General features: G+C 41.0%; 5 protein-coding genes across 13 annotated transcripts; 3 read left to right on the top strand and 2 right to left on the bottom strand.

Annotated features, from left to right (window-relative positions):
- Positions 1-11,792: 11,792 nt before the first annotated feature.
- CTNNBIP1 (catenin beta interacting protein 1) lies at positions 11,793-25,280 on the bottom strand. Its single transcript, XM_080631037.1, has 3 exons — positions 25,178-25,280; positions 24,596-24,686; positions 11,793-13,493 (listed from the first exon to the last, which is right to left on the bottom strand). Exons 1-3 carry the CDS (start codon positions 25,271-25,273, stop codon positions 13,435-13,437), a joined length of 246 nt encoding a protein of 81 aa, XP_080487163.1. The 5' UTR covers positions 25,274-25,280; the 3' UTR covers positions 11,793-13,434.
- Positions 25,258-59,848, bottom strand: LZIC (leucine zipper and CTNNBIP1 domain containing). Of its 3 annotated transcripts, XM_080631032.1 has the most exons (8): positions 59,778-59,848; positions 58,891-59,034; positions 57,790-57,925; positions 56,625-56,723; positions 56,240-56,335; positions 54,401-54,482; positions 28,199-28,284; positions 25,258-25,299 (listed from the first exon to the last, which is right to left on the bottom strand). In XM_080631032.1, exons 2-7 carry the CDS (start codon positions 58,989-58,991, stop codon positions 28,205-28,207), a joined length of 594 nt encoding a protein of 197 aa, XP_080487158.1. In that variant the 5' UTR covers positions 58,992-59,034; positions 59,778-59,848; the 3' UTR covers positions 25,258-25,299; positions 28,199-28,204. The 3 variants fall into 3 exon arrangements, with proteins under 3 accessions (XP_080487158.1, XP_080487160.1, XP_080487159.1); XM_080631034.1 differs by lacking the exons at positions 25,258-25,299; positions 28,199-28,284 and adding an exon at positions 49,383-50,002; XM_080631033.1 differs by lacking the exons at positions 25,258-25,299; positions 28,199-28,284 and adding an exon at positions 50,025-53,256.
- A 217-nt stretch (positions 59,849-60,065) lies between these two features.
- Positions 60,066-65,950, top strand: NMNAT1 (nicotinamide nucleotide adenylyltransferase 1). Its single transcript, XM_080631216.1, has 5 exons — positions 60,066-60,142; positions 62,776-62,950; positions 63,344-63,527; positions 64,185-64,330; positions 64,745-65,950. Exons 2-5 carry the CDS (start codon positions 62,833-62,835, stop codon positions 65,143-65,145), a joined length of 849 nt encoding a protein of 282 aa, XP_080487342.1. The 5' UTR covers positions 60,066-60,142; positions 62,776-62,832; the 3' UTR covers positions 65,146-65,950.
- Positions 65,951-70,099: 4,149 nt separating this feature from the next.
- On the top strand, positions 70,100-72,409 carry RBP7 (retinol binding protein 7; the record flags this gene model as incomplete). Its single annotated transcript, XM_080631186.1, has 4 exons — positions 70,100-70,196; positions 71,491-71,669; positions 71,938-72,039; positions 72,359-72,409. The coding sequence occupies exons 1-4, from the start codon at positions 70,124-70,126 to the stop codon at positions 72,407-72,409; spliced, it is 405 nt and encodes a 134-aa protein (XP_080487312.1). The 5' UTR covers positions 70,100-70,123.
- Positions 72,410-75,384: 2,975 nt separating this feature from the next.
- UBE4B (ubiquitination factor E4B) lies at positions 75,385-114,662 on the top strand. Of its 7 annotated transcripts, none has more exons than XM_080631066.1 (29): positions 75,385-75,684; positions 81,390-81,576; positions 86,306-86,441; positions 86,980-87,067; positions 88,857-89,001; positions 89,695-89,923; positions 90,390-90,563; positions 90,648-90,800; positions 94,643-94,784; positions 95,312-95,412; positions 96,579-96,693; positions 98,210-98,293; positions 99,771-99,827; positions 100,189-100,305; positions 100,412-100,510; positions 100,965-101,078; positions 102,010-102,208; positions 102,410-102,548; positions 104,663-104,762; positions 105,467-105,594; positions 105,944-106,078; positions 106,345-106,580; positions 107,280-107,406; positions 107,680-107,824; positions 108,844-108,978; positions 109,321-109,512; positions 111,739-111,913; positions 112,407-112,553; positions 113,367-114,662. In XM_080631066.1, exons 1-29 carry the CDS (start codon positions 75,661-75,663, stop codon positions 113,426-113,428), a joined length of 3,885 nt encoding a protein of 1,294 aa, XP_080487192.1. In that variant the 5' UTR covers positions 75,385-75,660; the 3' UTR covers positions 113,429-114,662. The 7 variants fall into 7 exon arrangements, with proteins under 7 accessions (XP_080487192.1, XP_080487195.1, XP_080487194.1 ...); XM_080631069.1 differs by adding an exon at positions 91,669-91,782 and having other exon boundaries at positions 90,390-90,800; positions 105,980-106,078; XM_080631068.1 differs by lacking the exon at positions 90,648-90,800.
- The last annotated feature ends 4,883 nt before the right edge of the window (positions 114,663-119,545 follow it).

Genomic DNA, 119,545 nt, shown 5'->3' with positions numbered 1-119,545 from the left:
TTAATTACATGTCTGGTATTCTGGTAATTAACACAATTACAGTCTTTATTTTCCCCTTTCGTTAGACAAATTCTTACATTTTATTCAGATAAGTCATTTTCCGTAGGTAAAAGGAGCCAAATTTTTACATATTAATAAAACCAAGCAATGGGGTTTTAAGTAAGCTTCGACAGAGGAATTCCAGCAGTGTTCTTCAGCAATAAAAAAAGCAGATGCTCTCCTGCTGGACTGCAGTGTATCTGAGAGACTTCTAACAGGAAACCAAATTACAAGGCTCCAGTTGTGTATCCAGCGTTACAATCACTGCCTGCAGCAGCAGGGCCATAAGGACTATACTAGTACTGCCACGCACAGCTCTTCCAGCAATGTCATTGCTGCTGTTCAGAGGCTCGCTGTTAACAAGATCTTTCCTCTCCCGCTGACACCCGCGAAACTCAATGGCATTTAACCCAAATAAGTTACAAAGGGTCAAGCAAGATGGTTTGCAATTGCACGGATCATCCTCAAATGAACACTTGCCAGCATTCAGTAGCAAGACAGAACAAAATAAGCACAGTAAGGTGGATGGATTTGACTAAATCAAGCAGGTATAGATGTACTCCACAATATAATTATGAATGGTTGACTAGTAGATTAAAATTACCTTAGGGCTCTCTGAAGACTGGGGTTTTTTACATCATTATTGTTTCCCATACAGTCCAAAAACCACAACAAGCCCCAAAACTGATCCTGGAGCCCAATTGTACTGACCCTATTCAGAAAGCCCAGAGCTCTTGCCCTAAGTATTTGCAAGGGTAAGATGCTGAGTCAGGACAAGGCTGCTGTGTTCTCTTCCTGACGACACCACTGACATTCTACCCACAGACTAGTCCCTTAATCTCTCTATGCCTCATTTATCCTCTCAATTAAATGCAACTTGCCTGTTCCACAAGGATGTAGTAAGATTTCATTAACTGTTTCTAAAATACTTTGAGATCCTGGGATGAAAGCCTCTCTGGAAACGCAGAGTATTATTTTCAATTAAAAGGCAGCATTTATAAATTTGCTGTTATTAAATGATCATCTGTATCATAAACAGGTAGGCCCAAATTTCCAAACAAATCTTAAGAAGCAGAAAGTCTGATGCTATTTGAAATACACTATGCAGTAAGAAATACTCAGAACCAAGAGTATAATGCAAGAGCACAAACACATTATCATGATCCCTATTTGGCTTCCAGTTAATATCCTGTTTTGTCTGTATTTTCTAGGGAATGCTCTTTAAGTGAAGATTGTAAACTCTTCACACTGCAGCCTAGAAGAAAGTATTGTGTTGAACTTCTTTGGTATTTGTGGTCTCATTATTAAACTGTATTAAAAACATCATAAAGATGCAGCAAAGCCGCTTTTGTCTTTCCTGCTTTTCTTTTCCTGGAAGCGTGCAGCACTTGTCAGAGCAATCACTCATCTGCATGGAATGTTTAGCCTTCAGACTTGTGCTAGAGTACCTTTAGAACCTATGTAGGATATGGAGAACTCTGACCAGTCGAATGTCAGAAAAGCAGATAATTCAGTATCTGAGTCTTTCTTCAGTCCTGCTCCTTTCAGTCCTTGTAACCAGTCTAAGAAGCTGAAGTTAAACCACTATGCTGCCATATTCACATGAGAGAAGACTTGCATTTCCTCTTTTCCTTTGAGTGCTATTAGCAGACCAAATCTAATCATGACTAAGTCAGGCAGACACAACACCACTACAGGAGACAACCAGTACTGGTGTTCCCCCTGTCAAAACTCATTCTACTGACATTCTCATGAAGGACACTGGAAGAAAGGTCAGCACAGAAAATACATTATGAAAGACACTGGAGAGAAGCCTGTTTGGGTTAATTGTAGACTGTTCATAGGTTAATGAAATACAACTATCCTGCAGCAACTGAGAGACTCAGAGCCAAATGGCTCAAAAGACAGAGAGTCTGAACTCATTTTCTTCACCCACATTCCCCAGTTTACTCTAGGCCTCAGCCTTTCTAAAACAAGGCATTTTTAAACATTTGCCCACCTCTCTCTTTTAATAACAGCCTTAAATAAAGGTCACTATGTTCATTAACTGTCTATACAGAAAGCTTTTAGAGTAAAGGCTCTTTATTGCCCATGCAATTCTATTAACCTGACTGACACTAAGATCCTGCTGTGCAACGCATGCCATGCAGTAGGCCTGTAAAAAGCATCACGTTCTGTCTCTCTGAGGTTGGCTTGCTGAATCAAGAGTTCCAGGCAGAGGGACTGATATAAAAGCATAAGAATCTAGGTTCAAATTCCCAACCCACTGGAAACAGTTCTGAATTCTTTGTTGTTTATCCTTCTCTAATGTACAACTGTGAGACTACTAAAGTGTTGTGATTTAACCCCAGTTAATTCATAGGTTGCTCAGCTTGTATATGCTTTAACTATTGAAGTCCTTTTGGTTGTGATTAGACTCTAAAAACAACTTCTCTCCCATAATTGTGCAGTGTGCTCAATGGATGCTCAGTGAGAGTGAACAATAGGTGCCAATGCTGCAGCCAGAGTCCATGGAACAAGTCTCCCTGTCTGCACAGCCTGTTACATTAGTTAGTATCAGTGAATTGATTTCCAGGATCTGGACCATGGATTATAAGTTTCTCTTATCTCCTTGGATATGGAGGGTAGAATTTGAATTTTCATCATGCAATATTAGATTTCATATCATTACATCCAAGTGCCTCCTACTCCTGAGGAAGCACTGAGCTGCTTGGTGCTGTAAGTGGGCCCAGTTGTGCAGTCTCTAAAGCCAATGTGAACACTACTATTTATATGTGGAAAAATGGGATCAATTTTACTAAACAGTTCCTCCGAGACAGGTCCTGGTTGCCTTATTTTCCACATCACATAGGGTTTTTTAAAGACAACAAAAATAAGCTAAAAATCCATACCCTTGTTTGTCTTGCAATGGACTTCAAGCAAACTGCTGCTCTTCCTCTACGTGTAGTATTTGACACAAACTCCACTCCTGGCCTGCTCAAATTCATCACATCTGGCAACAGTCTGCAGCTTTGCTAGACATTTCCCACATATCCTCAAAGCATTTCACATGTTGATATGTCAAAAGCTTCACAAACCTCTGCAATGCACGGGCAATACCTTCACTGCCTGCTGAAGAGAATGATGAAGTTCCTGTGTATCTGTCACAGAAAGGGTCTGAGACTATATTGAGAGTCTCAGTTTCTGGGGCCATGTTTTAGCTACAGAAACCACGTGCAGTGCTTTAAAAAGCCCTTTTCAAAATTACCTGGTCCAGGAGGAAACCTCCCTTTCACATTTTGGTTGTGGTTTTTGGGTTGGTTGGTTTGGTTTATCCTTTCTCTAGCATTCCAGTGCTCCTAGCTTCTTCCCAGCACTGCCTTGGCTATTGAAGTTAGTCTCATCAGACAAGAGTGCAGCGAAAACCTTTGTCATTTCAAGTATTTATTCCTATTGTGAGAGAGAGTGGTTGTGACCCTCCCTTCCAGCAAGCCCCTGCCCTTCTGCTGTTCATTCTAACTGATTTGCTAATCACGTTTTGACCACCCACCCACCCATCTAATCACTGCAAGCCACAGAGCCGGCCCCATTTCCAGTGAAGAGCAGCGTAACACACAAATAGGACGCTTGTGTTCTCCTCCGTATGGAAGGGATCAGAGGATTAAGAGGAACAGTCAGCCCTGATTAATGCTGCTGAGAGAGAGCTCTGTGCCAACAGCAGGGGTCGGTTGCTGCCCCGTGGGGAGCTCCAAGGCAGACAGTCTCCCTACAAGGACACGTCTGTCTTGTGTTTTTAAAGCTAGATGCCGCTTTCCATTGCTACTCTGCAATAGAAAGGAGGTTAAATGCTGAGAGCAGGCTGTCCTGGGGTGGGATGGTTGTGTTAAAGAAGTGGAATGCTGTTCTGGGGACAAGCTGAAGATAAACAGAGGTTTGTTTCTGTCACTGACTCAGCCACTGACCTGCCACCAGTAGGAAAACAGCAGAATCCTATTCAGAGGCTTTTGTACAGGCTGAATAGGTGTTACTATGAACATAGAAACCTTAAAAGGGAGCCAGCAAAGAGCTGTATTGTCTTAAAGCAGGACACAAATACACACTCAGAGCTCAGGTGCACATACTCAGCAGAACCAACCTCACCACAGTTTGTACTGAGCACAAAGTATGTCCTCCTCACACCCAACCAACCCAATACATGTAAGTGAATCTGAGTGATTTAGAATAATTACCCCATTCCAACACGTACTGCTTTAATGTATTTATTAGATTGTTAACTCCATCTTTTCCTCTACTTGGTGAAGGAAGATAAACCATTTCTTTTTCTATAGGTTATGTGCCCTCTTCTTCCATGGGGTCAACTTCTGTGGGACTCAACATGATCTCAAGGGCCATCCTAGCACCTCAACATTCAGCATCCTTGAATTTCCACTCCACCTCTACCTTTTACCATCTCAGCTTTTCTCTTGTTTATAATGTACTTCTGATGTCAGGCTTCTTACCTTTCCTCCTTCTGGTCTATCCACTATTCTTCTGTGTCAAAGTGGACCAGCTGAGTAAGTGGAAGGACACAGTGTCTTCTGCAAAGGAAGCGGGAGGGGCTGTAAATCCCATGTTGTGTTAAATGACTTAAGCACAGTGCTTGCACTGCATTCTAACAGCACCCATTTCTCCATGTTTACTGCTGCTTCAACGACACATTGCCCACTGAGTGTAAGTAAAAAGATTATGAGATGAGACAGGCATATCATCCTGTCTGGAGCCCAGCTTACACTGGCAGCTTCGTGCAGCACGAGCAAGAGCCTGTGGGAATGCTGGTGTCTGTGTAATGTTACATTAAAATACAGCCCGTGACAGGTCAAGTATTTATTGACTTGATCTAAAAATGAGTCGGAGGGCCCCGTTTTCACCCATGTGAACAGGAGGTATATGCTGACAGCTAAAATTCCAGAGGATCTGCAGTGACTGAGTCCTCCTCAAACTGAGCGAGATGCACAGGAGCTGGACTTTCTGCCACAGAGTAAACAGGATAAATGGAACAATGTGACACCTTCTCCATTTGTTAAAGCCATGATTTATGTACAAGATTATTATACACCATTCTACAGACCTAACCGTAGCCCCTGAAGTAACAGCACAAAAAGTGGTTTTGACCATTTTCTGAAGTAGTGTCACTGGTAACCAGTGCGACATCTCAGACAGAGAAGATATTTGATCAGCGAAGGGGAAAAAAACCCTAAGTATGTGTAGAATAGCCATTTTCTTCAGTGAAAGGCATACAAAGCCACACATCATACGCTAGATATGCACCAGAGAGTTCGGCATTAGAACGCCTTTATACCCTTTTCCCTCAAGCGTCTCGGCTCCCTTTGCTGCTTGGCTCTCATTCTGCCTGACAGCTCCTTAATCACAGTATCTCTGTCAAATGCATAAAATATTATTTAACCTCCAGCACAGAGGAAAATGCATTTATAACCTACTGGGTTTTCCCCTTTAATTTCTCTCTTTTCGCCCTTACTGCTCCCCCTCTCTTTTTAGCAGCTCTAAGCAAGAATGGTGCTAACAACCTTCATAAAGATTTATTCAGGTCCAGACAGGAACCAACTCTGTTCATTCTGTCAAGACAGGAGACTGAAGAAAGAACACACATGGCCTCCTTTCTACCCAGGTGGCAGAACGCACTATCCATCAGATCACAACAGCAGCGTGGCCTTTCCTGCAAAGATGTCACTATTTGTCATTTTAGAGTTACAGAACTAATGTAATTGTGGCTGAACCTCAACTAAACTAAGTCGGTACCCAGCCCTGCAGACTGAACATTGCTGATGATCCCTAAGTCATATCTCATAGTACTTGTGTTTCAGAGGCATTTTTGTGGCTTTTGTGGCAACCTGACACAGTTCCTTCTGACTGAGCTGAATTCAAGGTGGTGACTTTAAGCTACTGCCGGCTCTAGGATCTTACTATGTTGAAAACCTAATTCTCTGTGATCCATCTCACATGGTGCTTTTCCTGACAAATTCTCTATTTAAACCTCTAAGGACAGAAAGAAGGATGCTCCCTGTAGAAGGATAGGAGCTGTGGATCTTTGCACACATAGCACTGGTACCATGCTAGTCACCTATTTACTAGAGCAGGTTCCTATCTAAGCTCTGCTGGTTTTGGTGTCTGCAAAACCCTTAGGAACCTGTTCCTGTTTGTTACTGGTATGTAGTTAACCTAAACACGTCTCGGCTACCAGAATCCTGCCTTCTCCTTTTGACAACAGCACTGAAAGTGAAAAGACTGCATCCAATTCCCTGCTCCAATCCTCTGACATTCAGACCTTGCTACATTTAGAGAGAAGAGGAAAAAAAAATCAAGTCAAAATGATCATGTAGCTACACTTCAATCCAAATGTCCCATTTAGTTTCAGAAGACTGTGACCTGAAGGTCAAGGTCAGACTAAAACAAAAGGCTCTACTGAACACCCATATGGTATGAGCAGCTAAGCATGCTACAGAGCCAGCATGCAGCACAGCTCCGTTTAGAGGGAGGCTCTGAAGTCTGGTGCTGCTGGCGAGGCAAGTCAAAAGCTTAAGATTCTGTCTAGTTTAATTATCATCTTCCTCCAGGCTCAAAGAAGCTTATGAGAATACAACAGTGAGGCAGAATCTGCCTCTTCGGCTTCCACCTACAGGAATTCATCCCTTCCTCACCTGCCCCTATCTTCCTGCTCACAGCCCCCCCGAGATTCAGCAGCATCTATCCATTAAAAGAATGAAACAATACAATAGAGTACAGACTATGCTGTGGACTGTTGTACTTGCACAAGAGAACTCCATGCCTAGCTGTGAGCAGTGTCAGGCACACACTTGAGGCATTAACTGCAGACATCGATCAGGCAACACATAGTTAATGTCTGTCTGCTCCTGGCACTTGAGGTACATGACAAAAGACTGAAGGAAAATACTTGGCTACCACTGTCCATTCCAATCACATTCAATGCAATTTACACTGTGCTCTCTGGTTAGGAGGTCACAAGTAAAGCTGAAAAAGGATTACAGTGCATCCTCAGCAGCAACACGAGCTTCTACATCATTCCACAATCAAGTAACCTCATGCATTCTCCTACTTCATGGGACAAATGTATGTTCATAATAAATAACATCCGAAGCTGCTCTCTCCTGAGCAGCATCCTTCCTCTGAAATGACAGAAACTTCCCATCCCTTCACGCAGTTAAAACCGTCAGTAACAAAGTAGGGAGACCATCATCATCTTACCCTACACTCTAATGACAGCAACAAGTTCCAGTGCCATCCTCCCTTGCTCCTGCTTGCAAACTGGGCATGATTAAGCTGTTCCAGTTCCAGCCTCAAGTTGCTCTGCAGTTCTGAACCACAATTATGTATTTAGCTTCCCTAAGGAACAGATTAAGGGGCAGAGGAGAAAAGCAACTTGTGCAGTTTAAAACAAAACCCATGGGTAGGACAGCTAGAGAGCAAGGTTTGGAGCCACATTTTTGTTCTGGAGTATCTCTACATCAAGGCTTGATGTTAACTTACATTATCCATGTTCATGTCACAAAATTTCCCCCATTTGGGGAAAGATATTTTTAGAACAATCACCCTTGTTTCTTCCATTAATTGGAACACTGCATGCATCAGGAGAGCACTGAGTTATGCCAAATCCAAGAAGAGCAGGAAAATTACTTTCACCCCACTGCAAAATGGGAATGTGTTTTATGTGACAACATGTGGGCTACAGCGTCAGCAGCAAACTCTGCATGCTTGCATAACTTCATTATGATTCCTGTCTTCCAATTTTGAAATCAGCTATACAAAAGTGGTGAGGAGTGCAAGTAAAATGCAGGGAATTAACTCTTTGCTACAACCCACAGTTAAGCCAAAATCACTACTGAATACCTATTCAGCCATAAATCTAGCTAAATGGGTCCCTAAATATTGTCAGTCTCAGCTCAGAATGCAGATGTAACCTTAGGATTCAGCTCAACCAACTTAAAAGTGATAAGGTTACTTTAAGTAAAAAATGAGTTATTAGCCAGCTGTATTTACTTACAGTGGGTAAAGGGCCTTTTACTTTGGGGGGGTCCAAACAGCTCATGTGTAGCCATGACAAGCACAACCCAGGGAGAAAGCTTCTTGCCATGCATTGAGTTTCGTGTCTCCAGCTGCCCCCATCACAGGTACAGACCGGATCATGTTCTGACCCTGTAGGGATTGCTGAATTGAAACTGCATCAGAAAAGAGCAGCAATAATCATCTCAGTTGAAAACTAAAGATGCCTCAGTCCACACCTGGGTTGGAGTTAGTATTGTGATTGCTAAACAAAGGCTGAAAGTCTATTTTCTGAGTTTTACAGGCCTCTGGTCACAGATCAGCATTTAGTAGCAAGGAGAGTTAACCTGGAACACATCAAGACAGCAAAAAGCTCTGCACACATAACTACTTCATGCTGATACACGAGGCAGCTTGTAAGCGGGCCAGGTTATAAAGCTTCAAATAATTTCTTTTTTCCCCTCTTTTCCAGAATAAACAATCCCCCAAATTGAAGTGCTTCAGGCTACAAAGGAAACTAGCCAGGTCGTTGATAACAAAGTGCAGGAATTTTGCTTAGGGCAAACCAGCTGCAGAGAAAATGAAAGCTGAGCACAGAAGATGGTAGGTGATTTCTGTTCTTTGTATGGGAACCTACTACAGCCTGAAAGGGAATGGATGCAAGCTCCTCTCTTACCTTGGTAAGTAATACCAATACTCCCTGTCATACAGCGCTTCTAGATTTGTCAAACCGTGAAAAGTATCAGCAACAAGAAGGTTTAAGGGAAGCTGTAGCGCAAAGGGTCTGTATAGACCTGATGTATTTGCACAGCAGGTCTAAGGCAGATCTGGAAGCACCACAGTAATCCAGTGACCTATTTACTGCAGCTGAACATAGGACAAAGTCACGGATGCAAAACCTGCAGGATGCACTACAGCAAGCTGATCATGGTAAAATCTGACACATTTTAACACCTTTAAAAGCTATTTTTGTGCAAGACCATTCATACCGCCCAAGTTTACTGAAACAACTCATCCAGGCCCAACTGACAGGATTCTTAATGCTACTCTGTGGCTGAAGGTGAAATAAACCAAATGGAAACATTCCACCTAAAAGAAATTAAACAATCAATTGTATTTCCCATTGATGCTGTGAACAGGGAAGGATCTGCCCTGCATACAACACACACCTCTGGCTGCAGCACTGAGTAGCCAAGAGGTCTAGTTTCATTCCAGTGTTGAGCAGGTCGATGCTGAGGCTGGATGTATACAACACTGCTGTCAGTTGAGTTAAAAACTGACTGTGCCCAGCAAATATCCCACCAGGCAGCAGCACTTTAGTGCTCCTGTTACACCTAAGCCAACTATTCTGCAGCTTTAACAAAGCTTCTTAAAAGCTCTTTATTAACAATTAAGCTTTGGAACACTGATACTGATGAATAACAGTGGGGAAGAGATGCTTACTCACTATGGGCTCTGTCTTTTGTTGAGACTGAATACAACTGAAGATTTCTCAAACCTCCAGAAATTGTTCTTACTGCACTGCTGGCTTCTGCTGGTTCCTGTGCCCTGCAGCCTTTTTTGCTGTCAGCTCTGCCACAGTCCTTTAAGAGGCAAGAGACCAAAAAGAAAGCTGAAGGACTGATCTTTAAGTAATCCCAAATCAAACATTCCCCTCATTGCCCAGGCATTCAGTATGGCTTTCATAAAATAATTTCGATCAGACATTAAATATATTTGATTCAAACCTTTCAACTTTTGGCTTTTTCTCCCCTCTTGCTTTATAAACCACTGATAACTTCAGACTTCTTGTAACAGATTCTCAATAGCTATAGAAATTTATACCATATATGACCCTGAAGTCTTATTTAGGATGATCTCTTCTATAGGTGACGAGGCCTTTGAATTTCATCAGCCATTTAATCTTTAGCTTTCACCAGAACTATTTAGGCTGCTGGTGAAATGGAAACACAGACCTTATGGAACTGAAACAAATTTAATGGTAAAGCATTATAAACTTCCACACAGGCCACTGAGCAGTCAAGAAGAGACAACTTACAGTAACTACTTACCTTAGACAGGAATAGGAACAAAAACCAGAAGAGTCAATTTTATTTTATTAGTGGTCCAGCTTCTTTAAGGCAACAGCTCCTTCCAAAGCATCTGTCTGTAACTCCAGGGCTTATTTTAGAACCTGGGAGAATCAATCTAAAGACCTATGTGAATGGTGGAGTCTCTTTTCATTTACCACAGGCGATGTGCAGACACAATGACTCACCAATAACTACAGCAATTGCTACTCATCCTGAGAGAAATGAGAGGAGTATTTGACTCAGCTCTAAATCTTCTCCTCAAGCTCTGGCAAACACTGTGTGTTAGATGACAAGCTTGGTGAGAGAAGTACAAGAGCCCATTTTGAGTATCTAAAGGAACACGACTCCCCAAAAGACCACCTATAGGATGTGTGCTGTTTTTGGAAGAGGCATCCAAAGCTTTTACACATCCTTAGTGAATGCCTTAAGCACTATTTAGTTGGTAGTTGAACTATATAGCCTTTTCTATTTACAAATGTATTTCAGTTTCAATATTTCTATACTCACCTCTGACCTTTAAAACATTGGATTTCTTATTCTTCTTAGTCATGGTTTGCTTGAAAAGGCAAAAGCACAAAGGTAAAGCTAGAGAAATTTCTACGTACAGTAAACAAGTCCATAATGCTGATGGACTCTGTGCAGGTTTCTCTACCTCCCAACTAATCCAGGCTCCACGTTGGTCACAGGGGTTTAGTTTTCATAGCAGGAAGATAAATCCTTAGCAATACAATTCAAGGGGAATATTGGAAAGCCTCTTTCCCACTCCTTCCTCCCAGATTTATATATGGATTCTTTATTATAAATCTTCCAGCCCTGGTTTCAAGTTAAGAAACCACCAGCGAGGAGGGGAGAGCATCCAGGTAACAACACAAGCACAGGTATTCTCAAGACATTACTTCTCCTCCAGTTTCTGAATCCCATACCATTATACAACACCCTTTCTCAATCTATCCTTCTCAACATACTACTCAAAGCTCCATGTCTGGAGTCTCCATCGAAGTCTTCCACAAAGGTGAAACCAGTATTTTCTATTTGGCAGCTTAACAGTGTAATAAATCAATAAGAAACAAAAGTAGCTATTAAAAACTGTATTATTCCCCCCCAACAGTTACATTTTTTAGTGAAAAGATTAAACCACATAAACACTTCACTTTTCTCCTTGAAAAGATTTAACAGCTCAGAAATGCCATAGATACACATGGAGGATGCATATTAGCTTGACAACAACACGCCATCACAATCCAGCCCATACATTCCAGCCAGCAGCCAGAAACACACATATCCCCTTAAATTAACCCTTTAAGGGCTGCCCCCTTGCACCAGAGTTAATATTAAAGTGCCTTTTAGGCAACCAGGTCAAAATATAAAGAATCTTTCGGGCTCATTCCTGGTTTAATGAAGAAATTTCTTATCTGGCCCCAACAAATGGGGGTAAAAGATTGACTTTCACACTGAACAAAGCTGCAACTGAATCACAAGGATCTTTTCCATAAACAATGTACAGTTGATCTCATTACACATTTGCTCAAGATCACTTCCCTCCTTGTGCTCCCAAGTCCATTCTTCCTTCTGCATATATTCCATGGTTTCTCTCAAGTTTTCTCCCTATTTTGAGACCATACCAGCATCATGTTTTTACTCCTTCCCATGAAAACAGTCAGTATTGTCACAGTCAGATTCCGCAATTGTCACTTCCAATAATTAACAACCATACAAAAGGAACCAGGAACCAGGTTCTGCTTTAATAGGTTTTGAAACATCTCAAAGTCAGTGCAACCCACAGGAACATACAGAAGTATTGTAAAAATGACCTGCACACAGGAGAGCAAATGAAGTGCTAGGCTTCAGGCAGCAGTGCTAGAGATTTCATGTGCGGCTCCTGAACAGTCAGTGCACTTTGGGAATCTCACTGCAGGGTGTTCAGTTTGTAGATGTGCATGTGTGGTGTTTTAAGGCCCTGCAACTACCAGGAGAGTAAACCTGAGAGTGTCACTTGTACACTCACTATTGGACAGCTTAATGCAGCACTACTGCCTCTTGGAACAGTGCCTAAACAGAATGGTATTACCTTAGGATCCAGATGACTTCCATATCACTGAACAGTTGCAAGGAGCCAAACCAATGCAGTTTTTCAAGTGACTAAAAACTTAAGTTTATTAAAGCCCAGTGCAAGTTGGATTTAAGTTAATGACCATTAATTTTACTTTATGTGAGAGCTACTCTCATGCAGCAGTTAAAGGGTTAAAGTGGAACCATCTGTAGGATTTTTAAACAAGTTCACATATTCTCTATACAAATTTGGCAAATTCATGTCACAGCCATAGATCTCATTCTTGCAATTCCTGCAAAATATCTACAGCTCCTCTGTCAGAAGCAAAGAGAGAAGCCACCTGAAGCCAGGAGTTCACAGCACAGCCCACACAGCAGCACAGAATGGCTGGTGATCTCCACGTTCCAGCTTCAACAGGTAGACTTATTGAACTAAATACGCTTTCGACACAGGCTCCCAAAAGAGCTCGAGGCCACAGAGCAGACGAGTATGGAAAAACTGATTGCATCGGAAACACTGCAGCCAACAGGAAATCAAAACCATGATTTCAAAGCCCATCAAAGTAAAAACAAAACAAACCCCCAAAAGCAAGCATTTATATGTGTGTAGATGTAATAAATATTGCAAAGCACATTTGTCTTTTTTTTCCCCCAAGTCAGTAAGTATAAAGAAATAACCAATGCACCAAAACATCAGCTTTCTGCAATGAAAATGTTGAAGTCAGCGAAATACCTGCAAGCCAACTGAAGAGAAAACATTTGCATTGTCAACCAACCACAAGTTGCTTCCAGTTCTATGCAGCCAAATCAAACCCTCTTCAAATTCACATGTTTGACCTAAATAAGCACCACAGCATGAAAAGCTTCTTTAGAAGTAGGATGTCAAGAGACTTTCTTTAAAATGTAAAGTAAAACAGGCGATAAAAGGTTTTCATTGGTCAAGTTTGAAAAACCATCTTCCTTTAGGTAACCACAGCCTGTCCCTTTGAGCCAATCAAAAATACACCTTTAGGTTTGTCCTTAATTAACACAGCCCAGCTGAGTAGCAGAAACTTATAGGAATAGATGGCTGTGAGATGCATTCTGAGGGCTGGGCAAAGGGAAACAGAATTACAAAGGAGAAGGAATACCAAGGAACAATTAGGGTGGGCAAAGGAACTTATTAACGCTCAGCCATCCTCCTCTAGCTTCAGGAATCTCACTGTCCTCTCCAGTTCTGTGTTGTTCAGGTATCCTGTGGTTACTGTCTTCTGTCTTCTGTCTCTGATCTGGAAAATGCCATCACAACATCCTCAGCACCTGTAGTAATAACAGATACAGGAAAACGTGTGCCATAATTACTTCCTTTAAAGAACAGTGGAAAGATGCAGTACCCAAGCTGTCATTCTACACATCCATAACAAAAAATAAGACAGGAGAAAGGGAACAGAAGGAAGAGAAATTTGTGTTTTCTTATTTTTCTGGGACTGGAACTTGAAGTGGTCCAAACATTTCAACAGCAGATTCAAAACGTTCCTCTGCAAGGCTAAGGAAATCAGTCTGTTTGTAAAGACAACCAAGAATTCCTTGCTGTCACATATTTCTAAGAAGCAAGACTTGAAAAACGCCAAACAAACATGGGATTGTCGCCACAGGCATGCAGAGATAATTATTTTCTGCCCCTGTAGACTCTGGCACAGCCTTGGAGAGTTACTGAGCATCTCTGAAGTATGAGGAACTCCACCATTCTATAAAACTTGTACTGCCCTATGCATCACAATGCCCTTTTTAAGTGATTTAGATATTCTTTATATCTTGACATTCATTACTCTCTGCTTTTAAGAACAAAAATTGTTTAACAGGCCAGCTGAAAGGTTTTTGTTCCTCTCTCCCCAACACCCTTTATAAACCAACATGTCTCAAACACATTCCATTATCTAATGAAGTGCAGCATCTCCTTTCAAAATGAAGGCTTCCATTTGCCAATGGAACAGATACAGCTTTGGTAAGTGATGCTGTTATCCCTAGCCTGAAGAATACCTTTTCCAGAAGAATTCATTGGGTGGACTCTCTCAGTTATTGGATTTTTTTTTTCCAATTGAGGCTTTCAACTGTGTGCAATTACCATCAAAACTCATGTACCTGAAGTACAGAGAGATGCTCATTACATCTCTATAACCTTCTCCAAACTTGTGGTTGCCTTTTGAGTGGGCATTTTATAGTACAAAGACCTGAGTGGCTTGAGAAACGTGTGTCATAATGGCTTCTAAAGAGCACTCCATGCTAAGCTCTCATTCTTCAGGGATACCTTGAGATCTTCATTAAAAAAATCCATTCTCTGCACCTCCTAACTACAGAGCGTGGCCTAACAAGAAGAACAAGAGAAATGTCTTCAGGACAATATGGAAATAAGTATCCTACACTAGTGTCAAAGCAATCGATAGCTCCCGTCTAGACAAGAGCTGGCAAACAACCCTGAAGGGCTGAGGGCAATAATCTTAATTTCTTGTGAAAATGTTATCCCCAAGAAAGTCAGCTAAAAGTAAACACCTTCTTTCATCTGCACACTCTCCAACAGCATTTATCTGTCTGACTGCAAAATATGATGAATCCTCCAGTCACTGGCTATATAATGTCTAAAAATTACCTCCTCCATTCAAATGCTGGTGTTTAAATGCAACCGATGACTCACAGTGAACATTTTGACCTTCATTCATGATTTCGGTCTGCCTGGGATCATTTTGCTTAACAAGCTTTGCTTCAAAGCTTCTAGTAAAGTATTAGACAACAAAGTTGGAAATGCCAAAAGCAACACTGCCTGCCTGTCCCATGCAGGTAACTGATCAGCTCTATAGGATTCTCCTCCTGGGGTTTGGAAAGTTCAAATTCAACTTGGACGGAGCATCAGCATGTTAAAAATTCTCCATCTTGCGCTTGAAGCATATCAAGAAGAAGACTGCAGCTTTGTGCCCCAAGCAACTTCTGCTTATGCACCTGCATACAAAAAGAGGGCTAATAAAAATGCCTCATCTGTTCTAATTATATGAATTCCATTTCTCAGTTATCTCATTTGCTCTTTGCAATACAGAAGGGAAAGCGGCCAAAAAATGGGGGAGAAGAGAAGGTTGTAAATTCCCCTTACTAATACTCTGAAAAGTATTAAATCACTCTAAATCAATGCTTATGAAATGCAACTTAATTTCTTTTTAGACACTGCATAGTTTATTTGCTATATACACTGAAAGGAGGAAATATTAAGGACCAAGCAGTAGTTCATTTTTCATATGCAGGACCCCTGTCTTCTAGAACTACATCAAAACCGGCTCTGATGTACCCTCCTGCCAACACTCAGAAGCCCTGCAGTCATCTCCCTTTTCATCTCTTCCACAAGCTGTTTCTTCCCTGATCAAAACATAAATGATACATAGCACTAGGATCCAGCTCTGAATTAACAAGTTGCCATGTTGATTTTTTTGTTTCTAAATGCATAAGAATTATGAGCCTCTATAAAAAGAAGGATTTGATTTGCAAGGATTCTGTGCTAAAAAGAGGAGGGAGAAATGACACTTGGAAGCGTTAAAGCAAGTGCACATATAGCACAACCTATGTCACTGTGTTTTACATGCATCCCCCTTTAAAGAGAGGAGGCTTTGCTATGCAATTCTAGCTGGAGTAGCCTGGCAACCACAAAATCACAGATGACGTCGCATTAGCACAAGGGATGAGCTGGATTACTTAACAGATGTTGACTGTTTTCCTGGGATCTCCCCTTTCTCCAGGCTAAACATGAAACATTTCTTATAAGCATCCTTACAAGTTTCACATCGAAAAGGAAATTTCATTCCAGATCATCATGCAAATACACGTCAGTGTTTCTGCCTCCTGTACCCAGCACCCAGGCACTTAAAACACAGGATGAGCAGAAATAGCTTTGGGCACAAAGGATGTCGGGAATTCTGCAGTTCGTTTTGGCTTTCACAATCACAGCAGCTATCGCCAAAGAGCAGGTTCATACTCAGACGGTTCCTGTTCTAATTTATAGGCCCACCTGGCACTGCTTCAATACCAGTGTCACTGTCAGCATGAACTGATAACTTGCTATTTGTCTGGACTTGGAATAGGAAAAGGGGATGGAGAACAAGAAATAAATACAGCTTGTCGATATGATCGGAAAACAGAAAAAGCCAGTTTAAAACAGTGTTTCATCTGGAGGAAAAAGCAAGAGTATAATAAAGAATACAGTGTAAATGTGTGGAAAATGCTTGAATACACATAGTATTACTGAAACATTATTACGTTCATCCTAAAGGAAGAAGCAGAACAGCAGATGGAGAATGGGTCTAGGATTCTGCTACGCATTCTAACTCGACTGTTAAGGACATGTAGTGACAGGACAAGGGGAATGGCTTTAAGCTGAAAGAGGGGTTAGATACAGCGAAGAAATTCTTCCCTGTGAGGGTGCTGAGGCGCTGGCCCAGGGTGCCCAGAGAAGCTGTGGCTGCCCCATCCCTGGCAGTGTTCAAGGCCAGGTTGGACACAGGGGCTTGGAGCAAGCTGCTCCAGTGGAAGGGGTCCCTGCCCGTGGCAGGGGTTGGAACGGGATGAGCTTTAAGGCTCCTTCCAACTCAAACCATTCTGTGATTCTATGATTCAGGTTTCAGCCTTTCACAGCTTTTTCTTCAGCCTTTATATACAGCTTTTTCACAGCCTTTCACAAAGCCAAACAGTCATTGTGCAGCAACCTTGTTTTACCACCAGTGTAATGACAATATACTACAGTCTTAAAGTTACCTGAATACATGAACAAAGCGCGTATGTTTTTTTTATCTTATAACAAAAAGCATGCTCCCTCTCTGATGTCTCTATAATACATAATTTCCCATATGTTACTTTTTAATTAAGATGGACAATCAGTGCAAGAACCAAGATGGGTAACAACTGGTTAAGATGATGAATTGCGTTTGAAAGGATAATAATCATTGGGCTGAAAAGAAGATTACAACTGTGCTTGCTCAACAGTTGGCCTTTGCACCAATTTTACTTAATACTTTCATAAATGATACTGGAAATGTAATCATACTTATGAAATGTGATGGCAATGCAAAGTCAGAAAGTTCTGCCAAAACACCAGAGAGCACCAAAACAATGAACAGGAATGAACAGGAGAGCAGTGGAGAGCAAAGGTGCCAAAAGGGCTCTAGTTTTTCCTTCTAGAAATGAAAGAAGAAGATAAATATTACAAGTGATATATTTCTGTGTCCCAAGGTAGAGCTTTAAACAAGATTAGCAAAGGATAGATTTTATACATAGTTCTGAACAGGTTTATTTCCTGCTCCCTCAGTTCCTTTTGCTATTTGGTAGAACCACTGATGTTTTCACTTGCAGGAATTACATGCAACCCAGCATGTGCAAAAGCCCCAGGCAATTGCGTTTAAAAAGACAATTTGATCTATCACAGATAATAATACATTCCAGGTAGACAAGTGGGTGGGTAACCTGAAGGCACAACACCCAACAGAACAACATCTTGCAGTAAAGTCTCAAGCCTGTGCTGATTTCTTTCACTCCCACATTAAAGATCCAACTTTATCCTTAGTGAGGTGATACTTTATTACAAAGTGGAGTCATCCTTTGTCCAAACAAGGGCAGCCACATCAAAAGCTCTTGCCGGCTATCAAATCTGGTGCTAGCACAAACGGGACCTTCTACTTGACATCAAAACCAATGGTTCCAAGACAGTATCAGCCCCATCACTTTCAAAACATGTATCATGTGGGTACTGCACCTCCTGGTGCTTGTGCTCACTAACAAGAGACAGTTCATTATTCAGCACTTCTCCGTTCTTCATGAGCATCACGGCTCTTGATTGGGATATAAAAGCCAATTGTATTTCCCAGATCCAGGACCCGGTTTGTTCAGGGAACTTGTAAAAAGGGAAGACACCTTCAGGTCCATAAGCCGAGTAGTTAGTTATAATATAACAACCTCTTGAAGAGCAGTAAGTGCCACCTGTTTTAGCTGAGCATATCAATGACCTGAATGGAAAACTTCTCTGCTGAACTGGAGTAAAGGTAAGAGCACAGGAGGCAAATGAAAGAGATACACTCATCAGTGCTCTCAACCTTCCAGAAGCCACTTACGGAGCGTGATTATTTCTGATTATGTCCTAATAAATAAGGCTAATATTCATCCAGAAAAAGGTTATTCAGATCCACATTTTTCAGCACAAAAGCAGGTTTTGTTCAAGTCCAGTCCTACAACCCAAACTATCCAGAGCTAAATGAAGCCAATCTAACAAGTCTGCTCCCTAAGCAATTCTACAGCTGCCTATGCTCCTGTCCAAACACAAACACATGCAGAGAATAGCACAGGGGTTTCCATGTGGTCAAAGGAAAACAGGGATTAAAGTACTAGTAAATAGAGCTGCTGCTATAGTCCCACTTGGCTCCTCCAGCGGATGTTTTCTTTCTAATCAAGTAAAAATAAAACTGCAAAAAGCAGAGCTCAGGGTGTAAAGTTAATCTGCACGTTGCCAAGAGCCAGCAACTGAGACAATAGGATGGTGAACCAAGTTTACTATTAGCACAGCCTTCACTGAGCTTTGCACTTCCAGTAATTAACGTATAGAACAATGAAAAAGGCACACTTATACCTGACCTTCAGTCTATACATACAAGTTCTCTCTCCAAAGCTGTCCCTTTTCCAGGCATGCACTGCAACACTGACACAGAGACTTACATATACCCAATAAAATAGTACCCAACATCTTTCCTGAGCAAAGCATTAATTGTCACCAACTTTCAGACATGCAAATACTTCTTCCACTTCTTCTGCTTTACACTTTACCACCCTCATCCTTCCTAGGAATACACAAGAATTAACTGGTAGGCCTATGTTCTATCTTAAAAAGCAATAGTGATAGTCTTAGCCTGCTAACTTCTGAAACAATTCTGCTGCAATTGTGTTCTAGTGGCAGTTGTTTGGATTGCTGCGTGTAGTAGCTCTTCTACAGCACTTCCCCTTCAGCCTTAGCAAGCCAAGATGATCTGAAGGTCAAATGACTTTACCGCACAGCAGTACAGACTGTAGGCAGCCACTGAGCTCACCTCATGCAACTGCTCATCAGTTCACCTGAGAATCAGAGAATTTCACCTACATGACTGAAGCAAATGCTTTCCACAGCAAGTACTCAGCTACAGTGACATCAAGCCCGGAGAGTACAAGCTGGATTAAAACCACACTACCTTAGCACAAAGGAAGATGCTGACACATACCACAGCTGCTATTTCCAAGTGCGCTTTGAATGATGAACACATACACCCGATTTGTTTGTAGTTACCTGCAAAATTAAACCCAAAAAGCCTTTCTAGATCAGAAGGTTAAACCTGTCATGAATTTCAGAAGGCTGCCTCAGGACCTTTGCATACACACACTTCACCAATCACCTCCCAGCAACTATCTTCTAAACATCAACTTTTCTCTGCAGTTCCCAGTATCCTAAGTCTGGCATACTAAAAATACAACATGCCCTGCTGAGGGGAGGAGCACATTAAAACAAGCACTGTGTTCAACAGAACGAAACCACACCGAGACGAGCTCCATCTCCGTTCCTCCACCACTATCCGATATTTCATGAGCGTGGTCCCCTCCTAACTCCACGAGCAGCCTGGGTTCATTTTTAACACCCTACCACCCAGAGAATGTGTCTAACCCAGCCAAGGCATGTGCCTGCATCACAGCTTTGCCCTCCCCAAGGGACCAGCTTGCTTCAAGAAGCAGCACGACACCCCTGTTGCTATAGGAACAACAGAGCAGTAATCACCAAGGTCTTAGTATAATTCACATATCATCCTTACTAGCTGCACAGCTTCCATTTGCAGATTTGCCAGAGCAGCGACTTCAGAAAGCCAAGTGCTAGCCTACCATTTAAAATGTAAGTAACTGGGACACAGGAAACAGGGTTTTTTAATGCAGGAGATGCTTCAGTGTATATAACTTCCTGAGAGGCATTTTGCTTGTATTAAAAATAAGTGAGAAAGCCTTAATTTCATCCTTTCAAGCTCAAGAAACCTAATGAGCCTGAGCTGCGTTAGTTCTTGCTGCAATGCAGGGCACACAAGTAATATGTTGCTATCTCAAAACAGCTCATGATTACATCCACTCACCACCATTATACACTGGTTGAACAGAGATGCCTTTGGGTTCTTCAGTTATTCTTGGAGCCATAAAAACAAAGCAACAAGCAACCCACAGATGTTAGCTAAAAAGCTCCTTGAGTAAACAAAAATGCCCTGTATTTTGCACTTTCATCTAGGTGTTACCAACATTACAGCAATGATGGAAACAGAAAATGGATATAAAAAATGTGAGCATGACATTGAGGTTTATTCTCTTAATACTAAATGTAAGCATTAAATACTTCAGCTTAAAGGTTTATAACTGTTATTCATGCTTTCCTGGGATACTGAGATCTCAGCCCCTTTGCTGGCAGCCCACCTTTCAATGGATAAGAAAGTATTCTCAATGCATCAGATAAGCCTCATAACTGTCATGGATGCAACACGGCTGTCTGGATCTGCTGAGGAAGAGAACTGGTAACAGACCAAAGTATTAACAAAACCAGCTAAAATATCAAACTATGAATGGAATCCAAATATTGGAACTACCTAAATGTTCCCTCCTCTTCCCGTCTTGGATCCTTTACAGATCTTTTGCTCTAATATATGCTGTAGCTTATGAATGTTAAGACTTTAGAACACGTACTAGAAAGATCTGCACTGATTTCAATTTGATATTTGCTACAGCACATTAGAGAGCCCTGGACATGTCATTACTACCTGATTTACACAAAGATACTCAGTAATGCAATCAGAGTAAGTTAGAGTTTCCTTGTACAACGCAGATACTTCAAAGGTGAAGGTGTTCCAAATGTATGTTTCGGATGTAAAAGGACATCTATCAACAACCCTAAAACCACAGTGATTTTGTATGGCTGAACGGTTGAATTCCTTTTGAAAACAAGATGGGAGATAAAAGATAAAGAGTTGAAATTTCTCCTCTTACTGTAATGATATGCACAAACTAAACAGGAGTCTTGGACTTCAGGCTTGCTTGAAAATTACAGAGCTATTCCAACAAACTTCTTGCTCACAATGACCCCTAAGCCAGTAAGTGGATTATCAGGGAGAAACTTTAAATGTCAGAGATACTGTTATGAATATTGGCTCACTGAAGGTTTATGGCCCAAGCACTTGAATTCAGCAGGGACAAGTGTAAACTCCTTTCTTCAATGCACTGTCACACGGCTGCACATATAATCTTGGACACACAGGTTGCAGTGACTCCCTGTGGTCAGACTCAACAAAGAAGCTGACAGATCTTTATGAGAAGCTCTAGCAGGGAGCACCACACAGTGCTAAACCCTGCAGTCCTACCTCAGGTCCGTACTATGAGGCCACCAGCCAGCTCTTCTAAGGCAGTATTTTATGGATGCACAACAAAACAGAAGCATAACAATGGTAATAGAGGCTGCGATACCTAGAAAATTCTAGACCATCCATTCTCTGTATTTCTCTCAAAATACAACAGAAAAAGAAACAAAATGACCTTTCTGTAACTCTGGAGTCAGACTACAGCATTTTTAAGTGACTCACAAAAATCTGCAGGTCTCTAACAAAGCTTTTGGAGTGCTGAGGCCAAGATTGTCATTCCCTTTTTTGGAATGAAATGGGGGTATGAAATCAGCTTTCTGCCTTCTGCATGCCTGCTGGTGGAAAATGACTCTAAAGATAGGTCTGGGACAAGTTCGGCTGAAAGCAATCTGTCCTACTACTGGAAGAAAAGATCGTAAAATCCACTAACGTGCTAATAGCTTTTTGTAAGTTACCCCTTGAATAACACACCTTTTGGTCGCTGTGCAAGGCAAGCTGCATAAAGGAGACTAAAAAAAATCCTCCACAGGAGATGAAATGAAAACAACATAAAAGCAGGGAAGAAAATTCCTTTTAGCAATCTTGAAGGACACAGAACATTTAAGTACTTTAGTGTGTGGACTTGGGCTGGGTTTTCAGTGCAAGATAATGCCATCTAGTGGCAATGAATCTCCCTATAGATGGAAAGCTCGACACCTGTCCAGTTTGTATTCTCTACTCCCAATACTCTCCTAATCCGACCCTACCTAAAGGTATAAACAGCAATGACCACCGCTGCATGAGCCACTCCACCTGAGAGCAGAACTATCATATCTGACTGTTAGAAATCAGGAGAGATTTCTAAGGAAATCAAAGTCCTGAGCAATAAATTATAGTTGCTTATGTCTACACAGCACACAAAGCTTCACCTTTCTCCAAAAGAAAAGCTACCTGGCTAGGTTTCCTGATTTCCATTTGTTCTTCATGCTATTCACTACTTCTTTTGGAGAGATGGCATATCTGAATATGAAAAGAATCAACATCCTTTCCTCTTTCTCTAAATAGTTATCTCTTGTCTGTCTTTTGTCTTTACTTCCCTACCAAGAAAAACCTTAATGGTCAGACCACCATATTAAGGTAGATTGTTGAGTCAAAATCCAGGCAATACAGCAGTGTCAGATTAGATCACAGCAGGCATCAGCAGGGAGGACTTCAACACCCTGGGGACACAGGTTTAAGAACCTTCAAGGAGTTTAAGAAAACAATGACGGACAAATCAGTGTCTCTTCAAACCTGGGACAAAGACAACTTTCTGAACAATATATAAGCCCTTACATTTCCTATATTGCATGGTCAGTGAGTGTACAAGCAGACCAAGTAACTGCTGGCCTCTCTTTTGATTACATTTTAAAGTTATGTCAAAATTCATTTTTTTGACTCTCCAAAGCCCTCGGCAAATCTGATTTTACAGATAATAAAAGCAGACAGTTTAGACAAGAAAGATCAAGCTGTGCAGGAACACAGCTGTGCAAAGCATACGTGTCCCCTGGCTGGACTTCTGCTTTTATTATCTCTTCTTTGCCAAAGTGCAGGTAATTCAGCAGGTACTTTCATTGTGAGAAATGGAAGTATGTTAGGGATAACACTAAAAACACCAACTGCACATCAGTCAGTACGTCTTCACTGAACATGTCTACATGTTCATGATGGGAAACAGGCTAATTTTCACTTTAGACTGGCAGAAAAGTATAAGAATTCTAAGCCAAAGTATACAAGTATCTCTATCTCCATCAATCCCCCAGCTATGTGAGGAATGAATACAGGCTTAAAACTGAAGAGCAAGTTTGTGCAAGTTGTGTTTCTAATGGGTTTTTTTAATGTCTTAGATGTATATTAAATTTCTGCTCAACTCAGTTCTTTCTGGCATACGAGTCTTACAATTTCCCTTGAATTCTACATAATGTATGTGATCTGGCACAAGGCCTGTGAAGGGGAGAAAAAGAATTCAGATAGAAACATTCAGGTTCAGAAGAGGCAAGTAGATTCGGAGCAGCACCGCACAACTGTTTACCAAGACCTCTGCAAAGAATTCACAAAAGCAGCATGTACTTCATCCTCCTAATGAGCATCTAAACAAACCAAAGCAGATCTGTAAACTTCTGTCTACTACCCCTGTCCTGGAATGAATTACCTTGTGCAAACTGAAGAAATGCAAAAGGGAACAAATTCTTCCTATTGCTAAACTTTCCCTCTTTGTCTGCTGAAACAGTAACGCTGCACTTTACATTCATGGAAACGTGAAGAACAAAAGATGTTGTTAGATGATTTCATTTTCTTTTGTGAGAAAAGTGTTATCAAGCAACTAGAGTCATAGGAACTAAATCATCACATGCATAAAACTGCTTTTGCACCTTAGCAATCTGTATCTACTTTACATTTTGTTTTGCTCTAGAATTCCCAGTTTGAAGCCTACAAAGAACATGTTTGCCACCCCCAGTCTTGTTTCTAAGCACAGATGTCCAGTTTAAGAATAAAACACGAAATTTAGATGAAAGTCATCTTATGCAAAGGATCCACACTGAATACAGTGAGACACAATGCAGAACTAGAGGAAGGACCTGTGTATACCTGAATTTAACTTCACCTATAGCAAAAAGTCAATCAGGTTAAACATTATTACTATTTAATGTATTACATCCAGTAGGAAGCTATATACGTGCATCAAGCTCACGGGACTTTGGCCATCAATGTTATGAGTTATCATGGAGAACAAGATGTTTAACAATGCTCTTCATCCCAATGAAATCCTAGGTATAGCTAAGAGTGACTTTACCTGTTGAACAGTACACTGTAGTTCTCTTCCACAGATTATAGCAGGCAATACCCCAGATCACAGGAATGGGGTTAAGTAAGTGGCATATCATTGCAGAAATACAGGAACCTCAATTTGGTATTTTCTGAGACTGTTCTCACAGGTTAAGTAAACACAAGGCAAACAAATCCAGTACTCACCCTGATCAATTGAGTGTTGAGGAAGCTGGCTAAGTTGGCTATTCACTACACCCGCATACGTGCGCAAGAACTCCTCTTCACTAGCAGTGAGCTGGAAAGGTACAGCGAGTCAGTCAGCAAAAAGGGAAATGAAGAAAGACTGAAGATACCTCCCACTTCCCAATAAGAAATGTCACAATTGTCTCTATTCTATTCTTCAACAGTTTAACCAACTGCTATTTGTGCAAGCTATATCATCGGCAAGGACACAGCAGCAAAGTGGTACATCATGAATTCATGAAGAGATTCACAGTTGCCTTACAACAGTTGCTTTATTTTGCTGGTTTTCCAGTAATGAAGAGCTCTGCTGTATATAGAGAAAAATTGGAAGCTCGGATTTAGTTTATGGCATCACAAGCCTCATGATATTTAAGCAAAATGAAATTGCATTTAACTGCAGATAATGGTCAAATCAATGATGGCTTAAACAATTCAACAATAAAACCAGACCATCACCTGCTCTTCTCAGTCAGCACTATGAAAGTTACTACAAAATTGTCTGGAAAGCTACAAAATACAAATGGCTATGAAGGTGCATCTTACATTTGATCCCATCTTCCTCAGCATGAGTAGGACTCGCACCTTCTGCTGAATATACATCTCCTCCGGACTCTTTCCGGGGACGCCCTCACGGTTCATTCCCCTCCTGCCAGCTCCTGGATTTCCTGAAGAGAAAAGGTCAGAAAAGGACAAACTACAGTTGGTAACGGGGCATAACAGGAATAAGAGGCAAAGCTGAATGGCCAAAGTAGCTATTTTTCACCATTGGGCAGAGCACTTAATAGCCTGGAGAATTAAGGAATCACATGCTTCATCAGAGGAACCCTTAAAAATGTTAACAGCTAAATTGGGCCTTACATATGCAACTCAAAGAGGCCGATGTTCACATCCCTACGAGCTCATTGTCTGTTGTTACACCTACTCTGCACAAGTAGAAGAAGATAATTCTAACAACTAGATGAAAGAAGCACCCTGAGAGGAGCCTGTGGGTTTGGGTTTTTCCCATAAATAAGCACAACCAGCATGAGAACAGGATGGCTGAATGCCCAGCCATCAAGACTGCAATGGGTAAATAAAAGCTGCTGGAACCAAACAAGCCTTTCTCCTCTCTTTTCTTTTTTCCTTTTTATATCATATAAAAAAGGTCACTGCACTTTTGTAGAAGTTACTAAAATGTATTAAGTGGTTTTGGAGAGAAAGAAGAGCTGAGAGGAGCACGGATGGAATAGAGTTTATCATCCTTCTTGTATCATTGAAAAGCTGAAGTTTTGGGTTTCATTTTAATAGAAAGTAATGACATTATGGCATAAACAGACTATGCTATCTAAATTCTATATATAGAATCATGGAATAGTTCGGGTTGGAAAGGACCTTAAGATCATCCAGTTCCAACCCCCCTGCCATGGGCAGGGACACCCCACACTAAACCATGGCACCCAAGGCCTCATCCAACCTGGCCTTGATTCTATATACATGATTATACTTTGCTGTCTGAGCATCTGGTAATTATTTAAGTTCTACAATAAGGTGCTTACCATGACAAAATAAAAAAGTTCAGGCATTCTCTTCAGCTACTATTGAAAACCAGTTTGGAGCATGTTTATTAAGTTAACAATAGCAAAAACCTAGCTTCAAATTCAGAAAATAATGGTGCTTCAAATGATCCATTAGTACAGCAGTGTAACAACTAAATTAACCTCTTAGAAGTAATGTGTGTTGCGAGAAATGTAACCCTGCTGAGGAATCTGCTGATGGAGGTATAAGCCAGCCACCCTTCCACCATGCACAGCTCAGAGAAGTGGCTCCAGAACAGGTCTCCCATTAGTTTTCATTCACAGAACTGGTCCTATATTAAGCTATAAATCTGCTTTCCTGAACCTCAGTAAGGTAAATAAGGGAATACACTACATGAGGCATGCTTAGTGAAGACTACCACAGCAGGCTCAAACACACTCATGTTTCCCATGTAATGTTTTCCTGTAGTCATTACCAACCTCTCCCCTCACTTTATTTTCATTATTACTTTTAAAGGAAAGTCATCTGGGTGTGGAAACAGTTTCAAATTACACATAGGCCCTCCTGAGTGAGTCACAAGTAATGCAAACTTCAGTAGCAGCTGCTGGGATAGGCTTTGCCACCCACATTACTTAGCACGAAGATAACAGAAGCAAAAAGTGGAGAAAGACATATCACCAGTCCTCCTCAAGTAAGCTTAGAGTGGGAAGATCTGAATTATGCTGATTTGCTACAGATGGCTCTGCTTGGAAACTTGCAGCCTGTAAATGTGCAAGGTGGTCATATTTTTTTTGCTACGATCAGCAAACTGCTTTCTGAAGGGGGAATAAAACGATCCCATATTTTCGTGCAGTGTCAACTCAAATAAGCGGACTGGATCATGTTACTAAGCGTATACTCCACAGTGCAATTTACTGAGCGCTACTGACAAGTGATGTCAATAGTTAAGAACAAAATAAGGCAGCAAGCAAGAGATTAAAGTTATGTGTATCCAGAGAGTGACAAAGCAATAAATGTTTATCAAGATACCAAGTTAAGTCTGAATGGTTTGACAGGTTCTTAATATCATACATACTTTTTTCTTTAATTTAATTTCTCTATATAGTGCCTTGAAGTGGGTACGTGCTGCATTAGTAGCCAAAGAAACCAATTTAGACAAGGAAAAGCACAACAGCAAAAAACATGAAATGTGATAATTCACCTATTATTCAAAAATGGAACAAATTATATGGGCTATCTATCAATAGGTGGCACCAAACACAAGCACCAAGAAGATGCCATGGCTGCCCCATGCCAGCATTCCTGTACACATCAGCTATTACAAGAGATTTGTAGTTTATACATGTCATTATTCATTGTTTTCCATCAGAATAGTCTTCCTGTTTATTAATCCTATTAATAATCCTATCTAGCCTGGTTCTTCTAAAGCAGCTGAGATGGATTTATCATTATTTAACAGGAAGGCTAAAAATACCAAAGCCTGCCCATTCAGCAAATGCTTCACAAAGTGAGTAAGCAACTAACTTTGGAGGGAAAAAAGTCCTCAATATGGCTCAAGAGCTACCAAAATATATGTGTAAAGAGTTTAATTTAAGATTACAGAGCAACAGCACTTCGCTCGTCATTCACTTCACAATTATTTTGGGCAATAGCCTCAGCTACCATGGCTTTTCCTACTTGATGATATTAAAGTAGAAAGACAAAATTCTTAAGACAGTATTGAGACCCCAGCATGAAAAGCTTTAACGTACCTCTGCTCCTTTTACACCAAACATGGTTTAGGATGCCACCACCACCCATCACTAACTTTCCAAAGCTACTCTATGACCAGGAGACAGCACAGTCCAGCTTTACAAATGAATGACTGAGAAATCTTATCAAAGTCCTTATCCACTCTGCCTTCTCAAGAAAGCAACACGTATACGCTATACATGATGAAACGTGAATCAGGCAGTATTTCCCTAACCCTACAATTCTTTCTGGCACATAGATGAAATCATTCTTCCCCCATCCCCAACCAATAAAACATCCATTTCCCTGCCAACATACCTGCTTCTAAGAACCCCGGAAGATCAGATAAGCCCCGTGTTCAGTCCTGATTAATGATCCCAGCTGGAAAAAACAAGGAAACTGCCCTGTGAAAACAAATGAGCAAAGCGTTACAGAAAGACACAAAGCTGCAACCCAGAAAGACCCTCTTCATTCAATCTGCTTTGAGTCCCAGTCTCCTTTAGAGCAGGGTCTAGCCACAATTCATTACACTGTAGGCTTGTCTGAACACCACAGACCCTTTTTACTTTTAAAGAATAAGTTTTTTAAAGGTTAAGTCATTCTTCATCTGCAAGATTTACACCCTGACCATACCAATGACATTCCCAATCGCTTGAGAACTGAATGCAGTCAAGCTTTGCATTCTTTACGAAGCTTGCAGCATAAAACCCCACTCCCTGGAAAAAGCAGTCAATGTTGTGACATGTAACGTCTTCTAGCACAAAATAATTTAAAAGAGAGGTGCAGCTCACCAAAGATTTGAGGCAAACGAGGCAGAAATGTAAAGCATGCTGAGCTTGACCAAAATTGCTGGTTTCAACTATGCATATGTTATCTGAAGACATCAATTACGAAGCCTGGCACTTGAAAGCTGGGTTGGATAACCCTTTGTGCAGAATCTTTCAAACCAACCTCATTGTTCAGTCCCCAACAGCTAAAAGTTATAGACTTCATCTGTTTCAGACTCATTTCAGAACATACTTCACAACTGACACCGGATATCAGGGCACGGTCAGAATTCCTAACTCTTCCTATCCATCACTTGAGCCTCTAAGACAAGCAGCTCAATCTCACAAATGAAGTAACAGTTCCAATCCTCTGGAATGTGCCATGAAATACCAAGCGCCTGCTATCCAGGACAGCATCACAGCTAGAACCATATCATTAATAGTCTAAGTTGCTGTACTTAATTGTTTCTGATTAGGGAAGATATATATGCACCTGTACCATTTGTTAATGAAGTCCAGCTTAAATTTACTAAACATACTCTCGAGTGGGTTTTCTGTGGTCAACAAGAGAAGGCAGATCCCGACTAACACAATTTCTTTCATGGCTGTTTATCACCCCAAGCAGATGTCATTACTAGCAGGGAAACAAGACAGGAGTAGCTGGAGCTACTTAACTGTTCTGTACACAAGGTTCATCAGAGAAATGCTGAATCCAAAATACCTGCTGGCTTCACCCATAGGTTCTCTACGGTGTCCCTTACTAACAAGTGCTGGAAGCAGCTGAGCTTTATCAATGGCTTAAAGGCATCATTTCACCTCTCCAGGGGGGAAAAACTGCCTGCTCTGGAAGTATTATTTAAGCCCTACCCCACCAATTAGTTCCGACTGTTCCTGCCCTCTAAATATGCAATGTAGTTTCAAGAAAAATCATCTACAGCACTGACATCAGGACCACTTGCAGTAACTAATTGCTGTTCTCATTTCTATGGCCTTCAAAGACACCAACTACTGTACAAATACCACACAACTGCATGAACTCCTTCCTAACGAAAAGGAGCAGGGCATGGGAACTATCCACTTCTGAGATGCATTTCTGTCCTACTGACAGAGTCAAAAGTCCCCATGCATACCCCAAATTGCAAATAACAGCAATCTATGCAGTTATTATATTTAACATCAAATACAAAGGAAAACGGGAAGATCAAATGTTTTCCTAACACTGTAAATTGAGAGGAATCCAGCTGAGAACTGAAACAGCCACCACAAGCCATTTTCCAGCCAGAAGGCTTCTACCAGGGACAATTCCACTCCCAAGCAAAGCCTTGTCCCTCTACAAAGCAGCAGCAGCACTGGGAACACTTTGTCCCACCCATGTGGTTGCCTCCAGCTCAGCCCACCTCACCACTGCTACAGCAAATACATGGGTAGAACATCAAGCTTGCACACCAGAACTTCTCTGCTTAACCACAGGGCACATCCTCTGAGTAACAAGTGTCTTTACTGCTAAAAGCTTCAAAAATGCCTGGAGTAAATACATAAATAATCAGGTTTCACTACTTTTTGTCTAAAAGTATAAGAGCAAAATCAGACCTGGTTACCAGACCAAAGCCACACAAAGGTTCTCCTACCAACTTGATCCTATCTAAACAGCAGGTTCACACTTCCAACATTTTCAACTACACATCAACATTTCCACGTTCATCTCTAACAAATCCCAAGAAATAAGATCCAAAAATATTTTGCAACTGTGTATTTTGGGGGTGGGAGGGAAGAGGTGCAAAATATGAGAAACAGTTCAGCAAGACAGCTGAGGAGCAGCTGAATCACAACTAGCACAAGTTCTGCTCAGTCTTAGTCAGTCAGACTTAAGACTGCTCAGCCACAGTCAGTGCTGTGGCTGCTCCATCCCTGGCAGTGTTCAAGGCCAGGCTGGACGGGGCTTGGAGCAAGCTGCTCCAGTGGAAGGTGTTCCTGCCCGTAGCAGAGGATTGGAACTGGATGAGTTAAGGCCCCTTCCAACACAAGAATCCCAATCGACTCGTGACACGATCCATCCTTAAAGCATTTCCCAGGTCAGATAGTCGTTTGCCTCACTTGCAATTACCAGCTCTGAATTCTGCTTCTTTCCTCACCTAGATCCAGATTCTATTCCTGCAAGGTCAGAACGCTGTTAATCTTGCTTATGTTCAGATCCAGTTCTTTGTCTCAGTCTCAACCAGTGGCGACTGCTTTGTTTGGTCTATAAACACTGCAGGACTCAGTCAGGTCACTTCAGTTATCACTTCATCCTCACACAAGCCTCACCACACCAACCAGCACTTCCACCATGGAAAGCAACATGCAGATTTTCCCCTGGTCATGAGGTCCTGTCACAGCTCAACTCATAGCATGTGCTCACACAAGGAGGGTAAAAAATAAGTAAAAACTTTTCAACTTAAGTGCCACTAAAATACAACAACATAAAAACATTTCTCAGACTTACAATCAAACCTCTTCTTGTCCCCATGGGCTTGAATTCCCAGCCAGGATTTACAACAGATAATGCAAGGCCCATGCAAGGTCCTTTACCTTGGAACTGAAATGAGAACTATTCTGAGCACAAAGTCTGCAGTTTCAAATCCATCGTTAACCTTCTTTCCTAAGTAATTCTACTTCTTTATAAGGGTTTATATTTAGGTCAGAGATTGCTACAAAGATTATTTTTTAACATACAGAAAAACTTAAAGCAGTGAAGTAATATTAATAAGGTCAGAGATGTCCACATTTGAGATGGAAAAAGGCCAAAGCCTTAACTTTAGGTTCTATCACTTAAGAGATCACGCTGCTTCCCCACACATGGCTTGGTTAAAGCAGTTTCAAAGCTAAAATGTAAGGCACACTAATTGAAAAGAAACATTTAAACTGAAAGAGAGTAGATTTAGACTGGATCTTAGGCAGAAGCTCTTCCCTGTGAGGGTGCTGAGGCGCTGGCCCAGGGTGCCCAGAGAAGCTGTGGCTGCCCCATCCCTGGCAGTGCTCAAGGCCAGGTTGGACACAGGGGCTTGGAGCAAGCTGCTCCAGTGGAAGGTGTCCCTGCCCGTGGCAGGGGTTGGAACTGGGTGAGCTTTAAGGTCCCTTCCAACACAAACTGGTCTGGGATTCTGTGATATGTTTTTAAAGTGTCACTGAATTACATCAGCAGAAGGAAACTGAACCAGCATCAGGATGCAACACCCCAAGTGCAGGATGCTGCAGTTGATGTCAGCTGATGAGCAAAGACAAAAACAAATTTTGCACATCCCACATACATCACAAACAAACTTTTACCAGCAGCACTAATGAACCCCAGTGTTTCTAGTTAAAACACAATTAATGCACCTGTTCTTGTCAGATGCATTATATTGCATATGGGAAAAAACATTCCCTGAAAGGGCACATTTCAATTTGTATTTTCCGGCACAAAAAGCCAGGCAGGGAGACAGAAAACCAAGAACCACCATGTACTGTACTGAAGGGATCCCCATAGCTTTAACAGACCTAACTGGAAAGCTGTTCATCCAGAAGAACAAGTAGCCAAAGCCACTCAAAAGCCCAGTTACACGTCCACTAAGCAAAGAAATACCTGAGTCTCAGCTGAATTTCTGGTAATCATTACCAGCACTAAAAGAAGAGATGCCAAAAGCTGACGAAACCACACAGAATGCCCTGTTCTCTCAGGTCTGGAACTGGTCTCTCCAGGTAAGGATGAGGCAGATGTGCAAAGCCAACAGGAAAGTTTGGGCTGCCAAGACCTTATCTATTTGGTAGCTCAGCACGGTTCTACTCTGCAATGCCATAATTCAACTCCTTTCTCATGAAAAAGACTAATCTGTGCACCTCAAAAGCTGTGCTTTTTGTCTGAAATGATTACATTCTTCACTAAACTGTATTAAAAGACTAAATCCTGCAAGCCTGTCCTGCTGCATCCCACACGCTGCAAATGGACATAACTGGGTCACCTAATTTTCCCTGTTTGGCAGGAATACGGAATGAAATTTAGTTGTCATTAATTTTTAATATGATTCACAAGACAGAATAATAAATGAGAAAGATCTATAATATTACAGCCAAAACAGCCAGCCCAGTCTTACCAAAGCAGTAAATTTGAGTTTAAAAACATTCCCTCTCTTTCCCAAGCAGTAAACTTGGGAAGCTGGTCAGTAAACGAATGGGAAAGCTCTCCTGTCCTACAGCACCCGGTGCCCCTGCGGCTGCAGAAGGGCTGGTGAGGATCACAGGAATGCCTTCTGCTTTGCAAGGCCCAACATGTGGACTGGGCAGAGCCAAGCATGCCTGACATTCCCATCCCCGTCCCTGTTTGTCTGCCTACCAACCCATCTCCTTAGCTGCAGAAGAGTACGTGCAATCCTGTCCCCTGGGAAAAGAAAGTGTAAGTACCGCCTTCATGCAAACCACTGAAGACTGAAATTACTTTCTAGCAAGGTTTTAAGTTAGATGTATCTGCATCTTCTGGTTCCAAAACCACATCAACACTGCCAAACCAAAGTAGAAGGGGATGAAGTATTTTTACCTTTTCCACTAGCATTAAGAGATGCTTTCCTACCTCTCCATACTGTTCTGGTCCTGAAAATTTCATCATGAAAATTCAATATAATCCTTCCTAAAAACCAATCTAAAAGACTATACCATCTTTCTCTTCAATTATTGACCCTGGATACAACAGTATGTAATGAAAAAACATTGCTTTTGCAGTTTTCTCCCCATCCCTTTGTTTTCCTAATTCAATTTAGAACACTGGCTACTGTGTTTTGACATTAAAGAAAACCCAGACAGGATAAATCTCTGCTCAGACTCAGTTTAACTCATCTGTTTCACACGCAGATGGAAACAGCTCCTAAAGAAACTCAAGTTCACCAGCAAGAACTGTTCTGACTGAATGCTTTCAGCAGAGGAGGGTTACAACACACCCAACTGAAATTACAGATTTGTAACTACATGTTTACTTCACTTCCACCTATACTTTTATGAATTCAAAACCTGGAAGGGCTCCTCTGCTGCACAATGCCACAGATGGGTTCATTGTAAGGAGCTTCTAAAATACTCTGACTCCCCTGCATCATCCCTTTAAAACAAAGCAACAAAACCCTCAAAACCCAACAAAACCCACAAAAATGTCACATCCCAAGAGAAGAAGAACAAAAGACACACTAAAAACGGGTATGTTTGTGCATTTTGCACAAGGGAAACTACTTAAGCATCCCACTGAATGTTAAAGACATGCTTATTTAATGCAATGAGAGAACAACACAAGCTTTTCTTCCTTCAGATTACATATTCCCAACACTCTGTATCAGTGAAATTCCTAACATCCCCATTTTACCGGTATGGGGAAAAAAACCAAAGGGAAGCTGAGGAATTCACACAGTGTAAATTAAGGGGGGAAGCAGTAAGCTGTCAGTAAATGTAATATCTTACATATTCAATCTTAATAATTTAGGGTACTTTGGGCAGCCATCTGGCAAGCTCTTTAAACTATAAGCCACAGCTGACTACCTCTTTAATATCTTGTATCATTTCCAGTTATAGCCAAAAGAAATCCAACAGGAGTTAGTTCAGCTTCCTTTTTTTTTCCCCCTTTAATCTGCCTAGTTCTGTTTAAGGCAGCTAAAAACCTCAATTAATGGGATAGGATTACAAAAGCTCAGATAAGGAGTTATGGTGAATAAAACCAATCGCTGCAGGTTTCCTTTGCACTACACAAATTGAGTTAACAGCCAGCATGAAAATGTCCCTTTGACTCTATGATATCATTATTCAAGGTTAAGCTATTAGCCTCCACAGTTACATTATTGAGTACTTCAGTGCTTAAAGCATGGTCATACTGGGAAGCTTGTAAGTGCAAGGGGATGCTGCACCTTTAAGCCTTGTTCATTTTCAAATGACACTTTAGAGAGAACAGCCAGAGCCCTCAAAACCTTCCAGGCTGGAGCCTGAATCCTGAAGGCAGGAACCAGAGCCTGCAAAACCCTGCTGCAAATTTTCCTCTAATTCAGCCTGACTCATGACCTCCAGTCACAGGCAGCTGGAGACTGGATTAATTCCCATCTCCAGAGAGATAGGACAATGAAGAATTCTTAACAGCTACCTATTTACAGGTGAAGAGGAAGAGCCGAACTATTAAACACTGATTTTTTCCTTTGTTTCTAGGCTCAGTGCTGGTTTTTAGCTGGCTTGAGAATGCGAACCTCCGGGTGGGATTTTGGTGCATTTACAGCTGGAATTCCAGTGATAGGTTCGCGTCTCTTACATGTTAGATTTAGATTTTTAACAAACAGAGTACAGTCCTTCCTCTTGAGGAAGGTCAGGAAACAGCCCCAAACTTGCCAATTAGATACAAAAATCTATAAAAACAACCAAAGGGATTGTTTTCCAGCGCTGGATCACTTTTCAGAGCTTCAAAAAGGCCTTAAAGAGCAGTAATGAAGCGCATTCAAAAAAGAGTCCCAATATATTAAAACAGTTCTTAAGCTACCTGTAAAAAAACCCCAAATCCTACCATTATAATCACCATTTTGATGGAACTAATGCTTGCCTTCTGACCTTCAGGCACACACAAACCAGTTTTGGTTGGGGTTTTTTTTTGCTGTACCACAGCAGCAGCTTCTCGAAGGAAAGACATCCGCCACATCTCAGAGTTAAAAGAGGCAGCAAAGGTTTTTAGGTAGTTCACGTCAGTCACCTTGAAGCCTCTGAGATTAAATGCAGTAACAGCAGTAAAGCCTTAAAAAGACAAATTTCACAAAAGGTACTCACACTTCAAAGCTGAATTTGTCAGAAAACCTTGAAAAGGTGACAATAATGAACTGCAGCAGTTTATACACAAATTCTATCCCAGTCAAAGCAACGATTCTAGAAGAGATTACAACAGAATAATGTTACAATACTTTACTCAAGATGGTCTTCAAGAGCTGGATTGACGAGTGCTGCTCTCGCCTCAGTCACCGGGATCTTTCAAGGAAGCTCATGCACCTCTTCCCCTATTTATAATAAAGCTACAAATCTAACCAGGAACGCAGGCACTAATGATAGATAGCCAATGGTTTTAATACCAGGTATCCCACACGAAAGAATTACAGCTGTAAAATGAGGTGTTACGCATCCCTCAGCAAAACAGAGGTGTACGGCAATGCTTTCTGTAATATTCTATAAATACTCTATCTTTTCAGAAGCAGACATAAACTTGAGATGCTTTTAGTTGTTCTTCAGAAATGAGCTTTATTTTCATAGTTTGATTTGAACTTGAAGAGTAAACCAGTGGAAAAATAGAGCAATAAGGGTTATTTTATCATCAGCTTACAAGAATCAACAAAGCCTTTTCAATATACCTACCCCATTTTATATGGTATGTTACACACATTGTACAAACATGTACCTATATAACACCTCCACCTATGTAGTATCATATTTTTGGACTATTAATTATTGACACCAATGACAGAGCCTCCTGCAGCACGTCTGTTCTATGATCATTACAGAAACTGAAGCAAGGCCAATGCACAAACATGCAAGAGGAAGATCGAGACCATTAATTGTGGTCACTTTGTCTTCTTGTGATGTCAATCAGCTTTATGGTCATGTTTTTTCAAAGAAGCTCTGCAAGAAGTGGTAACGCTGGGTCATAATCCTCTGAAGATTTACAGATTATCAGCATTAGCAGGGTTTTACTGGAGATTGCCATTTATATTACAGAAACTAAACTCAACAGGCTAAAAAACAACTTAATACATGGGACATAAGCACCCTACACTTGTGAAGCATCAACACCAATAGAAATTAGCTAACTGTAGAAGCAAGAGATTGGCTGTCTTCGTAATGAACCTAAAATAAGCCTACCATGCCCACGCAACAGAGTACAATGTCAAAACTGATGAAAGTATGTGGATATGCCCAAAGTGCAGGATGTTTTTTCTGCCGCCTTCAGTGATTCTCAAGCAGCTTGAAATGGAACAGAAATATGCATGGACAAGCAGACATTCCGAATTATCAGCAGGGCTAATGGAGAAGCACATCAATGTTTGGTGTGTTTCCAACTAAATCGTTGCATTAATATTATTAATGATTATTCAGGATTTTGAAATTAAACTACATCTATAGTGCAAAAATTTGACGTTTCGGTCAACTTTAACAGGGCAAGAGACACTATTAACCTATCATAAACCATTACAGAACAGTCTAAAATCCAAACAGGCAGAATTCCAGTAAGTATCTGTAAGTTGTTAAGACAACAATAACATTCAATTTCAATTCACAAGCAAGCAGTAAAAGCCTCCAAAACCCCAGCAGCTCCATACTGGGGCCCTGTGGTCTAGTGACCAACTTCTCAGCAGCTCAAGCCCACTGCAATGTTCAATTTATCCAGAAGTGGCAGAGCAATGCCTACCAAAAGGACTTCTTTCCACTATTCCACTCACTGGAGCATCATGATATATATGTTTACAAGGCTCTCCTTGGTACTCATCAGCACAGTACCTTTCTACAGATGCCTGGCATGTTAGACATAGCTTTCAATTTAAAACGTGATCTACGCTGCCCTGTAATTTATCCTGACATCTGAACATCATTAATGTCAGATTACATGCATTTTACACTGTAAATGCCGGCAGATCTTTTATAGTTGCGAGATTATGGCTAACTAAGGGGTTTTAAGCAATTAAAACATGAGCTGTTATTAGGTTGGTGACTACCTTAGCATTTGAATGTGTTGCAATACTGTATCAAAGGAGAGTGTTAGGACCAGAGACTCTCAGATTAATAGCTCTTGACTACCAAAATTGCCCAATCACTGGACAACAACATGAAATATTGTTCTGGCCTACACATCAATAAAATTTGCAGTACAATGTGATACATACACCCCTTGTGACACTTACCTATCTTGCCTCTTTAGGCAAACAGTAATAAGAATTCTCCTGGGCTGGTTTGCCCATGGATGCTCTGCATAAGCAAGAATGCAGAGAAGTGGGTCTGGGTTTGAATCAATGGATGGTTTAATTTTCAAACCATTTGAAGAGGTATTTTATTAACAGCTCTTGCTGAAAGTTGAACTAAGAATTACCGGCTATTTGTCTAATATGAATATACTCCTTGATCATCTTTTCTGCACTAATCACAATTCAAAACCTTTCTGATCTGTCAGCATCACTAATATTACAGGGGCAAGAGGCCCCTCCTCCTAGGACCTTCTCCTACTATCCAAGTAGTATTCAAGGCTACTACTCCTTGGGAACTTTCCTCAACAGTACTTCACAAACTGGTCTTAAATAGCTGTTTTAATCACATGTGCAAAACGATGCCAGCTCCTCTCTTCAATGAAGGACTTATTAAAACCAAAAAGCACACAGTGTTGGTACTTTTTTTAGGTCATCAGCCAAGATCCTGCTGCAAGGATATCTGAGGGGGACAGGAGGAAGGAAAAAGAAATCCTTGTCAGTTTTAAGAGAAGACCTTTAATGGTCACAGCTTTAAAACAAATTCCTAATTACACACCAGTTTTACCACAGATATTTTGATTTACCAGAGATTTTTTTTGTTAAAGTGGGATTACAAGGAAGGAAATCTTGCCTTCAAGAGGCTTCCTATTTCTCAGGAAAAGGGATGCAATTTCCTTCCTCCCTAACCACAATTCTGAATGTTACCTTAATTATATTAGCCTTGAACTGTGACATAAACCTGTACGAGGTCATTAGTTTGACAGCAGAAATCTCCCCTTAGCACTATTGTACAAACACATTCACACGGCCTGGAGAGCAATAAACTACCTACAACAGGGAATATTTCAGGGGTTACATCAAGTCCCAGTTAGTGCTGGGACCGATTAAACTCAGAGTACACTGAAAACTGGAAGAATCAGAGGCAAGACTGAGAGCGTACACACATTAAAGGCAACCAAGCTGAGCTGCATGGAAAACCATGTGGAATTGTGTGGCAAGTTTGATTTATTCAGAGATCAACGCTAATGAAGTTAAATACTTAAAACTGATTGTTTCAAGACCTCCTATATACACAAAATTGGATGCATTTATAGGATAAATGGCAATCACTCCCCTAAGAATAGGAGCATCATGCAAACGAAACAAGATGTATTTTGATTCAACAAAGCCTAACATATACCAATAACAACAAGGGGTGTTAAGCCCAGAGACCATCAATAACGCTCAACACAAGGCTGATCCTTCCACAAGTTAGAACTACTGCAGGAGTCCAGACCACTTCAGAAAGTTTCCATGAGCAGACTGCATGCAATCACCACCAACTGAAGGCAGAACATGGAAAGAGAATTACTGGGGCTGCAGACAGATTTCTGCACTTCCCAAACCGTGAGTACATTTACAGTACAACTTTATGGTATTTCGTTTCTCAACAAAAAGGATTTTATAGTAGTTAGGTCAAAAAGAGCTACCAGGAAAGAACAATGAAATGGGCATATTAAAAACAAGGTGCCAAAACTGTATTTCCCCTCCATGCCTAAGTACACATACAGAAAGTTATTTTATGTTTAAAACATATTTTGTAAGCGGTAAAGAACTATGAATCATGACAGCAAACATTAAGAAACCCACTGCAACCAGTTTTATGTGCACAGTGAAAGGTTTATTTTGCAGAGTCCCCTGAAGCTGCTGACCAAAGTTTCAGTGATAGAAATTCTGTTTAAAAATGCTGATGTTTCTGACCTTTGAAGATCGGCAACCTTTCACGAATTCCACATAAACCAATGAGTAGTATTTGGCATCTACAGACATTCCTGAAAAAGGCAACTAAGCAGATCTGAATGCTCCTGTTTTTCTCCCTTTGGCATCAACTCTTAAGGCTAACTATATTTTAAGTGTGCTATGGCTGATCGTTTCTGCATAAACATTCAGTTAACTGTGTTTACCTTGAAGTCTGATACTGCCTCCCCTAACCAATCAAGGAAGCTGTCAGTTTTCCATATAAAATCCAGCACACTCGAACTTAGGAAACTGTTAAAACTACATTAGCGTGGCAACAGGCACCACAGATCACCCCAGTTACACCAACCCCTTCCATCAGCAGATTATTATCAGCTCTTTCAGTCTTTATGTTGCTTCTTTACAGAAACTCTGCTGCCAAAATGTAGGTCACATTTCCTTTAAGGCAACACGGTTTAGTACATACATACTTATTTAAAGCTCAATGAAATTAATTAAAAGCTCCTCACTGACTTCAATGCGTATTGAATCAGGACCTGGATGAGTTCAGAGGCAAACCAATTACACTTTAATTAAACATCTTCACATTCTTGTGAAGCAGTCAACTAATTTTATAGAAGGATAAACTGAGTCAGAAAGTTTCACAGCTTGGTTATGATCATAAACAGAGTTCTCTAGTGGAAGGTGTCCCTGCCTGTGACAGGGGTCTGGAACTAGATGATCTTTAAGGTGCCTTCCAGCCCAAACCATCCCATGATTCTATGACTGATTATGTAAGTTGCTTCTCTGTTTGTTATCTACCTTTGTAACACAGAGAAAATAGACTTTCTGAAATTCCTGGTCTACATATTGCAGCAAATAAAACCAGAGCATCCCAAGACAAATGCAACGGTTGTACAAATCTATGGGCTCTACTTCTGTTCCTCAATCAGCAGCTGATTGAGTCAGTCACAGAAATTCCAATAATGCAAAGAGTTTAAATGCCTTGGGGTTTTTTCATGGCAGTTTATGTCCACATGAGATTTTTATGCTGGAGGGGGACAGGGAAGTGAAGGTGGGGGGTTGTTTGCTTTTAAAATAGCATTAGTAACTATGATAGACCTATCTTCCTCTATTTTTAAAGAAAACTAGGCTTGGCAGATTTGATATTCTATAAAACCTTGAAAATACGGATTAATACCCAAGAAGTCTGATTACACTTCCTAAATTCAGACTGACATTTAAACCATCCATGAGCACTAGCACATTCTGTCACAGCACCAGTAGGCAGCAGAAACAAGCAATTACCTTTCCTCTTCTTTTCCTTACATAATGCTTTCCCAACACCAAGTCTGAAAATAAACACCAGAGTCAGAAGTGTTCTCCTTATTCAATTGCCAACTAACGTTTTGGGGTTGTTTTTCTGATGTTTGGTTTCTTCTCACCTATTAACACTCTGCAGTTTTGCCCATTCTGGTCTATCTGCTCTCTTATGCCACTGGAAGTTCATGGACAAGCCACGGCTCTTCAAAGGGAAAAAGAACCGTAAGTCTCATCTGTTCTCAGAGATGTAACAGCAGCAGCAACTAAATTAAATGAAGTTTGGTTGTAAAAAGTTTTTAGTAATTTAAAACCTATTTATGTATCATTTCAGTCACATACTCAGAAGGATGCGGAGTAAGCGACAAAATGTTTCCATTCCAAAAACCTGACATTTTTAGTGTACATCAGCATCAAAACATAAACATCTTCTGGGACTATTCATATACTTGTAGGCATGCTATAGCTTTAGTGGTATTAAATTAATAGATATTATACTGGTGATTCATTAATAGATACTATACTACACCACATACAATATATGGTGGGATATTCTAGAAGTACCACGCTGGTAGTTTAAATGAAGAACATGACTGACCATCTTTATCATCATGGCTATTAGCATGTTTGGAAACATAACAGAAAAAGTAATGTACTCTCACTATCTCAAAATGGGATTATAACCACCTTCTAGAACATCAACATTTGGTGTATTTATTAGGATTACAATTTTTCCAATTAAAACCCATAACACCAGGTTCAATCCCTTCTGCACTGTGTACCCAGTGGTGCGGTGTAGCTGTCACAGCTGCATTTCAGCAAGAAATCCTATCTGATGACAGCCTGCAATAAAAAGAAATGTAGTTTTGCATCTGCAAGCATAGAAATATTTCTGAGGATAGCAAATCCTTCTTCTCTGGGAAAAACTCTACTGGAAGTTTCTCCAAGCATACTCTGCAGCAGCCTTCAAAAGCTTCTCTGCATGCACAGCACTTGGACGTATTATTGATGCTCAGAACTAGGTCAGGTGCTCAGGAAGGATGCTTTGTAGTCAACAAACTTAGGAATTGAGTACTTACTAAAAATCATAAATGTTTATGTTAAGTTACAGCGACAAACATTCTGGAGAAGAAAACTCATATTAAACTACTAAAAATAGATCCACTTCACACAAGTTGTTTCCTAGGCAGAGCATCAACTTTTAACATCAGTTTCGCCGTACCAGCCACATTCAGATGTGTAATAAAGCTTTCATGTGCCCACATGTAACTGCAGAATGCTTTCAGTAATAGATGTCTATCACAGTCAATGTCTGCAATTACAAAACCTAGGTTTTGTTCCAGTTCACTTTTGGTTCTACTCAAAAAATGACACAAATTGTTTTGGAACCTCTCTCTCTTGCAAAGTAAATTGCTCTAAAATCCTAGATAGGGAAGGAAGAAAAAGGCAGAGAATGGAAGGGAGTAGAAACATTAGAGCATGTATCAATAGAACAAGGGGGAATGGCTTTAAGCTGACAGAGGTGAGATTGAGATGAGATCTTAGGCAAAAGTTCTTCCCTGTGTGGGTGCTGAGGCTCCGGCACAAGGTGCCCAGAGAAGCTGTGGCTGCCCCATCCCTGGCAGTGTTCAAGGTTGGACACAGGGGCTTGGAGCAACCTGCTCTAGTGGAAGGTGTCCCTGCCCATGGCAGGGGGTTGGAACTGGATGAGTTTAATGGTCCCTTCCAACCCAAACCGTTCCATGACTTATGAAACCAATACAACTATAGATTTCCCATAAAACTGGAATTCAGAACATGGTTTCTATACAGTCCTAATACTCACCATTACTATGTTGTATTGTCTGGTGAAATCTATGAGTATCAACCAATTCCTGTTAAGACAACAGGCAGAAGCTTCAGTTCTTACTGTGAGCAAATCTTTTTTCCCCACACTCCTACACTACTTGTGCAGCACATGGAGCTTCTGTACTCAACTGCAACCAGGCATTCAGGCAAAGGACAACCGTGGTCCCTCCAGCACCTATTTATTACAATGACTTATCAGGCTATGGGAAGATTTTCCTGGTGAAGATTTCAGTATCTTCCCACTTGGATATCAAAGAGTCCTGCACTTTTATGTCCTCTATAACCTGTTGCAACTTTGGTCACAATGCATAAAACGAACTAAGAGAACAACTGCTGCTTTGAAGCGATTTTGGGCAAGCTGTAGAACTTCAGCCAGGCAATTCTCAGTTAACTTGTTCAAAACAGCCTTCGCTTTTGCATTCATTCAACCCCATGTGCTTCCTTGTACATTTACACTGTTCTGATGCACGCATCAACTAAGAGCATGCAAACCCATTTACCAACCAACTGTTGTAAAACATGCTGAAGCAGCGGGTTATTTCTATCAAGATGCCAGAGGCACAGTAAAAGATGACACTTATTCAGCTAATGGCAAAGAGGAGCAACTCCAATGTACCTGAAGTACACCTGCCACCATCTGCCAGCCGAATCTGTTTGTCAAGGGAAACAGCAGCTTTGGATTGATAAGAAAATAGGCCTGCATTTAAAAATAGTAATGTGCTGCTTTCTGTATGCCTCCTCACCTTGAATACCTGCAGACACAAAATGAATCCCCTGAAGTACATCATCCAGCCTCACTTTTCACTGTTTAGGTAGCATTTCTCCTTCAGCAAGCTATTTCAGATCACACATTAGCTCCAAAAATACTGAGGGCAAAAGACATTGACAGCTTGTGAGATCAGCAGCCAACAAAAACTAACCATAAAATCTTAACTTTGTAAATGTATTTAAAGATTATGGTTTTAAAACACCCCATGGACATGCTTACCACCATGCTGTAGCCAACTCGGATCAGAAAACCCAACAAGCATACCTATCTTGCCTCCAATGCCTGTTGGTTTTGGAGTTTGGTGGGTTTTTTCTAAACCACCACATCTGCAGAATGTCTTGCTCTCATCTCACAGAGCATCAAAGCAGATTTTGTTCAATGTGCCAAGATGAAGAACGGTCAAATAAAAGATGATATACAACAGAGCAAAACATTCTCTTCTTGAGGGGAAAGCAAATGCAAGTCTGAAAGTCAAATGTACCCTAATAAATTACATCTGGATGTTAAGCAGGAACTGGGATCATCTCTCGTCTACTTCTAGAGTACCAATGTATTCTGATTTGGAAAATGATGCTGATCCTCTCTCCTGTATCTTTCCAAGAGAAACCTAACTATAGTGTGCCAACAAATGCTGTCCCTCTTTACACTAAATTATGGAGTCCTGCTTCAGAGGCTCTAGAAGCACAGCTTTTAGCCAAGGTGGAGATCACCTCCCAGTGAAGCCCTCTGTTCAATACCGGCCCAGAAGCATTTCTCCCACGCAGCACCACACACTTTCCCTACCACAACCCGGGGCTGCCCTGCGCCGGGGTGTCCCGATACTGTGTTTTATTGCCCGCGAACGTGACACCTGCCCTCCCGACGGCTCCAGAGCACCTGAAGCAGCTTTAACGTGGGGATGACTTCACCTGCCACAAAAATGCAGCCATTGCTGGGGTGGGACACGGCCGCCGTGGAGCAGGGTGCCACATGACGTAAGAGATGATGCCAGAAAATTAAACAGGCACCTCCTGTACCTGTGCCGCGAGGCCACGGCCTGCCAGCGACCACGGCCCACGGGCCCCGGGGAGGTCAAGGGCCGCGGCCCCGGCCCCGACCGCGGAGGAGACTCGAGAGCCGGCCCCGGCGGGGCGGCGGAGGGGAGGCGGGGAGGCCCAGGGCCGGCGGAGCGGCCCCCCGGCCAGGGCGAGCGCCTTTGTTCACGGCCGGGCGCCGCGCACAAAGGGCAGCCGCGCTCACCTGCGTGCGGGGCCGGGCCGGCCCCGGCGGTCCTGAGGCACGGGCGGCGGCAGCGGCGGCAGCAGCCAGGAGTGCTGAACGCGGGCGGGCGAGCGGAGCGGCCGCCTCCTCCGTCGTGACTCACCGCGGCGGCCCGAGGCGGGACGGAGGGCGGGCGGGCGGAGGGAGGTGCCTGGGCGGCTCCGGGGGAGGGACCCGCCGCGTCCCGGCGCCCAGGGCAGCGGCAGCGCCGCAGGCACCACCCGCCGCCGGCCGGGAGGAAGGGGCGGGGCGACGGTGCCCGGGAGGCGGGGACTCGGGGCCGAGGGGCGGGGCCAGGCGGGGAAGGGGCGGGGCCGGGGCGCAGCCCGCGGTCAGGGACTGGAGAGGACGCGCCGCGCCCCACCGGGATCCCGGTGACATCCAGGGTGCTGGCGGGGGGCACACAGCACCGTTCCCGGTGCGCTTTCCTGAAGAACCATCCCTTGGATCGGGCTCTGAGTGACGCGGTGCCGAGCTCCCCCCTCCAGCTGTCCTGGTCCACGGGCAAGGCCGGGGAGTGCAACCGCTCCTGTAGTGCCGTGTGTGATAAATCACAGCATCGTTAACACGGGTTACACCTCCACTTTTCCATTACAATATGCTAAGAAAGTTAAAGACACTGCGAAATCCAGTGCAGCTTAACTCGGACTAAGTCAGCAAACACTGAAAATGTCACCTTGTGAGGACCTCCAACTAGGTTGAGTGTCCATCTGGGCATTCAGGCACTCTAATCCTTCCCCTAGGTAGCCTGAAGCAGAGTAAAGTCACAGCAAACACAGAGAGGAATTAAGAAAATGAAGCCACCAAAGGCCCATCACCCCCTGTTCCATCACCCATCTGCATTTTGGTTTCCCAACTAGGCTTAACAGTAACACTGCTCATTAACAGTGCATTGGTGGCTGAGCAAGGCAGGTATAAAATTCCTGAAGATAAAAATGCTTTGTGTACTGTTATTTAGTAAAATGCATCTGTTTTCCACTCAGTATTTAACTTAATTGCATAAAACGAGTCACAGTAATGCAGTAGGTGGCACTTCCTTTAACAGCTTGCTGCTTAATGACATCAAAGCTGTGTGCCACTGAAATCCACACCCCACTGCCAGCTAATGAGGGTCTTAACATGAAAGCCTCTGCAAAGAGCAAACCCAAGCTGCCAACAGGAACAGGAATGGTGCAAATGTGCTGGGATCCAAGATCACTAGCACATACCCGCAGCACAGCAGGCAGTAATGATTATTAATTATTTAAGAAAAGAACATAAGAGCTCCAGCAGAAGCTGAAAAAAATATGCAGAAGTGTTGCTCTGGGATCCTCCAGTTGGATTACTGTTAATTAGCACAGTACATGAGTCTGAGGGAAAGATCTAAAAGCATCTTATGCAAGTAGGAACGTATAATTAAGCCATCATTTGCATCTTTGCAATAGTATGAGTTTTCTTACTGATAATATCATGTGCAAAACACCATTTTATGACTAAATATTGTCTAGCTCTCCTGCTCTCATTTAGCTGACTGCACAGCAGTGTAATGCAATCTTATACAGCATCAATTTAACATCCTGCATCTATTTAGAAAGGGGCTTAGCAGAGAGAGATATTAAAGGCTTCCTTTCTTAAAACACTGAGACTAAATCAACTTCTGCCTCAGCATAGTCTGGTACATGAAGCTTACCAAGACATTTAGCCATCAATCAAGGTAACATCTGGCTGTTACAGCAGTCACCTGTATCATAGAATCATAGAATACTTAGGGTTGGAAAGGACCTTAAGATCATCTAGTTCCAAACCCCCTGCCATGGGAAGGGACACCCCACACTAAACCATGCCACCCAAGGCCTCATCCAAGCTGGCCTTGAACACCGCCAAGGATGGAGCATTCACAACCTCCCTGGGCAACCCATTCCAGTGCCTCACCACCCTCTCAGTAAAGAATTTCTTCCTTAGATCCAATCTAAACTTCCCCTGTTTCAGTTTGAACCCATTACCCCTTGTCCTCTCACTACAGTCCCTCCCCAGCATCCTTGTAGGCCCCCTTCAGATACTGGAAGGCTGCTATGAGGTCTCCACGCAGCCTTCTTTTCTCCAGGCTGAACAGCCCCAACTTTCTCAGCCTGTCTCCATACGGGAGGTGCTCCAGCCCCTGATCATCCTCATGGCCCTCCTCTGGACTTGTTCCAACAGTTCCATGTCCTTTTTATGTCGAGGACACCAGAACTGCACACAATGCTCCAAGTGAGGTCTCATGAGAGCAGAGTAGAGGGGCAGGATCACCTCCTTCGACCTGCTGGTCACGCTCCTTTTGATGCAGCCCAGGATACAGTTGGCATTCTGCGCTGCGAGCGCACACTGCCAGCTCATGTTCATTTTTTAGACGTGATGGATGTGCAAGAGACCTTGTAATTCCTAGTTCCACAACTAATCTAGAATATTGTTCATGCCTCATGGGATGCACAGACCTTCACAAAGTAAACAGAAGATACAAGTGCACTGTACTTGATCAAATCTACTCTCTTACTAATCCTCACACTACTTGCCTCAACCACAATATGGGAAGAATACAGCTTATCAGCTGGGGAATGTTAGCAAGCATAATTATCTAAAGGTTAAGTCTTTCTAAGGTTTTTACAAATATTGCATAAAGATTGGGTATTATTTTATACAAGTTTAACAGATTAAATGGATTTTTCAATCTTCTGTTTAATGAGGCTGCTGTTGTTCTAGTAAGCCAAAACTTCCAAAACCTCCTCTGAATCCCTGCTTCACTTTCAAAAGTTCTCTCAACTCAACTCTGTCCTTCTCTGATCCCAAATTCTTTATCAGCTCTGAAATTCATGTAGGATTCCTCCATAGTACAGCTGCTTCCATTCTCCAAGTCTCTCTCTATACTTGTTGGCATCTCTCTCTCACTAAGGGCTTCCAGCCGCATCTGTACACAGAGGCTCTGCTTTCATTATCCATCCGATTTAACTGCACTCAATGAAAACTCTTTCCCTGGAAGATGTGTTTGGTACCCAATGAGGGAACTGGTTTTAGTTTGGAATCTTTTATGTTTCAGACTTAGTCTGACAATTCCAATCCATCAAAGTGATGCTTTTATGCCAAAACAGCACAGCGTTGCCTGAAAATTAAATGCAGTTCAACCAACAGACTCTTTGCATACTTCACACTACAATAAATGATGGAGGGTTACAAGAGCCAGCTGAAATCTCCATGAGCACAACTTGCACAGATTACCAAGTATAGCAGAAAAGTAAAGCTGCCTTAGTTATGATATTTAATGTTTCTACAGACTGTGCAGTGAGGAGGTACGCAGAGATACTTTAGAGGGATGGACAAAAAAGCTCTTTAGTGTAAAAAAAAGGCTATGACAATCTCTTTTTTTGTTAATCCAAGCTTAGTTGTACAGTAAGAAACCTTCTGAGCTGCAGATTTTATTCAAAACTAGAAGTGCTCCCACATTAAATTTGGTATTAATGAAGCTGCAAAGCACACACTTTTACAACAACATTACAGAACTTCATTTCAATCTCCACCTTACAAGGATATTAACTGAACAATCAAAAGAAAAGCTATTTAATTAATTAACACTTCTGTCCACAGGATCTGCAGGTGGTTCTGTCTGATGGTTTCCAGTACATCTGCGATTATTACTGACCCAGTTTTGGAGGTATGTTGAGATATGATCCTAAACATTATCAAGCAGCAGACTATTCTGATAGCAAGATAAAAAGAGATGTCCAGGATTAGAGCTTGTTTTAAAAATAAATGTGCCATTACGTATATCATTATTAGCACATTAGTGTGTTAAATTACAGCAGTTATTTCAGTGCATGATACAGCAATGCCTTAATGTTATGTCTGTATTTCCTCTTTTAAGACCTTATTTTAGAGACAAGTTATGCTGAAATGTTCTTATTTATCCTGTCAGATAGTGTCAGATACTTTAGGCACCCTTTTCAGATGCTGTGAACATCAGGGCATCATCCACTTGACCGAGATAGGAAGTTTAGATGCTTAAGATTTATAGGAGAGAAATCTTGGGCAACATAAACCCCAGCAACTCTCCCCACTCCCTCACAGGCATAAAATCCCATTGAAGTTAAAATCCCTACAACCTCACAGCAAGACAAGGTGTCATATTTTCCATGACTCCTAAAGAAAAATTCCACTATGAGCACTCCTGTTCCTCTCTCATGGGTAGCTAAGCAGACACAATTGAAATAAGAGTTTATTTCCCTAATAGAAAAGACTTCTCCAGAACTCAGCAATAATTTAAAAACGATGGAAGCTCTGAAACTAAAAGATGCCTGCAGGCTGGCTTTGCTTTCTTTACAATGCAAAAAACTCTATTTGTCCTTATATAGGAAGGGAATGGCCCTACTGGAAACAAAACCAAATGGCTCTGTTTTAATTTGCCTACCATTTCAGCCACTAATGATACAGCCTTAAATGCCTGGTCAGCAGGGAATCATTAGTAGAGACTTCTGTATCAAAATGAATTTGATTTTAACAGGCAGGGTAACATGATGAACTAAGGGATCTCTTAAGATATCTTGTATTTTTCCTTTAAGACAAAGATAACTTGCTACTTTCCATTCAAGATCAAAGCAGGGAAATAATACAAGGAGACGAAGACAGAAGAAAGAGAGACAGAGCATTTGAAGCTTCAATTTTCTAACACGTTCACTTTTAGATCAGTACAATCACTGGATTCACCCTATAGAGAAGTAAGATTGAAAAAAGGAAGGTCATATACAGCTGAGAAGAACTCTGGGCAACTTTGCTGACATGTTTAAAGCTACTGTACTTTACAGTTCTTATTTCAGAAGTAAAATGATAAACAAAAACAAAGCACTTTTAATCTTCAAAGCAATGCATGATCAATAACAACTTCATAGCACTCGATAGTCAAGTATCATAATCTCTGTTTTACTCCAGGAAAGATGTGTAGGGAAGTGATCTGCCTGGGTCTAACTGGGGATGGAACTCAAATATCACAAGCTTTTACGTTAAATGACAAAACCATGGTTTCATTAAGGAATTATTATTTTGTTACCAGTTTTTATTTGAACAAAACATTATTATAATAAAAGAATTATGGACTTTTTTCCCCCCATCCCCTGCAGAAGCATTGGAGATCCTAGTGGAGGTACATCCCAGGATTATTTGGCTAATATTTAGCACAGCACACCGATTATTTACAATGCTTCTGATACTAATCTAACCACTTCAAGTGGGTTACTGAAATAACTATTTGCTAAGGTCAGCACATGAATAGCTTCATATTGGCAGCAACTTCCTTGTTAAATTACCTTTACAGTCAGGGCATTGTGCAGGACACATCCAGGCTCTGGGCTGGAGCTTTCTGACCCTTCACAACTTTTGAGAAGGGAAGTCTGGCCTGCCATACTGAATCTTGAAATAGTACTGGTCATTGATCTCAATCTCATCTCTGTCCATCTAAATCACAAGAGATCTTTTAAAGAACAGAAGGAGCACAACGTCACAAAGATATTCAGTCAAAGATGTATTTAATAGGAATTTTACAACTGCCTGCAGTACAGAAAATGCAAAACTCCTGAAATATTAGCAAATCAATAAAAAGAGTTTCTCCTGGAAATGTACACCTCTTAGACTACAAGGGAAAAGATTTCCATATCATTGTACTGTAAACTGACTGTGATCTGTGGGAGTGCTGAGAGATTTCATTTACATACTAATGCCACAAGCAAGCTGGGGGGTGTGGGGAGAGAAGAGTTACTTAGCACCAGTAATGAGCAGAAAGGAAAAGAAGGCAGCTACAGTCCCCAGGGACTGTTTTGTTTTCAGTAATTTTAGACTGTCTAATAATGCCTTTTAATAAGCTGCTCTCAGCTATAAAGCTGCAATCAGCCCTTGTCAAAGAACATAATGCTGCCCCAGACAGCAAAACAGTTTTGATATAATGGACAAAGGACCCCATTTAAATAAAAGCTTCTTAAAAAAGAAATGAGGAGAAAGTTCCATCAGTGTTCAGACAAATTATGTTGTCTATACTGTGTATCCTTTAATTTCTAACACACTAGATTTCAAGAAGATGTCTATTAAAGCAAAATACATTCTAAACCCCACATTTTCTGGTTTACGCCAGTCCTAGTTTGTAAGTAGACCAACTTGCTTATTTATTGAGTGTTTACGCCCCATAGTGCAATCTAAGTTATGACTGATCCTGTTAATTTTCTGGTTTTAGTCTATGCTACCCACTTAGTCTCTAAGTGACTCCTATACAACACAGATTAACACTGCAATAAGCTATCCACGTTTAAGACTATTTCCACTTCACTCAATTTGAAGCAGTTCTCACTGAAGCTCAAGTCTAGCTATAAGAGCTATATATATACATATGATAGGTGAAACATGGATGTTCTACTCCATTAAATACAGAATTCCTCAAAACAGTGGGTCACCTTCACTGCTGACAAATGCAGATCCAACTCCAGCGTTGCCAAGAGCCATGCCACCATAAACTGGAACTGAATCTACTCAAACTTTGAGTTTAGAAGTTGGTTTATAAACCATTACTAATTCAAAAAGAATTCAGTATCATCCATTTAGTACATGTATTTCTCATCATTCAAAGCACTAACAAGATGTGAAGATCACTTTTTTCCTCTAGGAATTCTGATATTTCCAGTATTATCACCATCCTTTTCTTTCCAGGAACAGACTTACTGTGATGGCAGTTAGCACATTTTACAGCTCAGTTCAGAAATGCCTAAAACTTAACACACATTGCCAGTAAAATACCCGAAATACCCCAAAATCACTCAAACCATCACAAAATCTGTTTGTCCTGAAGACACACCAATCATCTTAGTGATATAGGTAGAGATCTCTGTTTAACCTCTTTTTAGCGTCAGTTTTACACGCTGGAGAATCAGGACAAATCACTGTGGCATTTGGTTATTGCACTTCGTGCTTATTTAAGGAAAAATAAATTTACCACTTAGAAAAAACAAATTAAGCAGCAAAATGGCAGCTTTTTCATCTCGATACATTTCTGCTCCACCTTATGGGAAGGGGAACTGGCTGTACCTGTGCCTGGCAAGTCCCACTTTCTCTGAGGGGTGCCAGACAATAATAGCACATCAACACATGCACAGTCAAACCTCCTTTTGCCAGTGACATTTCATAATGCTTCCTCCACTTATGAAGCTCTCCAGAGAAAGGAAGTGCAAACATCCAGCCCAAAGGACCCAAAACTGTCTAGTGTTTGAATTCCTTTTGCCCAGAGATAGAGGAAAATTGCTTTTATTTGCATGAAGTTACTTTTGCATTTTTTCCCCATTTATTTACAGCTAAAAGCTGTGTACTTTCCTCTACCTAGTGGTAAATAAGGGTAACTGGCATCAAACTCAGTTAAGCCATCTTTTTTCTTTTCTTTTGGTTGCAAATATCATCAGATCAGTGCCTGAATATAAACCAAGGGAGATCTGAAATGCATGTTTCTCAAGCTGAAAAAAATCTCAATGAAATAAAAACTCAAACCAAATGCTAAGTACTAAATTAAAGTGTGAAGCAAACAGTACTTTAAGAACAAGATTCCCAACATCAATTCACAAAACATAGTTTACCAGGAAGTTAAACCACACATTTAGAGTCCCAGGTAGCTTCTCCACACTCAGAGCTAAAGATTCAACAAGAGGAGATCTAAAATCCTCCTACACGCTGAGATTCAGGATTCTAATTGCTCTTTGGAGGCACATTCCCCTCTCCAGAGCACTGCCACCTGATAAATGCACTGAGTAAACTTGCACCAATCACATAATGAGAATTCCTCCCCCCACCTTTTAAACTTGTTTCTATTGCAAGCTGTTTCATGCTATCTCAAAAATACTGGGAAATAGCGGTAGCATGTAGTTCTCCACCCAGAGCTGAAGTAAGAGGTCACAGAAAAGGCTTCTCATTGCCATTTCCTAGCAATTCCCTGTCATTTCAATACACAAGGTTAAATTACTCCAGAAGCCTCCCTACAGGGCTCCCATTGTTTGTCAGTCAAGGCTAGGACACAATAGAGCTCATTCATGTGCACAGCAAACAAGCAGCTCAGGGCTCACGATCAGCATACAGTCTCATTTTGGTTCTTCTGCAAACAGTTTGTAGAAAGGTGGCATTTCAAATAAACTGTGTCAATTTTTCCAAGCTTCAATGCATTCCCAGTACAAATTACTTAGTAGGGAGTCTGGGCAAAAATTAAGACAATTTGAGAGCAATGTGAAGAATCACCCCAAAAACCATTCACTCATTAGGACTGCTCCTGAAAAACATCTGCTTGCTACAACCACATGCAAAAAAGATTATGTTTTAATAGTTAGAGAAATACACATTCAGAAAAGGTCACAAGACCTGATTCTTCCCAAAGACAGTCATACCATGCTTTTGTTTCCAGAGTACCACTAAGTGTTCAGTCTCAGAGCTTGTACGAGTATGGGGTACAGACACCAGAGTTCCAAAGTGCACTTAAGGCTGTTTACTCCATATCTTCTGGTTAAGAACCCAAGAGGTTTACGGTTTGGGGTTTTCTTTTGTTTTGCTTTTCTTTTCAACATGTTAGAAATAGAAAAACCAAATGCAATATGACAGAAGTCCAATGCTGCCGCTAACTGGAGAGACACAAGCCTCACGCACTTCTTCATTGTTTTGCCTTTTCTACTTCGAAACTTGCTAGAGCAAAGACTTTGTCTCCTGATCCTATGAAGGGGGGAAAAACATTTTCAGTAGTATTAGTAGAAATTGTGAATTTCCTTATATACAATTTCAATCAAGCAAAATATGTGAGATCAAAAGAAATCAAACCTATATTTTGAAAAGTAGAACACTTGAACTAATTCAAAATAAGAGAGAGACATGCTGGCTTGACAGGCCTGAAACCAGCCACATTAAATTGATGGTTAACTGGGATGGAGTTAACCATCAGTGGGGCTGATTACCCCACTGATGCTTTGGCTACTGCTGAGCAGTCCTGGCACAGCATCAAGGCAGTCTCACCCCCAAAAGCCAATAGGCTGGGGATGGGCAAGAGAATAAATCTTTTGATTTTCCTTTGCTTCCGTGCACAGCCTTTGCTTTTCTTCACTATGCTGCATTTGCCTTAACCTATAAGGTTTTATTTCTGGTTTCTCCCCGTCCTGCTGAAAAGGGAGAATCAGAATGCAGCTTGGTGGAGAGCCAAGGTGAACCCACCACACAGAGAGCTTCTAACAAAGCACCCTTTTGAACAAAAGGGTTCTCACCTTGCTTTACACTGTCAGGAAGAGAAGTCCTTAAAGGTAGGTCGCAAAGACAGCGATTTTGTACCCTGACCTAGTCTGGCACATTCTTGTCATTTATCATTCTTTCATCACAGTTCTAACTGCAATGCTAGAATGAAATGTTGTGCTTATTTAGTGCATACAACAACTGAATTTTTGGCCTTGTCAGTATGATTAGAGTTATGACAATCATGGCAAGAAGAGTAAAACTCTGTTTTGACAATGTGCCTGTAATTGCTGAATTCTCCTCATCAAGCAAAGGAAAATGCTCTCCTGAAGTCATTAATGCAACCAAGATCTGTGTAAGAGAGTATCTCTGCTAGAGACAGACCATTCACGCCTTCAGCATTACAGGCAACACCTGGCATTTTATGGACATTTGGCACTGGATTTATTTGCTGCATTACCTTTTCCACAGGGATAGCATATCAGAGTTTCATAGTTAATAAAACAAAAACAGACATCAAAATTTAATGGCATGATCTTCTGTTCATGTTTTCTCTTTCATTGAGGAATCACAGGCACTGCTATTAATCAGTGTTTGATGAGGCAAAGAAATGGGAGTTATGAGAATAAAAACTTACCAAGGTCAGTGGAGACTTTCTCAAACTGGCTCAGGGCTTCACCAGCATTTGCTGACAAGAATGTCTCATCATCTGGAGTGAGCTAAATCAAAAAAGGCCACAGCTGTGAACTTGGTACCTTAACTGTGCATATTCCCACCGCTGCAAATACCACCATTTACATGATCATACACATGAGCTACCACAGCTCAGAGCAATTGTCAGTTTGCAGGTTTTTAAGTGGCAGTGTTATCAAGCATATTAAAAGCCAAAGTAAAAAGATAAACTCCTTCCTGTACCACTGAATGTCTTCTCCATGATGCCTGTCAGTCCAGGAAGGGCAGCATATGCAACACCAGACACACCTCCACATGCTCCACTGTTTCAAGATGACCTCCAGTAATAATTTTTGATTAAAAGATCACACTGTAACTCTGCCCCAAAACTACGCAAAGGATGTCAATTACTTGTTTGTCATGTGGTCAATACAGGAATGAGCTAAGATCTAAGCTCACTTCGTACCATGTACTGAGGAAAGCCAAACTGCAGCCACCACCAGCTTTGACCGTGTTAAGAGTCCATGACCTAGAAATGGGTCTCTTCCTTTAAAGTGACATTTACACATGCATATTTTGTATATCTTATGTATGTGCTCGATGCCTCATGACAGATGCCCATAAAATATTTACAATAATGAAGCAGTAACCTACATTTGGCAGGTTCAGATATTCTAAGTTAAATGAAGGAGTTTTAAGTAGTGTCAGATATATATCCTTATTCAAGCAAAGGACAAGTGTGTCAAACTGTTCACAAGTGTGTGTATGTCAGTTTGTTTATTAAAAATACAGAAATCAGCTACAGGCATTCAGAATGATGTTGGAATGAAGAAAAAAGCACCAGTTCCCTGCCTCTGCTGGGCTTTGTAAGCAAGCTTCAAACTACTTAACATTTTCCAGGCTTGTGCAGACAAACATGTAATATTTACCATCATTTTTCACATTCAAACAGATGTGGAACTCCTATCCTAGCAAGTCCTCTGTGAAGTAGGTTACCGATAGTTTCAAAAGATAAAGAGGTTGTGTTAAAGTGTGGTGAAGTGGCTTGTCTGAAGCAATCCAAGAAACTCATGCCAAGAGGATTAGGTATCTTCACACATTCAGTTCACAATCTTAACTAGCCTTTTAACCTATCTGCTAATATCACCTACTTGGAATACAGCTCCTTTACATACTGCACTTGATCATTTCCACTACACTCCCTCATTTACCTACGAAAGTTTTAAGTACAGACATATACAGCAACCTGTTTTCTTCACATACCAGCCACAAAAACGAGTGACAACAACTCTTCCTCCCTCTAGTGGTAACAATCAGGAATTGTTCTGCCACCGAGGTACTCATTGCGGAAGCATCAGTTCCTCTCTTGCCTCTCCAATTTATTCACCTTACACCAAGAGGTAGGTAAAATCATCAACACAAAATTAAGCTCAATATATGTCAGAAGTCTCATATAGTTCCTGCTAGCTGGATAGGTGGCAGTTAGTCAGTAAAAGACTTGTTTTGTCTTTTATGAATACCATCAACTTGTACCAGCTTCCATGTGATTCACTCGTATGACCCACCAAAGAAAGCACTTTTAAGTACAAGCAGCCTTATATAAATGTACAATACTCTGTGGTACCTGTTCAGCAGCGAGTTTCAGAAAGCCTAGCATTAAAATGGAAGATTCATATACCACAGAAACTGCCTTTTATCATTTGCTCATGAACAGAAGTCATGATTTCTTATTTTAATGATTTCAAATTCCTCTTCAACATATCTATAGATATCTCTATTCACCTAACTCATACCACAAGCTTACCTTCTCACCAAGCTTTCTGAGAGCAGTCAGGATTTCCACTTTCTGCTGCGTGTATAGGTCTCGTCCCAACTTTCCAACCATTAAGTCCCGGTCCATCTGTATACCAGGGCGAGGAAATAAGTCAAATTACATGAGCATCCCCTAGTTTCACTCAAGGCAACAGCATGAGAAATACACCAGCCTGTAAGATCATCAGTAAGCACGGTACCCACTCTGTTATCCCTGTTACTTCAATGAATATTTTAAACTGAATACATTCTGAAAGAGAACTTCTCTTCTGATGCTGTGACCAAGTTTTCTAACACACTTGGTGCTCTCCATGCAATCAGTATATATTTAAATCAGTTAGTCTAGCTCAAAGAAACAGTAAAACAGAAACATTCACCTCTGCCAACCTTGTCCTCAATTGCCTTGGTTGTTTCTTTGCAAACATCCTAATTACTTCTGGAGTTTTAAATGCCTGGCTGATGGCTGCTTGTATTGCCTGCAAGGGAAAGAGCAAGACTGATCAGTACTAATAACAGTCACAAGCTACAGTTGCATGATGATGGCAGGAAAGCATCATTAGTATCCTCTGCAACATTCGACACAGAGAGCTTTTCCTTTTCATAATCATGGAAGTGAGATGAAAAATAAATATATGACCTTTATGCAGGGCTTGAAAAATGCACTAATTAGTGCAACTATACCGAGAAAGAGCTGTGAAACTTTTCATTACAGACCAGGTTCTAATTTCTAATAATTTCAAACATCTTCCTGATATTAGCACATCACAAGAGGATGTGCTATGCTATCTTTAGCCGTTTTAATGCTCACACTGATGATTACAGCTCTTCTAAGGGTAAGCAGAACGTAAATGATGAGGCAAATCTCCTACTGTGACTCAAAATCCTCTACAGAGTACCAAAACTATTATGACTGAATCTCACTACAGTTATGTTTGGACAAATCATGATCTCTCTGGAAACAAAACCCTAAAACACAGGGCTCAGAAGGAACAAATAGTGCTCTAATTAAATATTCCAAAGGAGGGAAAATAGATCAGAAGTTTGGAAATTGACATAAAGAAGATCTATTCACTGAAAAAAAATAAAGTCACAGTCACTCCTACAGCCTTTACATTTGGACTCGTACAGATCTGAAATATAAATCAGCAGTAAAAGCACAGGTAATGCTGTCCCTATGCTTTCTAACAAACAGACATGAACTTTGTTTCTCATGAGGTAACTTGTGCTGGGTTGTCTCTCACACCTTTAATATTAATTTGTACTATTTTATGTTATTTTCTAATATTAAGGGTTGGATATAACTAGTCCCTGCAATTTCCCACAGTTTTTTCTATAGTGTTACGGTTATAATTCAACATTTTTTTCCTTTTAAAATGAAGAGACCTTTCAAAGTTTTAATATGCATGCATATATTAGATAATAAAAACATCAGATACCCAGATCTAGTTGTCACAGTTGCCCCTCTAGCAATTATAATGAACCACTTGTATCTATGTTGTGTTTCACTGAGTCCAGGCAGAAGATGGAAGACATCATCCTTACCAGTTGCATCCCACTGAGCTCATCCACCAAAGTCATATCTCCAGACATAATCTTCTTCAGGGAGTCATTGATCTCACTCAGCTGTTCCAGAGTTTCTTTTTTGGTCTCTTCATACTCATCTGCATCCAGCTCCTCCCTGAAGAGGATCCAACACGACACGTTTATTCATAGGGTTAAACCCGAGACGTAACATGGAGAAAAGGACATCAGGGAATACCATGAAGCTTGCTTCCTCAGACAGCAATGAAAACATTCACATAACTTCAGATTGTTCTGCTCCAGTTCTCTTAGGTATTATTTAGCTAATGCATATGTAGTTTTCTTGGCTGTCCACCACCTCCCAGCCACCCATGCACGTGTATTGTTTGCATGAAGTCACTTCTATGAAGAAGACCATGACAGCTACAAGATGCTCAACACTTGGTGCAGTATTTAAAGGGGTATTTTGGATCTCAACAAAAATACACAGTGAGACTGTCTTGCTCAAAGCTATGGTGAATACATCTCCTCACCCCAAGCCCTCACCCCACCCCAAGTTATTCAGGAATAACTGATCCTTCTGTCTAAACCTCGCCCAAAAGAACGGCACTACCAACCCTTAGCAGTTATAATTATCCTGGAAAAAAACAGGTACCGCTTGGACACAAATCGCATGAAAACGTTAGACCAAAAAACCCACACAAACCCAGATTGAAACATCCGTAATTATAAGACAAAAAAAAAAAAACAACAATAGACACAAGAGCTATTTGCTAACTGCTATTAAAAAAGCCCATATGAAAACTGTGAATTCTGTGAACACCTATTAGAAGTTAAAAAGTCATGCTGAATCTCAATGAAAACAGTAACGAGTATTCCTGCCCACACTTCCCTCAAGAAGATGCTAAACAGAATAATCTTAATAATAAAAAAGGGTCTTTAAACTTATTTTTACTACCCAATATATTTTAAAATGTTTACCTCATTTTAAAAATATAAAGCCACAGCAAAACAGAAAATGAAACAAAAACACACAAGATTTTTTGAAAAGTACCAATTTCTGCTGCCAACCACTTAAAGAGAAATATTAGCACATAAGAGGAAAGAATCCATTTTTCTTACCTACATTCATCCAGATCTTGAAGCTGCTGCATTAACCTATCCAACTGCTCTTCCAAGTTTTGTTTGAGCTTACTCGTCTCTGTTGCTCCTCTTGAAGCCATTTTCTGTTTTCAAGTGAAAATTCCAAGCTGTTACATTACACTCCTAGGAGAAAGAACATTCTATTGTTGTGTACCACTAACTCAAACCTTATTTTGATGGAATGTCTGATCAACACACTTGGGAGATTCCTGCAGTAGAAATACAAGGGTGCGTTAGGCTGGGTCTACAGGACTGTTATCTCAGTAGTAAGAGTCAAAGAACCATAGTGCATAAATCCAAACCTGTTTCAAACCAAGCATCAATTACCGAAATGCAGAAGCCCCACTCTGTGAACAACAGATTTTACTGTTCAGCAGCCCCTTGGGAAACTGTTTAAGAGACAGCAACCCAGATGCAGGTGCCTGAAACGGGCAAACGCCTTTGACTCATACCCTGTCGAAAACTGGAGCGCTCTGGAAAAGATCTATGTTTCTGATCTATGTTTCTCTGGGTATCAAACAGGAGCAGTCCCCACGGGACACCTGTCGTGGTCCTTGGTCCAGCGAATTCTGAGGGTCTGCACCAAGGCCAGCGGCGCCGGTAGCCACACAAGAAAGAGGGGAGCGAACAAAGCTGAGGGAGAAAGACTGAGAAAGAGGAATCTCGGCGCTACCCCAGCCCTGCCCCCCTATCCTCAAGGCCAGGCTCCTGCCCGACTCTTCCTCTTTCGCGCACGGCGGTCGCGGGGACGAGTCCGCGCCGGACTCGCTGCTGCGGGCAGAGCCACACGCCCAGGAAGGAGGCCGCCACCGGCCACCTCGGAGCCACACGACCCCTAACCGCTGCCCGAGCCCCCCGCGCCTCACCTGGGGCAGGCCGCGGCGGGCGGGTCCGACAGCACGGGCGTAACGCAAACCCCGGCGGAGCGGGCCGCGTCTGACAAGCGCCGCTTCCGGAGCGGCAGGGCCAATCGGAGCGCGCCGCCGTCGCACTCGAGCCAATCGGAGCGCGCCGCCACCGCACCTCCCGGTGCGGCCCCTCTGCGCAGAGCTGCCGGCGCGGCCACGGGCGGTAAGCGGGGACAGCGGGGACGGCGGCGGGGTCGGGGCAGTACCGCGTGTAAGCCGCTGGCGGCGCGAAGCTGTGGGGAGGAGGTTACCGAAGCGGACGGAAAGCGGGAGCGGTTGGCATGGAGAGCTTCCAGCAGCAGCCTGCGTACTGCTAAGTCAATGTGCTTAAATTCTACAGCCATATAAGCATGTTTAATAACGATTTACCTCCGAAATATAAAGGAGATTGACCAAAGCATGCTTAGAATTAGCTGCTTATACACAAAAGCCAACAGGCTGGGGTTCTGAACCATCCCCAAACCTACTGCTGGATGGTTTACTTGGATGGTTTTTAGGGCAAATACTTGTCCAACCCAGCTAAGCACCAGCAGGACTGCAAGTGGTACACACTGAACATTCGTTAGATTATGTATAAGCATGATGAGATAGTATATAAGCACATATGTAAAGGAGTATGTCACAGGGCAGCTCATTTTTCCTTCTGAAGAAAGGGAAAATGACCTGGGATGCCCCACATGCATGGAGAATCAGCGAAGACCACTTTCATTTAGTATTTGGCATAAGATAGTGTTAATTTTTTCAAGACTGTTCTCAGCTGTGGCACTAAATGCCTGTACAGATCTCTGTCTGTATAGCAGGAGCTGGACTGCTGGTTTGGATGTTGTAGTCAAACTGTGATAATTAGCTTTGTGTCAGGCAGTGCCAAATTACGCTTAATTCATCAAAACTACTCATGTTACTATACAATAAGAAGAAGCGTAGCTTCAGGCAGTGGCTAGGACTCAGTCACCACTGGAACCTTGTCCTTTTCTCCCAGGGAACATGCAAATTGCATAGCTTTTCCCCAAAAGTTAGAGCTACATGAAGGTTATTCCACTGAAAGCAGATCCCAGCTCTGATGGAGCTGTGTTGGCTATGAGGATGACATAACATCGTGTATGATACTGTGAAACCAGTGCTGAGCAGAGGAGGTCCCTGTGAATAAGGAGACTGAGGCTGTGGGCAAGCTGCTAAATCACATTCTTAACTCCTATGTAGATACGAAGCGCCACAAGGTGAGTTCATGATAATTGCCTGTTTCTGAAGAGGCTGTAGCAGCATCAAAAAGGACACATGGCCACTGCCAGAAAAGGCACTACAGATTTCCAGCTTAAATTTTCTACTCTTTTTGCCCTTACTTTTTTAAGGAAAAAACCAACCTTTTTCAGATTTGCAGCATGAACCACTTTCTTTAGATAGTGGGGCTTTAGACAAAGGCAAGTCTAACTCCTTTCCCTGTCTGTTCCCATAGTAACTCTCTTAGCCTGTGCCCCATGAAGGCTGCACTCCAAGGAATGCCAACACTTCAAATACCAAACTACTCTGCAGCAATAAAGAATATTTCTAAAGTCTGTAAAACTTGAAAGCCCAGAAAAGTACTAACACCTGCAAAACATGAAGCCTTGCAAGACTCTTTTATGCAAGGGCTGTTTGATGTCGGTGCATAGTAGCCGGTACAAGGTTAGCTGTGATGATATCTTACCACTGTGGTGGCTGCGAACATCACTCAGCCTCTTTGTAAAGGAGACAGAATGTGAGGGTGACCTTGTGGGATTTTTCTGGGCTGTGGTGTTGCTGTAGAAACAGCAGCAGACTATTAGTGCTCAACACAGATGTCTCGGACATCTCACAAACAGCCACAGCAGGAGGATGGCCTGTAATCCAGTTTTCATTTGTGCAGGGCCAGGCTAAGGGAAGCTATCTGGACAAGCCAGAATATACTCATGAAAGAACACTCAGAAGCAAAAATCCATGTCATGTGAGGAGAAATGAAAAAGTAGTGGAATTTTCTTATTTTCACCAATTCTTAAGCAGCTTTTTGAAAGCAAAGTTCAAAATTGGATCAGTGCTGTCGTATTTTAAAAAAAGGAAAGAAAAGCTGGTATTTAATTGCAACTTTTACTAAACCTCTTAAAATTCAGTGGTTTTTATCATCTGTTCCACTGGTACACCTACCACTTACTTTCTGGAACACAAAGTAGATCAGATGTTTCCATGTTTAGGCCAGAGCAGTCTCTCCCCACATACCATGAGCATGTAATATCTAAATAAATCCCAAATGAAGACATGCTAAACCTCCTCTCCTCTGGAATTTAATGTAACATAATGTTACATTTACAGATTTTGCTGGAAAGACTCACTGCAGTTTAGAGTAGCAGCACTGGGAACTGTCACAGGTTGTTCTTCCCCCTCCTCTTCCCTCTAAGCACTAGAAGTAACGAAGTTGATTGGCATTGGCATCTTAAATAACCAGCAAAGTTCTAATCAAGTTTGGCCTGCAATCAGGACAAATTATCTCTACTCATTACGTTTTTGTGTATGAGCTGCTCTTCTTCAGAGCGGGCAGGATGCTGTCCTCTCTTTAGGCAAGCAGCCTGTTTTCAGTCATTTCAGGTTTAAGATATTTCCTTTTGCATATAGGAGGGAATTGCAGCTGCAAGTACGTATGTATTCTTCCTTGCACACTCACTTTCCTCTACATTCTTGATTTCTAAAGCCCCACAGAAGAATTATCCTCCTTTCTGCAACACAGTGCCACTCTTGTCTCAGCTCCTTGCTTTGTACCTCTATCCTGGGATAACCAGAAAGAATTAGAAGCAGTGGTTTTAATCTTGGAAATTGGATCACACAAACAATCATAGGCCAAATATGGATGGAAGGAAAAGACAGTGTTCAATCTGATCTTGAACTCTTATGCTTATTGGCAGCACAAATAAGTACGAATAACTGTTTTAAATCTCATCTCTTCTTGTAGTGGCTGGAAACTACCACTAGCATTCCCTACTTGACTCTGTAGCTGTGAGAAATAGCTATGGAAGACCCTGAGAAGAAGACTGAAGTAGTACTGCTAGCCTGTGGGTCCTTCAACCCCATTACCAACATGCACCTACGGCTATTTGAGCTGGCTAAAGACTACTTCCATGAAACAGGTAGGATGGTAATTTAGCATTCAGAACAGCTGTAGTAACTATTTTTGGAAACAGTTAGATATTGAAGCTAGTATGTGTGTATGTATCATATAAAATCATGTAGGCCAAATACATGAGAGAACAGCCTTATAGGTCTGTTGCTTATTAATTTAATGAATTTTATAGTTTTTTCTTTATTAAAATATATCTTTATAATATATTTTACTATATATTTAATTGTGCTGCCTTGCACACTGGCAGAAGTGTACTGTACTTTTCCACTGGACTAGCTGTCAGAGCTGGCCCTGGTGTTTTTAAGAGGTTGCAGTGAGTAATAGTTTAAATACAATACAGTGGAAGTAACATCTGCTCAACCACTTTTCATGTTCTAATGTTATGTGTTTTTTTCCACAGGAAAATACAAAGTCATCAAAGGAATAATCTCACCAGTTGGTGATGCGTATAAGAAGAAAGGTCTGATCAGTGCAGATCACCGAGTAGCTATGGCAAAACTAGCTACAAAAAACTCTGATTGGGTGGAAGTTGATGATTGGGAAAGCAGCCAGAGTGAGTGGTTGGAAACACTAAAAGTTTTAAGGTATTCTTCAACCAAACCCTAAAAAGTCTCAAGAACGTATAGAAGGAAAAGCAATGGTGTTAGCTCTGTTAGAATAATAGCAGGCTAAGCCCAAATCATATGAATAGACTCAGGAAATCCAAAAGTACTATTTATATGACCATTGTAAATGAAAGATTGCACCATTAGTCCTAAACATACAGAAAATGAACCTGTCATAGTATTTTAAGATATGTTGTTTCTTCGGCTTAAATCAGTTTTTGTGCTGAAAAGGTATTCACAAGGAAGGAAAAAAGACTAGAATGGGGTAGACACATGCTATGCAAGCTTCCCTCGTTTGATTCTGATTGTGCTCTGCTGCCCATTTCTGTATTTCAGGGCTGGCATGAGAACTGTCTGAAGGAATATCTTTTTTAAGTTTTTTACTCTTTCAGTCACTGAGGTTCTTTTGAAAATGAATTGTTAAAAAAGGAAATAACCAACCTTGTAGTTGTTGCTTTGAAATCTTTCCACTTTGATCATCTTAGGATCCAGTTCTCACAAGTCCCTGTTCCAGTAGGTAGGTTCTTGGATGTGAAAGTTCTGCAGGAGGAAGCAGTGACAGATCATTGAGTAGACCATACTCTTGCCTTTATTTTCCTGCATCTTTAAAATACCTAAAATACATCTGTTTTGCAGGTACCATCAACAAAAGCTTTTATCTCCTGATCCCACAAATAGCCTGCAGAATGCTATACCTGTAACAAAGGCAGGACGGAAGAGGAAGCAAGAACCAAATAGGCATGAGCCCATTAAAAAGAAAAATCAGAGTCCAGATATAAAAAGTTAAGTCTCTTTGGAAATTAAATGCTTAACAATAGTTGCTACTTCAAGGTAGTTGTGCTGATGAGTAGCTTTTTTTAATGCTAGTTCTTGGTTCTGATTTCTCTTTGATCCCACAACATAAACCAGTAGGCTTTGTAAGAAGATAACTTTAACTGTAAAATGTATAGCACTTTTAGAGGCTATTTTCCAGTCCTTTTGGGTGAAGGGACTCCCGTAACTTTTTTTCCCCCAGAAAAATCCTGTATTAAGGCTACTCATTATAAATTATATACTCAGGAGTGTTTTTATTTCATTCCATTCTCTCATATTAACCAAAGGTTAAAGGCAGCGTAGAAATTAAATGTCCCCATCGAGTTAGCTAAAATCTGGTGGCCTAAACAAAGCCCCATTTCTCACTTATTTTTCTCTTTAAGGTGTTCCACAGCTTAAACTGCTTTGTGGAAGTGACATGCTGGAGTCTTTCGGGATCCCAAATCTGTGGAAGTTGGATGACATCACTGAAATTGTAGAAAATCATGGCCTTGTATGCATCAGTAGAGCTGGAAACAATGTTCAGAAGTTCATCTATGAGTCTGATATTTTGTGGAAACATAAGAATAACATTCACCTCGTGGAAGAATGGATCACAAATGACATTTCCTCCACCAAGATAAGGAGAGCTCTGCGGAGGGGCCAGAGCATTCGTTACCTAGTGCCTGATGCAGTTCAAGCATACATAGAAAAGCATAACCTGTATAGTCCAGAGAGTGAGGACAGGAATGCTGGGGTTGTCTTGGCTCCCTTACAGAAGAATGCAAGGGATTCCAAGAACTAACAACTAATAGGCACTATACAACTTTCTGCTGTGAAAAAAAAGCTACAGTTTAGTACAGGAAAGTATGTTATTTAAGGGTTATTTTTTTTGTGTTTTTTTAAAGTAAAGAGCGGGCTAATTCTGTGGCTTTAGTACGCATGTAGTTGCTGTTGAGGTTTGACGCACTCAATAATTGGACCTACGCAACCTTTTTTTAAGTCCAATCAGATTTTCACGTATAATGTATCACAGTGCAGTGAACTAAATACAAGAATTCACACTTCCTTATGAAAATTACAGATTAACAAACAAGCCAAAGGAGAATGTTTTGATTGGTTTGAACTCAGACCACTCTGAGTCTGATTTTTAACAACTTCCACTGTCTTAACAGACAAAGCTGTTTTATTTCAAAATGTACTACTTACTGGTAGGAAATCTGTTTAATTTTTTAAGACATTGCCAACATGTACACCTCAAAGAAACTATTTAGCTGTATGCTGAAGGGAAAAAAGTTACTCCTGGCTGAAGTGGTGCTAGATATACCATGCTTTGAGCTGCCTGCCTTTCAGATACACAGCCTGTTTGTCTCCTGTTGTGCAGTTTGCTCCCAGAAATGCCTTGTGCTTTACTTCATTCATGTTTCAAAAGCTGTACTTTAAGCTCAGCAATGTTCTCATGGAAGGACAGACCTACTTCAGAAATTGGTTTATGGCCATTGATTTAATGGCTAGAAATTAGCAATAGTGTCATTGCACTGATTCTCAGACAGTTCTCCATTTATTTCAAATAATAAATGAGCTTTCACTTTTGAGCCAAATGTATATAGCTAGAATTTCTGTAACTGGAGTTGAAAAGAAACGGTAGGATATTAAGACTGTGAATAAAAGAAATGGTTTTCTTTGCTAGAAATCTGGTTTTGAATCTATCAGTATATTGTTTGTATTATGTGAATATAAACTAGAGAAGTACGGTGAATGTCATGGTCATAGAATTCTACCTCCCTTTATTTGCTGTCATCCCTTTTGTGTTTTGATTATGTGTCTTACAAAATTGTCAAGGTTTCCAAGATGCTCCCTAATGGGTCAACAGCTTTTTCATATGATCTCCACAAGATGACTGTTAGCATTTTTCAGATCACCAAATCCAACAGAATGGGAGATTCTCCGGGCAGGAAACCTAGAACCAGGGACATGTTCTAAGAACATAACTGTGACAACCTGTCATCATCCTCCTCCCCTGGGCAGAGGATCCTCAAAGAACTGAGGGAACAGTCTAGGCATCTCTAGGAGCTTAGTGGGAATGTGGAAGCCAGAAGCAAAACACAGAACATCACAGGCAGTCCTGGGTCCTGTGAGGCTCATAAAACCCAGGAGGGGAGGCAAGACACTATTGGGAAAACCTGTAACCCCTAGTGGAGCTAGCAGTGGGCACGCAGACCTGCAGCCCCACATGAAATTCTGCACAATTACCATACACTAGAACATCTGTGTTCTAGCTCTGGCCTGTAGAGATGGCTGTCTACAGAGAATTAACAGAGAGACTGGTGTAATATCAAGTCCCAACTTAGAAGTGTATCTGTAACTGCACTGTGACAGAAAATACCATCAAGGATTATTTTGTTTTGTTTTCCTTGATGATTCCTGCATCAAATGCACTCAGTCTGCCATTTGTCCCCTAGAGTTGAGGCAAGCTTACACTGTCCTTTGATAATGAGGCTAGGTTTGTTTATCATCAATAGTAATAAAGGTACTGAAAGGTAAATTATGCCCTCTGCAACACCTTAGCAATCAAACTGCCATAACTGGTTGAAGATAACTACATTATTGATGGTGTGTAGAAAAACACGAGATCCACTTTTCTTGCTTGCTTGCTGTCGTTATGACTGACAAGAATAGAGGGCAAGAAAGATTTATTTCCAGCACTCAAGTCAACCAGTGTGCTTCTGAATAACCTTCTGAATAACTTCAGAGCACATCTTTCTAATATGAAAGCATCCTATTGATGTGGTCACTTTTCAGAGTAAAACTGCACTTTAAGTCTAGGTTTATTCTTCTAAATAATGATGTTGTTGTGTGTTGGTGCACTTTGTGTAATTCTAGAGACACTGCAAATATAGTAGGATGTTTTATAAAGCTTAGGTCTTTAAACAATTACATTTCCCTGGGTTTTAACGTAGTTATGTGTGACGGGTCTTTCAATAAAATAAATTGCATGTAATACGCTAATTTTAGTCATGCTGTTATTAACCAAATCTGACATCTGATGACTATGTGATTTTTAAGTAGGTAGAATGGTGTCAGTACAGTTTTGTATATACAAAATAGAACATTGTTCAAAAATTACACCGACTGCTGAATACTGATCTTTCATTTTACTCGTGGGATCCAGAAACCTGCCTGTTAAGCACTAGAAGTAACCTCACACTGTGTTCAGTTATTAAAATCAGCATCACGGTGATCTGGCATATTCGAAAATGTTAGCTATGACTTTAAAGAGTGGACTAGATCTATAAAAGGATCTATATACTTGAAAACATCAAGTTTGTGAATAATCCAGTTCACTGACCTTCCTTATAGAAGAGTTATAATGCAAAATATATTACAAATACTGCAGTAGTATTTATAAATACTTCATCTACTTCTGAAATAAGGGCACAACCTTAATGGAATGTCTTAGATGCTCAGTGCTGCACAGCAATTAAGATGGAAAGAAATACTTTCCACAAAAAGAAAATTGGGGACTTTAATGGAGAAAAAAAAATGAACCATCCTGTGACACAACCAGGGCACATGTCAGTTCTTACAAAACATTCCATAGGCAATTCGATGGCTGAGCCTTGAAATAGTAACCCTGGTAGCCTTTGTAAGTCTTAGTTTGAGATTAAGTACTGATCTACAGAAAGAAGCACCATATCCCAGACAATCTGCATTATTTTAACTTTCAATTAAAATATTACATCCAGGCTTTTACACAGGCCTCATTCAAGGACTGACTTCTCTTTACTTGGAAGAATCATTGCAACAGTGTTTTACTACCATACTACTACTATACATAGCATTTGTAATAACAAATTATGGGTGAAATGTTACTATTTGAGTCCAGGAAAACGGTAATTATCATTTTTCTGTGCTACTCTTAGCTTAGTATAGGATAGAGAACAATGTCCATCTGCAAACAGGAAACAAGTGTTGACGTCCTAATTTCCTACTAGTGTGATCTGTGAGTCATATAGGTCAAACTGTCAGCTCCAAAAATGTAGCTAAAGTTCAGGGAAATATAATTTTCTCTGCAAAATGTTATCTTTTTATTCAGCCTAACATGAATCAGTAAACAGATAAATGTAGTAGCTATAGGTGAGTTTCTTCATTCAAGATTCAGAATAGCAAATTCCCTTTTACTATGGTAGCAATACAGTTACGATTTCCCTTGCCCATCAATTTTGGGGTTTTATTTTAATGTAGCCTTCATTGTGGTGTTCATTGTTGTTCCATGTGACCACTTAAAACACAGGATTAAGCTAATGCTCAAAGCATACGTGTGACTTTAGGAATTATTCTTTTCCCCATCTTACTGATGACAAAACTGAGCTATGAAGTCATCTACCTGTCCTGTACTTGGCAAGCCTGGAGTGCCTAGTTGTTCAGCATTATGAAATTTATATCTCTCACTTGGTAGGTTGTAACAACAAGGCATACAGCTTGCAAAATAACTACAGATTATTTGCAGGAGGAACTGCAAGAGATTGGAAAATTATGTATCTTCTTAAGAAAAAAATCTCCCCTCCAAATTTCTTATATATCCTTTCTACTTGAAGTCAAGCATTCTTTATTCACTTTTCCAAACACTTTGCTGGGTCATCACTTAGGAGATTTCTTTCACTTCTTTGCTGAAGATAGAAGTCCAACAATAAAGCTTACCTGCTGCATCCTATGCTCTACTCCCTGTACGTGATATAGGATCTAATAATGCACCAGTGGGAATAACTTCTGTATCATCTTTCTTTTACTGTGTGTTTCAAGAATAAAAAGCAAAGGGGGGAGATACATCTTTGATATACACGAGAGTAACTTTTGAATTTGCTATTGTTATTGGTTATTTTTAGGAGTAGAAAGTGGATTGCATGAACAGGTATTTGTCCTCTTTCCCATCTAGGAAAACATAAATACAAAGCTGCAGAACTGGGAACAGAGCTCAGGCCTCTGGATCTGCTGTCTCATGCTTAACTGTTACACAAACTTTCTGCCCGGTAAGGCATCTGAGAAAATAAAGAATTTTTAATGTATACATTCAACTAGGATATAACTAATAGCATTAAAGAAATCAGAACACAAATAGGTAAACTGTGGCATAGCAAAGCGGTGTTGACAGTCACATCAGAGAATAACATACACAAACAGGATTTATCTGTCACTTTTCTTTTATAACCACTAAACAGTGATGCTGCCTACTATTGATTCCAGACATAAACTAACAAGATAAAATGCTTGTCTCCATTACTGTGTCAGAGGTACTGCTTTAAAATTTGCTGATACAATACTACCCACAGCTTAACAGTCAATCCCCGTCTGTTCAAACACAAAATAACAGCATGTATTCATGTAGATCACCTTTTCAACATGTATGTATATTTCAGATCATAAACATACATGTAGGGACTTTTAGTAATGACAAAATCTGTCCATGATTCCCTTTACAGTATACAAGAGGGACTAGTCCCTCAAACCCGTTCTTGGTTTGCACTGCAACTCTTGGGCTCTTAACATTTGCTCCACAGAAGGATTTCAGTAACTGTGAACTTTTCCCTCCAATGCAGCTACAGCTGATGTACAAACACCCTCTTGCCTATTGGCTCAGCAAAAGACCCTTCCCCTCCATCAGTAAGGCTCCAGGATGTAATCCCACCCACAGTGTTCCTTATATAAGGCCTGCTTGGAAAACTGTTTCTTCATTTTTGATTTTTGGCCAGAGGTTGACTGCATCTTCCTTCCACACTCTGGCAATGCCTGTGGATTTCAGTGGGACCTGGAACCTTGTCAGCAATGACAACTTTGAAGGTTATATGGTGGCCTTAGGTAGGTGCAAATACCTGGTTCTATCCTTCCTGTAAGGGTCCTCTTGAATTTTAGTAGTCTGAGTTCTTCTAAAACCTAGATATTGCTGAAGCCTTTTTCTCTGATAACCAATGGAAGGAACATAATATGGAATGATAAAGAGACAGCATTAACTATATTTTATAAGCTGTCACCCAAGCGTCAGGAATTTCTTAGCCTAATACTTGTTAAAAGTAGAATATTTTTATAGGTTTCAGAGACAGAAGAGCTTGCCCTATCCACTCATCTTCTCTTGCCTTGCAGCACAAACTTACAGAAGCTATGTCTAGGGTTAATTAAATGTTAAGTAACAAAAGAAAGTTCTTGGGTATTTGCCACTTCGAGGCAGTTGTTTAGTTTAATGTCATTTACCTTTAAACATCTTACAAAATCCTTCTCTCATCACTGTGACTTGTTGACGAGCCTCCCTAACTGTCCCTTTTCTGGAGTGCTTGAAGCTAACCTCTTAGCTTGCTCAGATCTCTTACAGAGAGAGAGATTAACAGTGCTTTAACAGGGAACTAAAGTTGTTGGTACTTTATTAACTTTCTTGTACAGAGCTTATTACAGACTGTGACAGCAAGGAACCTTGAGTGCTGCCTTCCCTTTTCCCTGCCTCTCCCACCCCTTTCTGCCTTTTTGACTTGTGTAAAAAAGTTTTAAACTCAGTATTATCAAGGACATCAGGGCCATTACAGATAACCAGGACACCTTTTGGCAAGTGTGATGCTTTCTAGTTGCACTTAAAAAGTGTTAGTGGAAAGTAGCATGTTCTGAAAACAAGCCTGAGTAATTAATTTTAGGACTGTCCTTCATTTTACCCTATTTAAGGTACAGCGTGAGAAGATTTCTTCTTAATTTACTTAATGCCTTTCCTCTGTCAAAGAATGGGAATAGGAATTAACTACTCCCTTAATCTAAGCAGTTGGTAAGCATGAGACAAAGCTCAGGGTGGCTGTGTGGGAAACTAACTCCCCCCAACTCCTAAAAGGACTCTTCAGATTTGAAGTCTTAGAAATCTTGAATAGGAATTATGCAACAACTGAGTAAACTGGTTTCCAAAGAGGAAAACATACACGAACATGACTCGAACTCTGTTAACGTGCAGCTTTAAACAAAAAAAACCCCAAACAACAACAACCAAACCACAAAACCGTGCATAGCAGTAAGGTAAAACTATCTAAAAAATCCTTCTAGTAGTCATAAAGCCATTTTGACTGGCTGTCAGAATGGCTGTTGATAAATACAGCTCTGACCTTTTTGCCTCCTGCCCAAGGTATCGACTTTGCAACACGCAAGATAGCAAAAATGCTGAAGCCTCAGAAAGTTATCAAACAAGAGGGTGATTCATTTTATATCCATACCACTAGCACATTCAGAGATTATGTGCTTCAGTTCAAAGTCGGAGAAGAGTTTGAAGAAGATAATAAAGGCTTGGATAACAGAAAATGCAAGGTAAGACTGAATATATAAAATCAAGAGACCATGACAAAATTAAGATGCCATGATCAATCCAGCTATTTGAGCTGAAATTGTTTCAAGAATACTATTTGTAATGCAGTGCAGAGGTGGAAACCCCAGTTACAGGCACAGAGTTTCACTTTCCATCAGGAGTCATACTTATGTCTCATTTTATCCAGGAAAACAAGGACATTGTCTGTGAGTATATTGCAGAAGTGAGACAAAGTAATGCAGAAACACTTCTTTGTTTCCTCTTCCACAGACCCTAGTTACCTGGGAAAATGACAAACTTGTCTGTGTCCAGACTGGTGAGAAGAAGAATAGGGGCTGGACTCACTGGCTTGAAGGAGATGACCTCCACCTGGTATTTACTTCAGATTTCTACAGATTCTGTCTCTATATGACAAAAATAAGATCTATAATGTGGCAGGCTGTGCGCAAGTCTACTTCTAACTCTGTAGTATTTGTAATGGATGGTACACAGAAAGCACATGCTGCTTTGATTTTAGTTTAGGTGGAACAACCTCATTGTTTCAGTGTAACGTGAATTCAGAATGTTAATCGTAACTTATTAGCATGGCAACAGAGTGGTGGTCAGTAGTCATGGCAAAGGTTTTATATTCACTTTTAGAATCAGTTCCTTTGATTACTATGTACATCTATAATTTGGGTTTTGTTTCTAGGAGCTTCGTTGTGAGAATCAAGTATGTAAACAGATCTTCAAGAGAGCTTGAACATGTATACTTGTTCCTATGTGGAGAGACAGCTATGTACAGGAGATTGCAGCCTTGTGTCCAGCAGTGGTTTTATGGAGAACTGATTCTTTGTGCCTATTAAATAAATGTTGTGATGTCTCTGGCTCAGGAAGTAAGTCTGCTGTTGCCAGTGTCTGATTTTTGCTAATAAATGTCTAAAACCAAACCAGTCTTCAGTACCTGACTTCTGAACATGTTTTTTGGGGAAAAACCAAAACCAATCCAAAACATAAGTGATATGGCTTGGGTCTCTAGTTAACTCAAAGTGTGAATCAAAACAAGAAAACCTGTCTATTCTAAAGGTGTGTGCCAATATCAAACAAAACAGAGGTGGAATGGTGGTAAAGAAGTGAAGATAACAAAGACAGCAGAAAAACAATATAGATTTATTATTCAAAATGTTTATCTTCAAGGTTCATAGTAGTTAACTCCACTTGTCTCTTAAATGTGTAATGTAAGGTCCTGTATTGTTCTCTAGCTGCTTTGTTCTCAAAAATAATTAAGTTCAGCTTACCAGAGGAAACCAGCCTGTGATGAAATCTCAGAACAATGAAGACAGGTCTGAGTAATCCACGTGAATTCCAGCCTGCAAAATAATTGAACTCTATAAGCACATACATGGCGTGAAAACAATGCTGCTTTAGTTAGGATTTATCCGCATACATCTGTTCAATTAGGTTAAATGGTTTTCTTTTTGACCTTGTGTACTGCTGCATAGAGAAGTAGGCTTTCTTCTGCCTCATGTAAACACATGTAAGTGGTCAGATCAACGTGGTAGTTACATGTGAAATGAGTTGCTGCATATTGTTGCTAACACTAACACTGCAGGGATTTTATCACTAATTGGAAGAAGAGAGTTTGATTAAATCTGGCTTAATCACTTTCTATTAAAAAAAACCTCTGAAGTAATCCCTCACACTTAAAAATATAAGTAGTACCACCTTTCTGGTAATTCTTGTCAGTTCTGAATTCTTAAAGCTACCACCAGAGGCAGATGATGAAGCATGGAGACCTTTTGGTTAGTCTGAACCCCCCCATATGATTACTAGAGCTCTATAAAAATTTAATGTAGCTTCCAAAACACGAAGAAAAGAACTAGCACTATTTATACAGTTAGGGAAATTTGGGGCACCAGCCATAAAATGCCTAGTGTTTATTCTATAGATCCTAACAGTGTTTTCCTTCGGAAACCGAGTAGTTTTCATTTATTTGAAAATGCAATTACTGTTCCCATGTTATTCTGACATAAATAACGAATTCATGCAGCAGACCTACTGTGTCACACCATCAGCGATACACAGCACCAGTAACACACACTCGGCTACCCCACTAGATGGCACCTCTGGAACGTATCGAGTCCTCATTTAAATTGTACAGGTTCCTAACAGCAGTATTTTAAGCGTTAAATACTGCAGATCCCCTCAAACCCCACAGCTTTTAAGACACGCATGAAAAGCAATACAGAAAGGCAACGATTACCTTAGGAACTCTATTAGTACAAGGAAAGACTCCAAGTAAACAGCAGAAAAATGCAACCTTAGAAACCTGTGTGACTGGAAGTGCAATAATTCATTAGTAAGGCTGCTATTAGGAACTCTTTACTGATAGAAATACAGAAAAGTTATTATTAGCAGAGATATTACTTTCCTTCCTGCTTTAAACTGCTGATTTGAAAGCAGGCAATGCTACGCACAGCTTGCTTGAGGATGTTGTGGGGATCTTGAGGATGAGAGAAGGTCCTGCAGTGACAAAACTGCTTATCCTAATTTCATTTCTATGCAAACGAATTCCCATGTGTTCACAAAATACAAATTAAACATGTTGAAATGCCAGGTGAAACAAGTAAGGGAGCAATCACATGCTCTGGACATGAGGGGAAAGAAAAGACATTAAGTTAACTTTTACCATTTCAGCTATAGAACTGAAGGACAAGAATAAACCTTCCCAGAGGAACACTTGAAGGGCTCTACTCAAAGATGTTTCATTCCCAATTACCTTACAATACTGCCTTGATGGTGAAACTTTCCCATCAACCAACCTCTGAGGTTTTTCAGTGCCACTGCTGACCATGGGTATTATGATGATTTTAAGGTATGCCAGCTGCGTGTGAAAGTACTTTATAGAGGTGAACAGAAACGTTGTCTTCTGGATTCTACAATCAAAATAGATAATGGAAAACCAAAAGAACAATCTACATGCATTATAATGGATCAGACAAGCAGAGTTGGAAACGAGCATCCAATTAAAACCAACACAGATCCCATTTTGTTCTCTAGAGCAGTTTCATTTCAAAGGAGAGAGAAAAAGAGAAGGAAAAATTAATATATTTCACAAAAATATAACTCTCTGGTATAATGAAAGAATTAGGCACAGAAAAGCTTGTGTTTTTACAGAAGAAAAGAAAAAAATACCTCAGGTTCAGACTACACTGAGAAAAGGCTGAGGCCCACTGGAAGCTGAGTGCCTTCGCTAGCATGTTACGCAGGTTGCAGTAATTAGACAGAGAGCCTGTGTTATCTCAATCACTCGTCACCCAGGAGTGCTCTAACACCTTAAGGGAGCGGAGAACGTACAGACCCGTCAAGCCCGGACGAGCTCAGCACACAAACACCGCTTAAGCTCCCGCCTTCTTCCCGCCCTTTTTCCCCCCTCAGCTCCACCTCCCCTCAGCACCGCCCTCGCGCCCGTTGCCATGGCGCGATCGGGCCACGCCCCCTCCGGCACCGCCACGACCGAGCCGCTGACGCCCCGCCCCTCTCTCCCTCCCGCGCGCCGCCTCCCCGCTCTGCCATTGGCCGGCGCCTAGCGCGGGGATCCGGCATGCCTGGCTCCCTCCGCGGCGCCGCGCAGTCTCACGTGATCCCGCCCCAAGATGGCCGTCGCTGCCCTCTTGTTTTGATGAATAATCCCCGCGCGGGGCAGGGGCCGCGGTGCGGGCGGGGGCCGAGGCCGGGTGGCGCGGACTGGCGGGGGCAGCGGGGCAGCGCCTCCCCTGAGGCCGCGGCGGCAGCAGCCGAGGCGCGGGCGGCAGGCAGGGAGCGGGCCGGGGGCGGCGGTGGGGCCGCGGCCGGCTGCCGGTGGGCGAGGCGCGGCGCGGCCCGGCCGCCCCGGAGATGCCCTTGTGAGGCTCCCCGGGGGTGCAGAGGCGACAAGAGAGCGCTTCCTCGGAGCTGCCCCGTGGCGGGGCAGAGGATAGCGCCCTCCCTCCGTTCACCATTAAGAGGAAGGCGATGGAGGAGCTGAGTGCGGATGAGGTGAGTCTGAGGGGCCCGGGGCCGCGGGGGGCGGCCGGGCCCTGCGGGTGAGGACGGTGGGTTGTTCCTGGGTCCTTTTCCTGGCCCCAAGGTGAAGCCTGTGTGAGGGAAGGAGTGTTACTGAGGTGTTTGCCGTCGCCCGCTGTCTGTGCTCGGTGTTTCTCTTGTCCATCCTTTCTCTGCTGTCCCTGACCTGCCACCCCCGGCTGATCGATGGGGTTGAATTGCTTCTCCCCTTGTTAATTGTTCCCTTCGTCCATCTGCTATACCTAGTCTTTGTCTGGAGGATGTCTTCTTCCTGTGGCCAACACTCAGCGTTTTATGTTTTCTTTGTGTGTGACTTTAAAAAACCCTGCTTTTAACACAGTGAATAACTTAAAATTTTGCTTCCTTGGAGTCTGTGCTGAGAAACAAGTGGATGTGTGTGTGGTCTTATATTTAATGTAATATCTTCTTGAAGCTGTTGTTTGAGACGAGCTTGCCAGTTTTCTGATGCTTCTTTTGGTTCTATGTGTTCTATTGTAATTGGCAAGGAATTCTGACATGGAATAATGTGAACTGTTCCTTGTTTCTTCTTTTCCAAGGGTGGTGTTTTCCTTTTTAAATATAGATTAAGGTCTTATGTTTTGCTCATGTATTGGAGGACTCTCAAATGAATTCTCTTATGGTACTGATAAGGATATGGGGAGTTTCCTACTCTCCCAATGTAATGCCCAAATCATGTACAATTTGACAGCTTATATCTTTAAAGTCATATTTTCATGTCAAAGTGTATTGCATACATATAAGATGTATTATATTGGACCAGCTGCAACATATGCTCATTGTTCTTACACTCCATGAGGATCAAAAGATCTGATTTTTGTCCTATACTGTATCGTATGGTGGGATTACAGGGCAAGGTTGCAGCTATTGTCACTCGGATTTGTATTCTTAAAAGTTAAGATGTTTTTGATTACATTGGGTATGACAATTTAGCAATGCTAATACATTGCAGCAGAAATCAGGAAGAAATACTCCAGGTTGGAGAGAGCTTTGGGTGCCATGGTTTAGTGTGAGGTGTCCCTGCCCATGGCAGGGGGGTTGGAACTGGATGATCTTAAGGTCCTTTCCAACCCTAACTATTCTATGATTCTATGTTATTTAGTTGATGAAGGTGCTCATGCTCCGTGGAAGCATTCAGGAGTATAATTCCCATTGAGGAGAGTGGAATAGGACGCTGCTGTTGAAACTCCTCCTGTGAAAAGGGATCTCTAATTTTATAGGTGTATTTCATGAGCACCTGTTTACATGCAGTTTACATGCAGTTCTGGTTGTTAACCTGCATCTGATTGTGAGGTGTTTTATGATTAATTTCAGAATCATTTAACCTATGTAAGCCTGGTTGTGTCACTGCTTCAGTGAATTACTGACATCATCCAAAACACTGCATCATGGATCTGAGGCTGCAGAAAATGTGTTCCCCAGTAGGGACCTCATCTACCTTTACTGGCAAAAGATCCTAAGGTCCTTTCCAACACTAACCATTCTGTGATTGTATGACTCAAGTTCTTCCTGGTGCAGTTCAACTAGGACCAAAGCTGACCAAGTCTTTTAAGTGATTGCTAGAGACAAACTTCATCTTGCATCATTTTAATAGAGTCATACTGTCACCTTTTATTGTTAATGGACCCATCACTGAAAAGTCAGAGCCAAATCTGTTTTAATATTCCTCCACATCTCCACTTTACTGTTACTTGGTACAGTGGGTGCTGCATCAGAGCTGGACTCTATGGAAAAACAGTATGTGACTTCTACTCAATTTAAACTGCCTGTCTCACAGTAGCTAAAGGTGAAAAATCACTCATATTGAAAACAATGACAAGCCTCTTTTAGTTTTTATTATCTTCTTATATGCAGTATAATTAAGTATAACATTAACAGATGTAACTTAAAAAGAAGAGAGATGTACAATCGATAATGGCTTTGGGATTATGGGTTGTATTTTAGCTTCAAAAAGATATTTTCTACTGCTATCAATGGTGTCTTTCACTGAAATTTTCACAGTATTTACTGTGTTAAAGCACTAGAAGGTGCCATTCATTACAGAGCACACTGAAATCCTTAGGAGGGGAGAAAAGAAAATTCCTTTTTAGTGTCTGAATTTGAGTACAAGTGATAGCTCAAGAGGAGAGTAGGGACTGCATAGAAAAAGGCAGAATGAAGCCAAATGTGGTATAAAGTTCAAAAGAATGAGGTGAATTTAGGATCTTCTAACACTTACATGATTTTTTAGTAGTGTTTCTGAGTATTGGTGACTAGTGTCACCAGAACATGAAGCATTTCTTAAACCAACTTAACATGCTTTGATGAATACAAGAAGAATAAAGCTATCCATTCACATTACCCTTTATTGTATAGATTTGGAACTCTTCAATGATTATGGTCAGATAAAAAGTGTCCTTAGTTTCACTAAACAGTTCCCAGCAAAGCAGATGAGAGCGCATGAGCCTGAGGGACCAGTCTTCCTGGTGGCACCTTTATTGGTCTCATGCAGAATTAAGTTATCATTTAACTGTCTTTAACAGGGTGTTGTGTGTACATTGCTTGTTGTAGTGTGTCCACTAACAGCTTTGAAGAAGTCCAGGAAGATCAAAAATGTTTATCTGAAAACTACTATGCACAGACATAGGCCAGATGTGTCCAGCAATAACTGTACTAATCAAAACCTCTTCCATTCAACCAATTAAGAGTTTTTTTAATGAACCTTTTAAACTGTATATTATGGAGTTGTGCTGCAGAGGGAAGATGGGCATTGTCTGTTCTGTAGGCTATGTAATAATTAGTAGCAAATCACTTGTTGCTGTTGGGTAATAAACAATACATAAAAGCTTTGTCATGTCACCATTGCAGGTACTTATTGCTGAAATCAGGGGTTAGGTATTATTGAGGTATCCTAAACTTTCCTAAGAAAATATTTAAAAACCCCCAGTTATGTGTTTCTTCATGGTCATTTGGAGAGTCAGTCTGAAATGAGAACAGGTTGCTTTGAACTCCCACAGTTCCAACCCACATTATTTGCGTTATGTTTGGGGCCTTGTTTGTGCCTAGTATTGTGCAAACAAGCTACATGGTCCGAGTCCCCTTTCAGTGCTGTTTAAATCTTAAGGCACAAGGAAGTTACCTGGATAGAATGTGTGCACCAGTTTTATACTGTATTCCCAAACTTTTCTTTCAGCTCGCACCTTTGTCTTTCGAGCATAATATCTTTGTTTCTCCCCTTTTTCCTTCTCTTACTTAGAACTTTCTAATCTTGAGATCAAATTCCAGATTTCTATGATAAATTTATGTAAACCTAGAAGAATATGATACCTCAGGGCTCTTAGAAGAACCAAGTCTGGTCTTTTACCAATTGCTAAGTGTACCCTCTGTTGTGAAAACTGTCTCTTTCAGTGGAAAAAGTATTCAGTGTTTATTGATATGTTAAGGTTAATTTGTTCAGCAGTAAGGAAGATAAGTATAATTTGCCTATCATCCTTAAAGGGGCAGGGAAAACCCCTGTGTTAGTTTTAATTGTGATGTCTTACCTAAAGGCAGCTCTGTGCAGATTTCTTTGTTCCATGTCCTTTCCAGAATTTTCAGGGCAGGTTTCACTCTGGGGACTGGTCCCTAAGGAAGATGGGTGGCTGATGGATTAAGTGACAAATACAAGTCAGAAAGTTTATTTGGACAGTGATGGTTTTGTTGTAATTGGACATTGATCTTGCCTAGCACTGTAGGTGAAGAAATGCTGCGTGGCACAAGGAGCCTCCATTATCTGCTTGAAACTGGGAGATGATGAAGAGAGGTTTTGTGCAAGTCATACCTTGTGAGGGACATGACCTTGTTTGAATAATCAATGTTTGACTGTATTTGATAAATATATTGATTATCTATGCATTTTTCCTCTCACGTTTCCTTCCCGATATCAGATGTGGAGCTAGCTAGCAAGAGTGAATATGAACAGTTGTGGAAAAGTTTCCCATCACCTTTATTTTTCTTGCCTTTTACATAATCTACATCTTTGTCCCTCAGACACTGCTGCATATACGGGCTGTTTGTATGTGTATTTGTATTTTTTATCCTCTGTTCCTCCCTGCCTTCCTTTATCTGAAAAACATGGTCACAGAGCAGTTGAATGGTAAGGAAACGGCTTCTAAAACTTTAATTCCATCTCCCTAATTCAAATGTACAATTTAACCAGATGGTTTTGTTGATAATAGTTTTGGTACAGCTTGGTAAGCTAGGAACACTTCATTTGGGTTCACCAGTAGGGAAAGTGGATATGGGGACATGTAGCTGCCAAACATTCTCAGGTATGCCTCTGAGGGGTGAGGTAGTTCTGTAATGTTTTCAGATAAGCAGCTGAAAACAGAAGATGTGAGATACAAGTGGAGAAAAATGAAGGTATTTAAAAAAGCATCTTAGAGCCTTTAATATGTAAATACAGCTTCTGCTTACAGTAAAGCTGAACTATTTATCTATGCAATAAGCTCCCGTATTTTGCTTGAAAAGGAGGAGGGATTAAGACATTCTATTCTTTTTATCTGAAGAACACACACACAAGAAGAATTTGTTTTCTTCCTGTGGTGACGCCTGTCATGGAGGGAGATGTGGTTCCAGACAGTGTTTTCCCACTATTCTTGAAGTCTGATTTCATTTGATCTGGTCTTCTTCCTGTTGGAGTAGGTTTCACCGGCCTTTAAATGACTGCAGTGCTGTAGCGCAGGCATTGACTTGACACAAATCTTTTGTTCGCTCTTTCCCTTGCTTGGCAGTTCTTTAGGGTTATGAGCAGCAATGAAAACTGATGCATTGCATACAATGCTTGAGTATTTTAATACAAAGAGTGAATTACATGGATTGCTTATTTTTGCTGGGAGTGGACACCCTCAAACATGCTACTTATATTTTGTGCTGGGCCTATTTTGAGCTGAAGATGTAAGCTTTAGGAACAGATCCTCTCAGGCAGCTTGATGATGAATGATTTATGTTTTTCATTTCTGCTTCAAGTTTCAATTGAAGAACTTAAAATTATGAGTTTATAAGTTTTATTTAGTCTATTTCTCATGTATAATATTAGTGTTATGCGGTCAAAGGCAGATGCTTCTCTGTCTTACCAGTAATATAAAAACCCTGTTGTTTTAAATTGTGTGCTGAAATGCGTCTAGGTGATGAGAGGATGTTGTTTACCGTCTGTCTTTACTTCTCAAGATGCCTCTGTCCAGCAGATGACTAGCACGGGTGACTAGTAGCACGTGGTGTGAAATTAAGGCAAAGGTCATGTTCAGATTGTCCCTTTTATCAGATTAATGCGATTTGTCAAATGCCAAAATAAATGGGGAGGAGTGTTACAGGGTTGGAAATTGCTGAGCAGTAAATATTACACTTGTCTTACACAACCTTTCGAGGGACAGACACAGCGTTCTCCAGTGCACGTGGTTTTCCAAGGCAGCAAACACATACTTAAAACCTAAACATGCAGGGTGTTGTAGTATTGTCACACAGAGAAACAGCAGTAAGAGTCAGCTGAGTTCAGCAGGTTATCAAGTAAAGCTTCTATATTTGCAGTTTCACAGGAGTAAATTCCCCACCGTGTAGGAGAGCCAAAGGGCAACCTTGGGGTGCATGTGCATATGTACAAACAAATTTACTTACTTACTTGTTATTTCATTTCCCCTGTGCAGATCCGTCGGCGGCGCCTGGCTCGGCTGGCCGGTGGACCATCTTCCCAGCCTACTACACCACTTACATCACCGCAGAGAGAGACCCCGCCTGGACCTCCTGTAGTAGCACCAGGCCCAGGACCATCCCATAGCCTAGGCCTAAATGTCCATAGCATGACCCCAGCTACCTCTCCGATTGGGGCATCAGGTAGGCTGGCACATTGGTGACAAATATTACTGTTGTATGTCTACTGAAAGCTGTTAGGCATCTCCTGATGTCTAGAACACAAGCACTACTGTTCATGTTGTTTCTGCTTTGCTAAAAGTAATGTTCAGAAAGAAACATTCCAAAATGGTGAATGAAGGTACTTTTTGTTTCATTTTCCAAATAATAAATGGTTAGATACAATTGTTTGCCAGGTATAAGTAAACTAATGGCATTTAATATATGGGTTATGAAAGCTTAAAGTAGATTGTAATACAGTTTAATAGTACAGATTATCACAGAAGAGAAAACCAATCAGTCAAGGAGACAGAGGAAAAACCCTTCTTAGTCTTGCAACACAGTTTTTATTGATTGGTTTCTATGTATGCTTTAGCAATCAGTCCCAAGTTCATTTTTGATCTTTAATTACTAATGTTTGACACAATTAAAAATAGTAGGCACTGACTGTGCATTGTCAATGTAAGAATAAAGTATTTGCTTTCTCTTTTGTATTGCTTTGCCAATTTCACTATTTACTGGATCGAATACCAGTAGGATATTTACAGAGGGTATTTATTTCAGGAGATAATACCTGATCAATTGAAATCAGACAGAGGCAGAAAGCAGAAGGTTACACTTTAGCGTGGTAAAGACGATATTCTTGCATATGATAATACTTTTGACCTAAAAACCACCAAAAAAACCTCCCTGAATTTTGATTTCGGAATTTGTCTTGGAAATCAAACCAAACTGACATTGTTTCCAGTATTGTGATCTTTATCTGGAAACTTAAACTGTTTTGGATGTTGTGTTACTACGTAAAGAGGTTCACAAAACCATCTCTAAACAAGTGTCATGATTGTTTTGAACAGGTTTTCAGTGTAATTTCCAGTAATTTGATAGAAATGGTGTTTTTCCTAATGGTCCTTGATAAACATGCAGAATTCTTCATCTATTTACCTATTTCCTGTCTGAAAATCTGAGGTTTTTTTCCTTTGACAAGTACAGTAATTTAGAAGCCTAAGTCTTGTAATTTAATTACAGTGCTGTTCTGAAATACCTAGAAATGACTCCTTCCTGCTTATTTGGTTGACTTGTATCCAAAGCAGGACAGAGAAAAGCTATCAAAAGCGTTTCCTGAGAGAAGCTCATTGCAGATGGAATTTAACACTGCGTATTGTTCTCATGATTATAGATAGCAACCCAGAAGAAAAGGTGACTTTTTAAGAGCAGTGCAGAGTTCACTTACTGCGTTCACTCAGGCTCATGACTATTTTAATCCACTTTAGGTCTGACTGTTGCCAAAAGGAGTATTTCTCACTCTCTCCCTCTGCTGTCCATAGCAGCTCTGTGGTGAGGTGGATCATGGGCTTAATCCAGGCGAAAACTAACCCAAGAAAAATAAATAGTTAGTTTTCAACTACATGAGGTCCTGATCCATCTTCTCGCACAACTGTCTGACTGCTAATGCCAACAGAGCAGGAAGTGTGGAAACATCTACCTGAAGGTACAAATGTGTGTGTATTTGCAGGCAGGTTTATCATGGTTTGGAGTGGTCAAATAGCCAAGACCTCAAAGACTTCTGGTTTAAGAATTCATGTATCTGCACTGTACTACACAGGCCAGATTGTTTGACCAGAAACAGAATTTACCTAGTCAGGATAGTGTTTGCTTCCTACAGTGCCATTCATTGCAGCGACTGAATAATGCATGTCTCTGACACCAGGGTAAGAGATACGGTTAAATTGGGGAATAGACCAGGAAAAGAAGGTTCACAACTCCTCATCTGCTGTACTTATTTAGCATAAATGAAGACTCAGCCAATGCTGTGTGGTTCGCAAGAGTTCTTTTGAGCAGTACACTGAAGTGATTGCAGAGGGTTTTAATTCATTTGGGCATACAGAGAGCAGCCACAGCGATAGTGTCCTTGTAAGCATCCATTTTTGTAAGAAGCTGCATGTCATGGTGAGATCACGCTTACACATTGATTTCACGGAAAATATGATCATTATTTTGTATGTATCTTGAAAATATTTTGGGGAGCCTAAAACCAGTGTAGCAGGGACAGGCACACATACAGGGTCTGTGGTCTTCATAAGTTTTGCACGTCTCTGGTGTTGTCTTTATTTAAGGTAAATGAAACTTTATTGTATATCTGATGCAGTGAAGTAAATGTGGTGGAAAGGTGGTAGGTAGAACAGTTTGTTTCAAAAAGCCTGTTGGTGAGTGCTGCAATATGACTGTTGAAGTACATTTTCCTGGCAGGGGGAGTAGAATGTAGAGCAGTGCGTTTCTTCACCTTTGTAAGCCCTATTTGCTCTGGTCTCTTTATCCACTGACTTAGGTAGCTTTTCCTTTGGGAAGATTGCTAAGGAGAGAGGGAGGACTCAAGGCAGACCATCCCTTTATAACTGATGATGTACTGAAGGAAAACAAGGCTGTAACTGGCATACCTTAAATCAGCAGCATGCTGGAATACCCTTCTGAAATCAGCCTTCCCCTGCCATGGACAGCATATTTCTGCTGGTTGTTATCTTTATCTGTATCATTGAAGTTCTGCTTTGGAAAGGTTCTTCTGTTCAACCTGACTGACTGAGCAGCTTTGCTCAGTTCGATCACTATACTTGATATTTATATATCCTTGGTTTTGTGGGGAAACTCTCCTAGGCTTTGGGCTTGTGTCTCTTGCATGCACTGTCAGTGTCAAAGCTGTAATAGGCATCACAAAAATTCCAGGACTGGAGGAAATAGCTATTTAGAGCTGAAATAAGAGATTTTCTTGATATTTTCCTCGTTCATGAGTGAAATCTTATGCAGACATTTAATATCGGCAAATAGGTGTTGAAGTGAAATCTAACTTCTTGGAGGATCTTGGTTCCCATCTCTATTCTTATACTGAAAACCGAATGGGCTCAGGAATGTTGTCTGAATGTTGTTAATGAATAATACCCAGCTACAGCCCTGAAGGTACTGACCGAAGCACAGAAGCTATGAACAAAACTGAGTGAACCTTAGGTTTAGCAAGTATTTTGTGATACGTGCAACTTACATATGCATTCTGTGTTGTCTTGCTATAGAGTGCTTTTATATGTTTTTAGTTATAAATATAACTATATATTTCTATATATATAAGTTGGACAGTCTGCTTGGTAAATTACTTTCTGGATACCAATGCAAATTAATTTTACTTCACACATCTTTTCCACTTCTGATTTGAAGATCTGAGTATTTTCTGAATACTGGCTGATTTCCAACCTAATTTAAGGAGTTAAACTGAAACTGTTTTATACCCAGGGAAGTAAAGCAGGAGTTGGAAAGCAGTCGAATGAAGCAACTTTTCCTGCCTCCCATGCTGAACATCTAGCTGTTCTTCCACAAGGTGTCTTCTAAATGGGATCTTTCTGCTTTCTGCAGTTTTGTTCCTGTAAAATGAATTGTTTTGAAACCATGAGAAGCTTTGGGAAGGGTATTTGAAAACAAGCAGCTTGTGTCAAAGAGCATAGTCGTGATTTGCTCTGGTTTGCTGCCCCCACTGTAACTTCAGAATGTGTTGCTGCTGTAAATGTGAGACAAGCTTGCATGTTTCAGTAGTAACACTACTGAGTTTAAAAATAGGTTGTCAAGCTGGTTTTACACTGCTCACCTGAAACCTCATACTGTTTGGGGAATGTCTTGTAAGCTGCAGGTGAAAGAACCCAAAGGAGTGCTGCTTTCTCTTTAAACAAACAGACAAATAGTACCTTTTCTTCTTCTCTTCAAGAAGTTTGCTTACTAACATGCAAATAGCTGCTATTGATAATCTGCAATTGCAGCTTGCAGTTAACGCTACTTTACTATGAATTGTGACTTCCAACAGTGTCACTAGGCACAATTTTTAGGAATGGACTACACTTAAAAGCCCTGTCATTTAGATGTTTGTAGAAGGCATTTAGCTTGTGTTCTTATTGAAGGAAAGGCTTTTTCTGCCTTATTTGAAATGATGGATATAACTTTCCTCCTACCATGCTAGTATCTAACACTGCTCTGAAGAAGTCTTAATTGCAAAGTGAATCCATCTGTTCATACTCTGATGTTCATCAGCCCTGCACCAAAGCCATCATATTGCTCCCAATTTGCTGGTGTTCCACCATTGGAAGGTGGAACGCCACTGGTATGTTGTTAGGACCTCTTGGATGCCTATTAGGATGTTGTTAGGACCTCTTGGATGCCAATTTCCTTCTAGTGGAGAAGGAAAGGTACCAATAATTTCCCAGCAAATTGAGTGAGGTTTTGTGGGAAGGCTGTCAGAACTCAGATTAGTTATGTCCTGTCTCCTCACCCAAGTTAAGTCCATTGTAATGACCCAGAGTGAAGTCCTATTCTGATAGGATAGACTTTAGATGGGCTTTCACAAGGTTTTAAGGTAGTATACAGAGCAATCTGGTAAGCAGTCAGATTGCTAGTGCTTGTATTTTGTATGGGAATGAATCTCAGCACTTCATAGATGCAAATTTAGTTTTGTTCTCTGTGTTGTAATGCAGGTAAGCATACTTACATTGCTGCTGCAAGGGGAGGTAGAAAATGTGGTTATCTGTAGTCAAATGTGAATATTATTAACATTTAATTCCTAATGCATTACTAAATGCTTAAGAGCTCGATGGAGAAACAGTGTTTCCTCTCCTTTTCCATCCAGATAATTGTGTAGTACCTTCTCTTCTCCGTAATAGTAATCTTGGTGGTGCCTTTTCTCTAGGAGTAGCCCACCGAAGCCAGAGCAGCGAAGGAGTGAGTTCACTCAGCAGTTCTCCATCTAACAGCCTTGAAACACAATCTCAGTCTCTCTCTCGGTCTCAGAGCATGGATATTGATAGTGTCTCCTGTGAGAAAAGGTAAAAAATGCAGCTTGTCTAAGCCAGAAAATACTGTGCAATGCTCATCATCAAAACCACTTACACAGGAAAATGGTCTGCCATTTCTCACTTCCAGCTGTGTTAATGCTATAGAGTTTAATGCTTAAAAATGACACGCTGTTTAGACCACTGTAATGCTTTTTCTAGTCTGATTTTAATGGGAATTCCTGACCTAAAGTGGTGAAAGTCAAAGCATTATCTTAAACAGTAAGTGATGAGCATGTCTGGTGGGGATAATTCGGCTACTCTATGTAAAAAGGAAAAGGTTATGGGATTTCATAGCTGTGTAGTTTGTATTGCCAGCTTTAGAAATGTGCTTCTTGAGCTCAAAAGAAATGTAATATGAGAAGCATTTATCAACTGGTGATTTTAATTGCTGCTTGTGCATATGGATGTTCCTGTTGCATGGGTTTTTCTTTGCTACTTCTACTTAAGGTGACACTGCTTCAGTCAGCATCTTGCAGAGGACTGTGTGGCTTTCTGTGAGTTAATGGGCTTCTCTTATTTCCACTTACAGTATGTCCCAGGTAGATGTGGATTCAGGAATTGAGAACATGGAGGTGGATGAGAATGATCGCAGAGAGAAAAGGAGCCTGACGGATAAGGTTAGTCTGGTTTATGTTGGTTGGATGGAGGTATGATGCAGAGTTTCAGGTGGCAGCGAGTTCACTTACCTCCATATATTGAATATGTGCTTTCGAGAGGATGGAGCTAGCCCTCGGATGTCATCTGTGAACAATTTCTTCACTAAAATTTGTGGAAAGGAAGAAAAAGTCAAAACTTTCTATATCAAAGCTGCATTTTTGTCTCAAACTGGTGTATGAATGATAGTTGAAAACTCTGAGGAAAATGTGTTTGTTACATATCCTGCAACAAAGTGACCTATTAAGGTTTAGACAAGTGGTAGGCCCCTTCAAAGTAGAAAAAGAAAGGAAGTACAAGAAAACCCAAGTTCACTCCTAAAATTGTCCTCCCTGTCATTTGATTTTAAGGCCCTTATGAAATGAAGCCATAAATAAATGGGGACATCATTGTAGTGGAGCGAAGTTTCTACAACAGTTCTTGCAGTGCTCATTAGATGTCTGCCTTTATTCCTGCACTGTCAGTAATAAGGTCAGTTGGTAAAAGCCTGGCTTAAAGCCATGTAGCAATAACGCTGCCACAGAATCCTTTCCAGTCAATTCCTAGCTGCAAATTGGGCAGTTGGACAGCTTGCCTTGTGCTACTGTGAAATAAATAGCTTGGAATCAAGGGCAGTCTTGAAGCAGGGGGAGCAGTGGAAAATAAAATAGAGCTTTACAAACTTAATTCTATTCCTCTTACTCATTTGGAGATACCAGAAAGTTAAGTGGATAGGAGATGGCGTAGTCCTTATTTATGAGCAAAAAACCTTCTTGTCTGGTTATCAGCATTGGAAATGATGTCAATAATCAAGTCTTCTTTGCGGAAATAGGCAAGAGAAGAACTTGAAATCAGTAGAGTACCAGTGGAACGATTAAGCCAATAAAAATGAATTAGTGTGCCACAATTTATGTTGTATTAAGTAGTTTGAGGGAAAGCTTTTGAAAAGGGTCCGGTGCTGGTAGTTGCTGGAAATCTTGGATAAATCAAGGCTTACCTGGTCACCATTACGAGGTCTCAAATTTAAAGGGAAAAGGGAGTTTTTTAGTGGCAACCTTGTTTTTTTTCAGTCTGTGTTTTGTTCTTCCTCATGGACTTGTTCGTGTCTAGGAGAAAAGAATACTGCAATCTCCAGTATGATACACAACAGTACAACCTGTGCTTCTATTACTCAAAGATCATCAGTTTTGTGTTGGGCTAGTAAATATCTACAACTCCTGCAGAAAAATAGCCTCCAAACTAAAACTTTTCGGTCTTTAAATCCTATGTAGCTGAATTGCTTTGTGTATTATGTTGCTTTTACAGCGTTGGTAGATGAGTGGGGGGAGGACACATGTTGCTGGTTTGTCATGTATGTTTTGGACATGTTTTAAGTGCTACCTTTCATGGCATTGCAGGGGTAATGCCTTGAGGTTTATTTCTTTGTATTCCACCGTTTTTTCAGGTGCACACTCAAAGCTGCCTTAGGATTGCCATAGCCCTCCAATTTAACCTCTGCTGGCCACTAGATAGTACCATTCTCTTTAGAGAAACTAGTTTTTTCATTCTGAGCACGCTTTACATGACCTCCCTTTTCTTCGAAGAAAGGGAAAGGAGGCAAACTCTTGAATCTCTTGTGCTGTCCTGACTTCATTCAAGTGTAAGATGTCTTTATCTGGGCAAAGATTTGAAAGCAGGAAAGACCTGGAGAAGCTTATTCCTTCCTGTGCTGACTGTGACTTGACAAATGCAATTGCAAATAAATTGATGGCTTTTTTTACTCCCCTAACCAAGGAACCTCTGTCTGGGTCTGAAGTGTCTGAGGAACAAGCTTTACAGCTGGTCTGTAAGATCTTCAGAGTCTCTTGGAAGGACCGAGACAGAGATGTCATCTTCCTGAATTCCCTCTCTGCCCAGTTTAAGCAGAACCCAAAGGAAGGTGGGTGCCTGAACTGCTCTCATTGTTAGGATTGTTTCAGTTGAGTGCCATGTTCTCCGTTCTTTATTTTGAGCTTTTTCTCCCTTGGCTCCAATGCCAAAGCCACCTCCTTGTGGTCTTTGCTTGATTTAAACGTGTGCCAGCAGCAGATGTAGCAGGAAATGGAATCCCCATAAAAGGAACATGGGACCAATTGGATGTAACTGTTTTAGTCAGTTGCTATGCTCTTGTTGGTTAGGTTTTCTCTTGTTAAACTGGTGTGCTGATGTTGCAGTGTTGCTGGATTCATTTTTTTCCCCCAGAAACCTTTTAGTGAATGAATGGGTTGTGCTGCATTGTAATTAGCTTTTAGCAGTTAATTTGCTAAGCTAAGAATTCCTGACTATTTTCTATATCAAATTACATTGTTTCTGGCAGCTCTAAGATGACCAAATTCCAAATTGTTATTTTATGTGTGGGCATATGGGGGGGTGTGTGTGTTTTTCTTTATGACATAACTTTCCCAACTCAACAGCAGGGTGGGGAAATCTGAGAGGGACAGAGAAGCCAACTTTAATAATCAACAGTAACAGCATCAGGTCATCTGTGACCTTTTGTGCTTTCCGTAAGAGTTATGTTTTTGTGGAGCTGTAATTCCAGAACCTAGTTAATACAAAGTGGTAGTTGATGCTATAACTCTCTTATTCTCAACAGTGTTTTCAGACTTTAAGGACTTGATTGGGCAGATTCTGATGGAAGTGCTGATGATGTCCACACAGTCAAGGGATGAAAACCCATTTGCCAGCCTGACAGCTACATCCCAACCCATCGCTGCAGCTGCCCGTTCTCCTGACAGAAGTCTGATTCTGAACATGGGCTCTAACCCAGGAAGCAGCCCCATGTTCTGTAATGTGGGCTCCTTTGGTTCCAGTTCATTGTCCAGGTGACTTCTGATTATAACTGAATACCGATTTCACTTGAATATTGGTTGTTAGACTGGAAGAAAGAGAGGGGCATAGAAATGTCCTGTGAACAATAAATAGAACAGATTTGTAAAGTTCATCACACTTTTCGTGTCCATGTCCCACCATTTCACTGTTTTTGATTATGTTGCCATGGCTAGAAGCGTATTTGATAGGTTAGAGCCATGTAGCTGGTTCCTTCTGAGAAGCATCCCTGACTTGCATCAGTGGAGGCTATGACTCTTAACTTAAAAATGTGTAGATTGTCGCATAGTTTTATTCCCCAATAACAAAAAGGAATAATGTGTGTGAGCTGCAGAATTACTGCTTGAAGAGTCATCACAAGGGCAAGGGTTTCTCTTGCTCATTTTATCTTTTTCACCCTTTTCCTGCATATCCTAAATCATTGCTTTTTGTTTTTTTCTTCTTCCCTTGTAACTGGTTTAGTCTCTATGGGACTAGTCCAGCTCCTACTACCAATTTCACAAGCTATGTACCAATGACTGGTTCATCTCTTACCCCACCAGCCAGTTCAGTTGCCACTACATCTGTGCCTTCCATTACTGTCAGCTCTCACCTCACAGCAGCAAGCCCTTCTTGGATGCAGCCTTCTTCTCCGAGGTACCGGCCGTACACTGTTACCCATTCTGGTGGCTTTTCAGCTTCTTCCATCCCACGTTCCTCGAGTATTTCCATCCCATCTAGTTCACCAGGTCCTCCAGCTGTGGCTGCTAGCCCTCCAGCCATGCCAGTCACCCCATCCAGACAGAGACCCACAACAATGGGTCCTCCTTTGTTTACTGCTTCACCCAGTACCTTGCGCAGGCGTTCTTCTTTACTGAACAGGATTCCTTCTAGGTATTTCACAAGCACAAAAGAGTGTGTTTAATGTGTGCTGTGCAGGGTGTGGCATAATCATGCAGTTTGGAAGAACTTAATGTTTGTGCTGAGCTCACCCTACTTACCCCGAGTTGATTTCGGTGTTTTGGTTTGTGCTAATACATTGACTTGCTAACAAGCCATCTTTGCCAATGTGTTAAACCTGCTTCTGCGAGTGTTTGAGGTGTAATGTAATGGGTGTAAAGGTAGCAATATTGTTTTAGTTTCCTACTCTTCTTACATCCATTCCAGTTAAACTCCTAGCTATTCTGTTCAGTTGCTCCTGCTGGATAGCAAACCAAAGAGACCCGATTTGAAATCAGTTTTCTCAGTAGGGCTTTAGTTCATTTGTTGAAAGCTGTTACTTGCTGGAATGTGTTGGATTTGATTCCCTGGTGCATAGATTTAAATTACAGATTAGCCTATTTCAGTATGTCAGGCCAAGTACTACTGCATTTTCTCTGTTGGCTGCTCCTGGAATCCCCAGTCCCTGCAGGAGGGAGAGATGAGCACGCAAGGATTTGAGACCACTGCTGTAAAGATCAGTAGCTTAGAACTGTAATACTGTGTGTTTGGTTGTGTCTAAGCATCCCACTTAAGATCTAATTTTTATCAGGTCCCAAAAGTTCTGCTTAAGGTTTTGGTTGTGATCGTGTGATGGTTTGATATGTGGATAACTTGTAGTAGTGCAACAGAGCGTGTTAGTATAGTCTTGGTTTTACTAACAGGAAGTTATCCATTGTTTGCATGTTTAGAGAAGATTATTCTTGGCAGACTTGAGAAGAAAAGCTGCCATTTACTTCTGGCTTAAAAAATCTGATGGCCTTTTCCATTTTTGTTATGGTAGTATATACGACAACCCTTTCTCCCTCCTCCTTCTTGCCGTTTCTGACGTGTCTGAGGACAGTAGTGATGAAGAAAATGAAGATGATGATTTTTCTTGTATCCAGTTTGGGTCCAGGTATTGGAGAAAGAGAATGTAACCTGCATGTTTGGTTGATTAGGAACTAACAGTCTGAGTAGGGTCAAGTGGTCTGTTGAAAGCTGTTACTTGCTTGTTACTAGGGTCAAGTAACCTGGGAAATGAACTAAAGCCAAGGATGGGACTTGGATGGGTTTTTAGGATGGTGTATAAACATGGATAATGAGTGCTAGTGAGTCAGCTCTTTTTTGAAGAGATGACTAAGATGACGGCAATGTTACTCATACTGCCTTTTAGGTTTAATGAGCATAGTTTCTGAAATGATGCTTGAGTGGAACTCCTCATTGACTATATGAGTAGAAGGAATATTATTCACCCATGGTTGTAATTTTAAAACCAGTGGTACATCATACATATGTTTTCCTATGAAAAACTGGAAAATGAGGACAGAGGTACACATGTAGGAAAAAAGACAATGGCAAATAGCCAGCTGATGCAAACGGTGTGATTTCATTGAGGCTTCATTGCTGCTTGACAGCTGAGGATCACTCCTCTGGCCTGTAAAGAAAATAGACCTGAAGGTTTAAATTGGTGCTTTGACATAGGAGTAGAAGCTGATACAGTTGGAACCACCAAGAATGGAGGGGGAAGAGTGGTACATGTCACTGTTGAACAGAGACTTAGTAATCAGATAGCAAAGCCCTTTAATTTGTGTGACATGGCAACGTACACAACCAAAATGAGAAATGATATTAGTGAGTTCTGTTTTGAATAGCCAGATAGCTGCACAAAAACCTGCAGAACGCTGGATATGCCAAGAAAAAACCCAGCTTTTGGAAACGCAAATGCAGAGTAGGATCTTCTCATCTTACATTCCATTGCAGAGTAATGCTGCAGTGTCTTGGCTGATACAGAAGTAAAATGCCCCATTCTTTTGTATCAGTGCAAGTTGGAGAAAGGAATAAAGCTCGCTACTGCTCAGGTCAGACTGCTAACTAGAAGACTTTCCAACAGCATCTCCTCTTTTCCAGTCTAATTTCAAGACAGTAAACTTGGTAACACAGGTTCAAGTTACCACGTTAGGGGTTTTGCATTCGTGGGATTTAGGATAATTTTTCCCCACTCTTTTATCCGGTTGGCAATTTAATCCAAATGTTGGATTGAGTTGCAAAGCCTTTGGGAAGGATTTCTGATGCTTCTGGAGTCTTAGTTTGCATATTATGTCCTGGCATTCTGCAGACAGCAGTAAAATGTTAGTTAAATTACAAACATAGTGACTGTACAATTATGCAACAACTTGTATTCTGGAAATACCAAGGCATTCAATATGTGTACAAAGGATGTATGAGCTTGCATTAGAATAATTTCAGTTACTGCTGCAGTGAAATCATTAACAGAATGAATAACTATTGAAGTAGTAGGGTTTTTAAATAGAAATCTATGTTCTTAAAAGGGTCATTTTTAACCTGAATGTAAGAAGCGAAGAGGTTTAAAAGGGAAGCTATAGCAAAGAAATGACTTTGTGGTTACTGAGTACTATTTTAATAGAGCTTGGTTTACATGGATTAGGTTTAATTGAATAACTGAAAACAAATTCTCTCTGCAAAAAGGGATGGCTGCTATTAGAAGATCTGTTCCTTAACATGCTGAGCTACCAGATGCCTAGCAGCAATAACCTTTCCCTGATTCATTGGTTGGACTCTAAAGCTTGCACAATAGCTTTGTACAGCTTGATTATTAGAATGCAAATTATTTTACAGTTTAAAGGAAATTCCAGTTCCAACAGTTTGTAGCTTTAAACGTGCTTTTAAAAAGCTGCATTAAAGGAAACAAATACTCTAATTTTCCAGTTTGAGATCTGGGGCTTATAAATTAGTTCTTAGTTTCCATCCACCCTGCCTGCATACAGCCTGTGCTTTGAGGAATAGCCATAGACCATCCACATAATTGCCTTTTTTTTTAATTCCATTTACATAAGTGGATATATCTTGTCTTAATTCCCTTCTGTAAGATGAGGCTTTTGCTTTTAATTAGCTTTGCCAAGCTGTTCTGTAGAGCAGAATTCTGTTGAGATAACAAGTCTGAGATGGAGAGTCACAGGGTGTGTTCTCACTCTTGTATTTGATTTCTCTCCGGGCTCAAGCATGGTTTTGGGATATAGTTTTTGTGTTTACAGTATCAATGTTTTCTTTCCCCTATACCTAAGGCCGTGCTATTTAAAGAAATGGCATCTTTTACTGTGAGGGAATTGAACTGAGTTGAAATCAAATGATCTTTAACGTAGGAGTTCTAAAAGGAGCAGTTGCTTTGATGTATCGCCTCCTGCTTTGTTTGTTCTCCTTCCTTAGAATATAAAAAGTGATTGTAGCCCTATCTGTTGTCTAAGGTCTCCTCTCTGCAGTGGGAGGATCTTGCCTTCCATGAGTTGCTAGTGTTGACAGAGCTTGTGAGGTCTCTCTCTCCCATTTTGCATGCTATACACAGACATGATGCAAAGGTTGCATCATGGCATGGAAGCGTTGTGATGCCCTGAGCCTCCCAACAGTTTTAATGTTGGGTACAAATTAAAGGCTGTTCATTTTCGGTGTTGCCACGTGAGAATAAGATTTATGGATTCCCATCATGCACCTTATTGCTGTCTTTCAGATACGTAATTCATTTAATAGATAATTGATTCTTCAGTCACGTTGCAGTAGAGCTGAACCTCCAGAGTTGGACAAGCTGTTCAATGGAGAGCTCCTTATAGATCACAGATATTATCTTAATTATTGAGCTGTGTGTGATAGGATGAAGTCCTCAGAAACTTGACAGAGCAAGTCAAGAGCTTATGATTACCTGATTGTGCACAAGTTAAGAACGGTACCTAACACTTTATTTCTTCTTTTCGTGTGTTTTCAAGTATTGGAGGCTCTGGCAGCTCAAGTGTTTCCGATTCCTGCAGTGACCACTTCACCATTGAAAACTGTAAGGAGACAGAGATGCTGAACTACCTCATTGAGTGTTTTGACAGAGTTGGAATAGAGGAGAGAAAAGCACCAAAGGTATATTTCAGATGAGTGAGGTTGTATCAGTGCTGTCACAGACACTCCTCTTACTCCACTTACTTTACTGGGGAAATTGATAGTTCTTTTTTGATGGCTTTATTATAGAAATAGATTGACAGAATTTATAAGGTCCCTTTTGACTCTTATTAATTCATCATATTTGAATTATGAGTATGTTTCCCACCTCTAAAATAAGCACTGTGTTAGAAACTGTTCTTCCCCTTTTCATCTACTGCACTTTATCTGGGTTTATGCCATGTAAAACATACTTTTGCAAGGCCAGCTCCCTGTCAGTGTTCTGTATTCTATCAGTGTTCTATATTCCGCTTTAAGCTCTTGCTTCATGGGGAAAAAACAAACCACACTTTATATATAGACTCTTGAAAGGCTTTTAGCTGGAGTAGCGCTACTCTTAGTTTCCCTATTCTATTCATATTGCATGAATAAAGAAATTTATCATATTTCCTGTCTGCTGTGTCTCTGAATACGTCTAGTTTGCATTAAAATAACTTTATTTTTATCAGATGTGTAGCCAGCCAACAGTTAGCCAGTTACTGAGCAACATCCGATCCCAGTGCATTTCACATGCTGCTTTGGTGCTACAGGGATCCTTGACACAACCAAGGTAAATAGAGCTGAGGTTAATCATGAAAATAGACTGTTCTGGGATGTTTTGTTTTCTTCTGAGGATTAGATAAGAAAACTGAGATCAGTTGTTGGAGCAGGATGCGTTTATGTGCCAGAGGAGTAGTTTATTGCTTTACCATGCTAGGCTATATTGTTCCCACTAATATGTTGGAGGAGAGCAGCTCAAGTGTTTTCTGACTGTGTTTGGGTAAAATCACTTTTGATTTGAACAGTTTAAATGGGGGATCTGATTTAACCAAGATGTTCACCTCATGCATAAACTATTTTACTTGCAGATTATTAGGGCACTACTCGTGTGAAAGTCAGTAACCAGTCGAGCTACACCTGAGCAACAGTCTTATCAAAATGTATAGCAAAAACCATGTGCCATAGCACTTGTTCACTTCAGAGAGCTTCCCACAACAGATTTGGTAGCATAAACCTGTGTATAGGCATTCTGCACTAGATTCCAACTCTGAGGTTTCAAGGGCAGTTGTTTCATGTGCAGTCTCTTTAGCTGAAACAGTGAAAAGGGCTTTACAATAGGATATGTGATTTTGACTGAAACCTGTGTAATTCTGTGTTTGTATTTCCAGACAATACTGATATAATCTTTAAAGGTGCACCAATTATCCACTGTGCTTTGAGGTTAGTTTTTGTCTCTATGGGCACCAGTGTTGACATTAGAATGAGTTTTATATATGTAGTGAGGAAAAAAAACCTCACTTTGTTAATAAATCCTAGGGAGCAGTTTAATGACTGTATTAATACAGAACAGACTAATGTTACACTCATTTCTCAGTCTGGAAAAGCAAACATCAACAACTGTTGTTGCTTCACTGGTTTAGCTTAACAAAGGGGGTTTTTCGTTATAAAAAAGGTGTTTTTTCATTAAAGAGGAGTAGAAGGGAGACCCAGTTACTACACAGGAGCTGTTGTTTGCCTCCAGCCTCCTTAAACTAAAGAGTAATGTTGGCAGCAGCATCTGGTTCAGAATAACCTTCCCACAAGTAACTTGGAAAGAAAGGTTAGTTTTGAAAGGAATAGCTGTGTCTCCATGTTGATAATCTGCTCTCTGGCACATCCTTAGAGGTGATTACTCTGACAGTGCTTCAAATAATCAGTAGTTCTGGCTTCATTTCTTTTTCTTTTATTCAAATCAAGGTCTTTGCAGCAGCAGTCTTTGCTGGTCCCATATATGCTGTGTAGGAATCTCCCATTTGGCTTCATCCAAGAATTGGTGAGAACAACTTATCAGGATGAAGAGGTGTTCAAACAGGTAAGGCCGTAGGTAAAAACCAAATAATTATATGATTCTACTATTTGCAATATACAAGAGAGTGGATTTCCAAAGGTTTGTTCCACATCTCGCATTACTTCAGGGGCCATTGACCTGTTAAGCAATTGGAGTTTGGTTTTGTTCATTTTTAACTCATTTAGTATTTTGTGCATAAGACTGACTTTCATTATTTACTGGTTCTAATTGTATTTGTTAATAAGCACTGGAGAGCCTAGTAATTAAGACACAAAACTAACAAACTTCTTCTAGCCCATATAATTTTAAAGTAGATCAGTAGGGTTGTAGTTGTGTCTACTTAGTGCTCCTGTAGTATTGTGTGACTTAGCTGTAAAGGGGCCTTCAGAATGGCATTTGAGCCTTCCTATCTTGAAGAAAAGATTACAGTAGCTAATTTTTATGTGTTGTGCAAGTACCTTTTAATAACATCTCTCTCTGGACACCTTTAGTAGAGGTTTATGCAGTTGAGAAGTATATTTAAACATCACCTACCCTGGAGAAGAGAACCATTCCTCCAGCTGAAGCAGACAATAACCTCATTAAAGTAGTTTTCTGTAATATGATTGAATACTGATTTTTGTCTCTTCATAGAAACAGCACAATATACTTGGATTTAAAATTCAGTGGGACCTCTTGTAATTGTTGCAAAACAAGAGTGTATTTTATGAGGGTATAGATGTCAGAGCTGTGTGATTGGGACTTACTAATGGGGTATAATTAGTTTTGATTCATGAGTTTCTGTCAGGTCACTTCCTCTTTCATAACAATCCTTGTCTGCTGCTCATTATCTTTACTCTTACCACAGCTAAAAGTTACCAGCAACCCACTTGCAAAATTAAAAGCTATATTGACATGCAAAATTAAAGCTAAATTATTACCCCAAGTGTACAGGCAAATACATTATTACGCATTTGGGCAATCAAGTTGTTGGAGACCTCTAAAGACCTTGTGCTCTTGCTTGTGTATATAATGTACATGCTTGCACACATGCATATGGTATCTGCAGTGATCCTGTATGAAATGTGTGTAGGCTTCCCCATGCAGAGAACTTGATGGAACACCTGATTTTTGGCAGTGTGCTGATATGACTGTTTGTCAGCTTCAGCTCCTATCTGTTAGCTTTGGGTCCAAATCTAGATGTACATGATGCTGTTTGGTTTTGTTGTTTGCAAAGTAAATGTTTGGAAGCAAGTTAGAACATGATCAGGAAAAATACATACAAGTGCTGGGAAAGTAGTTCTTATGGATAAGCTGTTATGCCCAGGCATTAAGATGATACCTCATTTGCACTATATGAAGCAAATTGGTTTTTAGCTTTGAATCATCTCTTAAGTGTTCGGGCGTAACTGCTACACATTTAGAGAAGGGATCTTAGTTTTCCTTTTGTGTAATTTGGGAGTACTGGGTGAATGAGCAGGCATTTCATGCTGTGTACTGCAATAGTGTCATCTGATTGCTTCCTGTTCTTGCATAAAGTAATCTACTTCTGCTTTTACAGATCTTTATTCCCATCTTACAAGGCCTGGCTGTAGCTTCCAAAGAGTGCTCCCTTGATAGCGACAATTTCAAATACCCCCTTATGGTAAGGACTGTGCATTTCTAGAAGCACTTTCTTTATGGTTACTGATAACTTATGCAGATTCTATACAACATAATATACTTCAGTATTTTGGGCTAGTGGATTACTATTAAACTCTGTTGGAAACTGAATGTGGTAAGAGATGTGTTCAAGACCATTAAAATCTAGTAGAGTCTGAGGCCAATAATAAGCTTAATGTACAGCATTTGTATAGTGGGTTATTCAAATGCTTATATGTATTGCTTAATATAAGATTAATCACATGTATGGATTTCATCACAGATACTAGTTATAATACTGCAAGTCTGGGAAACAAGGCCCGATATCCATACCGGTGTGTGTTTGGACTCACTTTTGTATGTGGGAAACTCAAATCTATTGTATTAAACCCAAAGTCATTTGAATTGGTGACTGTTTAATGTCGGAAAATGTCATAATATTCCCTGGCTGAAAAGTTGGGGGGGTTATTTTTAGGTTTCTCTGAGTGCATACTTTAGTCCTAGGTCTGCCTCCCTCTTACTGCTTTATTGACAAAGCAGAAAGGTCTTTTGCAAAGCATGCTTGGCCACAAAAGAGCAAGAGGAATTCTTGGCTAAGCTGAGCTTCGTTTTTAGGATCTTCAATGTATGATACAAAAAAAGGCTGCTAGATCTCAGATTTCACTTGTGCTTCAGGGTATTAGCAGGTCTAGAGTGCTGCAGAACAGATCCGCTAAGCAGCTCTGGGACTTTTGCTGGTTCTCTGTTATTCCTCCCAATTTCAATTGCAAACTGTGGCAAATCTGGCTGTTGGCTACAAGAAAGGGCTGCTTGGAAGTGATACTCCATTCTGATCATACCTAGTTGGGACAGTGCAACAAAAGGATGTAGTAGTAGTTACTAGCTGTAGTACAACTGAAGAATGAGAACATGTAATAGGGGAGAAGTGGGATATGTGCAAGCCTTCAGTATGTTTGTGTTTTCAGAATCATCTGTTAGAACTGCTTTCTTTTTTCTGCGCTGCAGTTGAAAGTGAGTTAGAGATCTTGGTTAGGATTCTTTGTTTCTGGCTTCTGCGTTCATCTGACATTTTTCCACTCTGATTCAAAAGACAAAGCCCTTGGTGTATGTATAGAACAATTGCTCTGTTTATTATTGTTACCGACTCTTCCGTGGCAGTTCAGGAGTCCAGCAGAGGCATTGTTGTGTTCTGAGCAAACAAACAAGTTGCACAGCTAATTTTTGCAATAAGTGCAATCCTTTATTATCCTGTGAGACATGTTTAGCTTTTTTGGGACAACTTGGAACAGATGTAAAAGCTAAAATGGGAGCAGGGTGCGCTCTAGCTCTTTTTGGATGTCTTCAGCATCGTAGAAGGTGAAAGTTTTTCCACTGATTGAGGGGGAAAAGGTTTGGCTGTTTCCCATGTTAAGCTTGTTGCTTGCAGACAGGTTACTTGGGAATTACACATAAAAGGAATTTTTCTTGGCATTTCCTTATAGGCACTATGTGAACTTTGTGAAATCAAGTTTGGGAAAACACACCCTATGTGCAGTCTGGTAAGTGTATTAACTCTGGGTTTTTCAAGTTAAAAGAACCATATAAATTACGTTGGGTTTGGTGTTGTACAATCCACATTGGTAATGTTCTCCTGAACTCTAAACAGGGGCTACATGCTGGATAGTAGTTTAAACTAAACTGGTAAAGGGAATCCTTTTCCCTGAGGATTTACTAAAACTAGGACAAAAAGGCTTGCTTTGATTGCTGAAATCCTGAGGAGATGTTTCCCTTTAGCTATCAGCATGACTGAATGTTAAAGCGTTGAGAGCATGTGGCAAACACTGAAAGGTGACAGCACAGATAAAGCAGTGTGGCTGACGTGGTACCTTTGATTAATTTGCTGGTTCTCCTGTTTTCTAGGTTGTCTCTTTGCCCTTGTGGTTGCCTAAATCTTTAAGCACGGGTGCAGGAAGAGAGCTGCAAAGACTTTCCTATCTCGGAGCCTTCTTCAGTCTCTCTGTCTTTGCTGAAGATGATGTAAGTGTTAAAGAAGGATGTTGATAGTTGCATGGTGGGGCTGCTTTGTTTGTTTTCCCTTCCCCATTACGTTTGATACATTTGCCAATCTTCATTTCATTTTCAGAACAAAGTAGTTGAAAAGTACTTCTCAGGGCCTGCCATTACTCTTGAAAACACCCGGGTTGTTAGCCAGTCTTTGCAGCATTACCTGGAATTAGCAAGGGTAAGTCATCTCCTGTTTAAAAAATAGGCTTAATATTGTGGGGTTTTGGTTTTGACATAGATGAAGAATATAATATTAGAACAATAATTTGTTAAACAACAAATCCGTCAGGATATGACTGGAGGGAATTAGGGTTAAAAATCAGTACTGCAAATACTTCTCCAAGGTTGTAAGCCAATTCAGAAAATAGCAGAACAGTTAGTCATGGGTTGTAGTTCACATTAAAGGATGAGTAAAAACATACAGACTGGATTAGTAGTGTGTGTGTTGCACTAGTCTCCTATATATAAATCTTTTCTGCACTGATGTCATAACTCATATATGCAGATAAAGTTGACAGTAAGACCATAACAGAAGTTGTAGTTAGTTTTGTGGCATCTGTAGAATGTAGGAAGCAGGAAAGCGATGGTGAGAAGTATGTGCAACCTGACAGAATGTTTACTTGACATTGCAGCAAGAGCTGTTCAAGATTCTACACAGTATTTTGCTGAATGGGGAAACTCGAGAAGCAGCTCTCAATTACATGGCAGCTGTTGTCAATGCCAACATGAAAAAGGCACAAATGCAGGTAAATAAAGGCGAGCACTTCATGTGGTTTGTGGATGTAGTCAATGCATAAATCGCAGTCACTGGCTCATGCACTGGTGGCACTCGAATGGAGGACAAAAGAGTTTTGAGTGCCTACTACAACAGGCAAGAAGCCCTCTCCTCAGTCTTTTCTTTCTTTCAATACATTTCCACTTCTGAAATGATTCTGTTTTACCTATTTGAGCAGCTTATTTCCTCTCTTAGGACTGACATACAACTTCATTAACAGAGTTTCTGTATGTTTAAACCTTTGAATTCCCCCCAGCCACATGTATGGGGGCTTCGTTCCAATTGGCTGTGTTTAGGAACCTTGTTTCCTAGACAGGAAATTGCTGAGCTTGGTATGGTTTCTGTAAAAGGAGTAACGCAGATAGGAACTGGTGGTGAAACAACGAACGGGGATGTTGTTTTGCCGTTGTTGAATTAATGCATTGCACTCATTTCCTGTGATAAATCCTCAACAACTGAAGTTCGCATCATTGGTGTCAAGTCCCCATTTCAAAAGCAAACATTTGGAGCCATTATTAGGGATATTTTGTGAAATTTCAGTGAAGAAGTAATAGAAAATTCACACTTAAGAGAAAACTTATGAAACTCAGCAACTCTCTGAAACTCTATGTCTGTGGCAAACCATTCCTGAAAGAAGCCCTTTTAATTTCTTAGGTCATCTTCTATTGCTTTTTATATGTTTCATGTTCTTGAGAATGACTACTTGAACAAGAAAGTTAATATGTTGGTTACTAAGTGACCTTCCCATTGTCACAAAGGTCTCCTTACAGATCCACATTCTTCATCATCTCTCCCTTTTCTTGAACATGCATAATTAATTCATATCAAATACTGTTAAAGCAGCAGAAAACACCCTCGTACCTCTAAGCTTGTCTTCATCTATTCACTTTCTTACCCCACAGACAGATGACCGCTTGGTATCTACAGATGGCTTTATGCTCAACTTCCTATGGGTACTACAGCAACTAAGTACAAAGATCAAGCTGGAAACGGTTGATCCCATGTACATATTCCATCCCAGGTGTCGTATTGACCTCCCAACAGATGAGACCAGAGTGAAAGCAACAATGGAGGATGTTGCAGCTTGGATCACTGAACTTTGTGAGTATGCTGACTGAGACACATTAAGCAGTTACTATGCCCTCTGGTTTTGATACTGCAAATAATTGCCCTGTTCCTAAATGCTTTTTCTTGATGCTGTCAGCTCTTATTTGCCTGAAAAGGCAAGTTGAGTTCAAGGTCTTGCTCCTAGACAAGTTTGTTTTTCAGTTTATTCACCTATACACTTGGTTTGTTTTCCAGACAGGGATCCGTCTCCGTTTTCTGAGCCGAAATTCCCAACAGAATGTTTCTTCCTAACCCTGCATGCCCATCATCTCTCAATCCTGCCAAGCTGCCGCCGGTACATACGCAGGCTGCGGGCCATCCGGGAACTCAACAGGTTAGAACTTGCTAATGCTGGAGTCCCGGCAGCATCTTCTTGCTGTGACAGCAAGTCCTGTAAACTAAACGAAATCAGAATGACAGTTTGGGTAGAACTGTTGCTGAGATCATCTTAACTGTTTGTTAATCTGCTGCTTATGGATTGTTGCTCACCTTGAGGGACTGTGGCTTGAATTGGGAATTCAGATAATAGTGGGATGGGGGATATTGGTTACACAAGGCAGCTCTAATTGGTGAGAAGACCATTCTATTTAAAAGATAATTCTCTTCAGAGCATTTTACTTAACGCTGTTTATCATAACTTTATCTATGGTGTCATTGCTAATGTGTGGACATCAGTGCCTCAGGCTCAGCACAGTGTAGGAGTGCATTTAGTTACCTGTCTGATCATCAAATCATTGTAGATGACTTGTGCTTTCAGAAGCAAGAACTTGTTAGTTATTCCTGAGCTGGTTTGTATGCCTCAGAAGATAATTCCTTGGCTTCCTAGGTGGGATAATGTGTCGTACTCTCAGGGCACAGGGAGGGAGGGAACCCTTCAGGAGTCAACTCTTGATGTTGTCCATGTACAGGTACTTCAGCATGTGGTTTACCATTTTAAAGTGAAGTTGTTGACAAGAAGATCCTGCTGGTTTCTATTTCTCTTGGCCTAAATTCAAATAGACTTTTATAGTTGCTAAACCTCGGAGAAAACTCTGTTAAAATTAGAGCACGTTTTTGATCACCACTATTTTCCATTGTTTATAAATGCACTCACTGCATTTTGGTAAATGTCCCTTGGCACTAATACCATGAGTTCATTACAGGATTTTTGGACTGCATTTGTTATGATTTCATTTTTAGTTTTTAAAGCACAAGCAGGGCAAAAACCTGGGAAGCTGCAGGGCCCAGAGCAGGAAAAGTCAGTATATTCTAAAGAAAACAGGATTTTCATATAAACAGCCTGTGGATTACTTGTAAATAAGCCATACATTTGGTTTGAGAAAGGAATTGCTGCTTTGTCCTTATTTAGAATTGCTGCAAAGGAGTTGCTTATGCACCAGTCTCCATCTGATGGGGTGGAGTGAAGAGCTCTTGGCTTTTACTGACATCAGTAGGAGCTCAGTGTTCAGTGTTTTCCATGGATTGCAGCACTGGGCAAGGTAATTAGATGTTAGTAATAAGGAAATGACACTGGATGTTTTTCTGCTCTAGGCAGAGTGATGTGGATAAGAATCTTGTGTTTAGAAGAGGAACGAAAAGGGATCATTTTCATATGGTTCAGTATAATGAGTTTTGTTCTAATTAGCTGCCCTTTCTAAAAAGATTAAGATACAGGAACACATTGGGGGGTTTTAATGTAAATGGTGTGTGTAATGTGCATTTAAGTTCCCTTCTGTGGGGCACAGTGGGAAGATGGGAAAGGGAGGAGAGGTGATACCAGCCACCGTGATTTACTGGTCCTGATGCTGCCAGGGAGACTACAGACTGTTCACATATTGTACTGCTCTGCAAACCTGAATGTTATGGGGAGTGGAGCATGAGAACAGTAGAACAAACCTGCAAAATAGCATTTACAACAGTGAGAAGATACACAGGGTGCAGACTTGGACCTTTGGGAAAGGGGAAGGTGTTTCTACCAAGTCCTGTTGTCAGCCACCTTTTTCTTCCTTGGCTGATTTTGCTTTCCTTTCTTCTTTTCTGATATTAGAAAATAAATGAGACCTCTATAAAGAGCTCATTGGGTTTGGGTTAATTTTATATGGTACCTTTTTTGTGTTAGGGTTAATTTTAATGACTTCCTTCAGAGTAACTGTAGACTTCAATGGGGACAAAATTAGTTTTTCAGGCAGGATAAATAGATCCCTTCTGTGTTTCCCTTCTATCTTTTTGCACTGGTCTGATTTGTCTGACAGGGATGTATGTTGGAGCTAGTGTATGCAGTGCCTTCAGATGCACTGTGCAGATGTTCAGTCTGCATTTATAAAAGCAATTTCTTTTTCTTGCTATAATGATAGCTGACTTCTTCTCTGTATTTCTGTGATATTTAGCAGATAAGTAGGTTAAATGCCTTGTAGACGGCAGTACATATCCTCTCTGTCAGGATAACCATTTGCTGCATGTGGTTTTCAGGACTGTTGAAGATTTGAAGAACAATGAAAGTCAATGGAAGGATTCTCCCCTGGCTACCAGGCATCGAGAAATGCTGAAACGTTGCAAGACACAGCTCAAGGTTTGTAAGTGATACAGTTCTCAGCTGAATGCCTTTGTCAGCCTGTCTGTCTGGTGGGTCCTGGTGTTTAAATGCATCTTGAAATGTTTGTTTTGAATCTATGAACCCTGTGAGTACTGCACCAGATGGTGGTCGTGATACAATATCACATTAATGGGGAATTTAAAACTCAAAGTAACAAAAGAGAGAAGAAAATACTGTTTTTATTGGAGAGAGAACAAGCAAAGGGATTGTGGCTTGTTCAGGGGTAGCTGTGTGTGCACAATGCATGCCTGAGATGGGGATGGAACTCTCGAGTTCCTTATCTCATGAAGAATTCTTGCAAAGACTGAGGATGCTGGAGTCCTCTTTCGAAGGTCTGACCTGTTTAGATCTTTCTGGTATAAACGGATGCAAGTTTTCTGAGCTGTATCACCAGAATGGCTTCAACTGCACATTTTCCCACTTTGATACCGCTCTTACTTCTTTCATGGTTCTCATAACGCTTGTAAAAGGCTCCTCTGTCCCTGCAACTCTGAATCATGTGTGTGGTTTTGATATGTGGGCACTTAATATGCCTTGTTTTCTTCAAATGAGAGCATAGTTTACGAAGAGACCATTGTAGAATTGTCACAACTCGCAGATACATTGATTAGCTTGGATAGGCTTGACCTTCCTTTTACGTTGTCTTGCCCTGGCTTAGTTTCTGTATGTGTGTTCTGCAGAAGCTGGTGAGGTGCAAGGCTTGTGCAGATGCTGGTTTGCTGGATGAAAACTTTCTCAGGAGATGTCTGAATTTCTATGGCATGGTGATTCAGCTGATGCTTCGCATTCTTGACCCTGCCTATCCCAAGTGAGTGTCAGGATTATCTCTGTAAGTTGTATCCAAGAGATTTCAGATCGTGTCAGATTCTTTACTGGATTCAGCAGTTCTAAAATGTTCCCGTTTGGTTTTGCAGTGTCTGCATTCATACGTGGCTGTTACTTTATTTATGTCAGTGATACACATTCTTGCATGGGATGTATGTCTTATTTATAGTCCAGGGTTCAGCTGGAGGGCATGGGGAGCAACCCTTGGGTATGTTTAGTACCCTTGAAGTACTGACATGGAGCTGTGAAAGTTAATATCAGAACTCTTGTCAAGTGGTCCCATAGGAGAATTCCATAAGAGATCTCGTGACGCTTTCTGCTTAACCCTGCAGTTTTATGTCTTGTTTGTTGTCTCTCTTATTCCACAGCATAAAATTGCCTTTAACTCCTGAAGTTCCGAAGGTATTTGCAGCATTGCCAGAGTTTTACGTGGAAGATGTTGCCGAGTTTTTATTTTTTATTGTACAGTAAGTAAAGCTCTATCTAAAGGGACTTTGTACCCCCATCTACCCCTGAGACAGGTGGTGTGCACGTAATTTTAGGGTTTCAAAGTAGTTTTCTAGCTATTTTGTAGTTAATATTCTGGTTTTTAACAACAGCCATAAGATTATGGCATTGGCTTTACTGAGGTGAGCTCGGCATCCCCACTCTCGTGAGTGATCTGAACTTGATAACTATCGACAATACAGTGTTGGGGCTTTCCATTTTGTTTTCCTTATCTTCCTCTTTTCAGATATGCTCCTCAGGTGCTTTATGAGCCCTGTACTCAGGACGTAGTGATGTTCCTTGTAGTGATGCTCTGCAACCAGAACTACATCCGGAATCCTTATTTAGTAGCCAAGCTGGTGGAAGTGATGTTCATGACAAATCCAGCTGTTCAGCCCCGGACCCAAAAGTTCTTTGAAATGATTGAGAATCATCCTCTCTCCACCAAATTGTTAGTTCCCTCCTTGATGAAGTTTTACACAGGTAAGTCTATAGTTGACCCAGTGTACAGTAAGCAAGGAGTACTATAAGGCAAAAGGCTGTGTTAGTTGTAACCCTTAAAGCCACAACACAAATCCAAAAGCCAGGTAGATCTTAAGTCTTGTAAAGATGAGGCTTTGTTGCTCAGGAAGCAGAGGAAATAGTGTTAGGTGGAACCTTGAGAATTCTAGTCCTACAAGCTGCACGTGCACTGACAGCTAGCACTGTAGATGGATGTGACGGTTTTGGGGTGTTTAGGAGGCAAACTGGAAGCTTTTTGTTTGCTTTGTAAAGGAGGATTGGGATTTTAAAATCTATGGCTGTCATTTTGCTAGTCCTGCTTTAGAGAAGGGGTTTGCACCCATAGAAATAGCTGCTTTTGCAGTGTTCTCAGAGTTTTATTAGGGAAATTTTAGACTGAGGTAAATAGCAGAGAGGAGTTGAATGGAACAGAAAGTTCTGGTTTCTGAGGGTTTTTCTTAAGAAATAGGTTGGTTCTGGATTAGAAAATGGGCAGTGCTGCTGCTTTTAGTGGGGATTAAGATGGAGAACTTCTTGAATGTGAATTCAGTGTCATTTATTAAAGCTTGGTGCTTGAAGCTCATCACACTGGAGGCAGCAGGGGAGAGAGGTAGCGTGCTGCAGGTGAATCCTGGGAGGAAAGTGTTGATTTCAGTTCTTGGGCTCTGCTTTCTTGCTCAGATGTTGAACATACCGGAGCCACGAGCGAGTTCTATGACAAGTTTACAATCCGCTACCACATTAGTACCATTTTCAAGAGCCTCTGGCAGAATATAGCCCACCATGGTACCTTTATGGAAGAGTTCAAGTGAGTAAGACATTGTCTAATACCGTTTACTGTCATGCAAGATGCTCAGGCAATGACCTGAGGAGATCCTTACCATTGGGAATGGGTGATGCTGTGGTCCACTGTATTTTAAATGGCAACCCCTTCCAGTGGAACTGGAGTGTTTCTAAACTGAGCTCTGGACACCACAATCAACTTGGCTTGGGGAATGAGATCATTGTTTGAAATGAGGGGTTGCAGGCTGGCTGCACACCCATCTACTCTGCTATGATAACCCTGTTTCAATGCTTGCAGCTCTGGGAAGCAGTTTGTTCGCTACATCAACATGCTGATAAATGACACAACTTTCTTGCTGGATGAAAGTCTGGAGTCCCTAAAACGTATCCATGAAGTGCAAGAGGAGATGAAGAATAAAGAACAATGGGACCTGCTGCCCAGGGTGAGCAGAGCTGTGTTTCAAAGTGCCCTTTACTTATAAGTTTTTAATATAAGACCATTAAAAGGGTTTTTGAAAGAGGGGCAGCACCAAAGGGCTGCTCATGGGAATGCTTTTTCTTGCTGCCAATATTGCTGTGGTCACTCTGGATGGCTTTCTGCGGAGACTCATCATGCTACGTAGTTAGGTTGTGGGTGGCAAAGAGCGTGGTGTGAAGCAGAGATAATGTGAAGTTTTAAATTACTCTACACTTAATTCTAAGTGGAGAAACTGAGACTTTAACCTCTTGAAGGAGCTTTTGGAAGATGCTCGCCAGTGGAATTGGCTTCAAGGAATAGAAGCTTTTATGTTGTTAATGCATTGATCCGGGGTAGATTTGGTGCACACCATTAGAGCCCTTTACCTCTGATCAAACAATAATTGCGTGTTGACCCACCAATGTCAGGTATTTCTATTTTAAGGTTATTGATTTTAAAAAAGAATTTGAAAAGAAAAAGCTATAAAGATCTTGTTTGTTAAAGTGATTCTGGTTTGCTCTTCTTGTTTGTGCCTCCTAGCAAGGTAAAGCCATTACTGTAGTGACAAAATGCATTGGTACATATCTACAGATTGTCCCAGTGTGGAGGGTTTATTACTTATGGTGAGGCATAAATTAGAGAAAACCTCACTTGACTCTCAGGTCCCAAGCTGATCTTGAGGCATTTGGATGGAAAGGAAGCATAACCCAGGTCTGCAGCTGTGAGGAGCAGTTACAGGATGTGAACAGTCTCAGTGACTGCTGGGTCTTGCGATACCATCCGCACTGATGTTATAGTGCTGCAGGAATCTGGAGGATTGGTGCAGACTTTAGCAGTGGGTAGTACAAGTGAGCTGTACCTTAAACTAACAAATGTATCACAGCTGTATTTGAACTGCCATCTGCTCGTCTGTCTGTCTGGACCGTGTTAGCACTATGGCTGTGTTGAGGGGTGATGATGTAGGGAATTCTGCGGGCTTGTAACCACTGAAGGTTTCTTTTCTAGGAGCAGCAGCAGGCTCGGCAGTCCCAGCTGGCTCAGGATGAGCGTGTCTCTCGTTCCTATCTTGCCCTGGCAACGGAAACTGTGGATATGTTCCATATCCTTACCAAGCAGGTTCAGAAGCCTTTTCTCAGACCTGTAAGTCCTGCTCAGACTTATCTTGGTTTCTGGCTTCTCTTAACATCCCTGCTGTTGGATAATAACCTGGAAATGTTTGGTAGCCCTTTGTCTCCATTCTCTTCCCTTTCTCCAACTCACTGAAATCTAATTGCCATTGAAGTTATTTGATGTTGAGTCAGTGAGATGATGTGATCCTTCTAGACAGAAGCGTTTTCATTCATTTTTTTAAGTGGAAAGTGTGCATAAAGACACTTCCTCCAGCCTACAAAAGGATGATTTTATTAGTTAATAATTCCTGATCTTGCTGTATGCAAATCCAGTGATGATAATCTTTATTGCTCTTTTACTTTGGCCTTGTAGGAACTCGGACCACGACTGGCTGCTATGTTGAACTTTAACTTGCAGCAACTGTGTGGCCCCAAGTGCCGTGACCTGAAAGTCGAAAACCCTGAGAAATACGGGTTTGAACCAAAGAAGCTGTTGGACCAACTGACTGACATTTACCTACAGCTAGACTGTGCTCGCTTCGCTAAAGCAATTGCTGATGATCAGGTGAGCTCCAGAGACATGAGAGGGGGGAGGACAAAAGCAAAAAGCACTGTAGACAAAGAGGACTTTGCAGAATCCTCTAGAAGAGTTTCATCTTCCTGCCACCCAGTTCCATCATACGTCCTTGCAGTTTGTTTTCTTTCAGCACATCAGCCCTGTCCGTATTCTGTCTGCTCCTTGTAGATGGGTAGTGTTTTGCAGACCTACAGATACACATAAACATCTGTAGCACTTCACAAGTGTAGGGAATTTCCTGAGCATTAGTCACTTAGGAGCTACACACAGCCTTGGTGTAAAGTACCAGAAGTATTTGGTTCTAATTTTCCAGGTGGGAAAACGGAACCATACAAAGAGTTTTGACTCCTTTCCCTCTTCCTCACCAAGAACACATGAAACGGAGCTGGGACTAAGAGCCTCATTTAGCAATCCAAAGTTCTTTCTGTAGACTAACAGTTTCCAAATTGTATTCCCTTTTCTATCACTTTATTAAATGGCTCTGTAATAAACTGACAAAGCCCAGTGGATGTGAGACAGTTAAAGGCATCCTTGAATTCCTCATGGTAGTCTTCAGAGCAGACTGTTAGTTCTGATGATAGATGAACTGTCCCTGACTTCTGATCACCTATCAGACATCTGACTTGCATCTCTCCACGCCTGTGTCTTACAATACAAACTTCTCCAGATCCAGAGGGAAAAATGTGCTCAGTGGCCAACTGAAATTCTAGTGGAAGCTGGTTCCCAGCACATGAAGCTGTATTTGCATGCTGAGCGGATCAGAGGTGATGGAGTAACTTATGATCCCTTTTCTGTAATTAGCAACGTCCTGATAATTGCAGATAACATCAGTAACACTTGTGAAACAGACCTCATGTGTTTGCATGTGTATAATGAGCACGCAGGGAATGTTTTGTGCTGTTCAGTACATGTGAAAGTGAGAATTTTACCCATCATTCATTCATCGACGCCACAGCAAAATGCACATGACAGAGGGATTAAAGAGAAAGCCGCCTGCTGGTGTGGGAACTGGAATAAAGCTTAATTAACAAAGTGGCCCTTCATTAAAAAAAGGGGGTGGGCTGACCAGTATCTTAGAAACTGTCAATGACAGGAAAGAAACACCAAGGAAATGCCCAGTAATGGCTACTGGTATTAGGAGGGGAAAAACAAAACAAAAAGTTGCTTGATCATGACAGGGTTTCTCTAAAGCATTTGGATACATTTCCCATTTGCAAATCCTAGCACGTATCAGAAGGGATCTGAAAACACTTCTAAAGCCCTGGGCGTGTTGCCATAGCTCTGTTCACTTGGGCTAGAAAGGAGTTTGGGTGGGCACTGCGTGTCCCAAGTAGTGAATGGTATTTCTTGATGCGATGTAGTGTAGATGAAAGGAGGGCTGTACTGAACACTTTAAAACCCCCAAGGAAAACAGAAATCTGTGAGACTTAGTGTGGTTTTGTTTTGTCATTTAATTCAACCTTGCACTGCAGTGTAAATAACAATTTTATTAAAAGGCTTATATCAAAACATGGCATTGTGAACTGAGAAGAAAATGGTTGTCTTTAGAACATAAGCAGCTTTCAAAAGGCCTTGCCTAACTTTCTGTTTTTACATGAAAGCAATGCTTGCTCCAGTAGAAACTATAGGATATGCAGTTGGTCCCTTTGAATGCTGTACTGTGCAGCTGTACAGCTCTGATTGCACCGCCTGGCAAGTTCCCAACCAGCATTAGCTCCCTCTGAGTTGTTTTACTATTTCTGTAACATCATGGGGTGGGGTTTTTGTTTGGATTAGGAGAAACAATCACTTCTTTCCCATTGCTGCCTTGCACATTATCAGAGAAGTTAAAGAATCAAAACCACTTCTCTTTTTACGCTGTGTTTTCAGCCAAGACTTGTGAGAACAAGAGTACAGACAGGAGTGGCAGGATGGATGCATTGTCAAAGGAACAGTGCTAATAACTATAGTCTCTCTGAATGTCTTGGTTGGTTTGATTAGGTGATGTTACCTTTTTTGTTGGTCTGAACAGTTCTACAGCAGTGAAGACCAGTAAAAAAAGCCCAAGCCCACCCCAAAAATGGGCTGGGTGAAATGTTACTACTTTTCTGTCTGATGTGATGCTGAGGTTTCATTGATTCCTCTTTCTTAACCTTAAAAAAATGCACTGAAATCTTTATGGCATATTAGGATGATACTGCTCAGCACAGTGGTCTTTTTATGCTTTGCTTGTAGAGGTCCTACAGTAAAGAGCTCTTTGAGGAGGTGATCTCCAAGATGAGGAAGGCTGGAATCAAGTCAACCATAGCAATAGAGAAATTCAAACTTCTGGCAGAGAAAGTGGAGGAGATTGTTGCCAAGAATGCCCGTGCAGAAATCGATTACAGCGATGCTCCGGATGAATTCAGAGGCAAGTTGAGATTCCTAAATACTGGCTTGTTAGGAGAAGAGGGATTTGGTTTGTTACTTTGATTCTAAATACTCGTATACCTTAACAGAAACTTTGTTTTGTTTAAGAAGCCTTGCATCCTGCTCTGTTTCAATTAAATAGTTAAGTAAATAGAGAGAGCTAAGAGATTCTTTTTGTTTTCCCTGGGATTGTACTGTCCAATCCTATCCATGTTTTGCTTACATGTACTTTAGCACACTTAAAACAAAATAATAATTTGAAAATAGAGTTAAAATAGCTAATGCTTTGTCCCAGTTCAGGAAGGGAAAATAATAAGGAATAAAGAGAATAGAGAATAAAGGCTCAAGTCCACTGCTTGTACTACCCCTTTTCTATATCTCCAGCAACACACTTGACTGGGGACCCTGAATAATCAGTTCTGCACTGTGGTTTTGTGTGCAGATAAAATTTGTAGCTATTGTGTTCAATTTAATGAGACCCTTTGTGCCCCCAGACCCACTTATGGACACCCTGATGACTGATCCTGTGAGGCTGCCCTCTGGAACTATTATGGACAGGTCAGTCATCCTGAGGCATCTGCTGAACTCTTCCACTGATCCTTTCAACCGTCAGACGCTGACAGAAAATATGCTGGAACCAGGTATCGGTTTAACATTCACCAATGGAACTGCTATAGACTGGGGGAGACAATTTGCATGCAGTGTGTTCTCACAGAATCATAGAATAATGGTTTGGGTTGGAAGGGACCTTAAAGTTCCAAGCTCCTGCCATGGGCAGGGACATATTCCACTAGAGCAGGTTGCTCCAAGCCCCATCCAACCTGGCCTTGAACACTGCATGGGGCAAGCCACAGCTGCTCTGGATAACCTGTGCCAGCACCTCAACACCCTCACAGGGAAGAACTTCCTAAGATGTCATCCCAGTCTCCCCTCTTTCAGTTTAAATCCATTCCCCTTTGTCCTGTCCCTAGATGTTTTTGTAAAAGGTCCCTCTCCAGACTTCTTGGAAGCCTCCTTTAGGTACTGGAAGACTGTTACAAGGTCTCCCCAGAGCCTTCTCAAGGCTGAACAAGCCCAGATCTCTCAACCTGTCATTACAGGAGAGATGCTCTAGCTCTGTTCTGTATACTGTCAGAAGATAGCATTGAGGCCTCAGTGAAGGTAATGGTTCCTTCATCTCAGTGGGCACAGAAAGGTTAGTTCCTTCTGCTTTCCCTTTTTCTGGGACAGAAATCCCATGTCCTTGACTTCATAACTACCAGGCCAAAGGGTATTATTGTGGTAGGGAAATGAGTCAGTCATTTACTGAAAGCTCTGCAGAAAATACATTGATAAAGACATTCCTGATTAAGTTTCTGGAAAAGAAATTAGTCATGAGGAGCTTCTTTATAGTAGAATACTTATAATTTAACTGCAAATTAATAATTCTTCTTTTTTCGCCTTTACATTACTAGTGCCAGAACTTAAAGAGCAAATCCAAGCCTGGATGAGAGACAAGCAGAACGCTGACCATTAAGAATTCCCTTGCAGTGCACGCCGACACCAGTGGGAAGAGCAGGGCGTGGGCTGTTCGGGTGGTAGTGGAGCAGATACCCTTTGCAAGCTGTTGATGGGATTAGCACGCCCACTGGCACTGGCTTCCAGTGGTGACCAGAAGCATGTGGACGAGGAGGAAAGCAGCTTAATTCTTGTACATATATTTAAGTGATAAGGATGGTCAATAACATGGAGGACAAGCTAGGAAGTTGCTTATGTTACAAAACTGTCCTTCAGTATGTCACGTTTTGGAGTTTTTACAGCTGAATTATTTTAGCAGAGATGAATGGATCAGGGCAGCATCCCTTCAACCTTATTTTTTACAGCCAGATATCCGTTAATTTGATTGTGGTTAGAACCTTGGACATTTTGCTGCTAAAGTAACTTTTTTCTCTTTCCCTCCTTTTTTTTTTCCCTCTTCCATCAAACCTGCACTGCTGTCCTATTTTCTTTTTGTAATGCAAAAACAAAAATCCCTGTGAAAATCAGAATCATTCCCCTGCCCTCAAAAGAACATATTCCATGGGATAATTGTGCCTGCAACAAAGTGTTAATCTTGGGATCGTTATTTTTCTATTACGCATATTTGCATTTTTGGGTTTTAATTGGTGTTAGACACAAGGATAAGTTCAAAAAAGGAACGATTTCACACATGGATTTTCATTTCCATTCTTTGAACTGTCCCTTCTCTTTCTGTTGATGTAGATGCTCTGGTATTTTTGAAAAGCCTTGAGATAGAAACATGTTGTAACAGCTGCTGTGGATGCGATGCTCGGGAATACCAGGATTTCAGTGACTTTTAAAGAAACAAACTCCATTCTTTCAATGCTGCAGATCTGATATATGCTAAACGACAGTTCTGAGCCATTAGAGCTTGTCTGCGGAGAGCAGATCCTTTTAGTCTCGGAGGTTGCAGTTTGGGGCAGGGGGTCATTTTTTATGTTGCGTACCAATTTGTATCCATGGCTTGGCCTTACCAAAGCAGAAAGGGTGCAGGAAATGTAGACTTACATTTTTAAATAAAAAAATAATTAAAAAAAAAAAAATTCACAGACATTTTTGTATTTACTGCCCCCTGCATCTGATACTTGAATTTCCTTTTTAAAAAGGATTTGAAACCACAGTGTTTTAAAATTAAGTCTGAAAAAAAAAAGGTTGTTTTTCTTTTCTTTGTTTTTTTTTTCGCTGTGTCTTCTGTTCAATTCCTGACTCTCTTGAACTACAATAAATGATACACACTCACACAAAGGGGTGCCTTTGCCTTTCCTTTTAAGTGTGCCAGTGAAAGAATAACACTAATGATTGGGTTGGTTTGCTCAGGTTTGCTGACAGGGATTTAGGATCTGGAGCAAACTTAGTGAATTATGTGGAACACATCTGTGCACACAGATACCAGTAGTACTTCAAACTAATGAATGTTCCCAAGTGGGTGACTCTTATACCTATTCATAGCTACATGACAGTTGGTGACAGGCTCCAGAGGGAGTTTTGGTCAGGTTATATATAATCCAGTGTTGACCTTTAAGATGGGCAAGTAATTCTGAATTAAAACACGTAGTGGGGTTTGGATTTGTTTTTCTGGTGTGGGGTTTATTCTGTTGGTCTCTTTCCCCACAGTGTGTGTGTGGTTTGTTTTCCCCAAGGGTGGGAGGGAGGATTCTAAAGTTGGTGTCTGCATGGACCGCTGGAACAGAGAAGCTTGTGAACTGACTGGTTTTATAGTTCCTTAAAACTCCTTTCTTCCACAAATTCAAATTCCTCCCCTCTTCAAAAGTCACACAACAAAGTCTGCTGTGCTTTTATGTGCAAGCTCTCATTCAGCATCCAAATCCATCATGGTTTCTGAATGTCTTATAAGGGTGTGCAGTGAGCGATGAATTTCACAGAATCATAGAATAGTTGTGGTTGGAAAGGACCATAATGTCATCTTGTTCCAACCCCCTGCCATGGACAGGGACAAAGCGAGTTTTCTTTTTCAGTAAAGATGTAATTATTTTTTACATTACAAAAACCCTTTAAAATGTTCCACTGTCCCCTCATCATTAAGCATTATAGCACGAAATCTCTAGAAACAGCTCAGAATTCATGTATTATTTGATGGAGGACAACTCAACAATGTATATTTGCTTTTACTGGAGGATGATGTTTCACATCATGACTTTTTTCTGTAAGTTAATATCAACAGCTTTTATCGACAGCTTTCCAATATACTGGAAAGGTGGAAGAAAGACTTTTTTCTCATTTTCTTCAGCTATAACAAAGCAGCCACACCATCACCTTTTGTAAATAAGGAATAGGTTATGCATGTAAATACTTCACCAGAAAAATCAGTATGGAATTAGCTCTTTTTAATGCACGTGTAAGATGAAAATCCTGTATTTTTTGTATTCATTTATTCCATTGTACCAACCTGAAAGGCTTCTTTGAACAAATTCAGGATGTTCCTCTTAACCTTGCCTGACAGGAGGAAATAGAAATATTTACATTTGGTATGAGATGTATTAAGACAATGCCCTTCAGAATCTCAATTTATATTTATTCTTCCATCATATCTGACTTTAACCTGGGAAATATAAATAGCAACATGCATTACTGAACTGTTTTGTCTAATTATGGCATACATTTATCAGTTGAAGGTGTATCAATGCAGAGATTACAGAATACAGGAAGGCTAACATGAAGTAGCTAAAACAATTTTATCTGGAGAACTATTATCTGGAGTATCACGTATTTCAAATGTGAATTCAGACAAACACTCCCCCAAATTCAACATTCTTGGGCAGAATAATGAAATGTGTTTTTAATACAAGCAACCAAAACTACCACTATGTTGCTGGCTTCTGGGCACAAAAGTGACTCAAAGGTCTGTCCTTCAGTGGGAAGTGGACACCTGAGTGCTTGAAGAGGAAAGCTGAAGTCAGTAGTAGATTAAATCCCCCACAAACGTGTGCGTGTGACAGTCCTCAGTTCAACTCATTTACTACTACCTGCAGGTTTCTGTGATTTCCCTCCCCCTACTGACACATCACTGACCTTTTTCAATCCAACTGTAATCTTATTACAATACAGAGACTTTATATTAGAGATCAGAGAAATTAGCAATTGATCAAATTACCTCTGACGTTTAGGTGTATGATAGCTCTGAGCTGGGAACAGCTTATCCAAGGAATGGGGAACTTGCATCACTTGCAAAAGGTGCTTCTCTTGGACAATCGGAAGTTACAAGATTGTATTGCTGGTCTCTACGTTCCCTAGAGCAATTCGTAGGGCAAGGAATTTTGCAACTAGAGAAATTCCTGGGGCAGGCTCTGCAATACAACTCAGTCCAATCGATTCTATTATACCACAATTTACGCTTATGCAATAGCACAATTTGCAACAGTCGGCTGTTCCCTGCTGGCAGCAAGGACAGCTTAACGCTAGTAAGAGCAAGGATGACCACTGCTTCAGCCAGCAACAGATTGATTCTAACAATTCCCAGAGCATGACACTACACTGTAGCTGTCTTCATTATCACTCAGCTAAGACCTTAAATCTCCCTTTTTTCCTGCTTTTAAACAGTCTTCCCAATTTTAGGTAGCAGATCTTAGTGATTTGAGAAAGGAACTATATTTGCTTTTACTAATAAACACAAATCCTTCATAGTACCATTTGCTCTTACTTCTCTGGTATGGTACTGCTCAAGAGCACGTTTCTTGAGCTGGGGACATTCATTATGTGAATGTTTTCTTGCAAAGGAATGTCTAAATTCTAGTTGTAAACATGCACATGCTTGCAGGGGATTGGATCTGCTTCTGCTGGTTTGCAGAGTTATGTGGTATTGGTCAGAAACATGTAAAAGGAGTAAAAATAGTCCCTTTCCTATAAGGGAATGAACACTTTTTAAAGCAGGATTCACAGGTAAAACCCTGCAGTAGGATTCCATTTAAGTACATTTAAAATAATAAGTTAATTCCAAGTTACCCAAGGAGACCTTACTTACTTAAAACCAATAGTGAGGTGGCTGGTCTAATTAAATTGAGATAAATTACCTCAATTCTATAATTAAAAAGGCATCACAAACTGCTAGATGAAAACTGCCTTATTCCTTGACCACCTTTCACCTCCATACTTGGGTGTTTAAAGAGGAGTTTTCCTCTTGTTGCCCTTTGCAGTGGGTGACCTCCCAGATGCTACATGTGCCATTTGCCTTTCACCTTCTTTCTCAACATGTAGCTAGACTTTCTCTGACCGTTTCCAGCAGATTTTTCAGCACTCTGTAAGCAACCAACTGACTTAACGTACTGGAACTGTTCTATGCGAGTACTCACCAAACTTAGGCATAAGGCAGTGACAGAACTACTGCTCCTAGGAGACACTACACAAACTTTGCTGAAGGAACATTAATTATGTTGTCTCTTACCACGGAGGACTACAGCACACACCCAGTATTCTGAAGGGTTCAGAGGGGCTTGAAACAGGTTTTGGTGGTTTGTTTTTCTGGTGTGTGGTGGTGGTTTCTTTCCCCAGAGAAATCAGAGCTGGCCTAATTCTGCGGAGCCCTAGATAGAAGGTAGCACAGTTACATCACATTGAAAACATAATCATATATCCTGGCAAGTCTTCCAAAGTTCAAATAATGGTATTTTCTAGGCCGTATGAAAGCCACCTACTATTGCTTTCCTGGTTTTGTGGCAGTGTTTGCCTACAACCCACTTCACAGCCCTGTATTGTTAAGCTGTTGTGTTCATAGGCGTAGCTGCAGCTGATACCCACACCCAGCTAGAGTGCGAAGAGCGAAAAGTCATGTTTCACCGAACAGAAAGTAACAAATGAGTTACCTGAGCCTGATGGGGAACATGAGACACAGCCAAGATCCAATGTCCTTAACAGCCAGGCTTGTGAATTAAAACAAACCCTGTCCTGAAACTAGAAATCTCAGCTCCCAAAGGTTCTCAACAGCTTAAATCCAGTTCATCTATGATGGTGTGCATGTGGTAAATATGTAATTCAGGTACTTAATGTAGTATTACTTTCTTAAACACAAGCCTCTTCCTAACTAGAAATGATCAAAGTACTAATGGAAAGGAGGAACTTCACAGCTGAAGTTATTGCCACAAAAATAAGTTTTTACTATGAGAATACGTTGAATTATTGAAAATATAGGAGTTAACATAGCACCATTGACTAGAACAATCACATAAAAACATGAGATCTACGAGAATAACTCAGGCTGCTCCAAAAAAACATTTTAAACGCGCGTGGAGGGAACATTAACCCCTTCTCTCTGAGCCACCGCCAAATTAGATCCAAATTCCTACCGGATCTCTCTGAACCCGCTTGGGAGCTCGCCAATTCCCTACTTCAAATACTGTTTGTGGGCAGGCAGGCGCTGCCCCCAACCAGCCGCACGCATTGAAACGCTTTTCTTAGTGCCCAAGTTCTGCTCACGTCTCTGGTAACGACGCGCGCCGCTCCCGGCTGCGCAGCGGAGCCCACCACAGCCTGAGGGGGAACGAACGCACACACCGCGGCGGGGCGGTGATACGGCCGGGGGCGCTCTCGCCGCTCGCTATAGGTTAACAGAAGGAAGACGCGGATTCCATCCCGAGTTCTGATTGGCTGGGGATGGAGAAGAGACGATTCCCCGTGTCCCCGAGGCTCGGCGGAGGGATTGACTCAGAGGGAGAAATGGGGGTGGTCATTGCGGCGGGCATTCCAGAGCTGTGATTGGTTGACCGCTGTGTCAGCCTGTGATTGGCACGGTAGGAGGCGGGAATACGCGATTATTCGCCTGACTATTGGTGGGCTGCAGGGAGGAGGGAGCGACGGCGCGCTCCTATTGGCGGAGCTGACATTCCTCCCCCTACGGAGGCGGGCTTGGAGCCCCGTGAGTCTGTCAGTGTGGGAGCGGCGCTGAGGGGAGCGCGTCGCTGCGCTCGTTCCTCCCGGCGCGGCCTTTCTCTTTTCTCCCTCCCCTTTTCTCCCCTCCTCCTTCCCTCCCTCACCCTTCCCGCTTCCTTCCTGGCGGCGGGAGGGGGGTCTCCCAGCCTCGGTGGAGGCAGCGAAGCGTGATGGAGATGTCCAGCCTCTTCTCTCTCCTCCACCCTGCGCTGCG

The sequence above is a fragment of the Psittacula echo genome, assembly GCF_963264785.1.
Source record: "Psittacula echo genome assembly, chromosome: 17".
NCBI classification, from domain to species: Eukaryota; Metazoa; Chordata; class Aves; order Psittaciformes; family Psittacidae; genus Psittacula; species Psittacula echo.
The sequence above is the reverse complement of the archived record's forward strand: the minus strand, read 5'-3'. Positions and strand labels throughout refer to the sequence as shown.

Bases quoted from the DNA above. Each gene is read 5' to 3' on its own strand.
- CTNNBIP1 (XM_080631037.1), bottom strand. From the start codon at position 25,273: ATGAACCGTGAGGGCGTCCCCGGAAAGAGTCCGGAGGAGATGTATATT. The intron at 24,687-25,177 runs GTAAGATGCACC...GTACCTTTCCAG, and splicing joins TGAGGAAGATGGGATCAAAT to CTCACTGCTAGTGAAGAGGA. The intron at 13,494-24,595 runs GTGAGTACTGGA...TTATTACTACAG, and splicing joins TCAACACTCAATTGATCAGG to GTGCTGAGGATGTTGTGATG.
- LZIC (XM_080631032.1), bottom strand. From the start codon at position 58,991: ATGGCTTCAAGAGGAGCAACAGAGACGAGTAAGCTCAAACAAAACTTG. The intron at 56,336-56,624 runs GTGAATGTTTCT...CCTGGTATACAG, and splicing joins TGAGGACAAGGTTGGCAGAG to ATGGACCGGGACTTAATGGT. The intron at 28,285-54,400 runs GTAAGTTTTTAT...TTGTTTTCACAG, and splicing joins GAAAGTCTCCACTGACCTTG to GGCAGTTTCCTTGTTTTTTC.
- NMNAT1 (XM_080631216.1), top strand. From the start codon at position 62,833: ATGGAAGACCCTGAGAAGAAGACTGAAGTAGTACTGCTAGCCTGTGGG. The intron at 63,528-64,184 runs GTATTCTTCAAC...TCTGTTTTGCAG, and splicing joins GAAACACTAAAAGTTTTAAG to GTACCATCAACAAAAGCTTT. The intron at 64,331-64,744 runs GTTAAGTCTCTT...TTTCTCTTTAAG, and splicing joins TCAGAGTCCAGATATAAAAA to GTGTTCCACAGCTTAAACTG.
- UBE4B (XM_080631069.1), top strand. From the start codon at position 75,661: ATGGAGGAGCTGAGTGCGGATGAG. The intron at 75,685-81,389 runs GTGAGTCTGAGG...TCCCCTGTGCAG, and splicing joins AGGAGCTGAGTGCGGATGAG to ATCCGTCGGCGGCGCCTGGC. The intron at 106,079-106,344 runs GTAAGTAAAGCT...TCCTCTTTTCAG, and splicing joins TTTTTATTTTTTATTGTACA to ATATGCTCCTCAGGTGCTTT.